General features: G+C 31.3%; 14 protein-coding genes and 2 long non-coding RNA genes across 19 annotated transcripts in view; 7 read left to right on the top strand and 9 right to left on the bottom strand.

Annotated features, from left to right (window-relative positions):
- The window catches only part of LOC8268714 (naringenin,2-oxoglutarate 3-dioxygenase), a 3,170-nt gene extending 86 nt beyond the window's left edge, over window positions 1-3,084 (bottom strand). Inside the window, exons 1-3 of the mRNA XM_048375061.1 lie at window positions 2,497-3,084; window positions 883-1,311; window positions 1-429 (exon numbers count right to left, since the gene is read on the bottom strand). The exon at window positions 1-429 is cut by the window's left edge and continues 86 nt beyond it. Of these exons, the coding sequence (XP_048231018.1) occupies window positions 127-429; window positions 883-1,311; window positions 2,497-2,859 (1,095 nt within the window). The 5' untranslated portion in view covers window positions 2,860-3,084 and the 3' untranslated portion in view covers window positions 1-126. The remainder of the gene's footprint in view (window positions 430-882; window positions 1,312-2,496) is intronic.
- A 12,906-nt stretch (window positions 3,085-15,990) lies between these two features.
- On the top strand, window positions 15,991-17,730 carry LOC8268716. Of its 2 annotated transcripts, none has more exons than XM_015720856.2 (3): window positions 15,991-16,186; window positions 16,358-16,827; window positions 16,978-17,730. In XM_015720856.2, the coding sequence occupies exons 1-3, from the start codon at window positions 16,105-16,107 to the stop codon at window positions 17,545-17,547; spliced, it is 1,122 nt and encodes a 373-aa protein (XP_015576342.1). In that variant the 5' UTR covers window positions 15,991-16,104; the 3' UTR covers window positions 17,548-17,730. The 2 variants fall into 2 exon arrangements, with proteins under 2 accessions (XP_015576342.1, XP_002521661.1); XM_002521615.3 differs by having other exon boundaries at window positions 16,981-17,730.
- Window positions 17,731-17,962: 232 nt separating this feature from the next.
- On the bottom strand, window positions 17,963-44,148 carry LOC8268717 (transformation/transcription domain-associated protein). Its single transcript, XM_048373864.1, has 35 exons — window positions 43,659-44,148; window positions 42,500-43,221; window positions 41,599-41,724; window positions 41,414-41,499; window positions 40,710-40,818; window positions 39,553-39,648; window positions 39,388-39,450; window positions 39,247-39,306; window positions 38,364-38,432; window positions 36,231-36,312; window positions 35,765-35,817; window positions 35,587-35,685; window positions 34,273-35,505; window positions 33,020-34,021; window positions 32,612-32,947; window positions 31,803-32,061; window positions 31,432-31,654; window positions 30,933-31,323; window positions 30,117-30,266; window positions 29,792-30,013; window positions 29,410-29,631; window positions 28,424-29,077; window positions 27,443-27,703; window positions 27,011-27,358; window positions 25,819-26,228; window positions 25,314-25,743; window positions 22,757-24,055; window positions 21,715-21,975; window positions 21,355-21,645; window positions 20,776-21,258; window positions 20,055-20,486; window positions 19,538-19,816; window positions 18,763-19,314; window positions 18,460-18,669; window positions 17,963-18,278 (listed from the first exon to the last, which is right to left on the bottom strand). Exons 1-35 carry the CDS (start codon window positions 43,714-43,716, stop codon window positions 18,159-18,161), a joined length of 11,691 nt encoding a protein of 3,896 aa, XP_048229821.1. The 5' UTR covers window positions 43,717-44,148; the 3' UTR covers window positions 17,963-18,158.
- Window positions 44,149-49,470: 5,322 nt separating this feature from the next.
- On the top strand, window positions 49,471-51,579 carry LOC8268718 (pentatricopeptide repeat-containing protein At4g31070, mitochondrial). Its single transcript, XM_002521617.4, has one exon. The coding sequence runs from the start codon at window positions 49,502-49,504 to the stop codon at window positions 51,341-51,343; it is 1,842 nt and encodes a 613-aa protein (XP_002521663.2). The 5' UTR covers window positions 49,471-49,501; the 3' UTR covers window positions 51,344-51,579.
- Window positions 51,580-51,705: 126 nt separating this feature from the next.
- On the top strand, window positions 51,706-55,221 carry LOC8268719 (pentatricopeptide repeat-containing protein At1g25360). Its single transcript, XM_015720838.3, has one exon. It carries the CDS (start codon window positions 52,166-52,168, stop codon window positions 54,569-54,571), a length of 2,406 nt encoding a protein of 801 aa, XP_015576324.1. The 5' UTR covers window positions 51,706-52,165; the 3' UTR covers window positions 54,572-55,221.
- A 1,091-nt stretch (window positions 55,222-56,312) lies between these two features.
- Window positions 56,313-58,239, bottom strand: LOC8268720 (30S ribosomal protein S17). Its single transcript, XM_002521619.4, has 3 exons — window positions 58,003-58,239; window positions 56,915-57,068; window positions 56,313-56,534 (listed from the first exon to the last, which is right to left on the bottom strand). The coding sequence occupies exons 1-2, from the start codon at window positions 58,162-58,164 to the stop codon at window positions 56,916-56,918; spliced, it is 315 nt and encodes a 104-aa protein (XP_002521665.2). The 5' UTR covers window positions 58,165-58,239; the 3' UTR covers window positions 56,313-56,534; window position 56,915.
- Window positions 58,240-60,867: 2,628 nt separating this feature from the next.
- On the top strand, window positions 60,868-62,296 carry LOC8268721 (WEB family protein At2g17940). The gene is made up of 2 exons (XM_002521620.4): window positions 60,868-61,136; window positions 61,647-62,296. Exons 1-2 carry the CDS (start codon window positions 60,993-60,995, stop codon window positions 62,160-62,162), a joined length of 660 nt encoding a protein of 219 aa, XP_002521666.2. The 5' UTR covers window positions 60,868-60,992; the 3' UTR covers window positions 62,163-62,296.
- A 7,373-nt stretch (window positions 62,297-69,669) lies between these two features.
- On the top strand, window positions 69,670-70,466 carry LOC8268722. The gene has a single exon (XM_002521621.4). It carries the CDS (start codon window positions 69,856-69,858, stop codon window positions 70,264-70,266), a length of 411 nt encoding a protein of 136 aa, XP_002521667.3. The 5' UTR covers window positions 69,670-69,855; the 3' UTR covers window positions 70,267-70,466.
- Window positions 70,467-72,212: 1,746 nt separating this feature from the next.
- On the top strand, window positions 72,213-74,684 carry LOC8268723 (UPF0548 protein At2g17695). 2 transcript variants are annotated; one of them, XM_002521622.3, is made up of 5 exons: window positions 72,213-72,341; window positions 72,509-72,594; window positions 72,688-72,864; window positions 72,964-73,162; window positions 74,308-74,684. In XM_002521622.3, exons 2-5 carry the CDS (start codon window positions 72,536-72,538, stop codon window positions 74,488-74,490), a joined length of 618 nt encoding a protein of 205 aa, XP_002521668.2. In that variant the 5' UTR covers window positions 72,213-72,341; window positions 72,509-72,535; the 3' UTR covers window positions 74,491-74,684. The 2 variants fall into 2 exon arrangements, with proteins under 2 accessions (XP_002521668.2, XP_048230778.1); XM_048374821.1 differs by lacking the exon at window positions 72,213-72,341 and having other exon boundaries at window positions 72,363-72,594.
- A 2,344-nt stretch (window positions 74,685-77,028) lies between these two features.
- LOC8268724 (putative F-box protein At1g65770) lies at window positions 77,029-78,910 on the bottom strand. 2 transcript variants are annotated; one of them, XM_025157802.2, is made up of 2 exons: window positions 77,603-78,910; window positions 77,029-77,218 (listed from the first exon to the last, which is right to left on the bottom strand). In XM_025157802.2, the coding sequence occupies exon 1, from the start codon at window positions 78,789-78,791 to the stop codon at window positions 77,628-77,630; it is 1,164 nt and encodes a 387-aa protein (XP_025013570.1). In that variant the 5' UTR covers window positions 78,792-78,910; the 3' UTR covers window positions 77,029-77,218; window positions 77,603-77,627. The 2 variants fall into 2 exon arrangements, with proteins under 2 accessions (XP_025013570.1, XP_002521669.1); XM_002521623.4 differs by lacking the exon at window positions 77,029-77,218 and adding an exon at window positions 77,245-77,508.
- A 2,605-nt stretch (window positions 78,911-81,515) lies between these two features.
- LOC8268725 lies at window positions 81,516-91,461 on the bottom strand. The gene is made up of 6 exons (XM_002521624.4): window positions 90,058-91,461; window positions 89,881-89,959; window positions 88,039-88,609; window positions 87,468-87,882; window positions 82,735-84,006; window positions 81,516-81,853 (listed from the first exon to the last, which is right to left on the bottom strand). Exons 1-5 carry the CDS (start codon window positions 91,285-91,287, stop codon window positions 82,759-82,761), a joined length of 3,543 nt encoding a protein of 1,180 aa, XP_002521670.2. The 5' UTR covers window positions 91,288-91,461; the 3' UTR covers window positions 81,516-81,853; window positions 82,735-82,758.
- Window positions 91,462-99,775: 8,314 nt separating this feature from the next.
- Window positions 99,776-102,280, top strand: LOC112535284. The gene is made up of 2 exons (XR_007216138.1): window positions 99,776-101,273; window positions 101,754-102,280. It is a non-coding gene; the product is annotated as an uncharacterized LOC112535284 (long non-coding RNA).
- A 326-nt stretch (window positions 102,281-102,606) lies between these two features.
- Window positions 102,607-104,404, bottom strand: LOC8268728 (pentatricopeptide repeat-containing protein At3g14580, mitochondrial). Its single transcript, XM_025157803.2, has one exon. It carries the CDS (start codon window positions 104,392-104,394, stop codon window positions 103,156-103,158), a length of 1,239 nt encoding a protein of 412 aa, XP_025013571.2. The 5' UTR covers window positions 104,395-104,404; the 3' UTR covers window positions 102,607-103,155.
- LOC125370201 lies at window positions 102,607-104,817 on the bottom strand. The gene is made up of 2 exons (XR_007216139.1): window positions 104,404-104,817; window positions 102,607-102,852 (listed from the first exon to the last, which is right to left on the bottom strand). It is a non-coding gene; the product is annotated as an uncharacterized LOC125370201 (long non-coding RNA).
- Window positions 104,818-106,536: 1,719 nt separating this feature from the next.
- Window positions 106,537-109,098, bottom strand: LOC8268729 (GDSL esterase/lipase At5g55050). The gene is made up of 5 exons (XM_048375025.1): window positions 108,818-109,098; window positions 108,195-108,343; window positions 107,565-107,789; window positions 107,144-107,405; window positions 106,537-106,927 (listed from the first exon to the last, which is right to left on the bottom strand). Exons 1-5 carry the CDS (start codon window positions 109,071-109,073, stop codon window positions 106,689-106,691), a joined length of 1,131 nt encoding a protein of 376 aa, XP_048230982.1. The 5' UTR covers window positions 109,074-109,098; the 3' UTR covers window positions 106,537-106,688.
- A 1,329-nt stretch (window positions 109,099-110,427) lies between these two features.
- LOC8268730 (GDSL esterase/lipase At4g16230) lies at window positions 110,428-114,163 on the bottom strand. The gene is made up of 5 exons (XM_048375086.1): window positions 113,875-114,163; window positions 112,434-112,579; window positions 111,861-112,085; window positions 111,486-111,747; window positions 110,428-110,747 (listed from the first exon to the last, which is right to left on the bottom strand). The coding sequence occupies exons 1-5, from the start codon at window positions 114,125-114,127 to the stop codon at window positions 110,521-110,523; spliced, it is 1,113 nt and encodes a 370-aa protein (XP_048231043.1). The 5' UTR covers window positions 114,128-114,163; the 3' UTR covers window positions 110,428-110,520.
- Window positions 114,164-123,414: the final 9,251 nt, after the last annotated feature.

Genomic DNA, 123,414 nt, shown 5'->3' on the forward strand with positions numbered 1-123,414 from the left:
TCCTATAAAAATACAATAATCATCAACTTCAGATAGACACTAAAAGTAACCCAATAATAATAATAATAATACTTGTAGACAATAATATCATAGTAATAGAAGCATTATTGTGTTTGGTATTTTTATTCAAGCAAGGATTTCCTCTAAAGGCTTGGCCTCCATTTTGGCTTTCTCCAAGTCCTTCAACTGCTGCTCTTTAGCCAATTTCTTATGCCTGGCTAGCTCAAGGTCTTTGCTCATTTTCCTCCTATACATCTCAGCAAATGTAATTGGCTCATCTAGAATTGCCTTCTTTCCTTCTTCAATCTTGAGAGGATAAACTGCTGCCTCTGGTGCTGGGTTCTGAAATGTTGCTATGGACAACCTGCTGTAATTTGAGTTCACCACTGCTTGATGGTCTGCATTCTTGAATCTTCCATTGCTCAGGTACTGCCAATATATGCAATCAATTAGTTACCCCACAAAAAAAAAAAAAAAAAATCTGCACAATCTTTTTGCTAGTGGTTTAGGCACCTTGACCCATGCCCAATTCAATCTGGCAATCCGGTCTTAAAACATTTTTGCTCACATGCACTATATTTGAACTAGGCCCTACATAAAAGTGTGAATCCAAGCCTAACCCACATTGAAAAAGGAGCCCCAGTTGAGTTGGGTGTCTTATATAAATTTTGTAAACAATTATAATGATATATCATAATAAATAGAAGAGGAACATATATTTAAATATTTTATATTTTAACATTAAATGATTAACTCATATTCTAATATTTAAAATTAATAAATATATTTTGTGAATAGATAGGGACATTAACCCGAATTAGGCAAGAATTTTCTTATCATACTCTAGCTTTATTGTGTGATCCAAGGAAGTAGAATACTCACATGACCATGGTCTCCAAGATTGACAACAAAAGCACCTTCAACAGGTTGAACAGTGATCCAAGTCTTGCCATTATCTCTAGTAGCCTGAAGGCCACCAACTTGGTCTTGGAGCAGAAGGGTGATAGTGCCTGGATCAGTATGTCTCTTGAGCCCAAGAGTGAGGTCAGGCTGTGGACATTTTGGGTAGAAATTGACCACTACTTTTTGGTCCATATCAACACACGCCTTGGTCAAAGCATCTTTCTCCAACCCCATTGCCTCCGATAGCACCTCAAGCAGCTTGCAGGCCAGTCCCATTAGCTTTTCACTGTACACCTCCATCACTGCTCTCCATCCCTCCGGCTTGTCCGGCCACCGTGAATAGTCTCTGCTGCGCAATGGGTATGAGAAGTATGTCACTATTTCGCGCCAATCTTTCACTGCCTCCCCCTGCATAAACACCATGCTTCATTACATCAAGGCTGCTACTCTAATAGCAAATTCGTATCGCTTTTCAATTGTATGCGTTTTCTTTTTCTTTCTCTCTTTAAAAGCATTTTAATTATGTTAATAATTTAGATTTTCTTTGATCTAAACACATAACAATCTAACATTTTCTACATTAATGTTTTTTTATAGTTAATAAATTTTATTAATATTCAACATTGGTGTAAGAGAAAATCTATAGTTTGTTCGTTATCTATTGTTATCGATCAATTTAAAATTTAAATACAAAATATAAAAAAATTCACAGTTATTCATACTCCAAATCTAAATTTGTAAAAATATATTAGAGATATTAAAACTACTAGCAGAATATTCATATTTTTCATATGTTTATAAAATAATTTATTTTATTAATTCTGAGTATGATATATATTAGATTTTAATCATATATCATCGTAATTAACTCTTTATTATCCATATTTTACATATTAAATTTATTATTTTCTAAAAGAATTATGATAGTGAAGAGTTTGAATTTCAATGTATTGCAAGAGGTAGGTGATTACCATTCCTTAGAAATTTATTTAAAAGAAATATATTACATATATATTTATACACATATAATTAATATTGCAATCAAGCAAGGACCATTTTTGGAAAATATGTCAAAGGCAAGAACATTAAAATAAAATATTTAATGCCAAATAAAAATCTATTCACAATACTAATTTAACAAAAAATATTTTTGTTAGAGATTCACTAGTGGGCTAATTCTCGGATAATATATAGTAATTTAATACATCACTTGAAATGACTTATTAAATTTTTTCCTTCTTCTTTTTCAATAGTTAATCACAAATTTAATTTATAAATAGATGTATATCTAATTTGAAATACATTTAAATTTTTTTTATTATTTGTAATAAAATTAAAACAATTTAATTTTTTTTTAATATTTAATACACAAGTTTCTGCCTTATAAATAAGATAAGGAGAGACTCGAACTAAGATTATCCGGGCAATAAGTTCTTTTACTGCCTGGCAAAGTGGATTTTCTAGGAAAGAAAAGAAAAGAAAAGGAAACATAGGTTTAAAGCCATGTAACCGAAAGCTGACAAGTCAACAAAAGATAATATGCAAAAATTAACAAGCATCAAAATAGGTTCTTAAATCATGAAACTTACGTACCTGTAAATGGCTAGAAACAATGAAACCACCTTTCTTTCCGCCGGACATATCAAACCGGAGCTTCTCCTCCGGCGCCAAGGCAAAAAATTCTTTAGCAAGACGGGTCATTTCAGAAATAAGGTTACCATCAATACCATGATCAACGACTTGAAAAATACCCCAGTCTTCACAAGCTTCAACAATCTTTTTGCATATTTCAGATCTCCTATTACTTTGGTTCCCATCAATCCCAGCTAAAGAGATAACCGGAATTTCGTCGCTGAATTCATTATACGCAACTTTCGGACGCTCATCTTCGTCTCGGACAAAGCTTTCTTGAAGGGTTTTCTCCTCAGCTAGGGAAGTAAGAGTAGCAGGAGCCATAAGGGTGTTTGCTTCTCTTGTTCCTGTAGGTTTTTGAATGTTAACCTCTGGCGTTTAATAGAAGAAAAACGGGGTTTTTTTTTTTCCTGGTAATGCTGAATCGTTTGGGTGTCAGGAGGAGCAGCAGAAAGTGTTTATATAATGACAGGGCGCAGACAGGGCATGTAATAGGGGGAGGGGAAGAGAGACGTGGGGGGGTTAGTGCGGCAGCTACCCAACTACCCTCGTATAACTCGTGACTACCCTCTTTATAACTTGTGATGGCGAGGGTTGTTTTAGCTACCAATCTTTTTGTGCTTCTTGTAACTTATACAGCCACAATTGCCAAACTATTCATTTCTTGTCATTTTCTTTTAAATTCTTTTCTTATTCGCCATAATCGCAGTTCGAATTTGAGATTTTACAGCTTTAAAAACGGGTTATTAATATTATTTTCTAATTACAACTAAGAAGAGAAGATTTCGGAATTATCAAACTAATTCTGCGAGTGGATTATCATTCTTTTTCAAAATTCTAAAATTCTATATATAATTTGGGTTGGCTAATTAAACACTTCCATTCTTACAATATTTCTTTCTTTATTTTTTTCTGTTAAAATATAATAGGTATAGAAAGATATTTCTCATAATGTTTGTCAAGGATTACTACAGGTTTGACCGGATCATTTGGTTAAGACATTAAATATGCTGATTTACAGCTAGTTCGATATCAACTTAATTCATGATACTTTATATTCTTTTCATTTTTTCTAATCTTTAACTCAGAATGTAATTTTCTACCTGCTACCGAGATATTGCTTTCAGAATAAAGAATAATCCTATAGAAACAATCTTCTTCTCTTTATAAATGAGATTTTTCATGGGAAATCTAGAAGAACTTTTTGACCTATGGAATGAAGAACTCCTTTAGTTTTGTAAATAATTGAAAAATTATGACAATCCATATGGAGAGTTAAACCTCAAATGTTTCATTCCTCTAGAGGACAGGAAGAAAAAGAAAATCATTTAGAGCCCAATTGTTAAATATAACTAGTCATCTATACAGGAGTTCTTAATTCAAAAACTGACATTGCATTGACCAATTATAAATTATGTATATATATTTGAAATTTAATAAACAACATAATTTATAAAATTATTGAATCTAATATCTAAAATTATTTTTTAATATAATTTTTAATCATTTACATTTCTATTTTTAAATTAATAAAAAAATATAATTAAAATACAATAACTTAACATTAGAGTTATTGTTTAATTAGAATTAGAATTATATTAAATATTAATAATACAATTATATAATACACATTATAAATTATACATTATTTACTATACCTATGTGTGAAATTTAAATTTGACAAAATTATGACATTAGAGAGGCTTTCCATGTAACAATCATTTCAACATTAGTAAAAGAAATCTACTTGATGGGTAAAAAGAATTGATAAAAGAAATACATTCATATGTTTAATTTGACGAGATATATATATATATTTCAATTTAAGTAAATTTTCTTTATAGATAGAAGAAAAAAGTTGACTCCAACTGTAGGTCAACTTCAACAGTTGGATCGCGGATTCACTATTGTTATTGTTCAATAGTGCAAATGCAATACTTTTATGTGTGGCCATTTGACATGAAACCAAAGTTTTCTCTTTCAACTGAATTACTGGCAATCTAAGATAACATGTCCAATTATATATTGGCTTTAGTTGATTTATCTTTTTTGATCGTTAGAATACCATGTTTACTTATCAAGTCTAAATCCCTCGATACCTCGCAGTTTTTAGATTAAAGAATAATCAATGACATTTAAGTTATAAAAATAGAGGGATTTATGTAATTTAATTCAATATATTCTTATAACTAATGAGTATAAATGAATAGATGTGATAGTATTAATGGTGTCGATGCTATATTTCATCTACTAGTTGTGAGTCACTCTCAATCTTGAGATATTCTATGTTAGAAGTTGTATTTATCCCACATCGCTTAATTACTGGGCTGTTTTAATGTATATATGTACTCAACAGCTGTTATAATGTATATAGGTGGGTTGGGCACCCTCTTCCTTTAAGCTAGCTTTTGGGATGAGTTCTACCCAAGCCAATTTATCAGGGTATCAGAGCTATCATTTTGTCTGCTATGGTGGGTTTGGTCCCTGCCCGTTTGCATGTCACGCTAAGCGTGAGGGAGGGTGTTAGAAGTTGTATTTATCCCACATTACTTGGTTACTGGACTGTTATAATGTATATAAGTAGATTGTGCATCCTCTTTCTTTGAGCTAGCTTTTGGAATGAGTTCTACCGAAGTCCATTTATCATGGTATCAGAGTCAACATTTTATCTGAGATGGTGGGTTTGGTCCCGGCCCGTTTGCATGTCATGCTAAGCGTGAGAGAGGGTGTTAGAAGTTGTATTTATTACACATCACTTGATTACTGAGCTGTTATAATATATATAAATGGATTGGATACCCTCTTCCTTTGAGTTAGCTTTTGGGATGAGTCTTACCCAAGCCCATTTATTATTCTGCTTGGATTATCTTTGCCATCCTTGACCCTACTAGTAAGGCCTCGTATATTCTACGATATTGTTAAATACTTTGAGGAACAATCTTGTTGAATATTTGAATAGGATGTTGTTCAGTCCTCTCAAGACCATTCCCATATCATTGCTCCATCAATATTTGAAACTCCATTCACATATAATTTTCAAGTGATTAATTCTTCTCTAGGTGCTTCTCGGTTTTGAGCTTTTGAAGCAATTTGGGGCTTATATCTGACGACAAATGCTTTAATCTGGATTGACCATTGTATTAGTCTTTCTGAAGTATCTGTTCTTTAGAAAGCCTTTCTTAGAGGTTGGTTAGTTCTGACTACTACTGTATCCACTTGAAAATATTGTCAATGTTGTGATAACAGTGAGCGCCAACTTTTCTATGCTAGGTATCTTCCTTTCAAAACTTTGCTCACATAGTAGATTGATTTCTGCTCCATTTCCTATTCTCTTATCAAAACAGATGGTATTGTATCATTAGTTGCTGACAAGTATAAATATAGAATTTCTTCGAGCAACGGTCTAGTCAACAAAAGTGGGGAGTTTAAGAATGCCTTTAAATCTTCGAAAGCTTTCTGACATTCTATGGTCATTGAAATTTTTTGACTTTTTTCAATGTTTATAAGAATGGAAAACATCTTCTCGCCGAGCAAGAGACGAAGCTCCCCAATGCGGTTATTCTCCCATTAACTTTATGTACTTCATTTACACTACTCAGTGTTTTCATGTCCATTATTGCTCGGATGTTTTTGAGATTTGTCATTATATTCCTTTAGAAATCATAAATCTAAAGAACTTTTCCACTCATACTCCAAAAATATATTTATCTGATTGAGCTTGAAATGATGACTGTTCAAAATTACAAATGCCTTTTTCAGATCTCTTATATAATTTTTTATCTTTTCTAACTTGATAATTATGTCATTAATATAAACTTCAATACTTTTATAAATTTGGTCTCAATATACTAACTTATATATATATATATTCATTTGAATCTCTTTATATAGACTTGATCTTCTTATAATTAATATATTTAATAAATTAAAAAATAATTAAAAATTAAAAAATTGTTAATTTTTTCTTTTTAACTGCAGGGGATTTTGAATCCGATGTTCATTCTTATGATCGTCTCATTTATCACCTCCATAGATTACTAATTAAATTGGAACTCCTCTTAAATTGATATCCAAACAACCTAATGTCGATTTAATACTTAAATAGGGAGTAGGGATACGGTAGCAATCGAAACAACAATTAATTGCACTATCTATTTACTCCTTCTGTCCCAATTTAATTGTCATTTTCGGTTTATACGTAGATTAAAAAAATATAAGCTTTCATTTTATCTTTCTCTAACCTACCCGTCTCTCTTTTCTTTTTTCTCTTATTTCTTTTCAACTACGTCTCTTTTCCTTTGACAAATCATCTTTTAGATAAATATTAATTTTTTTTGTTATTATTAAGATTTTTTTTTTATTCTTCTTTTATAGAGTTTTTTATTCTCTTTATTGTAGAAATCTTAATTCCCTTTATAGAGCTTTTTATTATACCTTTTATGGAATTTAAATCTTTCTTTATTAATGCATTTATAGAATTTTATGGATAATGGTAATAGTAAGAATATTTTTGTTAATGTTCTTGCAATCGGACTCATATAAATACCAAAAAAGTCAATTTATGGCTTAAAATAATTATTGAGTGGAACGCACAAATCGCCGAGTTATAAATTAAAAGAGCTCTGTCAATGCAATTGAAGGATATTAAACACAAATTTTTATTATTCAGATAAAATTTTCTATTTTTATTATTAATTACGTTATACTTTTTATTTTTATTTTCTAATGAATGAAAGATTCACGGTTTTTATCAAAAAAAATATAAGCTTTCTTAATTAAAACCATTGATTTTAATCGTTCTCTCTTAATTAAAATAGCCCTATTAAAATTTTCATAAAAGCTAACATTTTAAAGGAAAAACAAATTAAAATTAATTGCACGTATATATCAATTCAATAAAAGATATTGTAATAATTATTTATAAAATGTATATTCATTTTAAGTTATTTTAACTTCTCTTTTTATATATAATTAATTAATTTAGAGCATACCATACATGATATTTATGGATAGTAAAAACACTATTTTTAAAATTTTAATGCGACTACATATGTAAAGATTACATATGGTAAACCCGTATTTGAAATTTTAATTTCTATTTTCCATATGCTCTTCGTTATCTTTATTTATATATCCTAGTTCCTGGCCTTACTCCATACCAACTCACTAACCACTACATAACGCTATTTATTTCGGTCCCAACCACAAGGGAACATTCTGTGCCAGCAATTAATAAAATAGTGTCCAGAACTGCTAGTCTATAATGTAAGCAACCAGTCCTGACCTTCAACATTGATGCTAGTGCCATCAAAGAAAGCGAGGGAAAAGCCTGTAAGTAAACTAATTACCCCAAAGAATATCACCATCGAAATAGTTAAGGATGTGCTCCACAAGTCTTGAGAATTACAACAAAGCTATAAGGTTCAAAGGAGTAGGGAGATCTATTTTATCTTTAAATAAATATGATATAAAGACACAGTGGAAGAGCTCTGTCAAACACCGCTGGAGGTTGTATATTCGAACTTCCATTTCTCTCTTCCATGATAAAAAAGAAAACATGACATAAAGTGGTCTGTTAATAATCAACTACTGCTTATCTACGTATAGCAACCCAATGTCTTTTTGCAGAATATTGGCCTTAAGCATGTCCTCTTTTTAGATCCAAGTATACAAAGTTTGCCCTAATCAAATTGATAAAGAGAATGCAAAATCGATTTCATGGAAACCCTAGAGGTGGATTTAAAGTAGGAAAGGCATACAGGATGGAGGAGCCACATGAGATTAAAAGGCGAAGTGGACGTTACTAAGCCAATACCCGTTGGTTTTATAAGCAAGAAAGAGGACGATTCTGCTCTTTAGATAAAGTTGAGACACAAGAGGGTTACTAGACCTGTGTTTCAAATGTGGGATTACTGGCCACTCTATGCATTATTTCACCCCTAAAACACAAATCACTAAACAAGTTCGTGCCAAGTATGGTTTGTGGTTAAAGGCACTTACTAATGTTGATAAAAAATAGTTTTCTTCTTAGAGGAAAGGAAACCCTAAAACTAATTTATTTTTTTCTTCTCTTATTTACAGAAGTCACAGTTTTTTTTTTTCTATAAACAAAGTAAATTAATTTTAAAATTTACAATAATACTTATGTATCCAATTGCTTACTAAAGTTAATAGCTCTTAGTGGAGTAAGAGAATAAATTGAACATCTATTTTTTTTTTATATAAGAAGTCATTTATTTGCAAATGAAAATAATAAAAAAAATTCACTTCATTTAATCTAAGTTTATCTTTATATTTAAAATATCTCTCAAATAGAAAATAAATTTCTTTTTATATAATAGCAAATAAATATGTTTTGCAGATTTTATAAATTTCTTATTATTTTTTTTTTAAATTTTAAAAATTAAAAAATAAAAATGAAAAAATTTCTCTACAATTAATAAGTGATACTATGTAATCATTATATTAACTAATAAATTAGTTTTGTAATTAGATAATAATCCTAACTGTAAAAATAACATCCTAAATTATATTTTTAAATTATATAATAAATTGTTAATTCTAAAAAAATGGTACTATCAATTAATCTGATATATTAATTTATATAATATCAAAGTTAATTAATAAATAAATTTTATGTTATTGTATTAATAGAATTTTAGAATTTTAAAAAGATAAGGATATTTAAACAAAGTTAGTTTGTTATTATTTTTTAAAATTTTATAATTAATATTAAATACTAAAACTAAATAATATTTATTAATTTAATTTTATAATTAAAATAATAATAACGGTCGTGGAACGCATGGATAAACGATTAATTATTGGTTAATTTTCTTTTTTTCTAATAAAAAGATTATGAGATATTGTTTTGAGCAAGGATTTTATTTACTTTCCTTGTTTCAATGTTTCTTTTTTCTTTTCCTTAATATTTAGGACATTGAATTGAAAATTAAATTAAAAATCTTGGACATGGACGTGTTTGGTCTGCCCCATTAAATAAACTAACCGCAGTACTGTCATGGTTTATATGGCAAGTAAAAGCCAAACACGTGACTTGTTTCGACTAACTCGTCAGCACCTAAGCTTCCAATCTAACTGAAACTAGTCCTCCGCGAGCCTACCCACCGTTTAGAATAGGATACATGTGACATGTCGTTATCTCTAGCTCCGGTTCGGTTCCGGTTTAATTTCAACTCTAATTATATAAATAAATTAAATTTTTAATTTAAGAAGTTATAAATAAATAAACAATAAATATATGTAAAAGATTATTTCTAATCATCATTTTACTATGAGAATATATTATTTTGATATTTAAAATATTATTTTATTGAAGTCAAATTTTTATTATTTTAAAAGAAATATGAATATTTCATTAATAAGAATTAATAAGTAATTTTGATATAAAAAAATAAATGTTAAATATCAAGAAATACATATAAGAAAATTTACTCTCGACAATCATCAATTATATTGATGGAGCAGTAGATTGTAATTTTACAGAAAGAATGCTCCATTCGGTGGAACTAAGTCATATATTGACTTTATAGATATATTTTGACGAATTGGATTGTTTGAATGCTAATTGAAATGTTTTTCTTTTTATTACTCCTATAGAGGAAGAATTCAATACAGTATGTAATGAAAGACCATAAAATTTATACAGAAGGAAAATTTAAGACTCTGATAAATGGAGGACTATAAAACTCTTCCAAAAATACTAATACTTATTTATTAAAATTAATTAATAACACAAAGAAGAGAGAAAAAAATGCTGAAGCTATTTACCTGTAGTAGACTGAAAATTAAGAATTTTAATAAAAAGTAGAAAAATAAGAGAGAAAGAGATGTTTTTTATGATGTTAAATCAAGAGTGATTGATAAGTGTGGTTGGAGAAGGTTAGTCCACGCAGGAGAGGAACATAGAGTGCCAATTCATGAGTGAATTTCAATAGTATTCAGATACCCTAATTTAATGTCTGCAATTAATGTTATCAATTAAATGTCTCAAACTTTATTATTAATTCCCAACTGTTTTCCTGGACCATAACTCAAAATTGAAAAATTTTACATGAATATATTTATGTATATATTATTACTACATATATTCAAAATAACAATTTCAAAATGACTTCTTGGCTTATGTTGAAACACACTCTCTGTCAATCTACATGCTCCTTTTCCAATTGAATTGATGACTCATTTGTAATTGATTATTTTTATTTTTAGGTTAATCTCTGGTCTTATGCTTATCATATATGTAGGCAGGGTATTTGTCACTAACTTTATACATGATGATTGTGTTACATTAGTTTATCGAAAATATTAAACATTTAATCTATTTTTGTCTCAACTCTTTTCCATTTAATACGACATATAATATTTTTATTAAATTATTTTTTTAAAATTTTGAAATTAAGGGTAATTTTGTATTAGTATTATTGCCACATCAGATGAATAAGAATTAGAATAAAAGTAAGTGGATCTTATAGCATTATTCTTAATTTATAATATTATATAAGAATTTATTAAATAAGATTATATTATATTTTTATAGTAATAATTATATAAATATATATATATATATATATATATATATATTTATTTATTTATTTATTGTTTAAGGGAGTTGGTTTCATAAGGTTAATGAAAATTCTAGATTTCAAGCAAAAATAGTATTTGAATAATTTTAGTAAGTGTCACTATCAGGAGTAAAAGTGATATTCCATATGTTTTTGGTTTCTAAGTTATATACATGTGCAGATAAAATTGAAAGATTAAATTCAACTTGGAGCTGGAATTAATAAAATATATCAAAGACTAAGCTGTTAAATATGTTGTAATGAGACAAGTGGCAGCCTAGTTACCACTTGTATCCTTGCTTTGTTGCATTTAATTATTTTAGTAAGAAAAAAAATAAAAACAACAAGAGTTGGTATTACTATTTGAGAAAGGTACACAAAGAAAGGGAGAGAATATGATTCTGTTTTTCCACTTAAAATGGGCACATGAGAATGAGGAACTTAATTGGTACCATCTCATCAAAACAAAATTTTCATTCTTTGATGGTTTTCTTTAAAATAATAATTTGCTCAAGTCGTAATATCACCACCACACATTATGGACCGCTTTTATATGCACATAATTAAAGAGACTTTGACCAAAAAAACTCCTATCTAAGATATAAATTATTAGAATAGCCGAGAAACTCAGTGAATCGAGCAATTATATTTAAAATAATAGTAGAAATCGACTTAAATTTCAAATGGTTTGGAAACCGTAAGAAACATAAAGCTCTATCCATGTTATGAGCACATAGACTAGCCACATGTCACTATCTTGTAGGCAGTTATAACAAAATCGCTAAGCTAAATATATATATATATATATATATTTTTATCCATTTCTCAAACCATCACCCTCGATGATCAGGTATATAAATCTTTCTTCTCATATATAATTTATTATTCATTATCGTTATTCTCCTGAAATCACTTTAGAATTCTAATTTGATTGTCGGGGTTCTATCTTAAACGTAAAGTCCAGTAGCTCGCTGTCTATTTTTTGGTAATTGATAGAACATTGTTACCTAATCTCGTGGGGGCTCCAATTTTTTTCAAATTAGAATTATATTAACTTAAATTTTTTTAAACCGAATGCCCGATTCAATTTTTAAATTTCAGTTGGATTTTGCTCACTCTAGATAGTTTCTCCTGACTAGAGTGTACTGGAACCCTAACTAGGAAGATCAATATAGTCATACAGTGGCTTTAACATTATATATCAATTATATAAAATATGTGTGATGCACCCTTTCTGATAAAAGAAGAGAAGAAAAGGAGTTTCCAGTCTGCCCCTACACAAATTATTATGCCTATAATTAATTAGCATCCAGAGGTTTTTGCTATACCTTCAGCTTCTTCTTCTTCTTCTTCTTCTTTTATGAATTACCTGTCATACATACCTATGGCATCCTCAAGAATCATCACTGCTTCATTTCTGCTAGTCTCTCTTCTAGTCCTTCAGTTCTCAGAAGCCGAAGAAATGGTAATCACTGACAGCATCTTATACTTTCTCCTCATTAATTACTAACATTTAGCTATCTTCGTTGATCATTACTTCAATTATTTATTTTCTTATCCATAGTGAACCTTTAACCAATGTTCAGTTCTCTCTCAAAATGGAAATATAATTACTCTCTCTCTCTCTTTATATATATATATATATATAGTTAGCAAAAAAAAAAAAATAGTTGGTAATTAGTCATGAGTAATAAGTAATATGGGAGAAAGTCTTATATACTCGTTCAAAGGAATTAATGTATACTTAATTTAAATAAAATTTAGAATTGAATTTATTTCCTTTCATTCGTGATTTATAAAAAAATATCAGATTGCAGACTATTATTTAAAGATTTTGAAGTGGTATGCAATAGCCATTGTTTTTTCAACTGACATTTCAACACATACAGTAATAGTGTTATGTAATTTGACCGTTATTTACTAATAGCTATATTCATAGAATGCTAAAATATTAAAAATAAATTATAGATTCTAAAATAAAAATACGTTAAATTACAATGTAATGAAATTTTTTTATTTTCTTTTTCTCTTTCAGATCACTTTTTTTATCAAACTTTTTTTTTTTTTTTTCGTTTCAAAATAATTAATATTAAAATGATTAGATTGCGGAAGTGCCTGTGAAGGAAGATGCAAATTATAAAAAAGGCCAAATATCTGCAGAAGGGCCTGCGGAAGCTGCTGTGCCAAGTGCAATTGTGTGCCTCCAGGGACTTATGGAAACCTTCAGATGTGTCCTTGTTATGCTAACCTTACTACTCGTCAACACCTTCACAAATGTCCTTAAGACTATATTTATACCTCTGTATCTTCATTTTCTTTTTAAAATTACCAATAAGAAAAATGTAATTCGAATTTGCGATCATTGTTAATTAAAATTTATATTTTTTTGTCGGATTCAATAAAATAATATAAAAAGTAAATATTATATACACACATTTACATTAACCGTCAGATGTTTAAATAGTAATAAAATATACAAAATTTAATGTCTGATGTATTGAAAATCTGATTGTCCATATGACCAAAACTTGAAAAATGGATTATTACCCAAATACATCTACAAAAAAAAAAAAAAAGTAATTACATCAAATAAACTATTTATATGGCCCTCACTAACCACTAGGCCAAGATCTCAATCATTATAAGAACACATACACACTTGGTCATCGGGAACCAAGTGCTACTCAAACAAACACTTCTTTGCTAACATTCTAAATAATACTTTTTTTTAATTAATGAGAAACCAATAAATAATGGGTTATATAAAATAAAGGTAATTATTCCATGAAAAATTTAATTTGTTATAATATGCACTCATATTTTTTAATAATATACATTTTCATCTCTCGCCTTAAATATTGTTTATTATAGTATTAGCAGTGTATGAAATTATTTAAAAGGATAATTTAACCCATAAACTAAATGGAAAAAGTTGTATATCTCATTAATTTACCAACAATAACGGTTAAAAGGTTTATCAATCTCTCTTTCCTTCAACGCTTCAAAAGTGGTCAGGAGTTCTTCTCAGTCACAATCCGCTTCCTCTTCTGCCTCCCACTTCAATGTCGTGGCTCCACGCGGCTCTGCTGTAGCCACAACCAACCACCACTTCATGACAGTTGAACAAGCTTCCTCCACAGCTCGAAGGTGGAGGCAATAAAGGGCTACTTGACATAAGACATGCCATCTAGATTAGCTACTACTGCTGTCATATTGTTCTTTCTCCTTTTATCTCTTTTTTTTTTCTTTTTTTTTTTTGCTTTTCTTCGGCATTGATATCTTCTTAAATTTGATGTGTGTGCAAAACGAATATGTAATTAATCTCTCAATTTATCTCTCTTTTTACACCTAAAGAAGAAAAGTAATTTGAGGGTCAGTTGCAATTGATGATTACCTTAATTTTGGTATTACTGTCACACTGTTTTAGTTTTAAAATTATTCTTTAAGATTGTAGGTAAAGTGTTTGATAATGTCCAAATGGAGGTGGTGGCAATGGCTTTCTTGAATTGGAAAGGGAAAATGGATAGTGAAAAGAGGGATGAAAGTTTAATACAGACTCGTACGTCAAGTCAGTAAAATATAACAACTCGTTAAACTAATAAAACAGTAGCAAAGAACTCTGATGATGAACGTTAAAAAAAGAAATGTGAATGCATATTTATAAAAAATAAGGAACATAAGTGCATATTATATCAAACCTCCCGAGTATTAGTAATTATTTATTATCCCATTACATTTGCTATAAAGCGATAATTTACCTTATACAGACCGAATTTAAATTCTCTATTTTTCGAGATTATATGCTTTTACCATGTCATTTTTATAGCAATGGAAACTACAAATTAAATTAATTTTGCCTATTATCTCATAAATACCTAGATCTAAGTGTTCAACTTTGTTTTGATAGATGTCTTATTTTTTTCTATTGAAATATAGTAATCTTCCTAATAACAGAATTGTCATTTGTTCATATACATAAAATAATTTTATTTTATTCAAATAATTAATTATAGAATCAAAATATTAAAATTCAAAAAATTTTAAGTTATCATATCAAAAATCTCTCCTTAATATTAATAGTAACAATTTATGAAACGTCCAAATAAAATGACAATAACTAATTTTATAATTGAAATAAATATTTCATTTACTTATGTATAATATGTTTTTCCTTCCGGGGCTTTTAAAAACGAAGGGGCAAACATCATTTGCTAATTTGTCGAAGAATTTTTGTTAAATAGGAAAAATGGAATAGCAGATACGAAAATTACATCAAACAATTTTGAAACTTGGAAAAAATATAAAAAAACTACCCATGTTTCTTTTGGTTTTTTATTAAATTTATAATATTTTTTTTTATTTTTATTGTATTAAAATATCAAAAAATAATCTCTTTTAACTCTTTTTTCCAAATTTATGATTTTGGTTTTTCTTTATTATTTTTAGATAAAGCAATCGAAAAATAATGAAAAAATAATAAAAAATAATTACACTGTAAATTAAAAAATAAAAAATAGTATTTTTGGAAAAAAGAATTTATACATTAAAATAATTTTTGTTTTGGTTATTTTAGGATATTGTTAAAAATTCCCTTTTTTGTTTACAGCTAATTAATCTGAATTATTCCATGCAATAATTAGAAACAAAGTCTTCAAAATTTGCATATTTGGGTATTGTCCGTCTTCTACAGCCCACTTATGAATTAGAAGCCCTGAAAGGGTAGAAAACAGAGGCGCTGTTCAAAGTACTAAATCCCTAACGGCTAGTTTTTTTTAGTGCAAGTGAATCGTGCTTATGCGTGCGCTCTAACGGTAATGTGACCGTTTAAAAAGCTCTTTTTTCTGTGAATCAAAATCCTCCATTTATAAACGCTCTCAACTTTGTCACATAGAATCAAAAGAATTTATCTACTTTGTCTTTTCGCTTTCTTGCTCTCGCTTTTGGCTCTCTCTTTCTTTCTTGAAATTCAATTTTCTTTCCTTCAATGGAGACTCCATCATCGACAAAAAGAGTCACAAGATCTCAGACACTGCTTGCTCTCAGCAGCAGCAATATTCCAATCTCAAGTGGGCTTTCTTTTCTTTTTCTTTTTTTCTGTTTTTCTCTTTTTGATTTTGCTATTTTCTTGTTCTGGTGATCTGTTTTATGGAAGATCAAATCTTTTGGTATCATTCTTTAATGGGGTTTCTTGATTGGATTAATGAACAAGGTTGTTTTCCTTGATGGTGTGTTTGCAGGGAAGATTGAAGACTCTGAAAAGGGAGTTTCAAAATCAAGAAGAAGAAATGGAAATCAACAGCAACAACAAGATAGATCTGCACTTATTGATATAACAAATGATTCACCAATTGTTGGTCTTGCAGTGGGTAGTTTAGAGACTCCATCATCAGCCATAGCCAAGCAAAGAAGCAACAGATTTAAGAACAACATTAATACACCTGGCTCTGGAGAGGCATTACTTAGAGGTCAAGTCAAGACTCTCTTGCAGAAAGTTGAGGAAGAAGCTGATCTTTCCAAGATTTCATTACAGAACCGTCCCTTTCTTCATCTTCAAGGTCTTGTCAGTTCTCCAATGGGACTTCTTGCTCCCACTCCTGCTAATACACCACTAGTCCCTAATCTCAATGAGGATGGGAGTATTAACATTAATGATTGGGCTTCATTTACCCCTTTGCCTGTAATTGAAGAACAATTGAAGATTTGTCAGGTTTGTTTGATTTTTTTTTTCTTGGTTTCCTTGACTATGTAGCATCAACAACTTTTTTTTGGCATCCTGTTTCATGTTTAGTATTAGTATTTGGTTTCTTGTTCTTTTGTTCTTAGTTTCAAAATTACTAATATGTTTGTTTGATGGCAGCAGGTGGTGAGTGAAATCTTTGAAGGGAAAAAAAAGCAAGAGAGTCTTGAAACTCAAAAGAGTCTGACAAGATCATTACTACTTGATTTCTCTGAGAAATCTGAAGTCACTGATGCTTCATCAGAATGCTCCTCTGCGATAACAAGTAGTGACAGCAACGGAAAGTCATCATCATCATCACCATTAATAGATGATGATAGTGCCTCTAATTGGTCAATTCAGGTGAATGCAAGCATCCATGATCAAGATGAGGAAGAACAACTAATTGAAGGAGAAGAAGAAGAAGAAGAAGATTGCTACTATCATCCTGATGACTATGAAGAAGAGGCTGTTTATGATTATGATGATGAAGAATTGGTTGCCGAACTCTGTGAAGGGATTGGCAAGATAAGTGTAAATGAGAGTGATAGTAAGTGCAGAGGGAAGCATACAAGATTTGTGTACAACAGTGATGATGAGATTGTTGAAGAGGAAGAAGTACTACACTTGAAGGGCTTGCCTACACCTACAGGGAAGCACCTGCGCTTTCCAATGGAAGAAGAAGAAGAAAATCGAAATGATGGTTTCTAATTGGGTTGACTTGTTGCGTCTTTCTTTGACACCACATAAGCTTTTGGGAGATTTAATTGTTCATCAATTTGTTAAGCATTTTGGGAATTGTTTTTTGTTTTTTTCAAACACTGATTATTAAGATTGAAACAAATGTTAATTTCAGATTATTGACCACAAATGCAATTTGTGGAATTACAAATATATTTCATTTCTAAATTGTCTTTTAGGAATTTATCATTTTGAAGTCACATTTAGGAAAATCTAAAAGAAACGAAAACGAAAACAATAGAAATGTTGAAATTCAATAAAAAAATTCATTTTTTATTTGGAAATGAATTTCTAATAGAACTTAAATTTTAAAATTCAAACAGAAGGAAGGGAGAACCAATATTTTGATTGAATCTCAGAAGTTTTTAAAGTTCTACCAAAAAGATTTCAGAAAGCCAAATGGATTTTATAAATCAAGCATTGAAGGAGACCAATTTTACATTATCCATTTCCCAGGAGACCAAATTTCAACTAGCAGCAGACTCGGAACTGATACAATAATAATATTATTTATATGTACACAAAATAACATTTACAATGGGAAATCTGCTAGACAGACCCTAAGAGATTGCCACTAGTATCTAAAACCAGGGATGCCATGTAGGATCCATCATACACAGGTTCCTTGGAGTCAAGGCGGCTTCAACCAACTCAGTGACACCCCTCTGCACTGACTGTGGTGGGTCAACGGCAGTTTCCTCCTGCACCATGACAGGTTTGAGACAAATTTTTAACTGTAATTTAAATTAGCATTTACCAGCCACCCAAAAGGAAAAAAAAATATAAATCATGCTATTATAGTCCAAATAGTCGAGAAAGCAGGCAAATTTTGTTGTATTTATGAAGACAAGTTTATCTGATGCAATTATAGTCAGTAGTTACCTCTTCGGAGAGAAATTGTGGAGCAATTCCACTGATCCGGTTGATAACATGGTCAACATTGGTAATGACCTTATGCTTGAAGTCGACAGGATTTATATTACCTCCTCCAGCAACAGGAGCCAGGGACATCGCAAGTGGTCTTCTCCAAGACCAAGACAGCAGCTCATCACGGAAAAACATGGCTAAATGGTGCCATAAATGTTGGTTTTGCTGCAATAAAGAAAATCAGGAATATTACCATCAACAAAATATCCCTGTGAGTTTTAACTACTCGTTCAAATCAATATTCTTTTGAAAACTTACTTTAGGTGAAACCACAGCCTGGGCTGCAGCACACATTGCAGACACAATAAGCCCTTCAACTCCAAAATGGGAGAAAAACGCCTGCATGTTCCTTGTTAGACGAAAGGGTACTGGCTCATTAAACTCAATCACTCCATTAGCATCATATGCTGGGTGAAAATCTGTTTGGAAAATTTTCCCAGTGTTCTTAGCAAATAATATCTTATTTGGAGACCTTCCTCCAATTTGAAGCATGAAAGACATGAAACTTGAAAGGGCCAACTGGATAGCAAATTGCTTTTTGAAAGCCCACATATGGTTGCCACTCAGAAGGGTCTTGTACATGTACTGGGAAAAGATGCCGTCAGTCACAAGATTTTTTGTTATGTCATTATAAGCTTGGTGGCGGAGATCTACAACAGTCTCAGGTGATATTTGGCCAGATATAGCTTGGTTTAATTGCTCTTTGAAGTAAGTGATTGGGAGATCCGCCTCTCGGTCATTCCTTGCACAATGATTCTCATACACCTCAAGGAAAGTGCTATACATTAAATCATCTTCAACCATGCGAACCTGATCATGCAGCAAATTATTATCACAACAATAAATTTATGAAGGCTCCACTTTTCTTTGTACTATAGACAAGAAAATAAACAAAGAAAACACACAGAAAGTTTCATGGAACCAAAATAGTCAAAATCCTACTGCAAGATTCTATATTAGAGTTGGCTCGTGTTTGTAATATTTTAATACTTGCCATTCATACTATTTTAATCAACTGCAGGAAGAGAGTTACCTGGGACCAAACAGGAATAATAATTGGCGTGTGAATACATATGTGTCGACGCCTTGATTCTTTGTGCTTATCAAACATCTGGTTCATTACACGGAAAAGCTGCAGTATGCGCTCGTCACTTCTAGCATTAGGTGTCAAAGATGTCTGGACAATAAAATGCCGTTGAGAGCCATCAGATCCAATCAGCGCCAAGCGCCGGAAGCTGCTTCCATGTCTTCGAACAATAGGAATATCAGCTCCAACCCTGTCTAACTTAACTGTATGGTCTGGTGCAATTTCCTGGAATTGGTTAAATACGATAAGAACAAGAATATCATAATTGAAGTATGAATAGCAAATAATTAAGACCCAATTGGTTACGTGGGCTAGCCAGTAGAAAAAAGAGGTTCAAATGGCTAATGATACGATGGTATAACCCAGTAATATGTCATCAGTTCCTATTTCCATTCACCCATACAATATGTGTAAAGAAAGATCCTTGCTAGAAGTTTTTAGAGGAAAATATGTCTTGATTTACCTGATCACTGAAATACTGGCCTGGAACCTCTACATCAACCACATTGAAATCTCGCAACACCCTGCTTTCTTCTTCAAGCTTCAAGACAGCAGGAAATCTGTCCTCAACATTGCTCTGAAGAACATTTTTCCAATGTTTCAACCGCTCGGTAAGTTCTGAAAGGGTGGCAGGGAAGGTAACTGTACTGTCCGGATCGAGATCTCGCTCAAACTCCTGCTTGTATTCTCTCACAAAATCAACATGCTTATTCACGGCATCAGCAGAGAAGCAAGCCCTGCAAACACCAGATAGTTCCTTCTTGAGAGATTGAGGAACCTCTGCTGTAGTGGCAGTTGGGTACTTGTAACAACGGTGGAGCAGTGCATTAACGACAGCAAGAAGTCTTTCCTCTGGCAAAGTAACAAATCGTGAGCCAATTTCTGTGAGCAGGACCTGCAGAACCACGAAATAAAATCAGACATCAAAAGCCATTATCACCTATCTTACATAACCAAATAGTAAACGTAGCCCAGGTGCAGAAAATCAAGCTTGGCAATAAAGAATAGAAAAATGATTCTTTTGCAGGAGTACAGTACCTTATAGAAGTCTACTCTTTTGGATAAAGAAAGCAAGCAACAAACTAAGTTTAATTTTCCAGATAAACATATAAGTTAGGATTGGTTAATGCAAGTGTATAATTAATGCCCCGCTACAGTACACAAACTAGGATAACATTCATCACCTCAAGTTCACTAGCCAAATTAGTGTGTTTGCTTCTGAGAGCCTCCATTATGTCCTTTGCAGCATCAAAAGCACTGGCAGAAGAAGCAACCCATCCCAGAGCACCGCGCCTCAGTGCATTTTGACCGCTTTCATTGATTGTCGAAGAATTTTGTTGTAAAGGTTGATCACTCCCTGCATGCACGCTGCTCTCAACCGTTGTAGGTACAGACCTTTCAGATTCCTGTCCATGAGAATTCCCACCATCATGAGACCCCATCCCACCACCAGACTGAGGGGCTTGGTGAACCTGATTGTCTGTTGTTAAAGTGGCAGTATGACTCTGTACCCTTGCATTTCCATCAGATATTCCAAGGGAACCAGCCCCAGCACCAGATGCACTTTGCTGCATTCTTTGCTGAGCCATTGCCAGCCTGCCAAGCTCAGATTTATTTGCAACATCACGACGCTCAAGTAGATATGTACGAAGCCAGTAATACAGAGCCTAGGAATTAGAGAGAGCGAAGATCCAAATTTTTAAGAGAGCAGATATTTCATCAAACTTGTTCAACCTACTAACCAAAAATGAGATAACACCTACCTGTGGATATACAGTGGCAATTTTCAGCAAAACAAGTTTGCAATGCGGTGCTTCTGTCCTCTGCAAGGAAAGTAAAAGTTGTGGAATCCAAGAAAGCCAGACCCAGTGGGGTATTTGGTCCAAGTATTTATCAAATGCCCTTCCTACGGGCTCATTAGGAGTATCAAAGCTCAGAAGATACAGAACTCGAGCCAAATGGCTTCTAGAATTGGAAACACCAAATTTGATGCCTTGAAGAAAGCAGCTAACGGCATATTCCAACCAAATTTCCTCATGGGTGTCTTTATAAGCCTGAAAAGCCAGATAACCAATCAGTATATGCACCTAATGATAAAATGAAAAGTAAACAGAAATATATACCATGTCGCAATAGTTTCCCCAGCTTATCCATCCTTTTGGCAAATTTTTGAAAAGGCTGATGGCATTGGAATATGCAAGATTAGCACCTTCAGAGTCGCTTAGCTTTAACAAAAAGTCTCCCTTCAGACGAAATATCTCCGCCTTATGTTTCACAGGGAAATATTCCAAGTTAGTACTGTTTATCAAATTTAGTCCACTTGTAAGCTCTCCCTTCATCTCCAGATAGGCTTTTGCTTGCTCTCTTATCTTGACAAAAGCTTCCTGGAAACATGCAACAAAATGAAATGTTTGAGATAAATCAACTATTTTCCTTCACTATCCCAAAAAGGAAAAAAAAAATAAAAAGAATGATGAAGAAAATAAACAACAAAAAGAGCATCAACAGATGGTCCATGAAAGCTGAAGAAAAATGCTATGGAACTCATTTATGTAACCTATTTGTTTTAAACCCTTCCTAAAATATAGCAGTACTCCAAATTGAATGCTATCCCCCCATCATATATAATTAATCGCAAATCAACGTACAAAATCCAAGTGCCCCTTTTTAATCTGCCAACTTATTCACAAAATAGAGGACTTTGTGATTGGTTATTTGGTTATTTCAATAACGAGTTACCTCCTAACTAAAGTCCCCCCTTTTAGTCCCTCGACTCATTTATAGCAATACTCAAAACCAAGTGCGTCCCCTGTCATATATAATTAATTACTACCTATTCCATGTCCTAGTCCAATGCCCCTTCTTAATCTGCCAACTTATTCACAGAATTTTCTTTTTAATCTCTTTGTAAAAGATAGAAGTTCTTTAAGTGAAATAACGCATCCTTCCCACTAAAAAACCAATCCAAGTGCCAAATTAACCATCTGATTGAGAATTTGAATAGAAGGCAACAAACATGGTAAGTGTTGATCCAAGCATATAAATCAGAGCACAGCAGCAAATAATCTCAAGCCCTCATAAAGGCCCAAGTATTAACAAATGCACCATTGAGTGGTGAATCAGACCAACTATCAGAACACACTAGAGACATTTAAATGTATATACCTGCACTTCCATGGTCGAATGGCCATACATCTTCTCAAGAATTGTCACACAAACATCATAAAGGCCTTGTTTACGAGCAATATGAGCAAGTTTGTTCACATTCCATGCTTTGTCACGATAGCCAAGGTGATGAAGTTGTGAATTCGTATTGACAAAATCCTTGAATGCATCGATGACAGCATTATACATTTCATTCCTCCACTGCAGCAAATCATACCAGATAGACATGTTATCCCATTCATTTGGTGTTCTCAGTCTCCAAGTCTCAAGAATGTCCTTGAGATCTGCATAAAGATTTCCATGAACACCAACAACAGAATTGCCAGAAAGTTTGTTTCCATTGGCAATGTCCACCAAAATTCGAGCAGACTCTTGAACTTCAACTAGCTGCTGGAATTGCTGCAAAAAGGGAATCCTAGCATGAACGGACATCTCTGGCAACTGCCACCACTGTTCTAAGGCAAGATCAACACCTTTCCCCACTATTTTTTCAGCATCCCCAATACCATTTGTATTTCTATCATGAAGGGCAAAAAAGGCCTGAATCAGACGAAGTTTTGGAGTTTCTTCCACTTGAGCTTTTGGGATTACATGGTCTTTCATATATGTCCAATCCGGTAATTTCCAAAGGGTATCAAGAAGAATTTCATAATTCTCAATACTTTTACCAAAGTCAACCAAGGCATCCCATTGACTCAGTTGACTTGCACAACAAAGCCACTGTTCTTCCCAAAGACACATCTCAGCCTTAGGTACTGTGTTATTATAAGTGCCCTGAGTTGCCTTAACCATGGCTTGGTAAAAGAGGCTTTGAGCACGCTGCCAATAACCATGTTGAACTAGTGAAAGTCCCGCTCTTGTTTCTGCAGTAATTGACCTTTTCTTCCACAACCCACATCTCATATCTTCTTCATTGAGCAGACGATAAAGCTCAGCGAGTGACTCAGAGCACTTTGCCTCGTTCATAAACAGCATCACATGACTTTCCAGTAAAGCCAAGGCAATATGCCATGCATTGTAAGTCTTTCCGATGTATTTAATGAGTTCACTTGGCATCCGAAGTTGAGGGTGGCTCAGCTGAAGGCCTTCTAGAAGTGCTTGCACAACATTTGGTCTGCTGGCTTGCTGCTTTTTATGATAATCTTTAGAAAGAAGAGCAATCATGGGTTTAGCTAATGTTACCTGTTCTTCTTTATGCAATGTCACCCAGACAATGGGAAAAACCAGCACCCACAAATGGTAAGCAACATTAGCATCTGTATGAGCCAGCTCTCTCAATGGAATAACAAGATCAGCCACCTGGAGAAAGTGAAAAGAAGTCAAATTTATGATAAAGGCACCAACTGAATTGCTTGAGAGAAAAGGAAAGTAGGTAAAAGAGAGGTTCCAATATGCATGCACGTAAGACAAGTGGGCATCGCATCACTAATATGAATGTAGACACAGTAATTCATAAATTTTTATAAATTAATGAAGAGATATGGCATAAAGGCCAAAAGAAATTAAATCATTTGAGTCAACTGTTGCTTCTTAGATGACCAAATATACACCTATACAGGTAGCAAAAGAGCACAATTCTGTAAATAGACCAAGGACTAATAGTTCACAGATATATGAAGATGAAGAATTAGCTGCTAAGTCATGTATTACATCCAGTTAATGAATAATAACAGTGAGAAAGCAGAAGGGAAAGTGTGGAGAAAAGAGGAAAAAATAGAGATGAGGAAGAAAAGAATTACAAAGAGAAGTCTAAAATTTTATTATTCATTATTCACCACTATTTAGAACACATTACATCTCCTATATAGCTAAACTTGTAACCAAAAATAAATACAATCCCTAACAAACTACTTAATAGCATCATTGTCCTATTAACTAAGTATTAAATTTCAAAGGTAGGAGGTGACTGACCAAATGGTACAATGTACAGTCCATTAATGAGAAACTTCAGTTAATATCAATTTGGATCTTATTGGGCTTGGTTCAACAATTACCAAAATGACTAGAATTAGTCACTTGTGTGGTTGGCCCTTACCGCTTATAAGTGTTTATCATTTGTTTACTTTAGCAATATGGGATCTCCAGCATTTCCCCTTAAGAACTAGGACTAGATGTCCAGTTGTCACTTAAAATAAATGCGAAAAACTCCGCCCTGAAATGTGGCGGACAACCAAATCGGACTGCTGGACTGAACATCCAGACAGGAAACCAAGAATTAAAGCTAGGCCAAATCTGCTTTAATACCATATTAGATTTTGAAGGTGGGAGACACATGGGTAGAGAGCGGAACTCATTAATGAGAATTTCAATTAATATGCATTTGGATCTTATTAGGTCTGGATCCAACCATTACCAAAATAATTAGAACTAGTCACTTTAGTGGCTGAATCTTACCACTTGTAAGTCATTTGACATTTGTTTACTCTAGCAATATAGAAATCTCTAACAATAATCTATTTACCTCCAATTGCTAAGTCCACAGCCTATTAACCATGAATCATGACATCATGCAATACAATAAACAATAAGTTCAGAAAGCTAAACATAAATGTGAAACCTGAAGTTTGCTCATCTCATTCAAAAATTGACCGTGTTTAAGGACAAGGCTATCAAAAGTTAAAGGTGCCTCCTCAAGACCCTCTGATACATCAGTAACCTGTTGCTGCATCCCAGGACCATCTGGAAGTGAGCCTGAGACCAGAAGTGGCAGAACTCTGGCAGAGTTTGGAGCAAGAGTAATGGGCTTATCCTCAACTAGTATTGCTAGAAGAAGATCAAGACCTTGTTTAAGCCAGAAAACGTCACTTAAAGCCTCCCAGTCCTGGACTTGGATAATAAACTGCAGTCTAGTAAATAATGCTTTTCCTAGAGATTCATGATAAAGTGAGAAGAATTGCATCCTAATCTCAGGATCTTTCGCCCGTAAACCAAGCATGAATTGTCTTTCCACCTTCTGAAACACCTCTTGACGTAAGGCCAGTGGATATCTGGTAGTCAGTCAAATCATATTTTTAAGGTTCTGACAAAATGCAAATCCTCTATTAACTCAGAATATTACTTACTTGTTTGAATCAGCACAAATTCCATAAAGAAGCTGGAGATATTTCCTGTCCCACTCTTCCAATGCATCAGAGTGGAAGCTTTGCTTATCAACCTGTGAAAGCTTTTGGAGAAAAGAAACTATTTCCTTATGGTTCAGAAAAGCACTTGGTGTGCCTTCTCCCTGTTTGCAGAAATCATCTTCAATCCACACTTTTATCACATCTAGGATGCAAAGGAGCACGCTAGCATCAGTGCCCTTTTCTGAGAGCAACGAGTTCAAGATTTGAGTTACAGCTCGTTTGCAGTCTGGCACAACCATGACCTTTTCACTGATAAGCTTCAACACTGATTTCAGATTAGAGATGACAGCTCCAAGTTCAGAGCCTTGACGGGAAGAAGAGACTGCTGAATCTGGATCTGTTCTCTGACCCTGATGGAAAGAATATATCACTGTAAATAAATAGAAGTGTAGCAGAGCAAGGCATCTAAAATAAATTCTAATGCAGGAAATCTAATTGGAACATAACAATTATGTAGAAAGGACAAGTATGTGGGAAGGAACAAATTTACAGTTTACAAATACAAAATATAAATTGCATAAACATTATTATTTCTTTCAGTAAAGCAGCAACCTAAAGCCCTTTAACAAATATTTACTAGCCAGAAAAATATGGATATGCCATAGAAGGTCATGCAGGTCAAACAACCAAATGGTAGACCAATGCACTACTACCATGCAGCTTTAGGAATAACAAGTTATGGTGAGCAATTCTTTTAGAAGCTACCTAACACAATAAAATGGACTAAAGGAACACGGCATTGAAAAAATATGCTTTCAAACAAAGAGATGAAACTCAAAACTTTGGCACAATACTAAAGGAATATAGCTTGCCAAAGCACAAAATAACACCAAATCAAAGAATATGCTTTTTCAACATCCATCCTACTGATGCAACCCTCTAAAGTAGATGAATTCTTTAGAAGCATCTAATGACCAATTGTGATTAACATCAGTTTTTCAGACACATCCAAATACCAAATATTTCCTGACAGAAAATAAAGGTTCTCAGCATTAAAATAGCATAAGCGCTTTACATTGGCAAATTCAATTAAACCTTAGTTAGAGTGGGACTCGAACAACCAAAGACCAGTAGAGATTAGCCCACAAACAGAAGGGCGACTTTTATATAAATAGAGATAGCAGCTCCATACTTGTCTCAAATGAGAACCTGCTGATGATCCCATATCACGGGCCAGACGTTGAAGGATGCGAACCAAGCAATGTGGATCAATGTACTTCTCTACCTCAGTCAAGGTCTTAATGACAAGCAGCACAAAGCTAATTGAATTAGCAGAGTTGTCTTCACCCGTTGCCTGAGAGGTGGTTATAAGAATATTGATATGCTTCTGTATTAGCTCATCAACTTTCTGATACAATAGCTTCACATCTGTTGGTGTGCTAGCCGCGTCTGGTGGAAAAGCAACAAAGACCATCTTCAACAGGGAGCACAGTGACTTGCCAGCATCTAGCATCTTATTTTTGAAACAGGGTTCCAGAATCTGATATTAATGCAAAGAACAAAAATTAAAATATAATTATCGCGATCCTAATGCTTGTAAGCAAGAATAGAAAAATTCAAATACTTGAGAAATTTGGCTGATGTTATTTCTAATAAATAAATGAGGTTGCTTCTCCAACACTTTGTTCATGACATCCAAGCCTTGTGCAAGTGCCGTCGAAGGGTCCTTTGACTGTGATGGCTGGATGCTGCTGAGAAGTTTTTCCAGATAATTGAACTTGACATTGGCATTTGGCCACACCTCTAGAGCTTGTGAAAGTAGATCTAAAGCTTGTTTGTACATGATGCTTGCTTCTTTATCCTTAGGCTCTATAACCAAGGCAACCTGTTTCCACATGCATTGAACATCATGACTTCATTTTCAATAGAATACTTTAAAAAGAGGGCCACAGAAAAAAATGGTAAAACACACTGAAATCAAGAAGATAACTCTTCCTGCAGGATAGTCAAGCTACCAAATACTCAGTATCAAATAGGTGGTGACAAGAAACATTTGAACACGCACAACAATAATATGTTGGTAAGTAAAGTGAGAAACAAACTGTTAAATGTCATCCTAATTTGCAGAAAGCAAAAGCATGAGACATTTTGCGTCCGTATCAGACAGCTGACGTCTTGATAAATACAATGCAACATCAATACTCTACCAGAATGCTTGTATTACACCGCAAGAACATATATTTTATTAGCATGCTGTCAATGTGACCATGCATGCAATGCCAAAGTCTTGACCATCCATCACTGCAAGATGAGTACCAGATGGGAAAAGAAAATAAGTTCTGCCTAACCTGAGAAAGATAATTAACAGAATAAATGGCTTGAAAGGACAAGTTAGAGAAGATTTAGATTGTATGCATGTTCTTTATACTACTAAGAATCCAGAATCATGCAAAGCCATATCAGGTTAGAGAGATTGACTGCCTAAATCTAAAAGGGTAGTAGCCCATAAGCAGCAAATTGAAACTTTAACACAAAGGTAAGCTGTAAGCATAAATTCTACAGAGCTTGCTCATATAAAAGATACAGGATTGGAAGAAAGCCTCACTCGTATTAGAAAATTTATAATCATTTCTTCCATAGCAGCATTCGGTTTGAACTCTTCATCAGGTTGGCCACCAGAGCCAGGGGTTTCTATATTAGGGATTGATGGTGGACCACCAGGTGACATGACACAGAGGGACTGAAGACCAGGTTCAACTTTAACTCTTTTACTTGGGTCTTCAGGGAACGTAGATGAATCCACTGCACGCTTGGGATCGGAACCAGCAGGGCCAGGGTTAAACCCATCATTGGTCTGATTTGGAACATCACTATCAGTAGCTATTTTCATTTCATTTTGTCTTTGCCTTTCCCAACCAACCACCAATCCAGCAAGTTCAATGGCAAGACGCCTGTGTTCCGCTGTAGTATTATATGGCAAGCCAAGTCGACTGAGAGAATTGACCATCTGAGGTACAAACTGAGCTCTGCAGCTATAGAATAGATCTGAATGGCGCACAATGAGTTGGAAAATATGAACCAAATTTGGAATGGAGTGACCTTCTTCAACCAAAATCTTTTTTGTGTACCGAATCCAAATTGGCATTCGAGAATCCCCAACAGGTAGCCTTCTTGGTAATGCTGGCATTAGTATATCAAGAGCCTGCTTGACCAGCAATTTATTTTCAGGCTGGCAAGTTCTTAGAAGTGCAACAAAAACCTGCAATCGAAAATCTGTTTCAGAATCTCTTTCCACATGCTCAACAGTATACAAGAACACTATACTCAAAATTTTGTAAACAGAACCACAAGTTCATGCAATCCAACACTACTGTGGTGTCCTCGGGTGATCACAGACTCTAATACACCCTGTATATTGAGTTCTCATCAAGTAGATACCATTATTTATCCAATAGCTTCAGACAGGAAAAGCAACATGTGAAACTCTTCAATTCAATGGCATTAAAATAGTTCAAAGTTTAATAATCAATCCCTGCTCCAAAAAGACAAGTGATTGGGATATTTTTGTATCATTGAGATAGATGAATTTACCTGCAGGATGATCTTTTCTGGGGCTTGATAAGCCTCCAGAAAGTGGCAAACATTGACAAAGGCCCACTGCTTACTAGCACTATCTTCGCGTTTGAGGTGATTCCACCCAAATTTTATAAGTTCTTTCCTGTGATGAACAAGATCAGTTTGGAGATATTTAAGAAGTAGAGTGGCGAGCTGCAGAAGTTCAATCCTCAGAGGCTCATCATATTCAGCAGAAACCTATGAAGAGGTGTAGATACTTGAAAATCAGGAAAGCAACTATATTTTAAAAGCAATTTCAAAGGAAAAAACAAAAGATAAAGAAGCGAATAGTGGGGAAAGGGGGACAAAGCAATTTTCATGAAATAATAGAAACAAAGATAAACAATAAATGGATCACCTCTTCTGGTGGATCAAGAAGTTTGTCGACTATTGTCTTTATAATACCAGGGTCAACAACATCCCAACTTTGGTCATTTTGAAAAGCATGGGCAAGCATTGGAAGAATAAGCATTTGCATGACAACAACCAAATGTTCATGAGCAAGTTGTTTAGATTGGAAAAGGTCCAGAAAATGCAAGAGAAGTGATTTCTTCAAGTTGGGCGGGTAACCTTCAGCAACCTGGTAGAGAAGATGATTAATTGTTGCAACAATAACTAAAAATTAAAATACAATGAAAACCAGAAAAGTAGGAATACTGGAAAAAATATATCAACTGAAGTACCTCAATAATATAAAACTCCTTCAAGAAGGTGTAGTCAATGCGAGAATGAAACAGGAAGATGGACACAATATCAAAGAGAACATTAACTTCAGTTTTGTCATGTCGTAAGTAATTCAGGAAGCACTTGACAAGCCATTTACTTTCTTTAACCTGTATTTAAGAAAATATCCGAAGGCCAATTGTCAGTTTATTATAACACAGACCATGTTCACAAGGAAAATTCACAAAAATAACTGAAACACCAAATCTAAATGTGCACTTTAGTATGAGCAAGTCAATCTGCCTTTCTAGACTAATCTAATTGCTGTCTACAAAATGTAGCCAGCTACTATTAGGTCATGACTGTACACAGCAATTACCATTAGATTCAAGACTAATGTGTTCAATGTAGGAGAGACTGCCAGTAACTATGCATTTAACTATAAGAAACTTCTATCACAAGCCAAGCCAAGCCAACCAGACGCAAACACAAAACGACCAAATTTGGACTACAAGGGAGAGAGTGAGAGTGAGAGCCCCAGCAACCATCAGGATCGTAAAGAAAGTTTACAAGGCAGAAATTATACATAGGGCAGAATTCTAAGAGAGTACACTGAATGAAAATAGTGAAAAAAGAAACAGAATCAAAGCACCTTGCAGCTACTCATAAACAGTTTTCAGTATTTTTAGCTGTTCAACTGTGTATTTAGAATCACTACAGCTTTTACTATCACCATTTAATAAGATCATCAAGTAGTATCTAAAGTAATATCACATCATAGAAGAAAACTGGAAAGGTGAAAATTATAACTGTGCCCAAAGAGTAACTAAACTTACTTGCACTAAGCTTAGCTCCTGTTCGGTTTGCAAACGAGATGTTCTTGCAGGTGACTTCCACACAAGCACCAAGGTATCAAACACATTACGATTACTATGCAACCAACCAGGTATCAGTTTGACCAATGTTTTAATAAGAGCAAGCCCTTGAAAATAAGCATCAGAAGTTGTAGCAGGGGAAACAGATGATGAATTAGAACCATCAGCTGGAGGGGTGATGACGCCTTCATCACCCATTAAAGCCCCAGGTGCAGTTGAAGATCCAGGAGTCATTGTCGCATCAGGTTTTGGCAGAAACTCAGGAAAGGCACTAGCAAGTATTTTCTGTGGAGACTTTGCCAGTTCATCCCTTAAAGGTTGTCCAGCATCTGATCGTATAATGTACATGAACCTGAATTTTAGAATGGAGAAGAGAAAGGAAAGGATAAGCATATTCACTAACATGAAATTTCTTTTCAAGTCCACAGTTAACAATTGTGCTCCAGCATTTTAAACTTACCTTCGGAAGTATTTTGGATCACTTAATCGAGCAAGAAAATAATCAACAGCAAGTGTCGCATATCGATTTAAAAATTTAGTAAGGGGAAGCCGATATGGACTGTTTATTTCACTGTATACTTGTCCAGGGGGAAGAGCCCTTTCCAAATCAATGGTCAAGGTTACAAGTTCATCGAGAAATTTTGATGCAGCTTGAGGAAGCAAGTGAAAAAGCTCGATAATAGCTGCAGAGAACCAAAGAACCGCTAAGAATAAACCCACATACTCTTAAACAGGAAAATGTGACTAAATGCTTATGTGCAGGCACATATTCATCCACATTCCAAATTATGATGTAACTAACCATAAGCAGAGAGAACCTAGAATCCTTACCTGCTGCTATTTTAGGCTCTTCACCAGCCTTCCATGACTTCAGACTCTGGGCAAGCTTTTCAGGTTCCAACCATTTCTTGAGGTGCTCTAACAATTTGCCACCCAAAGTGACATTAAACCAATTGGATAAAAGTTCAAGCAGGCGGGCCAGACCCTGCAGAAGAGGCATGCTAAGATTTTTGGTGTGTGCCAAGTTGACTAGTATAGGCCTGAGGCTGCTCTGCAGAAGTTCTTTGGGCATTCTTTGCTGATTGATAACCTAAATAAGAAGTACAATGAATGACCAAAAAAATTCCTTTTAATTTTTCTTTTGAAACTAAAATTCTTTTTAATTTTAAGACAAATACAAATTGAGAAAAAGAAAGTATAAGTATCCAGCTAGCCAGCATGACAAAGAAAATATTAGAGCTTTATTGCATTAGTCACAAAGAAAAAGCCTTAAAAAAATTAAACGAAAACTGAGTGAAAAAGATATGCCGTAGGCACTCAACTCATATTCCTAGAACATCTGTCCTCTAGTAACCAGCTAGGCAAATGTTATCAGCAGACTACTAAAATTGTTTTGTTAAGTACACCCAAGAGCTAAAGGGGTGCTGCATCAATCAACAGTAGTATTACTTATAGGTCACCACTTACCAGTCACAACTCCTCTCACAAATATCACTGATCATAATCATACCTTAAGTCATATCATGATTAAGCAAAACAAGAAAAGAAGACAATGACAAGGAGTAGAAGAAGGGATAAGAGGGAGAACAAAAAAGAGCACAAAAATTAAATCCACCACTGCAAAAAAAACTTAATAGAACCTGTCGTAGTCCCTCCTTGGCAACTGCTACAATTTCTGGTGTCCGGCATGTCAAAGACTTGAAGAACATTGAAATGATCTTCGCACGCAATTCAGCATGATTTGGAGTTTTAAAATCTGCCCATGCCATAGTGGTACAGAGTAGCTCTATGCATGCTGTTCGAAGTTTATTCAACGAGGAAGCCATTTTTGGATTCATAAACTTCACAACCCATACAGTTTCATCTGTCTCAGCTATTTGCAACGCTTCTTGGAGAAAGTTTACCAGTTCTTGAGTCAACTTCAGAAGAGGGGGCCTCAAGGCCAGGCAAAAATTCAAAGCTGTAACAGTCCCAACCTACACGTAACCAAATCAAGTCAGTCAAAAAAACTTAAAAGTACATTAATTGTCAATAGCAACAGAGAGTACCTGTTGATCAACAGTCTTTGAACGTAGTGGCCTCATAATAAGAGGCTGAAGCAGAGGCTGATACAGAGGCTCAAGCAACTCTGACACCTCACTGCCAGTCCTACTAGCCAAAAGTGCTAAACACGATTGGACATTCTTTCTCACTATAATAGATGCATTGGGATTGAACAATTCTGAAGCAAGAAATTCAACTACTCCTTGAAAACTTTGCCTGCGTGAATCACTGTTTGCTTCATCGACATTATTCACCACACGAAGAACCTGAGTAAGAACTTGGCTAGTTTCTTCCTGTTCTTTGCTTGCGTAAAGAGGAAGTCTTTTCAGCACATAAACCAGACCACGCACTATTCTCACTTGGAAAATGCACAAAGTCTCAACAGTGACTTTTCCTACCAAAGCACCAAGTCCCATAACACCTCCCATTTGTGCCTGCCATGTACTGCCATAACAGCAATGCAAAAGGCGAGGTAGAAGTTGCTCAAAAACTGGGATGCGAACACTTGGTGGTGGTGAATATACTGGATTCATTGATGGACTAGAGACAATCATTGGAGTACCTGGACCTCCTCTTGACATCAGTACATCAGCATGTTTTGACCGAGCAAGGAACAGGAGTGTTTCAGCAAACAAATTTAAAGCACTAAGGGCAGCCTTGGCATGGACCCTATTCTCATCAGCTAGCACATCAACCAAAGCATCTAAGAATATTAAAGGGTCCAACTCTTTCAGATTAGAAGAAGTGCTGCTCTTTGACCTGGAACTGGCACTGGCATTTGATGAAAGCATAGAACCCCCATGAGAAGCTGCTGGAATTGAAGGGTTAGGTGAGGTATAATCAATGTGAAATATCATTGCAAAATGTCGGCAGATATTGACAACAAAATCATCTTTGGAGTCGTGGAGTTCCGGTTCTGCACTTGCAGCAATTATGGTCATTAACAGGATCTTAAAAACTGACTTCTCAGCCAATAGTTGAGTCTTCGTCTTCACACCCAAATCAGCCTGCAACACAGAATATGTGCAAGATTAAAATTTTAGTAAATGAATCCAATCTAAGTCAAGCAAGATACTTTCTGGTTTCTTTTTCGTGCATTCTTTTCCCCTTTGATAGGGATTTTTGAAGAAGGGCATTGAGGAAAAGTTGTACTACAGTTTTTCACAAAATCATCAAGTTTTTCTAGTGATATTGATGGATTATTGAGTATTAGCAAATGCAATAATCACCAGAATTTTAACAACATTATTTAACAAACCTTTATGTCTGATGTCTCAGACCTGCGCGAAAAAGAATCAACTGCAGAAACTAACAAGGTTGATAACTGCCTAGTAGTACATCCCTCATCAGTAATATTGCCAGGCAAATTAAGCTGGGAAGATAAACAAACACGAAGGAACTTGAGAGCCTGTTTTCGATAAAAAGCATCCATGCCACTATGTTTATGCATGACAGCTGCCACTGCAAGATTTATGCATCGGTCTAAAGGCACCAAAAATGGGGTTGAGGGCTCAAACGTTAGGATCAATCGAAGCCCGTGCTCTGGGTTCTCTTTGCACTCAAGGGCTAGGGGCTCTTTAAGAAAACGTCTGTTACGGCCACCTAACTTTCCAAGGAGTTGTAACGCTTTTCCCCCCCAAGGATAGGGTGCCGGCCTCAAGTGAGACCAGAGGGCTAAAATCACCTCTGACATGACATTAGCCATACTAGGTTCTAGGAAATCAGGATTTAAACTATCCACCCAAAACTCAAGTGTTCTTAAACCTAGACTCACTAGGTCATCACTTCCCTTCAAACACAAAACAAGAGGCTTCATGAGACGAGGAAGATACGGCAGCAATGCACTTAAGCGAGCAGGTAATGTCAAACATAGCTCCAGCAGAAGGTCCCTCATATCTTCCCCTGTTGGACCCTCAAGCATTGTCAATAACATATTTAAGCAGGGTTGTAACATAGGAATCAAGTCTCGGAGAAGAAGCTCAAATTTACATCCTGCAAGAGCTCTGAACATTGTCCGAAGAAGCTGCATGTAGCCAAGAGGTTTTTCAACTTCAGTAGCATTCTTCATGCAAACCTCCATTATAACAGGCACATGAGGCTGCAAAATACGTTCAAAATCTGCAGGTGCCTTAGCAACAGCACCAAATATAAATCGAAAGAGATGCAAAACCAGTTTAGCAGCAGGTGAATCTGGTTGCTTTAAAGCGTCAAGTTTACTGCTAACAAGAAAGTTCACCAAGACATCAGCGAATGGCCGGTATACTTTCTGAGATTGCAAAAGAGAAGAAAATATGTGAACCAGTTGAGTGTTGCTAATCATGCATTCAAAAAGCTCAGGCATACACAATGAGAACATGTCCATAAGATCCCTAGGTTCCATAATAGCCAGAATCTGGGAAAAAAGATTTAGCATGTCTCTCTCCTCATCCTTCTCCTTAAAGAGGGCTAAGCAGTATACACCACTCTTCAGGACACCAGAAGCTTTCCAGACCTGGCGAAATCCCAAATTTGATGTCAGCTAAGGGGAATATAACAACAAATACAAACAAGAACCTGGTGCATCTTGTAATACCTCATCTTCTCTCATCCCTTTGAACACTTGAGGCGATGGCAAATTAGATGATGGTGAGACAAGAGCTTGTGAGTGTGTTCCATGTGTGAAAGGAGAAACCTAAAACATTCCAAACATCAGATAGGAAAATAAAGGGCAGAACATAACGTCAGGAACTATAACTTAGAGACAAAGAAACCTGAGATCGTGGCAAGTGTGCATGAGTGATACTCCAGATGATAGTCTTCATTCCTGGAAATAGCAGAATAAGTGTTCAATTGTCCATGTAGTAAGTATAAATGCTCTTGAAACTCCACCAGTGATTTTTCTAAGAAATACACAGCAATTACAGAAAGGAAGGGAGGGAGTGGGAGGGGAATGGAATTAAGAAAACATAGCATGATAAATTAAGCGTTTGATTGTCCATGTAGTAAGTAAAAGCTCTTAATACTCCACCAATGATTTTTCTAAGAAATACACAGCAATTATAGAAAAAAGAACAAGGTCTCCTCCTCTACCCTAAAAAGTAGACATAATAAAAGGCAAAATTTTAAGATAGCAAAGAGATAAGGAAAAATTCAGCAGCAAATAACTCCTGAAACTAGATAAAAGACTATTAATCACATTGACAGAGATAAGAACAGTAGTAGAAGAGGATCAATTACCCATAACTAAGGTCTTGATCAGATTCTTACAATCACTAACTTCCTTGGAATGTTCCACAGGGACTTGCAAATTCAAAACTGCCTGCAATTAACTACATATCAAGATCTCAGAGAGAGAGAGAGAGAGAGAGAGAGAGAGGAAACAAGGGGGGAAAAGGCAAGATCATGCATGTGTTGATCTTAGATGATAAAACATCAATCAAATACACGAATACCAGCACCCCTGTATGACAGGCTGCAGTGCATACAGATTTTTTCTAAATAGTTCTGTTGGTGATGGAAAAAGAAATTTCACTAAAGAAAAAAGAAGATTACAACATGGAGGACAAGTAATCCAACCTACACATACACAGACATCAGAGAAAAAATAAAGAATCGGCTTCCAGTCAAACAAAATCAGGCTACTCCTTTGAAAGCCCACAAAAGGACAAGGAGACCATCTCATCTCACAGCAAATCAAAAGAAAAGTCCTGATTCTGAACAATACCATAATTCTTCTCTATTTCCAAAATCCACAATACTGCAATAAAAACATAACTATAAAGCGCTTTGACATGCTTTCTAGCACCAAATTATCTACAATAAAAAAAGAAAACAAGAACTTTGATCATGTAAAATTGATGGGAATCATAGAAGAGATGAGCCTCGTTGCTTCAAGGATCCAGTAAAAGCTAGCTTATATTATTCACTGGTCATGTCTTTTCAAGTGATATTTTGATAGTAATATATGGGCCTTGTCCTTTTTCAGCTGGACTGCAAACTCTTATCACATTTGGAACCATTATATTTCAGGTGACGAATAATGCATACATACTTTCCTTTTCACCTGGAACCTCAATAACTATCACTTTAAGGCACTTAAGAATTCCACGTCACAAATCGATGCTCAATAGGAATTTAAGCAGAATCCTTGATGCAGGACAAGGCAGATGATATTCATAAACCTCCGCCAGAGGTTTTGACAGTTGCTACACCATGTAACCTTCCAAACATTTTCACTGAACTGTCACACCAAAGCAGTTCATGGAAAACTGTAACACCCAAACGATAATAAGCAAATCCTAATAGTAAACAACTAACTAATAACAACTTGAACCTCAAAATCTAATGATAGATATCAGCGGATGTTGAGGCAAGTTTCTAAGGCAAAAATAGACAACCAAATAATACTATTTGAATAAAGAAATATTAATCATTAAGAATCCTGATTCTACTACTTTCTACATGTTCTTTTGTTCAGCGAATAAAAATGAAGAACTTTAGAAAGCTGTCATACTTATATATCAAAAAATATACTCAGAGAAAGCATATCTAATCCCTATCACTAGCACTTTTACTTTCTTACTTTTTGTAAGATCTGCAATTTTACCAAATATGTCAATATATGTCGCAGTAATTAATTTTATGTTAAATGCAACTCCCACTATCAAAGACATAATTATACTTTTAAACTTGAATGATGCGTTCGGGAGAGTGGGGCACTGGGGCTGGAAATTATACTGAAGTTATAACGTGATTGTTTAATTAATTCTTTGGCACTTAAGTTCAGTCATCCCTCAAAATCAAACAATTTGGTTCTTCAGTTTTATAAAATTGACATCCTAGCACTTCTATGCACCAAAAGGACATTCATTTTAGAACACTGCATCATTTATAAACCTGTTGCCAATGGATTACCAACACTTTGATTTTGCTGAAATTTAAGAATCATATAGTTAGACTGAAAAACCGATGATGAAAATGTGAATTAGGCCAAAACTTAAGGGGGTTCTCGTGGATTTCTCTTATTTTACAAAACCAGATACTCAAATGTTGAACATCAGTAGATATCATAAACAATGCGTAATAAAAACAATAAAATGTAAATGAAAAAATACATCCAACAAGTAATGAACTGACAATTTATGGTAATAATGAGAACAAATAAGTCTAACATTTTAATTTTTGCAGTATTAGCATGCATGTAAATTCTAAATTCAGGAGGTTTGTTACTTTAATATATATTCCGATGTGAGTAAACAAGAGGCACAGAGAGGAGAGAACAGACAATGTGATTGAGAACTATGCAACTAGATTTCAATTCAATATTTGAGACTTGAAAACATCCAATCATTGATAGCTGATAAAAATAACCTGCACAGGAAGTTCAAGCTTTGACCGCAGAGTAGCACGTTCCTTGCCCTCATCACCCTCCTCCAGCAACTATCACCAAAAATAAAGTCAAATCAATTTTATCATTTAAAAAATTTAAAACAAAACAAGTGATAAACAATAAGGAAAAACAAAAAAAGCAATGTAAGGAAGAATTAAAACATATCAACTGTACATGATCAGTAGTTGCTTTCTAAATAGTACACTAACAAGGATTAATGGATTCAATAGGTAAAGCTGCAAATTTAATCTAAAACTTGAATCACATAGGTCAGGCATCCGAGCAACAGAAGAGTGCAAGGAGCAAACAGAAAAAATTTCATGCTACTATATTTTGAGGCCACATTATTCAGTTTTTGATTCATAAAATACAGGTCATAAGAGAAAAAAGATCTTGAAAGCTCAGAAAGAGTTAAGAGACTATCCTATTTACTCTCAAATGTCCATTAGACCACAGTCAGATGGATAGTACACAAACTTATACTGATCAATCAGGAAAACATATTAAGAAATGACCTGATATTCTTTAAACAAACAAAACACATATAGGCGTAAAGACTATCTGCTATAAACAGTTCCAAAGTCCACATTTACACATGGCAATACACAATAATCTGTCTCATAAATTAAGAGAACACCAGCTGCTTCACCCAAGAACATAAAAATAAGTAAATATACATATTCACATGCACGCACATCAAACCTAATCTCCCTCGGAACATAGACTATGCAATTAAAGAGACAACCAAAATTCAACCTTTTCAAAGACAGGTTTGACATGACAAATCAACTACTGTTACAGCACTGTCTCCAAGGTTAGCCTGAACACACTACAAAGGGAAAACCAATCAACAAGGACATATACCTGAGGAATGGTGCGCTTGAAAGTGCTAAATTTACCAACAAATGCATCCAAAATCCGGCCCTATGAAAAAAACCAAAATTATTCCGGCAACAACAAGAAAATCCACAAAAGGATAATCAAGCAGTCAGCTGAAATACATACCAGTAGGACTCGAGCTTCATCCATAGATGGTTGGTCCAGACCTTTCTCGAAAATTGGTTCTACCTAAACACAAACAAGACGATAAGTTGACGTCAACTGGTTGTTGAAAAAAATATCTAAACAGAGGTGATTAAAGGATCTCGGGACTGGAGCAAGCATATGCACCAGATTCAACATCAACCGGGCGCAGGTGGTGTGGATACTGAGTGACAATGAGGCATCGTGCATGTTACTCGAAAATAGGTAAATAATCCGTGATAACTGCAACAAAGTTTTACAAATTTATAAGCAGTTAGATTTTTTAGCAAGACAACACAATGAGAAATCATGGATAACATCTTTTTAACATGACAAAATGACATTCTCATTTTTAGACAACATACACTTATTAATGTGGATGCCAACAATACTAATCAATGGACTGAAACATATTTCAGGAGAAGGGATGGATGAGAAAAATATGAGATCATTACCATATTCTTTCCAGTCGTTTACAAAATTTAATAAACTCTCTGCAGATTATCTGTCCTGTCCCCAATTAAATAACTGGTTTCATCTCAATTCTCAATTCCTATATTGACATATCAACAAGTGCACCAATGGACCATGGTATGTTCATCATACCATTAATTATGCACACCCTACTACACAATCTTTAAATTTAATTAACAAAAGGATTCACAGGCTAAAGACACCTACTGTACTATTTTGGACAATATTAGAGAATTTTTTTAAGAGTACTCAGGCATGAAACATCCAACTTGCGGAACAAGGACTGTAAAGCTGCATATTTCCAATCGATCAGGTTGGAAATTGTCCTAATCTATAATGATTTTCTAATTGCTTTTGCTCTCAAATTACCAATAAAATCCTTAAACTGCATACAAGCCGTCTCACTACTTCCATTCCTATCTTGTTGGATTGGGTATTACCTTTTGATGTAAAGTGCATGATAAATATACATCTGCAGTAGATATAAAAGAAATCCTATCACATAATATAGGCACAAATGACGTCTTAACAATAAAAAGCTTGGAGTTCTTATGCCAGCGAACAAGAATAATCATTAAAATCATCTATTGTGCAAATGCAAGTATTAAATTTCAATTATTAAGTAAAAGTGTAAACATATCCAAACAACTGACTGACTTTTAACCCACACTTCTTTATAATGGGTGGATATGGGTTGGTAAACAAGTCTAATTTAAGTCCCCCCCAAACCCCATTTTTATAACTGTAATTTGACATACGCCCCCTAAACCCACACCAAAAATAAATTTTCATTCCACCACTGGTTTAGGACATCTCATAGAAGGCAGAACCTGTGACAAGGAAAGGTCACTTCGAACATGATGAACAATCTCAGCCAGAAGACTATAAGCCAATGGCCTCAGAGTCTCATAGCATGCTCTCCCAGTTCCAACTAGAACCCTGGAATAAAGAACAGGTATTAAACAAGAAATGTTTAGTGCAACATCAGAGAAAAAAAATCTCGCAAACAAGATCCAAGCACCAAAATAAGGACCTATCTAACTAGAATGGTACGCCAACTAATGAGAAGAGATCCAAATGATTTGAATACCACAGGACTAAAAATAAACAATGATCTTCTATGCAAACTAATCAACACACATAACACACAAATGATGGCAATTGACTTGACTATACAAAATAATTGTGTGTTATGATCAAGAACAAGCCCCCACTACTCCATTTCTTGCAATCCCAGCAGCCACATCTGGCTATTTTTAATTACACATTATATACAGAGCTTAGATCAAAATGATCTGATAGGTGGAGACTGAAGTTACCAATAACAGTAATTCAATGTACATGGTTTCTTTTCCTCTTTAAATTTTTCACTTTAGCTATTTAATTCTCTTATTAAAATGATGCTAATTATTTGAAATTAATAGTGTGTTGTTACCTGTGTCTCCTTCATGCCCTACTAATTGGAAAATTCAATGTTTTCTAGTATCTCATGTGTGCTTGTCCACACTAAAAGACATAAGATCAAAGGACTTACCTCTCTTCTAAAAGTGTGTCAATCAAAGGAAATAAGCCCTTCTTGAAATCTGTCCCAAGGACATGTTTTAAAGCAACTAACAATTCCTGCACCAATAAGCTCAGATTCAATATTTAACACCAGAGGCATAGGAGAAAGAACATTACAAGAAGGGGAAAAAAATTAAAAGACAAGAAAACTTTTACCTTCCTAATGGATACAGAGTCAGAACATGTTACAAGCAAATTGACAATGCTGTTACATATGCTTTCTTCATGGGGCCTTATATAATCAGCAAAACTCTTCAACAGATAAGTTAAGAAGGAAACTGTCTGCAACAAATGAAAAGGGTGAATAATTTATCAAAATCACTCAAAAGAAACAAATACACTGAAATAAATATATGAAAGCTCTGCTAGTACAGGGAAAAGAATACTCAATCATGCTCAAGCTCTTATTTTCCTAATCGAGAAAGACTATCAAATATTTCCTGTACCTCTTTCCCACCCCAACTTCCCCACAGAAGAGGCAGAATCCTAGACTCTCCACTGGAAAGATTCGAAAAATATAAGGAATAGCTCTCAATAACAAACTTTGGTGAAGTTGGAAAGCAAGGCAAGCCACAATACATACTGAAAACATATATGAAAGCTCTCTTCTTCAAAAGAGTTAAAGTTATTAGAATTCATCTCTCTCTCTCTCTCTCTCTCTCTCTCTCTCTCTCTCTCTCTCTCCAGAAGTAAGACCAAGCTTTGGATCCTGACAACTAGATCTTACTCTCACACCTCATATACTTAAATACAGTAACTAAGAACATGAATGAACTTCAATCATCGAACTACATTCAATTGAATGTACATGATTTTCAATATGTAAGATCTCTATTCAACCATTCAATGAAAAAGGGAAAAAAGTTAAAAAGCAAAAGCTTGTCCTGTTTTTCTAAGACTACAAACACACACAGTAGGCTCATCAACTGGAGTACTTTCTCTCGCCCGGGATCAAGTACTGACAACTTAGCATATACAACAATAATAACGAGAAAACTTCATTATTTGCAGACAATAAATATAAAAGGACATCATGAGAAACAAATATAACACTCACCTTAACTTGTGCACCCTTCAGTTCAATGAAGTGGCTCTTCAAATTAGAAGGAACTTTGTCAGGGCCAGGGACAGATATTGCAGCAACCATCAAAGGCAATAAGTGAGGAATATTAGTTTGAACAAGTCGGCTATACAATTGGAATAAGAACATCACTACAAGAGGACTCTCTGTAACTATCTTGAAAGAACGAGTACTCGGATTAAGCTGGCCATTTCCACCAAATGAAGTACCAGTAATCACTTGATCTGAAGAAGAAGAACTCTCCATTGGTTTAACATCCTCCACAGCTTGATTCATATTATCAAAAAAATGATTAACAGTGGATTTAAAATTATGGTAAATCTTGCATACAAAGTCCAAGAATGGCTGAACTTCATTTTCAAGAGTTGGCCTGAAATTCCTAAGCAGGTCAAAGATAATGCGAATGCAAATCAATCCATTTTCTTCATTGTCTGTGGTAAGAACTTGCATGGCAACCTTCAAGAGGTCCTGAACAAAGGGACGGAGAACTTCACTATGAGGAAGACGATTGAGGATCTCCACAACAATATTTCGAAGTTTGTGTTCAGGATTATCTATGAACTGAGGCGTTGTAATTTGTATGAGAACAACTGAGAAAGCCCGAAAGTAACATTTAAGGAAATTCAAGTACTCCGACGTGTGCGCAATCTCAAGACTATCTCGTACCTCCATGGCCATCTGGAGCCTTGTCTGAATTGCTGTTTCAAAATTAAGAACAGGGAAAAGAATTAAAGATATATCATAATATTATTAAGTATTGGATTAGAACTTATTTACTTGCAAGACTCGTTTATTATCATCATCAGAGAACTACCCTTTATCCATATACATTCCTATTATCTAATACATTTATACCAACCAGTTTAGGTTGCATTTGGCATGACATTAATAAAAACGGATTGTTCTAAAATTAACAAGTGTGGAAGTAACTGTTGATAATAATAACAACTCTTTAAAAAAAAAAAGAATTAATCTTCTGAATTTCATAAAGCCAGTAAGTTCAATACAAGCTCTACTTAACAGACATTTGTTCAGTTAATACCAGAGTACTTAAACTTCAAATAAATTTTCCTCTATTTCCCTGCAGTTTCTTATCAAACAAACAGCAAAAAGATGAACATATAGAAACACGTACGGAGGTCAGGCTCCACTAGATGACGAGAATGCTGCTCGAAATTCTGAATAGGACTCATGGCGTCGTCGTTTTATTTTAAACTAAACAAAAATAAAATAAAAACCCTAACTCAACTCCTCCTCCTAGTCTATTTTCGGTATCTAGGGTTTCAAAAGTAACAGCTTTTCGCGCTTCAATTTCAACTTCAGCATCAACAAGAAGCTAAAAAGATTCCTGTAAAACAGAAAATAGTAGCAGCAGCAGCAGTATTAGTAGTGTGATTTGTCAAGGTTTTAATAGGGTTTTGGCGCGTAAATTTGGGAATGAATTTCATGAGATTTACATGATTAGTACAGAAGAAAAGAGAGAGAGAGAGAGAGAGAGAGAGAGAGAGAGAGTCGCAGTTACGGAATTAATTAATTAAGTACAAAAGTCTTTTCCCTCTCTTTTGGCCGTTGATTCCCCAGGGGAAGAGGGAGAGAGAGAGTCGAGGAAATTAACAGGAAAAGAGAAATTATAGAAGGTGATTTTATAAAATGGGTAAATGGAACCAATTCAGATATTGGATCTCGACCCAAGGGCAAAACCAATCAAAGGTCCAAGATCAACAACGTACTTTCTTTTATTATTATTTTAATCGTGTGCTAGTTTAAAATCGAGAATAAAAATAAAGATACAGATGAATGAGGATATAAATAATTATTTTTTATACTAGTAATATGTTATCGTTAATGTATAATTATTAATAAGTTTATAATATGTAAATTTTTTATTTAAAATATTTTATTATAATAAAAGATATATATTATAAAAAATAATTTTATTTAGTTATTATTTTATTTTAAAGCATTTAATATTTTAATAAAAAATAATTTTTTAATTATTATTTCATTTTAATAGTATTTAATATTATATAATTTAATAATTAGAAAAATAATTAAAAATGTATAATAAATATAAAGTAAATTAGTGTCATTATATAATCTCTAGTTTTTTTATTACGTTTAGCTACTATTTTATTTTAATAAGCATTTAGTAACATTATTTTATTTATTTGTGCTAATGCATAATTATTAATAATCTTATGATTTAACTTCTTAATTTAAAATATTTTATTTTAATTATATATATATTATATTATAAGAGAATAACTATATTTAGTATTTTACTTTAATAAATATTTAATATTACCATTTTACTTTAAAAATTAAAATTTAATAAAAATAATAGATATATATAGTAAATTAGTGGCATTATATAATCACTAATATTTTAATTATATTTAGCTATCACCTTATTTTAAAAAATATTTAATTATTTTATTTTATTTCATTAATATTTAATATTAAAATACATTTAATAATATCATTTTATTTTATTGATATTCAATGTTATAATAAATTATTATATAATAACATCAAAGCTATATATATATATATATATATATATATATTGAAATTCTACATGATGTGATTTATAAAATGTTATTAAGTAGAGCTTAATAAGAAAACTTAGCTACAATTTTATAATACAATATTGATGAACTAAAGAAGGAATATTATATATATATATATATATATATATATATATATATATAGATATATATATGGAAGTACACGCTATCAATTCTTTTCTAGATTAGAATCCTCAAATGAGGTCTTTATGGAATTATATGGGTGTTTGTTCATATTTTGATTCTTGTATTGGGAATTATGACAGGTATACTGGTAATTATATGGTTAGAATGAGAAATATATACAGGAATACAATAACGTATTGAATCTGAATATGCAGGTCATTTAAGAGTTCTTCAAGCTTTAGCGGATGGCATAAAACTACTTTTTAAAGAGAATATTTTTTCCTCTAGGAGGGATACTCATTTATTCAGTATCAGACTATCCATAGCAGTCATATCAATTCTATTAAGCTATTCAGTTATTCCTTTTGGCTATCACTTTGTTTTAACTTGTCTAAATATTAGTATTTTTTATGGATTATCATTTCAAGTATTGCTCTATATATATATATATTTATTTATTTAATTATTTATATTGAATTAAACCATCAAGGATTTAAAATAAAATAAATAGGTAAAAAAAATATTCAATTTTTAAGATAGACTATCAGATAGACTAAAGAATTGTCACTGAAATTAATTATGGATATTCTATGTTAAATATTAAAATTAAGCGAGGGATGACAATTTTTTTTTACGTTACAAAATCGGAAACAAAGGTGTTAATTATATTTATATTAATATGAGTTTATAGCTTTAAATAAAGTTGGAGAATAAGCAAAATGGCTTAGAGATTTCTTAGAAGATATTACATGGTGGTTAAAACTTGTATCTGTAAAGTATAAACTGCGACAATCAATCAGTTATTTGCAAAGCACAAAGTAAAATTTATAATGGCAAGTCTAGACACATGCGTCGTAAACATAATACTATTAAGTAATTACTTTAGAGTGAAATTATATCCATTGACTATGTAAATTCGAAAGACAACCTAGCGGATCCATTTACTAAAGATTTATCTAGAAATCAAGTAAATTGCTCGTCGAGAAAAATGAGATTAAAGCTTATGACTAAAGAGATTTCATAATGGTTACCCAACCTACCTGACTAGAGATTCCTATATGTGGGTTTAAAATGGACAATTAGGGGTTCAAAATAGACAATTAAACTATGTAAACTCGGTAAAAGCAATTTAGAGCTAGCTACTTCTTCTCATTTCTACGATGAAATTTACTTTATGAAATGTGTTATAGTATTAACTATGATTTTAATGATTCATAAAAGGGTATATAGGTCATCTATATGGATGTAAAATTAAAGTTGATTTTATGAGAGTTTTAAGGTTGAATTCTCTAAAGCATTTATGAAACGTGAAATTGTTCAGGGCTATGACGAGCATAATCATGAGAACTAACCAATATTCAAAGATATTATGTGTAAATATTATTGTCTTGATTTACACTAATTGTTGAACAGTTCAAGACATGATGTTCACTGGTTAACCAAATAAATCTGATAATATTTACTAAGCAAGGTTCAAAGGCAAAAGCTACCTTGCCCAATGCAACATATCTTATAATTATTTTTTCAAGTGTTTGTATATTATTTTGTACTTATTTTTTTCAATTTCCATTCATATGGGGATTGTTAGAAAATAATATTATTTTAATAGAATAATGTTAATTTATTTAAATTGAATGAGAAATTATATTAAGACATAACTTTGACTTATATCTCTTAAGAGAGTCATATCTTTTAGATAATATCTTTTAGAATTAGTCATGTCTTTTGGATAACGTCTCTTATGAGAGTTGTCTCTTCATAAATATTATATAAAATATTTTCTCTAACTATTTTTTCATAACTTGTTTATCTTTTTTTCTTAAATTTTTTTTTCATCTTATCTTGAGAGAATTAATATTGTTACTTCGTATTTCTTGTATATTGGGTTCCTACTTTTACAAGAAGAAATCATTGTATCATGGGATACAAATGTTATTAAACTCTTAGCACTAATAGGAAATAAATTTGTCTTAAATAAATAAAGTAAGACTATAACCTTTATTTGATTATAGATTTTTCTATACACTTTATTTTTTTAAATTTATTGTTTATATTTTATATAATAAAACACATATTAATTTTATCTTATTATGAATATTTTAATTTAAAATTTAATAACACCAAAATAACAGGTTTAATATAAAAAAGAAATTAAATTTATTTACTATTGTTACCAATAAGAATACTTAATTATAGTTAAAAATAATAATCATTATATCATTTATAATAATTATATGTAATAAATATGTATCAATAATGTCTATATTAATGATAACTTATTATTTTACTTGTTTGACTATTTATAATTAATTTAATTAGAATAAATCTTTCATTCCTCAAAAAGGAAAGGGGAATGAGTGATTCCCTTTGATAAGATAATTTCGTTGGGATCCTAGAATGACTTTTGACGAACTAAACACCAATAATGAAAATCACTTATTTTTATTCATATTTTCACCTTATTTTTTCATGAACCAAACCACTCCTTTATTATTCTTTTAAAGACTAAAATTGTTTATCTATCTTAACATACTTAGTCTATACTTAGTTGCACAGAATGCAATATAATTTAATTTAACTACATATTGGGATATAATTATCATTAATATACTTTTATATTTGTTTAGCTTTTATATATATGAATTAAATGTATGGAATGCAATTCCAGTTTATAGTTTATAAGTCTAAACAAATGTAATTTTAAAAGAAAAATAATTGTATAAAGATTATAAAATATTGAAAAATTATGAGAGTCAAAATGATAATATTAATAATAATTACTAAATATAAAATAATTAGAAAGGTCTAAAATGATATTTTATGAAACTTATAATAATCAAATATCAGCTTTTCTTATCTGTCAATGCATATATAATACATAGATTCATAAGTTTTTGCTTGGATTAAAGAGTTTTGAAATATAAAAATTTAACCAAAATTTATATATTTATAGTCTATAAATTTTAAAATTTTATTAAAAAATAAACATAAAAATAATTGATTAATAGTTCAATTTTTTTCTTTATTTGAAACTAAAAATAATTTTGAGATAATATAAAATTTGTTCTATATGATATTTAAATAAAAAATTAATATAACAATACATAATTCTTTTAAAGTAATAGATCTTTTAAAATTTCTTACCTTCTAAGTCGAATTAAAATCTTAAGAAATAACAATTTTAGAAAATAAATTTTTTTAAAATCCATCCATTTATATATTTTTAGTTAACAAATAATGAATTTAAACTAAATTCTTAAATTTTATAAAATTCTTCATTTAAAGTAAAATTCCACAATTCAAACTACTCTTAAAAAATTGAAAAGATAATAATTGGATTTAGAACAAATAGAAGCCCTAATAGTTTATTAAGCCAATTATTTTATTCTTAGTGCTGCGTACGTATCTCCCACAGCTAGACTCTAACTTCTTTTTTCTTTTATTTCCTATTTTTTTGTTTAACTCATTGGACTTTCTAATAACTTTATATCTTTACGAGTGATAAAACACAATTTTAAAAATTTTAACATAGCTACAGCTTCATCATCATAATTATTTACATCACCTATAATAATATTATATACACTACTTTAATTTAATTACATGCAAAAAGAAAATCAGGAAAATAATAAAAGAATATTAGTGAAAAAAAATTTAATGGTGGGAAGAAATTTGTAAGCCAATAGGAATTAATAGTCTCTATTAAATCACAAAATTACTTTTCTTTCTTTCATACTATTTAATATTAATGTCTAATATTATCTTGGTTATTTGATTTATATTTTTAGTATAATACATATTTAAATATTTAAATTTTTATTATTTAGTAACTTCAATATTTTATTTTTCAATTTAATTTAACAAACACCTAAATTCTATTTTTATAATCTCTTAAAAATAATTTTTTATTTAACTTAACAAACACCTGAATTTTATTTCATGATGATATTAAATACTTATGCATAATAAATGTAGAAATATTAGATAGAGTATATTAAAATTGTTTAGATAACACACATAATACAAGTTAAGGCATCTATTAAATTAAATCAAAAGTTAAAGTGTTAAAGTAACAAATTGTCGAAGTTTAAGTATCCAAATATTGGCTTATATTTCCAAACAAAAATCAATACGCTACTTAGAACATAATAAAACATTAAGGACGCAATAACAATAACTAGAAAAGTTCAGGGATGAAAATATGGTTTTGCCTTCAATAAACCATCAGGCCTCCTCTCTACCATAGGCCACAGCACTCGTGAAATTATCCCGCGCCAAAATCAAAATGTATGTTATATATACAAACTCAAAATATGGTTTAATCAAGCGGTTCAGATCGACTCTTGGCTCTATACGATCAATCTCAACCATCCATTCCAAAATCAAAGATATGGTCTCAAAAGGACTTAACCACCAGATACTTAAATTCTACAAAGAACTTCATTCTTCTGATATCTATGCTAACGCCTACATTATTCCTTCAGTAATCAAAGCGTGTTCTTTCTCTAATTGCCATCATTTTGGCATTCAACTTTACAGCATTGTTCTTAAATCAGGCTTGGACTCTGATTTTGTTATTTGTAATTCCTTCATTTCATTTTATGCGAAATCATCTTGCACTGAGTCTGCACTTAAAGTGTTTGATACAATGCCTCTAAAAGATCCTATCTCTTGGAATTGTATCATAAATGGTTATTTTCAAAATGGATATTTCACTCAAGGGTTTATAATGTTTAAGGAAATGTATGAATGTGGTATTGTGCCGAAACCTGAGTTGGTTGCTAGTGTTGTATCAGTTTGTGTACGCTTAGGAGATATGAAACTTGGAAGAGCAATTCATGCACTTGTTCTTATTGATGGGAGGATTGCGAAAGAAATTTTTGTATTGACTTCTTTAGTTGATTGGTATTTTAAATCTGGTGACTCGTTAATGGCTTTACGTGTATTTGATCAAATTGAGGTGAAAAATGTAGTTTCTTGGACTGCACTGGTTTCAGGGTGCTCTGCGAATTTAGACTACAATATGGCCCTTGATTGTTTTCGAGCAATGCAGATCAATGGGGTTAGACCTAACAGGGTCACGTTGATTGCAATATTACCGGCATTTGCTGAGTTGGGTTGTGCTAAGACTGGGAAAGAAATTCATGGATATGCATTTCGACATGGATTTGATTTGGATCATCATTTTTTATCTTCTCTTATTCACATATATTGCAGAAGTAGGGAAGGTTTGCAGCTTGCTAAACTTACTTTTGAGAGATCAAATGTTAAAGATGTTGTGATGTGGAGTTCGATTATTGGGAGCTATTGTCGAAGTGCGGATAGCATTGAAGCTCTGAAGCTCTTCAGGTGGATGAGAGCAGATGGAACAGAACCAAACTCTGTGACCTTATTGGCAGTAATCACTGCCTGTACAACTTTAACTTCACTTAAGAATGGATATGGAACGCATGGCTACATTGTGAAATGTGGCTTGAACTTTGATACTTATATTGGGAATGCACTTATTAATATGTATTCAAAGTGTGGCTGTGTTGTAGCATCGCATCAAATTTTCAAAGAAATGCATATTAAAGATTCCGTGTCGTGGAGCACGTTGATCACTGCTTATGGATTACATGGTCATGGGAAAGAAGCTTTGTGTCTTTTCCATGAGATGCAATTGCAAGGAGTTGAACCAGATGCCATGACATTCCTCGCTGTATTATCAGCTTGTAATCATTCTGGCCTTGTTAAAGAGGGACAGCAGATCTTTGATAATGTGAAGAAAGATGGAAAAGTCTCACTAACTGTTGAGCATTATGCTTGCCTCGTTGATCTTCTTGGGAAGTCAGGGAAAGTTGATGATGCCTTTGATATTTTGCGAGCAATGCCTATGAAACCTAGCACAACAATATGGAGCTCTTTGGTGTCAGCTTGTAAAATTCATGGACGATTAGAAATTGCTGAAAGGCTAGCACAAGAGCTTATAAAATCAGAACCTTCAAATGCTGCCAACCACACTTTGTTGAGTATGATTTATGCTGAATCAGGTAACTGGTTTGCTGTAGAAGACGTGAGGAGGCTCATGAGAGTACAGGGACTAAGTAAATGCTATGGGTTTAGCCAGGTTTCAGCAGGAAATTAGGATTTCTGGTGTGGCAAATGTCTTTTAACAACTCTATTTTTCATTCAGTTCAGTTGTACAGTAAGGGTGATGCCTCCTAGCTCCCCAAACATAACCCATTAGTTCTTAGGACACCAGAATTTGTAATATGTACAGAAAAGAGACAACAAAGAGATGATTTGCACTGATGTAACAGACAATCATGGTGCTCACTTGAGTCTTTTAATGAAGTAAATTATATATTCTTTTTTCTATTATTCAATTATTGCCCGTGCAAAAGTAATTAGGTCTTCTATCTTTTTTTTTACTCTTTTTTTTTTTTTCTCTTTTAACAAATATCTAAATGCAATAAGCTATTTCATTCATCTCCACAATTTTGCAAGAAGACCAAACAGAAAAGTAAACCAACAGAAGCAGGATACGCTTGAGATTTACAAATTGATATCTAGTCTTTTGAGTTTTGAATTTTTTAATTATTTTCTGAAAAGCTTTTCAGAATTTACTTTTATAATTTCGGTTTTTAGAAACTGATAGAATATTTAATTTTTTAAATAAAGTTATTTTTAAAATCATAAAACAATTTAAAAAAAAAAATCGTCATATCTGCTTTGAAAAGCTACAGAAACTCACCAGGCAAAAAAAGAAAAAGAAAAAAACAGAAAAAGAAATGCATATAACTTGCAAATTAAGGTTTATTATTATCCACTCTTTTGACATTTGTAAATTGCAGGATTGCAGTTTGAAACCTAACCATCTGAACTGTCCTATAAATCTAAAACAGACAAGAAACGAACAAAAATCAATAATGCATTCAAAACTAAAGAACTATGAATTTCCGTACTTATGAACGACATGAAAAGATTTATAGAACACGTCCGTACAGCGGCAAACCATTACGCGTCCCTTCTTCAGTTATGTTGCCCTCAAAGTCCCATCTCTTATCCCTTTGCTCGTACAATCCATGCCCACATGATAGCTTCTGGGTTCAAGCCACATGGCCATACTCTCAACCGCTTGATCTATATTTACTGCAAATCATCGAAACTCTCATATGCGCGCAGCCTGTTCGACGAAATCCCCCAACCAGATATAGTTGCAAGAACAACGTTGATTAATGCGTATTCTGCTACTGGGCATTTAAAACTTGCAAAAGAGATGTTTTATGAAACTCCGTTGATTATGAGAGACGCTGTTATTTACAATGCTATGATCACTGCTTACTCGCATAATAATGATGGTCATGCTGCTATTGAACTATTCTGTGACATGAAAAGGAATGATTTTAGGCCTGATAATTTTACTTTTACTAGTGTTCTTGGTGCACTGGCACTTGTAGCTGAAAATGAAAGGCATTGCCAGCAGCTACATTGCACGGTGGTGAAATCTGGAACATGGTTTGTTACTTCAGTGTTGAATGCATTAATATCTGTTTATGTTAAGTGTGCATCGTCGCCATCAGTAATATCGTCGTCCTTGATGGGTGCAGCTAGGAGATTGTTTGATGAAATGCCTGTAAGAGACGAATTGTCGTGGACGACTATTATTACTGGGTATGTCAAGAATGATGATCTTGATGCAGCAAGGGAAGTTTTTGATGGGATGAGAGAGAAATTGGTGGTGGTATGGAATGCAATGATTTCAGGTTATATGCATCGTGGGTTATATCAAGAAGCATTGGAGATGTTCAGGAAGATGTATTTAGCAGGATTAAAATTGGACGAGTTTACATACACTAGCATTATAAGCGCTTGTGCGAATGCTGGTTTTCTTCAGCATGGCAAGCAAGTGCATGCGTACATTTTAAAAACGGAGGCCATGCCTTCACCAGACTTTTCATTGCCTGTGAATAATGCGTTGGTTACATTATACTGGAAATGTGGTAAAGTTGATGAGGCGCAAGAGGTATTTAATAATATGCCAGTGCGAGATCTTGTATCCTGGAATACAATTTTATCTGGGTATCTTAATGCTGGGCGCATGGATGAAGCTAAAACCTTTTTTGAAGAGATGCCTGAGAAGAACATTTTGTCTTGGGTTGTAATGATATCAGGATTAGCTCAAAATGGGTTCGGGGAAGAGGGTCTAAAGCTGTTCAACCAGATGAAATTACGAGGTTTTGAACCGTGCGATTATGCATTTGCAGGAGCTATTACTTCTTGTTCTATGCTTGGATTATTGGAACATGGACGCCAACTGCATGCTCAACTTGTACGGTTTGGGTTCGATTCAAGTCTTTCAGCAGGAAATGCACTGATAACAATGTATGCAAGATGTGGTGTTGTTGAAGCTGCACGCACTTTATTCCTTAGTATGCCTTGCGTTGATTCAGTATCATGGAATGCCATGATTGCAGCACTGGGGCAGCATGGATATGGTGTTCAAGCAATTGAACTTTTTGAAGAGATGTTGATAGAAGGTATATTGCCTGATCGGATAACTTTTCTCACAGTTCTCTCTGCTTGTAGCCATGCTGGTTTAGTTAAAGAAGGGCACCGTTACTTTAACTCAATGAGTCGTGTCTACAGAATAACCCCAGGTGAAGATCATTATGCCCGTGTTATTGACTTGTTATGTAGAGCTGGGAGATTCTCAGAGGCAAAGAGCGTAATGGCATCAATGCCTTTTGAGCCTGGTGCTCCAGTTTGGGAGGCTCTTCTTGTAGGTTGTCGTCTACATGGGAACATGGATCTGGGTGTTACAGCTGCAGAGCGACTCTTTGAGCTGAAGCCCCAACATGATGGAACCTATGTACAGTTGTCAAACATTTACGCTGTAGCAGGGCGATGGGATGATGTGGCTAAAGTGCGGAAGTTAATGAAGGACCGAGGGGTGAAGAAAGAACCTGGTTGTAGTTGGATTGAAGTTGAAAGCATGGTTCATGTATTCTTGGTTGATGATGCTGTTCATCCTGAGGTACTAGCGGTTTATAATTATCTTAATCAGCTGGGCCTGGAAATGAGAAGATTAGGGTATGTCCCAGATACAAAGTTTGTGTTGCATGATATGGAGTTTGACCAAAAAGAAAATGCCTTGTCCACTCACAGTGAGAAGCTTGCAGTTGCTTTTGGACTTATGAAACTTCCCCGTGAAGCCACTGTTAGGGTTTTCAAGAACCTTAGGATCTGTGGTGATTGCCATAATGCAATCAAATATATATCAAAAGTTGTCGAGAGGGAAATTGTTGTGAGAGATGGAAAGCGGTTTCATCATTTTCGGGATGGTAAATGCTCTTGTGGTGATTACTGGTAGGAAATTTCTGACAAGTCAGAGAGTTAAGATGCAAATTTAGACATTTGCTTGGGATGTGGTGGCCCTTAAAGAAATGCAGTCTTGCCTTAAAAAATATATCAAAAGTCTGAAATATTTAAGGTTCAAGTCAAACATTTGTTGGTCTTTTGGCGGTTCTTCAAAATGAAGCATTGCTTTGAAAATATTTATTAGGGAAACTGTTGTCACAAATGGAAGAGGTATCATCATTTCAGGGGTGTTGAATTGCAGTGATTACTTATAGGCAGCTTCTGTTAAAATATCAAACAGTTAAGAGTTCACATCAGAAATTTGTTTGGCTTCCGGTGAAGTTCCTAAATGCAGCCTCGCCAGTTGCCTCAGTGAATGCCTGTATACGATTCTTTTCAAAAGTTAATACAGCATTGTCACACTAACCAAAGGCTTTAGTTTTCTTTTTCACTTGAAACATTCATTTATCAGAGTTTCCTTTAATAGAAATAGGAGCTCAAGAAGAAGTGACTTGTATTGCAATCTCCAAAGGGATGATTGATTTTTCAACGGGGGGTAGCACTGCGACATTTGTTATAGTAATTCTATCAAATGGGGAATTATCATTGCTTGTTTTGAAAAACTTTTCTCAAGTAATGCATTTCACATATTACTTCTAGCCATTGCAGTGATTGCATATGTTGTAGCCAATATGGTTCATGAGCAAGCCAGCCTTCTTGTCAATGCAGAAAGGATGCGGACAATCACAACTGGACTTTCATACTGGATAGAGAAATGCAGCATTTGCCTCTTACAGTTCGAGGTTTTGCCCCATGATCCTGTTGCTTCACAGCAGGTATCAAATGCTTGTGTTCTTCTTTGACATGTTTTTTGCAGGATTGTAGATCACATTAAACCTCAGAAATCAGTCAGAAAGAAATTTTCAAACCTCGAGTTATCAACTCGCTGCTGTAAAATTCTTCTGTGGATTCGCACTAGGATTAATCAATCAACGCGAGATGAAAGGGTTGTGGTTGAAGTTTTAAGATTCTAATGATTTCTAATCAAGCTCAAAATAGAAGTCTTTTAGGCTAGGACTACATGAGAGCAGTTTTGTGCCTTCAGCTTTAACCAAATTTGCTTGGAAATCTCAAAAATTGGCAATATAGTTTCTGCAACAAATGTTATATCATTTCCATCTTGACATGATCTTATGGACCTAGAGTTTGAAGAGAGTCACATAGGTAGCTCCTCAGATTTTTGGGTTTGATAACTGGTAACCTTAGAAGCATTTCCGGAGAATAATTATTCATCTTTCTGTGCAATATTTGCCATTTGCCTATTTATTAGAATGGCCTTCATGAACCAATTGTTTTTCTTCAAATATCATGCTTTGAGTAATGAAATCTGCTTGATACTACACTTCCAACCTTGTGCTAACAACCTCACATTTTGAATCTGAATACAAGAACACTGGAATTTTTTTTATTATCTTTTTTTTATAATTTTTTCACTCTCTTTTTGAGTACCTAGTACCTAAGAAAGCATTTGGTAGAAATGGATTTAGCACAAGATAGTTTCCTACTCTATTTTATTTATTAATTGAATTTTATTCTGAACTAAAACATGTTACTAGCTTATAGATACAGAAGAACCCACAAAAGATCAACACAGAGCAAGCTTTCACTTCAGATCTGAAGCTTGTTAAAAGTACTATCCATTGCATGTATTTGAAAGTCTTAAGATTGACCTTCAAAAGAGAGACCCATCAATATGATTTGAAGCAGAGTAGAATATATGGAAAAATCTTCTGAAATACACTGAAATCTATAATTTAAGGTTCATTTGTCCAGATGCAAACAAAAATCAATTGCAAATACTGTCAACCATCTTTTTGATTTTTTAACCTTCAGCCTCTGATTCTCAGTATTTCTTAGGGTTCTTTATCCTGATGCAAGAGTTCTTGATCCATCAGATGTCTCCAGAAAAATATCACCTGTCACAAGGAACAAAGTGAACATCAGCTCTCTCAATTCCGACGACAAACTAGCCTATAACTTCCCAAATCATATTGTAGCAGGTAATTACTAATCAAAATGTATTTAAGAAACAGGACAAATAGCCATTTGACTTCATGCAAGATTAAAATAGCCAAATCTTCATACACTGGCATAAGTATTATGCAAGCAAACCTAGAACGTATCAGTACATAGTGTTATTTCCTATCTAGCTTTATCAGGATTCTGAAGTTTTAAATTGTTAATCAAACCAGAGCACAACCAAGTTAGTGAACAAGAAAGACCTTAACATTTGCACAAAAGATAAAATAAAAAGAAAAACAAGAAGAACTTAGAACGAACTGTAAATTTAACAAACCTCAAGATGCTGAAGTGTTTGTTACTTCAGCTGTGTTATTTGAACTAGTAGTGTTATCAGCAGATGGAGGAACATAAATTCGAGCCTTTTTAAGAATTTCAGCAACAACCCAGTGCTTTCGCTTGCTCAGTGGCCTAGAAGGATCCAATCGAACCTGAAACATAACAAATATATTTCATTAAACAGGAAGAAATTTTATCATAGAGAATCATATTATATGTTCATTCACTCATACTGGAGAAGAAAAAAGTGGGAAGAAAGAGGTGGGGGCAAAGACAAACATGTTCCTCATTGCTGCTTTTCCGACTTACTTTAAAACCAAATGAAGCATTATCACCGAATCCCTCAAGTTCAAAGGGCAGAAAGGAGGATGCACCATGTAAGGACATCCATTTCCGAACGAATAGAACTCCCGCAAGGCAGACGAGACCCTCAAGGTATCAAGTGTAATTCTCTCACTATTTATAAGTTGAAGAGGACCAGAAAAAATGAAACCAAATGCAATTTATCTTGGCAAAAGAATGATAAGCAGTTCATCTAAGCTCCTCAATTCTCGTATTAGGCTGTTATATATCTAGTTGTCAGTGTTCTTTAAAAATTCTCTCTACCAGAAGCAAAACATGATGGACTATGGCATGAGCATCTACTCCGTTCATCCTCCTCCCTGAGAAGGACTCACTACCTCTTCAAGAACTCCAGTAAGACAATGCACTACCAAATTGATATTTGCACACTAGCTGTTGAATGGTAGCCAGGATCAACACTTTCAGTAGATTTCCAATTTTATTTCCCTTTTTTTCTTTCTTTGAAAAGAATCAACAGCTTGGCAAATTGGGTATCATTCAAATTTACTCATTTGTCAAAAAGAAAAAAGCAAACACAATTTTCACAGAAAATGCAAAAGAGAACTCTTTTACTGTAAGGGTATTGACATAAAGATGCTAATTTTCAGATTTCAAGTATCAATAATAGCATCAACGAACGAACACTGCAACCCGACCAATAAATAGAAAAAATATTTGTTAATAGATAGAGAAGTAGCAGATTCAAGAATGACTATGTCGATATAAAGAAAGACAAAGGCTTACGCGATCACCGATATTGCAAAGGTCATTCTCGTCGTGAGCCATGAATTTGGAAGTGCGCTTGACGTAACGATTGTAGAGCTTGTTGTGGAAAAGCCTATCAACAGCTACTACTACTGATTTCTGCATTTTGTTTGATACTACCATTCCTACTACTGATTTCATCTTTTCCTAAACCCCAAACAAACCCTTAGCACCCACTTCTCTCCAGTCTTCACTCTTCTTCATTCAAACCCAAAAACCCCTATTAAATTTCGTGCCTTTCGATCCCTTACTAAAACGCCATCGTTTCAACTCGCCTTCTTTATTGTTGTTATTTCTTTTAAGAGAAAGATTAAAAAAAAAAAAAGTTACTGTGATTTACCTTGGTTTATGCTTTTACATTTGAATGATAGAGAAATGTTTTATTTATTTAGCATTTTGTTGGTATGTAACTTTTTCAATATTTTTATATTATTTTATATATATTTAACATGGATCATGATCAAAATATAATATAATAAATATTGTGGCATTTAATATTATATGGTTCATAAAATATATTATTTAACAGTATATTTTAAATTTAACTGAAAATTGAAAAAATATGTTATGATAATTTATTATAATCACAAAGTGTTAATTAGATATTATATTACTTGAAGAATACTTATTTTTCATAATTTTATTTTATATCAATATTTAGATTATATATATACATATAAAATATCAGTGATGTGAACTTAAAAATATTAAAAAAAAAGCACAAGTGATATTTTTTAGTATAATATATTTTTTTATCTTTTAAGTGTGAAAATATAATAAGTTTGTAAATTTTTTTTTCAGTTGTTAAGAAAAAAATGAAAATATAGTGGAATTTATTTTTTAATCTCAAATAAATATTTGGGTTTTCATTTTAAAATCATTTGACATATTCAAATTCCAAACAATAAATTTAAAATTTTCTTTAATAAAACCCTAATATTTCTTACTCACGAAAAAAGTTATTCTTCTATTCAAAATTCTCTCCATTTTGCTTTCTTTTTTCCCAAAACTTACAATTTGCATAAAGTTATTAAATTTAGAATTCAATTTATAATGATTTTTTCCATTGATTCTTAATTTTATTTTTTTCATTAATTTTTATTAATAAATGTATTTTGGTAAAACTCATTCCTAAAAGCTAGCTCAAAGGAAAAGGATGTCAAATCTACTTATATACATTATAACAGCTCAGTAACCTAGCGATGTGAGATAAAGACAACTTCTAACACCCTCTATCGCGATAAATGAGTTTGGAAAGAACTCATCCTAAAAGCTAGCCCAAAGGAAAAGGATGTCCAATCCACTTATATACATTATAACAGTTCAGTAACCAAGCGATATGGAATAAATACAACTTCTAACACTTATATTAAATTACCTTGAAATATGGTAAAGCGATTATTTGTTGTTTGGAGATAATTAGTAGGATCACATTATGTAATAAGATAATTAGTACAATTATAATTATATTATTTTAAAGATATTATATTAACTTGATTATGGGATTATATTCTTCAATAGATATTATGTTCCATTTTATTGCATATATTATTTATATACATTAATTTAAGAGTTTTTAATTAACTTTTATTAATTTATATTCAAAGTTCTTATGTTTAATTTTTTTATTTATAAGTTCCTTAATCCAAATTCGAATTCGTGAGATTTATTTGTACCACAATCTCATTCCACTACATGGGTTTCATGTCAGAAAAAAGAAAGAAAAAAAAGAAAAGAAAAGTATCCTCCAAATTGTAGGTTAACACAAAGAAACTATCAGGTGAACGTTGAATTCTCTTCGTCCAGTGACCCTCCAACAATCAAAGAGTATAATAAATGAATTATTTTGTATGTTTTCTGAATTACGTTTCTTTCTTGTGCAGAGGACTTTCTTCATATATATATATATTCTTTTATGATATATATACATATATATTTAGTCTAAGAATATATTGGATAAAATTTATGGATGACAAAATACTATTTTAAGAGTTTTAATATAGTTATATTCAAAATTTAAACTTAAAATATTTATTAAATTAGAAAAAATAATCATAATCTCATCTATATGCTCTTGATTTGATATACAACAATTGTATAAAGTTTGACTTGTTGGACTTGAATAACCTCTTTGGTTTCTACTTTTGAAATTCACCTATTCTAGCTTAGCTGTTCTTCTAATATAACTTAAATGATTAGGTGGCTATCCATGACTTAATTACTCATAAATCTTAGTGTTGGAATAGAAATAAAATTAATTAAATTCCAGAGTCATTCATATACTCATAATATTAATAATAAATTTATATTATTTTAATTTTAATGATTTATTAACATAATTGAATACTAAAGTTATATAGAATTTTTAATTTATACAAATAATTAAAAATTATATATAAACTAATTGATAATTTAAATTAACAAAATAACCTATAAAATTAATAAGTTATTTAAAATAATATCGATTAATTTTTTTATAATGACTTCATTATGATAAATTACGCTCTAGTGAAACCCTAAATTTCAAACTTTTGAATGAAAATTACATAATTTGGAAACTGTATGAATCCACTTTTGAGGGAGGGCCAAGGGCTCCACTAGGTAAGGAGACAAGTCCTAATCAAAGTGAGTTTCACAGTATATATAACGAATCAGTAATAAAAATGAAGATGGATGGTCTAACCACCACCAATATATTTTTGTCCCTTGTCAACTTCAAATAACAAGATTCCAGTGAAGTGGACGCCAAGAAACTCAAAAAAAGACCATGATTTTATATTACATATTAAAACTTACCTTAAGCACTATAATACATTACTAACGAACTCAATCACTGTCAGCTGTACCAATCCCTGGAATTATCTGTCTCTGCTATTCTTTGTATTTATAAGAAGGAGCTTCCTTTGTCTGTCAATCGATCACTTGCACCATCAGTTCATTTCCAAGTTCCAAGGTGCAAAAGCAAAGCTATGGAGACAGAGGAGAGAAGATTGGTGGTGATGGGTCGGGCAGAGATTGACACTCGAGCCCCATTTGGGTCAGTTAAAGAAGCAGTCAGTTTGTTTGGGGAGAGAGTGTTAGCTGGGGAAATCTATGCTAACAAGCTCAAACAGGTTCTCTCTTTCTCTATAGATAGAAGAATGCATGTCTACGTATATGTATTTCTTGTCACTGCATGATGCGACTCCGATTAGGATTCTGGCCCTCAAAAGCCTCACAAATATATATATATATATATATATATTTTTTTTTTTCTTTTTTCACATACATAGACCAAGATATAAGAAAATTTCATTTTAATTGCTCATCATTAACTTATTAAAACATATTTATAAATCTTCTATTTTATGATTTTATTAATCTGCACATCAAGCGTCAACCTAATTGAGATATTTAGATGCGATTTAATTTAGTTATAGTAAGTTTTGATATTATATTTTGTTATATTAGATATGCTGTCAGACATGAATATTAGATTACATAATAGTAAAGAAGTAAGAAATTTTTAGATAATTGAAATAGTAAAATGAAATACACTAATTCTAGTCCTACCTTGATGAATTATTGTGTGTCCACTAAGTTTAATTTCCAATTTAAATGTAATTACAAATGTTCTTGGTTAGATGCGAGGTGGAGCAAGTGAAAGTGGGCAGTCTCAATCCAGAATGGGAGCTTTGACAGCAGAGCTTGAAGAAACAAAGTTAAGTCTCAAAAAATCAAGAGCAGAAGCCGAATTGATGACAAACTGTGTAAAATCTCTTAAAGAAGAACTAGAACAGACAAAGAAGGAGCTACAATGGCTAAAGACAAAAGAAATGTTTAAGAAGCAACCAGTTATTATTGATGATCCTGGAATTGAAGACCTCAAGTTCATTGAAAATGCAACAAAAGTAGATACGAACAGCCACATGGATGACATTGATAATGATGGTGATGATGATGAAGAAGAAGCTGCTGAGTTTGGAAAGAAAAGATATGTGAAATTTGCTAGCCCTCCTTCATTGGCAAAGGTTATTGTTACCAAAGAGGAATTGCTTGGGAGACCTCCTTCAGATAAAAAGGCCATTAAAAAAAAGGCACTTGCACCTATTTTAGGGTGGTTGTTTTCAAAGAAGAAGATGGTGAATCTCCAAGAATAAGTTGAGACACTTGCTATACTTTTATTATTAATAGGTATAATGGTAAAAAGATTCAAATCTAGCTACTTTTGAAAATTTTGATTGATTTTTTTAATTTTGGTAAAAATGGTCCGGATTGTAAAATATTTTATAATTTTGACGAAATTTTTAATTTTAGTCAAAATTTAATAAATTCAATAGTTTACATAGTTTATCTATGTCATTCTACCTTGTATACCATGTTACTTTTTTTTGACGAAAATTAAAAATTAACTAAAATTATTAATGATTTTGTAATTGAAGCTATTTTAATCAAAATTAAAAAGAATTGGCCAAACTTACCAAAAGCCATACAAATTTGAACCTTTTTTTTTAACCACTGCCTTGTTAATAGCACATGCAAATTTTGTATTCCCCTTGGATTGCAAAACCAAAGAACAAAATTTGAAGCATGAGTTGGTAAGTGGGCTTTTTGCCAAGAATCATTTGGGAAAGCATAGCTATGAATCAGTAGAAGTCTGTTTGCAAGTTTGGGAGGAGAAATAATATTTTCTTTGGGCTCACTTGTTTCATTTGAGATTGGGCCTAAAAAGGCATGTTTTTGTACCTTATATTGGGCATAAGAGAACCCAAGTTAATTTGATATTCCATGTTTCCCCATGTTTTAAGCTGAATTCTTTTAACATTTCTCTTTTTTATGTTGCAAAACTTGCACCTCTCCAGGAATCATCAGAGTGAAAAAATGTTAAAAACCATTAAGATCAAATTTCTTTCTAAGGGTGTATTTGAGATTGTTATTGGGTATTATGATCAAAGTTTTGCATTATCTTATTAAGAAATTTAAAAAGTGTATTTAGAATTGATGTTGGGTGTTTAAAAGGTAAGTTTGGAACTTTTTTTATTTAATAATATTAATTTCTTAAAATCTTTTATTGCTTCTATTAAATCTACTTGTGAGAAAAGTATCAATTCATCTGTTTTTTGTAAAATAATTTTCAAAATTTAAAAAATAATATAAAATAATGACTGAGATAAAAAAAATATTTTTTCAATTTTAATACCGAATACGGCTTACCTCTTAATGAGTTAAGATTTAAAATGTGACATGGATATTGAAGGTAATTATTAATAACTATGCATAAAATACACCTAATCTAGCTAGGATGAGATGATATGAATAATACAGAATAATAACAAGTTAACATCCGAATCATAAGTGGCCAGAAATTCCTGATTAGAAAAGTAGTTTCGAACAATATGCTCATTCCTAAATTTTGAGATCAAATCCAAATAGGGTAAATAATATAATCTATATAGAACACTAGCTCCCTACAATAAGAGAAACCATATTCTCATATGAAAATGGACCAATCTAGCACCATATAAACAGTTTGGATTTACGGTTTTGAGGTATCTTATATTACGATTTTATACTTTTATATTTATTTTTCAAATATTCAACTTAAGCATCAGAGTGGATTCAGAAAAATCCATCTATGGTATTCTGTTGATTTACTTATTACTTGTTCACTGAAATACTTTTTTAAGGATCGTCGCTAGATGTTCGTCTATCTTGCTAGGTGATCCATCAACTATGAACCATATGATTAGCCTTTGAAATATTTAATATAATAATAATTATCTTTCAAATTATTTAAGTATAAATATATAACAGATTGGAGAATCAATCAAGACTTCCCTCTTGCAATGCTTAAAAAAGAGAAAAATACTTACAAGGATACATAAATAATTATATTTAGTATAACAAAAAAGAAAAGATACTATTCACCCTTTAAATTGCTTTAATAGACCTATCATCTATCTATAATTAATAGACATGTCATAAAAAAGAAAGCTATATAAAGTTAAGTGTATTGGATCCCAATGCCTTAAAGACTTGAGGCAGTGAGCAAATTAGAAGAAGCTTTTCCTCCCATCACATAATGCCCACAAAAACATAACAAACAAACCGACATCAAATATTCAATCCCAGAAGCATGGCCAAAGGATTCTTTACTAATCCACTCAACTTCCTCCATTTCCTGCTGCTTCCCCTACCCACATTTCAACATTTTCTCTTTCTCTTTCTTTTTCTATTTGTATTTTATTGGTCTAATGGACTGTGAAATGCACAATCCGGCTATCTATTTCTGACTATAAAAATGGTATAATATTGCAAATGTTAATAGATGATAATAGAGAAATTTAAACTTAATCTATTAATCTTGAGCTGACCAATATGCTTAAGATTTATAAAATTTATTAATTTTAGAGTTATAGTATTCAAGTGAGATAATAGTATAAATAGTTACTGAATTTTAAAATTAGTTTTATTTTAATTATAAAAATTTTAATTTTAGTTATAGTATTCAAGAAATCAAAGAAGTCTTATCTTTCTTTTCTATTTTCTGTTATTCTTTTTTCCCCTTTCTTAATATGTTATAATAATTGGCCGGTAAGTCGGCTGAATTGAATAAAGAGGAGGTGAAGAATAATTGATTGTGTTAATTAAAAAGATGTAAGAAGGCACATGTAACCATGTGAGCCCTATCACTCCAGACAAAAATGGTTTTTCTTTTTGTCTTCCATCTTCGTCTTCTTCAGCCGTATACCTCAAATGGCTTTTCTTCTTCTTCTTCTTTTCTTTAATAAACTTTGGTGCTGCTTCGCTATCTAAACTGTATTTGTGGGAGTGCACATGTCTCATAATTTGGATGCTGAGAATGAGTGTAGTTTGTAAATTGGCTTCATCCCATGTGTTTATGTCTTGAATGGTTGTGACGGTCTCCTCTGAATCAATTGGGTCTCACATTAATAATATGATGAAATTAATTTCACACTCTTTTTTCCTATTTCATCTCTTTTTGTTTTTTCTGATTATAAAAAATAAAAAATAAAAGCTCGAAATTGACCATTCCACTCGATTATTAAATTTTTTTTATTGAATAAAACAAACAATAATTATATAATAATTTATATAACGCAAATTTTTTAATAATAGTAGTAATAATAATAAGTATTACACGTATGAAGCATGTTATTTTTTATAATATAATGATTTAAATAAAAAAATTTCATCTCATAATATTATTGTATGAAAATTTATGATATATATATATATAATTTTATAATTTTAAATATGTAATTACTTTTTTAATAAATAAATAAAACTATTAGTAAAAACTAAATACATTATCATAATACTATTAAATTTTATTGACGAAACACATTTACTTGCCTACGAGACACTAATATGACACACTTTCTGCTTAAGTGGCGTGTCTTTCTCTTCTATCATAATTATAAATCAATAGTGTTATTGTAACAATTTCCAATTTGCTAATGGAGTAATATAAAATACACTAATTTACTAAGAAAATAAAAACATATATTAAGAATTACAAATTAACCTTACCATAAGATTGCTAAAGAGTTATATAAATTGCTTGGTTTGTTGAATCACTCGTTCCTGGCCTGTTGTAATTTCCCATCATGCAACTATTGTAAATCCCTATTCTCTGAAACTACTCTATAAGTAATTTAATGAGAGTGCTTGGCATAACTGTTGGACAGCAGCTTGATACCATTTTAATTTCTAACAGTTTCTGTTAATTTTTTTGAATAGCTACTGATAGCTATTAAGGCATTCAACAACTCCGCTTTACAATAATTCTCATTTGAAATTTTTCAACAAGTTTTAAAATAAATTTACTAAATCAACATTTTTTTTTTGAATTTTCTTAACCTTGTTTACTATTTTTCAATTTAAATTTATAATAACTTAATTTTTACAAAAAATAACAAATTAAGATATTTCTTATATCTCTTAAATGTACTAATCTAAAATTCTTTAAACATTGAAGTAAAATAATTTTAATCCTTTCTTTTTTTTTTTTAAGTTAAAATAATACATTTATTATATAAATAAAAACCGTAGTGCATATTATATGTGATCAATATGTCTTGTTAAATTATAATATTAAATAAAAAATTTAATTTAATATCTATATCAGTAATTGAATATTTTATCAATAACGAATAATAATATTTTACCACTCAGCTTAACTAAATGATCATCTAAATTATATATAGATATTTAATGGTGTTTTAAAGCTTTAATGATATATTTCTATATATAATATGGTATAAAGATGTGTTTTACCTCATTTTAGTTTTTTTGTCTAAATTCAGGAAATAATCGCCAAAAGGGAGAATTTGAGCTAAAAACGCAGTAAAATGGGCGTTAATTGGAATACGACTATTAAAGGCTCGAGAATCAGACACGTGGGCTATTAATAGTTTTGGCATAGCTTAATTCATTAAGGCACAAGAATGGGGGTTTAAGTAATTATTATATAATTAGGACAGTAAGAGATAAACTATAGGAGTTGTGTGTTGAGAAAAGAACTCTAAAAAGGGAATCTCTACAAGGAGTTCTTTGGCTATGGAGAATCTCTCTAGAGAAGGGGTTTTATTATTCTATGCAGAAATTTCTGGAGTTCATCATCTTCTACATCTAGCTAGCTTGTGTTGCATCATTCTTTGAAGAATTAGAGAAGCTTTTCGAAGACGTGGAGAAAGATGATCAATCTTCTTCATTTCTTGAAGAGCTTTTGAACTTTGAGGGAGTTTTAGTTTTCTGTTTTATAAATCTTAAGTCTTTCTATTTAATTATAATGATCATTGGATTAAGTATGTTAGGCTAAGTCCTATAAGTGTTTAGTTTGGTTTTTTACTTATGTATGAACCTTATATATTTTGAGTTTTAATAAATGGTTTCTTTGCCTTCATATGTTCATTAGTTTCATCTATTATTATTGGTTGACCATCATATCAATTTAGTAGTAATATGTGTTATGAAAATCTTTGGTTAAAAGTATTAGAAACATCTTCTTTACTTTAATCTATGTTGGTATAAAAAACCTAAGTTGCATCATTAGCTTGAGTGATTTGGGAAAAAAAGCACATCACCATCTCATTTGTAAATTAGAGCTTAAGGGAATTAAAGGGATTACTAAGTAAAAGCTAGACTAAAATGCTATTTTATCATATAGTTCATATTAATCATTCTAGTTGTTATGATTATTTAATTTCTTTTATTAAACTAAAGATCATTCTTAAAACATTGGCTTAGAGTGTTTATATTTATTTTCAGTATTTTGTGTGATAGTTGGTCTTTATATTATATGCTCTACAATTTTTTATGAGATCGACCTCGTGGTGAGCTTGTCCGAACTACTATTCAGTTTTTTCACTTGCGAGTACTAATTTAGATACTTCACTAAACATATCATATTTTTTCAAATTCTATAACTAGCTTAAAGAAAAAAAAATAAAAACAAAAAAGCTTATAAACTCGAGCAAAATTAATTTTAAACTTGTAAACAAAGGGTAAAATACCAGTTTAGTTTCATAACACTTTTAAGTTTATGATCTTTTATTTGAGAGTTGGAAGGAGAAAATCAATTATCAAGAATCAGTTAATGGAAAAATAAAAAAGAAGATTAATTTAATGCCTTAAAAATATATTTTGTTGGCTTAATTGGAAAAGTGCCGTTTTATTTTACTTATTTTCTTATCTATTGAAAATTACGTTTCATTTTTATTTATTATAAAAGAAGTGAATCATTGATAATCATTATTTTTAAATTCGTCCAATATTTGCCACGCCAGCAAATCTATCTTCGAGCCCCTGAACTTTACAGGTTTAGTTTGGTTCGTCCCTATATTCCAGTTGAATTTTAAAGAATAGTTAAACTTCTACTTTTTTGAGTTTTAAGTCCTATTTTTAAAGGTAATTTCAAAATCATTAATGGCAGTTAAAAATATAATAAATAATTACAAAAAAAAAAAATTAAGAAAAAGAATATAAATACAGAATTATAAACTCATCTTCTATAACAGCATTCAACTCTTCTAATGTTGTTGTCGTTGCCATCACATTGTCACCTACTCCTCCACCTTAAATCCACACTACCCACCATTGTCATAGATTTCAAAGGTTAATGTATTTGTTAATCTTAGTCATTTAAATGTTTGATTGTGTTTAAAGATTTGTACGTTAGAACATTAATCCACAGTTAAGAGAGGAAATTTTATTTTTTGTTTTTATCTTTTTTTTTTTTTTTATAATTTGAATTCACTAGTCTTATTTTATTAGTTTGGCATGAATTTTCATTTTAGAATTTTGCCAATTGTTGGATTATGTGGCTCCTCTCATTTGGTCTATTTTAATTATTTTGTAAATGATTTGAAACTAATTTGATTTTATTGAACAAGCTTTACGGTCGTATATAATGATTTATTTGAAATATTTAGCTTTAAATTTTATTTATTTTATTATTCAATAATTTTACATTCACAGTAAAAGAGTATATTTTATTATTCAACAAATAGGAAATAGCTTAAAGAGAAAAAGAAAATCTAATAAATCACTTTGTTATAATTGTATTTAAAATATTGATTAATATAATTTTTATTAATAAAAAATATACTCTTTTACTCTAGAGATGCTCATAGGATAGGTTGTTGTGGTTTCTAATTAGATTAATGAGTTGGGCTGTCATTAAACACTAATCATAACTTTGACTTAATTAAATAATACTTACTTCCAGCATTTCCAGCAAATTCTCCGATCCTCAAATTTCTGCCTTAATCTGATTTGTAATTCCTTTTGCACCCTTTATTAGTAATTTCTTTTAGATATTTGATTGAATTTCATTAAATAAAATAATCTTTATATTTTTTAATTGAGATAAATTTTCTTATATAATTCTATATAATTAATTATGACTAATTTAAATTTTATAACAATATTTTCAACAATTATAAAATATTCCATAGAATTGAATAGCTGTTTTGAGTTTATTATTTCATTTAACTTTCTTTTTATATAATTATTTTAATAAAATTTTATACTTATTATTTTACACATCAAATTAGAAATTCATAAAAATTTATTTACAGAGGAAATAAATTTTAATTAAATACAATTTTAGTTAATTATGCTCTCTTTGAAGTCATATATTATTCTTTTATTTTAAAGATTATCATTTTATAAAATAAAAGCACTTCAAAGAATATTTATATATATATATATATATTTCTTTAAAAGAATATTTATATATATATAAAAAGATTTTACCTACATTTCTTCATGAGCATTAGTGATATTAGTTTTAATTTTTCTTTTTAATTTCAGGAATAAAGAAGTAGAATTATAAATATCATTAAAGTCATAAGAATTTATACTGTTTTTGTTAAAATTAAAATAAAAATAGAGTTTAAACTCTCTCAACATAAAGTTAATTTTTATATTTTAAGATAAAAAGTTTATTGAAGTCTTATTTATAAATATTTTTTATAATTAAAAAAGTAATATATATACATAATGCATCAGGAATATTTTTAATATATTATTTTAAGATTATAATTATTATTTAATTAAAAATAAATTAATTTTAAATAAAACTTTTATTTAACTAGAAAAAAAATAAATGACTAGTTAATGGGTACCAAATAAACTAGTTAGCTGCTAGCCACATGACATGATGAAGCCAGCCACCCAACCTTCTAACACTTTCTACTTCACACTCCAAACAAAAATTAAATATAAATCTTGTCTTATCTGAACAGATTCTCATATAAAAAAGAATTTCCTTCCATCCATTTGTTGTCAACTGCCAAAAGAAAAGAAAAACTGATCAAATCATATATGGAGAACCAAAGTCCTAAAAGAATGAAGAGCCATCTCTGTATCCCCAGGCTCAGAGGCAGCCATAACACTACCTGCACTATCAAGAACAACCACCGCTTGTCTCCGATGACCCTCCTCGAGCGCTTCCGTGAGGCGGTGTTTCGGTTGATGATGCTGTCAGCTCTATCCAAAGCTACGCACAGTACTAGTAGAAGTAGAAGTAGAAGTAGTAACAGTGGTGGACCACCTCTTAAGAGATCATATTACTACTCATCATCAGCTGATCCTCATCACAGTGAAGCCGTGGCGGATTGTATCGAGTTTATCAAGAAAACATCCGTGGCGGTGGAGGAGGAGGAGGAGGAGGAGGAAAATAGCAGGAACTCCGCTGCTGCCACTGAGATGGTCATCCCAGTCCCAGTCATGTGAGAATGTTTATGTTCTGTTTTCTGTAAGGTTTCCATTTGGTGGGTGGTGATCATGTGTTTTAACATTTAGTTTAGAGGTGTGAGATAGCCAGTAATATATATATTATAGTATGTAAAGTTAATATATGCAGGATTTACAGGGAATTGTAGATTATTTTAGGTTTCTTTTTCCTTAATTATATGGTTGATTTATTATTGTTATTCCAATTTCTTTTCCCTTTTCTATTCGTTTCCATTTGCTTATGCTTGTTTTAGCTGATTTCCTTTTACTTATTTCATGTATCATGTACTTGTGTTCATTAGGTAACAAAAGTTGTTAACTTTAAGATAAATCTCTCGATTGAGCTGAGTTTATCAATTTCAGTAATTTCATCTTTAACTATAGCAGAAAAAACTAGGGAAAATTCAACATGTTTAAGAAGATGGCCAGGCCAGACTTAATGGGGCTTACATTTTTCAAGTCTTGCTTCGAATCTTGGTTCTTGGATTTTTGCATACAAAATTTTCAAATGGGTCTCAAAAAAATAATATTTCCAAATTCGTTATGAATTCAATTCTTAATACTAATTAATAGCATCTTAAGCAAAGAAAATTTAAATCTTGACTGAGTTGAATCCTAATAAAGACCAATCAAAATATCCTATCTCTTAAGTTATCCCAATTCCAAAAAGATTATCTCACAAAACACAACAACCTTACTAAATTATATTCATTATCATCATGATCCTAATTAGTATCAAAATTCCAAATGGTACCCAAAATATTTGTTGCTAATAAAAAGGGGCAAGACATGATGTTTTACTAAATCTGATGGCACCACTAGACCTCTGAGATTAGCAAGATTTGCAAACACATAGTCTTCTTAGTTTTCCATGGATAAAAAAAGATTCAGTTTAGTAAAAGCACAATACCTGTTCTCTTCTTCCTCTTCCTTTGAGGTGTAAACTCTGAAACTAACAATCTTGGATGCCCTTTTTCTTGCAGCAAAGGCAGATGAGTTATAATGATAAACAGAATACTTGTTGTTATTGTTGATATGTCACTCCAATATTAATTCATGAAATAGGGTTAAAATCTACCATGGTAGCAGTGACTCAAGAAATATATCTAATTAAAGTGGAATTCATTTTCACTGATTCTTGGCTTCTTCTTTTATCTAGTTTGATATTTACAAATAACATTTCACTTCTTCTTCTTACTCATGATTTTTTTTTTTCTTTCATAGCCTGACAGTTGATGCATATTTTAAGTTTCGATCTTCATTCTCTCGTATGTAATTGAAAAAAAAATAGTCTTCTCTTCCATCTTCCTACCCGCCATTATATATCTATCTATCTTTTTCATCTCATGTTGAATAATAGCAAAATCAAATAGAATGGTATCTTATAATTAGCAATTAAAAACAAAAACTTTTATGCATAAATACATCAAACAATTGGTTTCTTTTGAACTCTTAGTTATTTTTCTTTGTAATTCTGACATGGATCATTGTAGGACTAAAAAAAGTTTGGTAGCATTGTTGGACTAAAAAAAAGTTCGGTAAAAATCACAAAATAATTGGACGAAGTCTACTATTAAGTGAAGGCTGTATATATTGAAACTTAATTCGGCATTAATACGATATAAAATATATCATGTCAGTGGATATAAAGACGAGTTAAATATTAATTTTTCGATTAAATATTTTTTATAGAGATGTATTAGATGGTAGATGCCAATTTCTTAGGTGGCGATGAAAAAAATAGAAATATAAGAGGAAACTCAAATTGTTTATCATAACAATTCATGTTTTAATACTTTCAATTAAAAAAAAAAACAATTCATGTTTTAATGCAAAAAAAATAAAAAATTGCTAAAATTCAAGTATAAGGATATTTATGATACAAATTAAAATTTAAGGACTAAGCTGAAAACACGCCTGAAGTTTGGGACTGCATGTGAAATATATCCGAAGAATAAAAGGAAAAAAAACAACAGTTAGCTCGCTGTTCGTTATTGCAGAAAAGAAATATACAAGTTCACTTCTCAATATCCAAACTAGAGCTCTGATTATCATTAGCAAATAAGAGCTGCAAGGTATTTAATATTAAGTCTTTGCTTTTGCAATTTCATTTCTCAATTTCTTTATTTCCCGTACAAATTTTATGTGGGTATTCAAAGAAATAACCTTGATTCTTGATAGGATTAATGTGCAGCTTTCTACAATTTCATTCTTGATAATTATACCCATTTATTCTTTTAAGGTTACTGATAATATTTTCAAGAGAGATATGGTTTTCTTGAGCTGGACTCGGCCATCTCCTCGACAACAGAAAGATTTTTTAACCAAGTAAAGAAGTAGATATTTTTCTCTTTTTTTTTTTTTTTTCTTTATTTAGTGGTTTTATTTAAGTTGCTTATGTAGATTGTGCTTATAACTTAGGTCAAGTGCCTTCAATTATGACCCCAAATACAAGGGAGCTACTGCAAAACCAGTAACTTCCCTTAAAGAAGACAGTGAACTTACTAGAGATGGTTTCTTTGTGAACCATGCTCGTGTTTTACTTGGTTCTGGTCTTGATACTTTTGATAAGGGCAAGTCAGCTCTTCAAAATTGGAGGTTAGTGAATTGTTTTTTTTCTTTTTGTTTTTTTTATTGGTATTCATAGTGAGAGAATTAGATGTAGTGGAAGTCGTAATTACAGAATTTTGATTGTAGGCATTTCGGATTGAATTGGGCATTTGTTGATCCGAAGACTGCGATTCAGAGTGGGGTGAAATTTTGTGTTTGTTATAAGGAGTTTTTGCCCTGGGTCATGATGCCTCTTCAGATGATTTATGTTAAAGAGAGTAGAAATGCTAAAAAGAGTATGGCTTCGTTTTGTTTCGGTGGTGGTACTCTCCAAGGTCACTTACTGGTTAGTGCTTCTTTGTTTAGTTATTACATTTGGATGCTGTGTATGCTTTGCTATTATCATTATGTTGAAATTCAAGTTGACTTGCTGAGGTTACAATGAGTTGGTCACAACATACTTATTTTTCGTATCAATGTAGAAAGGAAGTTTAGGATTCTTATTTTCCATGCTTGATTCATTGAAAATCTTAATCATTGCAGCTCATAGATAGCAAATATGATAGTTTTAAGCAAGCATTCAAATTAGATCTGTAACTCCTTTGTTTTTTTGGTCCATAAACACCCACAATGGCATTGATGCAACTCTACCTTCAAAATTGATTGGTGGGTTACCTAAAACATAGAAATAGTTTGACAACATATTTATAAATCCACGTGGTGATATTGTTTGATATTATACGAAGCAAAGTGAAGCTTTTATGACCTTTATATGAACATGCTGCCTTTTATACCTTTGATCTTTATTTGAAATCCATGTTCCCTATTTTAATAAATTGTCGTCTCAACAGTGAGAAGTTTTCCCTTCATATTTTGTGCTTAGATTCAGATGCATCATGGATTCTTTAGACATTTTCCAATCAAATAATTGACTGCCTAACGAACTTACCTGGATACCATGCTGGAGCTTATGACAAGTGTAAATTAGAATTTTGTGAATGTTTACTAGTAATCATGTTTTTAACATCCAAAAGTGATAACATTTGCGATTAAGGCAATGAACTGTTCAGCATTAATGCGTTCACCTCCTCTTTGTCATTCTTGTTTGAGTACTGTTCCTTGTAATATGACTTACTAGTGAAACTACTAATAGAACGATGAATTGAAATTAATGATTTTGGAACAGGGAGAATAAAGTCGACGAATTCATCTAATCTGAAGTATGAGCATTATCTAGGTCCTAATAGCAACAATTTAAAATGGTTATTCTGCGTTTAACTGTATCATTAGAAATATTTTGTTGCATTCTTTCTGTTAGTTGATGCATCATGCATGTGACCATGTCCTGGCTTGCTTCATTAGATGACATGTGCATTAGCTTGCGGCAGGTTTCTAGCTACCACCACATTGATATAATGGCATGAAAACTCTACTTAGACCATCTAAGCTCTCACCATAACTTATTTTGCTTGCTGTGTTGCTCCAAAGCAGGCTGGGGAAGAGCGTTTTTCAATTGAAATGGATGAGAACAATCAAGTGTGGTACGAGATACTTTCCTTCTCAAAACCTGACCACTTTCTGTCCTTTATTGGATACCCATATGTGAAATTGAGGCAAAAAGATTTTGCCAATCAGTCTGCCAATGCAGTTTTAGAACATGTCAATGCTTCATAAACCCATGTAGCATGAAATGTAAATATAATGATGGATCATTGTCAAATCCAAATGTAAACCCGGCACTGAATATTGTCTTTCAACTACTTGATGCTGTTTGTACAAGGCACATACTTGATGAACATTGTCGGCAAACAGTGCTCAATATAGAGGATAAGTGCATGGACCCTCGGTCAATATTTTGAGATTATTTATTCGGAATTGCATTTCTATTGATTGGTTTCTTTATTTCTATTAAACCAGCCATGACTAGAAACCAACCAGTAAAAATGCAACTAATAAATAATGTCACATGTTACTATGTAATTAGTTTATCTAAAAAGAATATTCTTTTTTTAGTTTGCCATATCTAATTCTTTTTGGGATACCTTTTATTCGGAAGTAAGATCGAAATTAAGTATTTTTTTTTTAAAAAATCGAAATATTGTACGAGTTAGATATTTAAGTCAAAATTTAGGTATCGCTAAGACTATTTACCCCTAATAGCGGTTGGGTTGGGTGAAGGTAATTTAACATATTGTGCTTTGCGGCACTCTTCTAATAATGGCTTTTGCATATAAGTATCAATATGATATTTAGCTATTTGAACAAATTAAAGAAATAAATTACGAGTTCATCTGAGCAAAACCTGCTCCTAAGTGAAAATGCATTTCATGCAGCTCAACCAGTAGCTAAAAGATCTGTTAATATGGAATTACTAATGCAGTTAGCAATACTCAAAAAATAAATGTGAGTTTAATCTATTCTTTTGAAATCATCAAAATATAAATTTAGTTTTAAAAAATATCATTATAAGTTTATTTTTTAATTATACGTCATTTTACTAATCTCGATCGTCAATGGGTCTATATAAAATTTAAATTATTTATACAAATTAAAATTATACAGGTCAAATATTAGTAATTAGATTTCAAGAGTAGATAGAAATTTTTAATAAATAAAGACAATAAATTTGATTAATCAATTGTGAAATACTATATATAATTAACTAATCTAGTAGTTAGTTATATTAATAAATTATTAAAATAAAAATAAATATTAATCTTTATAAATTTATAAGGTATCTCACACCTATAGTAAACTTTCAAAAATGAGGTATAGATGCAATTTCTGCCTATTCAAGACTAATTTGGGTTATTTTATTAATATGAAGTCACAAGTCCGGTCACAGCAAAGAGCTAAGATGAGCAATTAATAATGCAATTGTTAGCAGAATGCTTTAGTGATTATAACAGAAATTGGGTTGCAAGGATTGAGAAATAATCATATATTACTAGCACATGTATGTTAATAACAACTATACACACACACAAAGATTATTGCTGAAAAGAAATAACAACTGCACATTAAAGAAATAAGGGATACATTATATAATTTACCTAATAGATGAATATAAGAAAAAAAAAAAACAAAAAACAAAATTAAATGTTAAAGTGTAGAATTATAGTAAGTACATTTTGAAAGGGGACATCTCTGTCAATATCTGCTCTAAATCATCACCACTAGCAGTCAAAAGGATTATATGAATTCTTGAGAATTTCATCTCAAAGTACAGTTAAATTTGATATATAAAAGATGTTCCCTTATCCAAAGATAAGAGATGACTCTTGATTTCGATTATCATAAACTGTAGCCCTGTTTTAAGATCAAAGCTACTCACCATAGGCAATTTTTCGATCAATATATACTCCTACTTCTTAGAAGAACTAGAAACTAAGCCATTTATTGTACATTAGAAATCCCAAAAGCAGTAAATACTATAGGTGTGTTGAACTTTTAGAAGGCCAGATGGTATACTTTTTTATTGCTTGAACCTCACATTTTAATCAAGATTTCATTCTTTTTGACAGAAAGAACAATAATGAATTTATTATAAACGGACCGCTTAACCTAAATATAGCGTTGTTGAGATATTTTTACAAGAAAAACAGAGTAGGATAAAATTTAGAAAGGAAATGAGTGCAATCAAATAGAAAATGAGTCAATAAGCACAATCAACAAACTACGAGCGATTAATATAAGAATGAAAAAAGCTTGTGTGTCCTATACTAACCTCCGTGTGTTTGTGTTATTAAAAAGAAATGGAGCTTCCTCGTTCTTGACTGCAGAAAAGCACTTTAGCAGCACAAAAGTTTTAATGTAAAACCAATGCTTATTGTTAAAAGGAAATATGCTCTCTAAATATCACTATTAACAATGCCCTAATTACTATCTTTGCACAAGAGTTTTTGAGAATTTCATCTCAAAATTATTACTTATTTGAGATCTTAATGAAACTCTTTTGGGATCATTGTAGTTGCAGCCCCTTTAAAGGTAGAATCTTATCCATGCATCTCATTATACATTCCCCATAACTATCTATTTTGATGACAGCTCAACCTCTATGTTTGTCCAGCCAAATATAACATTTAGTTATTAGTTTTATCCACAGAGATGCAACTAAAACAACTTGACTATGACTTCAATTACTATGGAGTCTTCCACCCCTACTTTAAGATCAGGAGCACATAAGCAAGTGTCAAACTCCCATAATGGAAGAATCACAAACTGAGCCATTTTTAATTTAACAGACCCAAAAGCAGTAAAAAATTTGGTCCCAAGTCATTGCCTCGTTTGCCATACAAATTGCATATAGATCTTAACAGGGAAAACAAAAGCTTCAGTCTTATGCCAAACATAGTTCAAATTGTTGACACTGGTCAGATGCTTTCCATAGAACTGTGGTAGCCTGATAGTAGAAATAAGGAGCTAAATCAACTCTTAGAACTTGCTTTTTCTTAGATGAGTATAAAAAGGTACTTGTAGAAGTATGAAGATAGTCTCATTATATCAGGTTGCCTTTCTTAACAATTGTTTTTCATTTTCTAAATGTAGTTGTGTTGTTATGCGGTTTTGCCTGTTTCCTAGGCTTCATTTGTTGATACTGTGGAAATAAAGTTTCGTGCTTTTAGAGGGAAGTCAATTATCAACAGGAACAACTTCAAAGCAATTATATCAACGAAGTCTGATGGAATTCACCTGAGAGATTAATTAAAAATACACAGCTAATAAAAGAAGGCAATTATTGATTTAGCTGAAATCAAATAGAAGCTTCATAACTTTTCAAACTTACATGAACATCCAAGCAAACATTTGCTTTATGTTGAGCCAACATTGGGTGGCCAGAATATCTCAGAACACTGAGGAGACATGTCTAGTTCTTTAATGCTACAATCCTCCAATTGGAACATACGAATCCTAACATTGTTACTGCTTATTCCTGCTTCATCATCATCTGTAAAGTAAACACAGTTCCCTTTTCCTCCATCTAATTCGCTGGATGAAATGGAGAAAGAACAATCACTACCCAAAACAAATACTTGATCACCTAAGGACTTGACATCAACCCATCTACCCCATTCTTCATCCAGCTTATACACTCTAATGTCAATTGTCTTGGGATATCTCTCACATGTACGCCGATCGGGATTAATATTTCTATATCTTGTAGCCATGGTCTCATATTCATGGTTTCTTTCTCCATCAAGAAAACGATCAACTACATAAAGATCTCCACATGACTCCACCAAAGTCTTCCGGCCACCACGACTATTAAGCAGAGGCGAGTATCGGATCAATTCCCACGATGAATCGATCCAAAAAACAGTACCCAATCTATCAACAACATATAATTGACCTTTATACTCAATAATATCATCAAATCGAAAATCCCCATCATCTAAAAACTCCCAGTACTCATCCCCAACTAGCCAGTAACCAAGTTTTCCTCCCTGAATAATGGCTATAATACCATCTACTTCTTCACTAGAACTTTCAGGAAGTGAAAATGGAATGACTTTATATACACCAAAAACAGAAAACCCTTCTGGGTTTGCCAATTCAAGCTTAAATGATTGAATTAATTCAACAAAACGAAGATCAAGTAAATCCAAAGGAATTGAACAATACCCAACTTGGAAATCTGAAATGGGTTGTAAAAGCTTCAACTTTTCCCTTCTGGATTCTCCAACTTTAATCAGCCATCCCTTTGATACTGAAGAAGAACAATTTATGTTGTGATTGATTACCTCCAAACGATATATCAACCTTCGAGAGAGAACAACATCTACACAGAAAGGGAAAGGAAGACTGAGGATTTGAAGAGGAATTTCTTGATCAAATGAAGGCAATGATACAGATGATCGCCATGAAGTGCACACTGCGCGTAGCTGAAGAATGTCTATGAGAGAATCAAGATGTTCACTGATCATCTCTACCAATTCCTTTGGAAGATCAGCCCATTGGCGCCTAATATCACCCATCTCTATGTCTCCTTCTTTTTCTCAAAATTCAGTTGTAGAATTCATTGTTTTGAGCTGTGTTTTCAAGTCGCAAGTGGTCTCTCCACTGCCGTTTTTTCTTATTTGGAAAAGTACAAGATTTAACCGTAAAGTTTAATTTTTTCACACAAATTATTATGTGGTTCTTTTCATGACATTTTAGTACTTATTAACAATTTGTATTTAAATTCACTAACACTCGTAATCCAATAGTTGTAGCTCATTCATTTAGTGTCAAGTGCTTATGATTCTATCATCATTCCACTCTTTATCAACTTAGCTTTCATCCAAGATAAGCAATATCATATTTATAAAGTTTTAGAAAAAAATTTAAAAGAGAAAAAATAGTTTTATAATTCGATTTTTTTTCAAATTTTAGTCAATTTTAACAAGTTTTGGATGATCTGACAAGATTTTTGCGGTAATCAGACTTTAATTGCCAAAACTATTAAAATTATTAATAAATTTGGACATATATTGTTAACAGTCCGTTTGATACATGAGATTGCTTAATTAAGTTATAGTATTAGTAAATAACACTATGTTTAGTACATATAATAAAGGTTGGGTTTAACAATCCCAATAACTTAGCTAGCTTATGAGATAAGTCTTATCTAAAATCAAGCTTCCCCTGTCTTTAAAAAGTCATATCTAATAGGCTTACTAATCTATAATTAATAAAATTTTGATTTTTTAAAATAACCTTTAGTTTTTATTTTATTTCTCTAAAATGACTTTAATTTTTAAATTTATTTCACAATTGCCTATACTTATATCAGTATACCCTAGAGCGGAAAACAATAGTTTAAATCCAAAATTGATGTAGACTAGATGAATAGACTTAGAAGACGTTCTGAGATAAAAAAAGAAAAAAGAAAAAATTGGAAGATACAAATTTTATATATAGAGCAAAGAGTATTTCAATAATTTAATTATTATAATAATTTATTTATCTAGTTAAATAATCCTATCGAACATAAGTTAAAAAAATAGAATTAATTTTTTTTAAAAACAAAAATACAATGAGTTAATCCTATGGATTAATATATTTGCATCAATCAATGTTTAATATAGGCAATTTTATGGCTTAATTAAGCCTGAAATTAAGTCTAATTTAAGGATTATAAATCCATGAACCAAATGGACCGAACAGTATAATTCTCAAAATATTAAAGTGCCGTATCTACAATAGATTAAGTACAAATTCAAACTTTCTACTTTCCATTTCTTACATCGAAGGCCTTTTGGTTTATTTTTAAAAAATAAGACATCTATAGTTTTTAATTCAACTTTTAACACTTCAATAATTTTTCCTTGACTATTTTAAAAGTAATAATAGTTTAACTAAATTCTCATATTAATAATGTTAAACAATTTATCACTAAAGTATTAAAATATAGAAATATAAAATATAATAATTTCTTAAAAGAAACTATAGAACATAACATTTTTCTTAATATTATAGATGAGTCAATTCATGAATTTGGAATAGTTAAAGTTAAAGAGTTAATTAAGTTATTCCAAAAAAATTAAACATCATAAACACATAGATTTGAAAAATCTTGAATAATTGAAGAAAAACAATATTTTACTAAAGACATATTTAGTAGAAATGCAAATAAGTTATTTTAACATATAGATATCAGATGGTATGATAAATTCCTTAGCTTTTTATTCTTTTGATTAACCAAAAAACAATAGTTAAAAGCCAACTAATTTTTAACTGAATATTCAGTTTGGTGTTTGGTTAAGAAAAAATAAAAAACCGAAACTGAACGGTTGAATTTTTTTTGTGAGCACATGCCGGTTAACCGAACCGTACTCACCCCCTCATTTCCAAACCCTTCAAACAATAATCAGATTTTTCGGATTTAGACCTAAAGAGAAAATATATTCTCAGGCCTAGAGTTTTTTGAGGGGGCTGTACAGATGCTCAAAGCCTATTTAAACTAATTTACTCTCAAAAATAATGTTCTTCCTTATCAGTTTTTAATTCTTATGGGAGAATTGGCCTACAATTGCAAAAGAATATGATGATTTTTAAATCTTTTATACTAAATTCTAGTATATGTATGTACTTAATTCGGAGCGAATTAAGAAATAGAAAAAGAATATAAAATAAAATACAAAAACTAAGAAATAATGAGAATTCTTGATCCCTCATTGTAACAGGTGTCTACTTAATCCGAAGAAAAGTATGCATAAGTTTTACAGAATTATTATGAAGTTATGTAGCTAAAATAGATAGCGAGTACCTAATCAAATTGATCGGGTCATGTAGGAACAAGATTCAAATCTACTGGTCTGCTAGGATGCGCAAATACCACTATTTCTTATTTTGGATCTTCAAAATCATTCCTGCAGGAGATTTGAACCCTCTTTTTTTTAATCCTTCGATACTTTTTTATGGGTACAGAAGAAGAGTGTTGGAATCTCAACTCCCCTTTTTCATTTTATTTTTCATTTTAAGGAATTGGTTAGTCATCTATTAAATTAACAAATACATTAGACTAAAGACTAAATTTTATATTTAATTACATTTACAAATTACAAAAAAAAAGTTTGATTTGACCCTCTCTTTTCACTTCATTTTACTTTGTTTCGAGAAATATGGCGATCAATTCCGATTTTTTCTTTTTCTATTGATTCTTTTCCGATCGAGATGTATGGCTCCATGAGTCTATGTGTCTATATAGATCCTGTTCATGGGTTAAAATATTGCTGTCTTCATAAAGTATTACCTTCTGATGTATTCACAGGGAAGGTTGAACTATAACTGCAATGTTATCTTCCAGGAATAAGAATTCCTCTGAAGGACACCGGATAGGAAAGTTCCATATAGCAAGTTCAATAAACCACACCTGGAGAAGGGGCCATCAACGTAGAACGCCACCTTCTTCTATGTAAGCTTAAAGTACACAACCAGTTGAATGAAATTTACAAGAGACATAACGGAATCGTGAGGGCTTGACGCTCAAATTTATCAGACTTACAAGTTGAAGCTTCCACCTTCTCAACTGCAGAAAAGTTCTTCAATAGCTCACCTATAAAATTCGTTGTGAAAGATTATTACACAAAGATAAAAAGAAGAAGAAAAAGGAAAAGTATAACAATTGGGAAAAAGAGATGAAGCATTATCAGACTCGGATTAAACATAAACATGCTTAATGTTGTCTCAATGTATCTGTTTTATCAATTTTCACTGTCAAATAATATTCACTCTAAGACAAAATCGCTAGTGGTCGAAAGGATCGCAATGCTCTTACTGCTCTCTTTTGCACAGGACATTTTAAGAAATTCATCCCATATTTTAAACATTATTCACTCCACTGAAGCTCTTAGTTATCTTGAGATCATTATCGCCGCAGTTCCTTGAACAGTGGAATCCTATACATGTATCTCGCGAAGTACGTTACCCAAAACTTTATGTTTTGATGGCAACTCAACTTGTTTCTTTGTTCAGTTAAATGTGACATGTAGTTATTCTCTCTTAAGATCAAAGCTCCTCGCCTTTCTCAAGCACATAGCCTAATACCAGAGCACCATGATACTGCTACTTGTTAGAAGAACTAGAAGCTGAGCCAATTTTGTAGACTATATATAGACCCAAAAGCAGTAAAATTTTGGTCCCTACTTACTGCCTTAATAAAAAATGCCACATGTCACTATGCACATGATGTGGTAGACCGAGTCTACTTGATAATTTCTCCTTAAGTAGGTGTACAAGGAGCTTTAATAAGAAAATTCTTCAGGTTTGTGCAAAATGCAAGAAACTATCACTGAACCCCATAAGTTCAAGAACAAACCATGTCTTACTGAATCTATTTAAGATTTCAAAACTAAAACCAGTGAGAATGATACAATAACAATTTATTCATTTTAACTTTAAAAAAGATAGAAAACTCACACTGTTATGGCTACTTACACTGAACATCTGGGCAAGCATTGGTCATATTGAGCTGATATTGGGTGGCCAAAAGATCTCAGAAAATCCAGGCAATGCTGAAACTTTCTCAATGAAATGATCCTCTAATCGAAAAATACGAATGCTATCATTACTTAATCCTTTTCCAACATAATCATCATCATCTGTGAAGTAAATACAATTCCCTTTACCTCCAACAAATTCACCAGATGAAATAGAGAATGAACAATCAATACCGAGAACAAAAACTCGATCACCCAAGGAATTCACATCAATCCATGTACCCCATTCTTCATCCAACTTATGTACTCTAAAATCAGTAGCCCTAGGACTACATTTCCTATATCTCCTACGACGAGCAGCAGCACTTTCACGATCATAATCATCCCATGTCCTTCTTTCTCCATCAAGATATCTATCAACAATATATAGATCACCACAGGACTCTACTAAATTCTTCCGCCCACCACAACCAAACAAAGGAGGTGAATATTGAATCACTCTCAGTGACTTATCAATCCAAGAAACGGTGCCCCATCTATCAACAACATAAAACTGACCCTTGTATTCAATAATATCATCATATTCAAAATGGTTATTATCCAAAAGTGTCCATTGCTCATCACCATCTTTCCAATAAGTTAATTTTCCTTCATGACAAATAGCAATAATAGCAGACTCATCTTTACTAAATAAAACAACTTTATTCACACCATAAATAGGATACCCAGATTGAGTTTTAAGCATAAAAGCTTTACTTAAATTGACAAAATTAGTATCCAATAAGTTCAACACAAAAGGAGAGTACCTAATTTTGTAATCAGATAATGGATGCAGAAGCTCCAATTTGCCATATTTTGATTCGCCAACTTTAACTAACCAACCTTTGGACTCTGAATTTGAAGAAGAAGAAGAAGAAGAATCAGAACTGGGTTCTGGTTTCTGATGGGTAATAAATTCCATTTTGCAAATAGTGGATTGGTAAAGATTTGCATTAAAGTTAATGGGTTGTGGTAGTTTGATAGGAAGATTAGGAATTTCTTGATCAAAAGAGCAAGAAGCAGAGGATCTCCAAGAAGAACAAACTGAGCGAAAACGAACAATATCTACACGAGAATCGAAGCATTTTCCTATTGTCTCTAATAGTTCTTTGGGAAGATCAGCCCATTGCTGTTCTTCTTGTTGCTGTTGTCCACTATCATTCATTGCTCTCTCTCTGACCTTTGTTTTGCAAGAATCTTGGTAATGATAATGTTGTGCCAGAAACTGTCTCTATGTTTTGTTTTAATTTTTTATTTTTCCAATTGACTTGAGCTGCAGTGGTTCTGATTTGAGTCAACTCGAACTATGCGACGGAGACGATCATTATTGAAGGGTAGTAGACAGGTCGTATTTGGCCTGCTCGCTACTAATTCAAAATGGAATTGCTAAATACCATTTATTAATTTTATAATATTAACAAAAAAATACTTTTTTATTAACTATTTCTTAACATTATAATTTCTTAAGAAAATATAATTAAAATTTAATATTGTGTAATTAAGATGGTAAAAAAAATTTCTAACTTGATTAAGATTTTAAATTTGAATTTTAGACATATAATTACATTAGATTTAGTGATTTTAGACAAACTCTTGAATGATATTCGATACACTTTAAATTAAATTTAAATATAATATATATATATAAAATAATAAAATAATTATTTTTATAGTGTATTTATACTTTAGTCAATGACCAAAGTCAATTAATTTTAATCTAAGTCCATTAAATTTGACCCACGATCTATATTCCTTCATGGGTTAGAAAAGATATTCTGGCGAATTGGGCATGTGTTAAATATGTTGCATCTTCAAGGTTTGCAACGCAGAAACATATCAAGATTTGCAGCACCTACTGTATCTTCAAGCTTTAATTACTCAAATCCTTAGCTTTATTTATTTATTTATTTCTTTCTTTCTTTAAGAATATCCTTAGCTTAACATTTCAAGTTCAACATTTGATTAGAAAAAGCAATAAAAATGGTGTTTCTGACACACTTTATCGATCTAGAATTCTCTCCCACTTTAATGAATTTTAAAATAACAGTGGTTCTAATCTCTGTCAGCATTCCATTTACATTTTAAAGGATAATTTCTAAACACAATGGCAATTCTCTCTTTCCAAATGTGGTAGATGTACAGTAGCAACAAACAACAGTCTTCCAGCTTGTTGCAGAAAGCTCTTGTCTGAAATTTCCTGCCAAACCACCTTACTTCTCTTGTCCAACTTAATCCATTCTTATCTTTCCTTGCCCTAATAACCAACTTTCAACCGTGTTATTGCCATAACTTTTGGGTCTAAATTTTTTATGAACTTGAAGATTTGATTTAGTTTTTGAAAGGAAACTTTGATTCTACTATCAGTTTAAGCAACTCAACTCACACAGCGTAAAACATATATATGGGTGAGGTTAATTTTGTTGTCATTGCTCACTACTTCGTTGGAATATATAGTCTTGAATATCCCTCTCAGGCTAAGCCTCTATGGGGAAGAATCATTTGAAGTAATTATTTAATTCCCTTATATTTTAATTTAATGATAAAAAACAAATCTAAATCTATGCGGCTTTTAATAAATTTGGTGAATTTTTTAGTTTTGATAGAAATGACCGAATTTAAAAAATATTTACAATTTTAGCTAATTACTAATTTTAATTAAAATTGAATAAATTTACAGTGACATGATTTATTTATGTAATGTCATCTCATATGACACGTCAGGTTATCTAATTTTTGTTAAAATTTGAGATCGACTAAAATTATCAATAATTTTACAACTTGACCATTTTTTCTAATAGTAAAGAGATTGGCCAAACTGGTTAAAAAGTCATAAAATTTTAGATTTTTTTATCATTAAACCTATATTTTGTATTATATTGTCACATGTTCTATGGTAGGCTACCAACTGATGATCAACTTCCGATTAGAGGTCAAGTTATTAGTTTAGGTTGTAGATTATGTTTGAATGCTTATAGAGATGCACATAATCTCTTTTGAAGTTGTCCTTTTGCCCTTAGCTATATGGAAAACACTTGGTGATTCTTTTAAGGTAACTTTTTGTTACATTGATGTGTCTTCTCCATTGGATAATTTTACTGAAGCTTGTCAATTTAAATTCAGCTCTCATATTTGAGCTCTTTGGATCATTTGGCATTTTCCTTATAGTAACTTTTGATATACGAATTGTATCAGTCTTTTTGCAGCTTTAAGGTTCATTTTCAGGTCTAATAAAGAAACTGAATTTTATAAAGTGGGATACATGTCTAACTGTCAAGTATAGATCTTCAAGTTGTCTGCCATTTATATGTAAAGGGGAAAGCTTGGGCAAGCTCCTAAGAATACTTCAGTTTTATGGTTCCCTCCTTGAAATTGGGTGAAAGATGTTGTATATAGTGTGTTTCTATCTTGGTAGTTTAGAGCACTTTTATCCTACATTGCTGATAAATTAGTTTCACCTTGAGTTTTATAGTCCACTTAAATTAACATTATGGCCTTATCGTAGTGTACTTAAATTAGAATTATGAACTTATATTAGACTGTAAAAGGTATGTGCGCATTCCGCACGAGTTATTTATGTTATCAAATTTATATTACTAGCCTTCAGACTATGGTTGAAGATCAATTTAAACCGTAATTCTTGCATGGATATAAACATATCTACAAAGAAAGCATCAAACACATTAATAAATATCCACGTAAAATCACTAATCATTTTTCTTTATTTCAGTCTAATCTCTCGACATCTTCTAAACACCATTTTTCCACACACAGAAAAGAACTCATATTCTCTTGACCGTTGGTAACTAATTGAACCAAGTTACAAACTCCAAATGGATGACAATCAATTTTTAAGGATACGTAAATACTTTGTGACTGAATTTAATTCTTACAAATCACCTTCAAATTTTTCATGTCCCTTGTTCTCTAATATAAGATCTAAAATTGCATTGTGTACCCATTAATTGCAAGAAAAGTTAACACCAGGAGTTCCTTCTTTGAGCTTGCCAGGTAATATTGGTGGTGGAGGCGTTTACAGAAATTACTAAGGATTTGCTAAGGCTTGCTTTTCTTCAGCATTAGGTTGGGAACATGCTAAGCTAAAAAAAGCCATTTTTGTGATTCGCAAAGCATAGGAATGTGAATGGCATAAGGTATGGTCGGAAAGTAACTAAATTTTGCTGATTACTATTCCTCAGTAATGGTTCTCTTAATTTGTAGTGCTAAGAGAGTACCAACTTAGATAAAATGTCGGAGTACACTTCTGAAACATTTTATATCAAATATATCATTAGAATTTAAATTTAATAACATTGAAAAAAAATATTTCAACAGTATAAGATACTAATTAATTATCTAAGAAAATCTATAATATATATATAAAAAATATTTTTATTTATAAATATTTAATTAATATGCTAAATAAGTATAAGACGGGTTAAGATTCAGGAAAGTTCTTGGCCACTTTATTTTATATTATATGTATGTTGATTCTTTGAGGTGATTATTGAGAAATAATGGATGCTTTGAGAATTGTAAAAGCACAATAAAAACTTGTCAGCAATAAAATTTGTGAAGTCAAACTTTAACTAGAAACTGAGCAATAGACACATTACTAAGGATTTACATCGGGCATCTTGCTGAAGATATCTTGGCCTGAATATCTGGAAATTCTAGAAGAGAAGTTAACCTCACAATTTTACCATTCTCTACATTGTAGACACCTATATGACAATCACAACCTTCAACATCATCTTCTTGAATGGATTTTTCAGACTTGAAAAATATGCAATTTCCTTTAGCTCCAGAGAAATCCTGACCTGAAATAGAGAATGAATGGTTAAAACCACAGCCAATGAAGAACAATCGATCGCCAATGCTTTTCACCATGTTCCAATCATATTCCTTGTCATTATACTTGTAAATTCTGAAATCAACCTCTTTACTTTGAACTAGATAAAGATCACCACACGACTCCACTAGATAAGTCTCCCCATGCTCACATATTGAAGCTGCAACTTTTTTAACTTTCATTAATGAAAAATCAATCAGAAATAGCGTCCCCCATTCATCTACAACATATATTTGCTCATGGAAAACTATCATATCTCTGTAGTAATGATATTTGTCGTTTATACTAGTCCAAATCCAATCTTAATCCTCAAAACTCCAGTAACCCAAAATACCAAGCTCCGTGATTGCAAAGATGGTGCAATCTTCTCTTCTAGTCCAAGCAAAATCAGGGTAAAAAATCACTTATTTTAACCTGTACAAGAATTCTTCATGTCTATTTGTGGTGTATGCTTTGCATATTTCAGAGGCAAGATAATTCCTCAAATACAATACCTGACCATGCAAATTAGTATTCTCTGCTTGTGAGAACAAATTAGAAAGGCTTACTTTATGCTGATGCTTCCCTCCGATTTGCACCACTTGATGTTCAGCCTTAACCAACAAGAATCTGCTACAAGAAGGTGATATTGGTTCTAGTAGATATATAATGGATCGTGAGAATGTAAAATTGATGGCGTCGGTTTCATCATTAGACAACATTGGCCAGCGAAACAATATGCCATGAACAAAATCAGGGAGAGGAAGATCAATAATAGGGTAAAGAGAATTCTCCAAGAAACAACAAGGAGCTGAATTCCGCCACGAACTGCAAACGCTGCGAAAACTAATAAGATCAGTTTGATGAGCTTGTAGAAACTTGGCAATTGAAGCTAAAGCCAGCATGGGAATATCAGACCAAGATATCAATTCCCTGTCGACCTTGAACATTTTCAGTTGTGAAACATCCATGGCAAGGTCACACCAAGAAACCCTGTTCTCTATACCTGTTGATACCCGTTATGTGTGTATACAGTCATAAATATCATGCACGTTATTAGATATTGCCTTATATTAGTGGAATTCTAGTTCAACTAAAGTTCCTAATAGAAGAATCCTAGTCTAACTAGTTAAGGGAGTAAGCTAATCTCATGATATATCTTTGGTCTGATTTTAGGGAAACAAAAAAAATCTCTGAATATTTAATAATTGGATTGGATAAGACCGTTTATGACCAGTAGCATAATGATGTTATACGTCATTGCTTAAATCATACATGCTCTTTAAGAACTCAGCCAAATAAGAAATGGGCAAGAGCCAAGAGACAAATCTGATTGCCATCAACAGCTACAGTGGAAAATCAATTTTTTCTTTAGACATTTCTGAAAAGTACTTCCAGTTTTGCATTGCTCTCTTGCACTAGATAATTTTCTTGAAAGTGTTTTAAGTTTTATTTACATTATTATCTGCTGTAGCTTTTGATAAATCTATTGATTTTTTATATCACAGTTATTTTCTGTCTTTTATCTTTACTTTGTTTTCCTTAAGGCCCAATAATCAGTCATTTCCTTATATATATACACACACACACATAAGACTTAACAATGGATAGTAGACATTAGATGAAAAGCCTCCAACCCGAGAGAGTCCCCAGTTCTTACAAATTGAGATGTATACTTCATTATGGAAAACAGGGCTTGTACTTATCACAGAAGAGAACATTCATATTGAAGCTAACCCTTTGTTTAGGATGAGAGGAAATTGTAGGAGAAGGAAAGAAGGGTGGGGTGGGGAAAAACTAAAAAAAGGTGGGGAATTGGCATTTTTCCTTTTTTGGGAAAGTAAGGGTACATGAGGAAATAGGAAATGAAAATAGGACAAATTTCTCCTGGATCCACCATTTTTATTCCCTAACTCTCTTTTTCTCCCTTACCTTGCCTTTCTTTTTTCCCAAACAAAGCCTAAAAGAATATTCTTCTGAGAACTAATCCGCAAATTTGAATATTAATTCATTTTGGTGAAAGTATATCATCATTGATGGGTTAAAATTTGGAATTGGAACAATAATTGTACTAAACTTCAGTACTATGGAACTGTCAAAGATACCATGAAAGTTTCAAACATAAAGAAAGATTAGTAAGTAGAACAAATTGAATTGAATTATTACTAGTCTTTCCAAACACACTCCTTAGTCTAAACAAATACATAAACTGCAGCAACAAAGGTTTCCACTCGAGAGAAACCAGTATTCTGGCAAAAATTTACATGAGGTTGATACATAAACAAACTGCAACTGCATAGCTTCTTGCATATGCAATTACAATAGCCGGCGATTTCAACACAAGATTCCCAAACCACTACAATTTTTTAAATCCATCATCAATACTTCCTAACAATTACACACAGCTATTGAACAAGAGAAACATGAAGTGAATCACTTGCATTCATGTTATCAGATATAAAGTGGCCCAATTTTGGAGAGTGGATGCACCAGTTGAGAATGACCAAGAAAACAAGATCCTTTGACACTGCTATGATCTTTTAATCTGAACACACGAGCATCATAACCACTTAATTCTCCACCAAAATCTTCATCATTTGGATCAGTATAATATATGCAATTCCCTTCCCATCCATTGAATTCTTTAGCAGAAACAGAGAAACTGACCTCATTACTCACAACAAAAATTCTATCATCCAATGATTTGACATCCACCCATCTCCCCCATTCTTCATCAAGTTTATAAACTTTGAAATCAACAGTTTTAGCTCCACATCTTGGATAGTTTCTAAGAAGGTTAAAGAACAACTCATCAGTATTAAACCTTTCTTGATTAATAATGTGTTCACCTTCATGACCTTGCCATATCCTCCTTTCTCCATCTAGATACCTATCAACAACATAAAGATCTCCACAAGACTCCACTAGATTTTTCTTATCACCACAGCCGCACAGCGGAGGTGAGTATTGGATCAAATTCAGTGAAGAATCAATCCAAGAAACAGTTCCATTTCTATCAACAACATAATTTTTTTCCTTGTAGAATATGATATCATCATAATGAAAATTTCTATCATCTAACAGAGTCCAATTCCTGTCACCATTTTTCCAATAACCCAATTTACCTTCATGAAAGATAGCAAGAACACCAAAGTCACTAGCATTAATATCATTCATTCTAGCACGATTTGGAAATGGAACAGCTTTATCAATACCCAGAACAGGACGACCAGTAGCAAGTTTAAAAGTACAAGATTTAGTTAATTCTACTAACCGGAAATTCAACAAGTTCAACATCTTTGTCATCATACCAGGAGAAGGCTTAATCTGACGATTTGAAAGTGGGATCAAAAGCTGCATTTCCCCACGAGTTGATTCCTCTACTTTAGTCAGCCAGGAATTAGGCCTTGACAACCTCTTCCCATCACTGTCATCATCATCATCAACCAGCTGAAGACGGCAAATTGTGACAAGAGAAAAGAAAGCATCAGCTAGTATAGGAGGAGGAAGCTTGAGGAGAATACTGGGGAATTTCCTATAAGAAGAAGAAACAGAGGATCTCCATGAAGTGCATACAGCACGAAATCGGTAAACATCTATGCGAGAATCAAGATGTTTACTGATGATTTCTAGCAGTTCTTGTGGAAGATCTGCCCATTCGCGGCCGGCGGAATGTCCGTCCATATCTTCTTCTTCTTTCTCAGATTGTTTGGTGAAGACAGCACAAAAGAAAGAGTTGCAGTAACAAAATGGTATTGGGTTTGCTTTTGCTTGATGGTTAATTTTGTGACGAAGGACTGTTATTATAGCTCCAATGTCTTTGTCCTGTTTCGTGCTTTCACATGTAAATCTAGATGTTCGGCTCCAGATTTATCAGGATTCTGATATTTTTGGGCTACCGATGGATGTGATCCACGTCACTCATTTTATTATAAATGATTCCCGGCAACGAATGGATGAATGATACTGAATCTCGAATCTTTTATATTTTTCCTTTTGCAAGTAACAATCCATTTCTTTTATTTCTTAAAGTTAAACAATGCTGTAAAATATTTTTTTTACGGCACATTTAAAATTAAATAAAATTAATTATTTATTTCGTATAATATACTATTGTTATTATTATTTTAATTATAATATCAAATTAATAGATATAATTTAATAAAATTATTGATATTTAATATTATTTATAATACTTAAAAAAATAAAAAATAGCAATTCTTAATTTATTTAAAATTTTGAAATTCTATAAATATAAATAATATAAATATTATTTAAAAGATATTTATTAATTAATTTTAGTATTATATAAATTAATACTATTAAAATAATTAATATTATTATTTCAAATTAAAATTAATTTATTGTTGAATATAATATTAAAATATAATTTATGATGTTATTATTTAGAATTAGAATTACTGTTTAATTAAAAAATTAATTTAGTAGTTAATATAATATTAATATATAATTATCTTATTATTTTTTAGGATAGATTTAAAATTATTATCTAATTAGAGAATTATTTATTAGTTAGTATAATATTAAAATATAATTAATATGTTATTTTTTAGGATTAGAGTCAGGATTTAGTTAGGAATATAACTTATTATTTAATAATTTAATAAAAAAATTATAAAATTATATATAAGTTTGAATCACATGTGTCAAAAATAAATATACATATCAATACAAAGATTTTATGTGTCAAAAGTTAAACACTCATGTTAAAAAAATTTAAATTTCAGAAATTTATATATATATATATATATATATATATATTTATTTATTTATTTATTTATATATATTATTACGAAGAAATTATAACTTAATGAAAGTTTAAGTACTAAAGTTTTTCTTTGGACTTAATACTGAATCTTATTAATGAGATGATAGAAATCAAAGCTACGGTACATAAGTATCTTGTCATATTATATAAATAAGATTAATGAGATAAAATAGTACTACAGTAAAATAAATCATAGTATAACATATAATATTTTAAAATTATATATACAAATATTACTATATAGACAATTAAAATGAGACTTAAAAAACTATAACTTATGATAACAGAGAGTTTATCTTTATTTTAACGGATCAAAATTGGAATCATGATTTTTTATTTTTGCGTAGAGATTATTTCTATATAAATATTATTATAGAGAGACCTTAACTCAAATATACTTATAATAATTTGTGTTTAATTGTTAATTTAATATATAAATAAAGTATATTAAATTAGAGAAATATTTATGTTTGAAATCTAAAATGTAAATTAGTTTATGTCCATTTCACAAATTTAAAATATTTTATATTTATTTATTTGAGATAAGAAAAATGAAGGGATTTATATTATAAAAGATAATACGATTTTACATATAAAAAGAAATCTACCTAAATATATCATTGCAAAGTTCAAATCCTTCCCTTTTTCATTTTTCAAACAAACATGGCTTTAAGGAGCCGTGTATGAATGCTAGACTTAATTGGAAATTCTAAAAACAATTTCTTATGTATCTTTCTTTATTGGTTAAGATATAAGACCAAAGAAGATGGTGCAGTTTTTAGCTGGCAGAATGTTATTGTTGTGGTTCGTGTACGTGAGTGGTCGTTCCATGCAATAAGATACAAGATCCCTTTTCTAGGTGGGGCATTCTTTATTTAATGCATATATAATATATATATTACTAAAAAAGATTTAATTGTAATTCTATTGACCAATTAAACTAATGTATGAGTAATGTGAATTTTATCTTAGAGAAAAATAAAAATTAATCTAAATAATTCAATTTATCACAACATTTACACATATTTTTATCTAATTTTATTTCAAAATTAACTAATTCGAAATAATATTAATATAACTAATTTTTATTTAGTTTGTTTATAAATAAATGATAAATTTTTTATCTAAATTTTTTAACTGATAAGGTTCATTTCTATACTCGATGTCTAGCTCAAATAGTAAAAACATTTGTTTATGAGAGTGAAAAATTTCAAGTTCGAGTCATTTCCTCTACATTAGCCGAGTTTTCATCTTTATAACGTCTAGTACATGGCTGTTGGCTACTAATAAAAAAAAAAAAAGAATTTCATTTATGATGTATTTTTCTTGATTTTGTTGATTCTTCTTTCCATTATAAGGATCATTACCAACTATCTTTTCTTTCTCTTTCTCAACCCTATCCCTTGTTTCTTTATCCTCTTTCCATCCAATTTATTTGTACTTTGTTTGGTTTAGTGGATACTGCATGGATAAGGAGGAAAGACATAGAGGAAAATGATGGATATTGATTATATGGTTGAGTGAGAATGAAAGGAGAAGTCCCATTCTTCTATAGAACCCATAAGAAAACCTCAATCCTAGCAGATGGAATCATAAATAAGATTTAATTTTTACTTTGTTATTTCTATAAATTCCAATTCCTTTTTCCCTTTTTCATTATTATCTAAGAAATTATATTTACACCAAATTTAGCTATGTTCCAAATCTAATTTGTAAAGCCAAGATTTATAGTTCTTTTTCTTTTTGTCTTAAATAATACTTTTTAACTTTTTCAAAAAATGCTCCATTAAATCTAAATTGTTAACACTGTTATTTATGTTGCTGATACAGAATCCAATAAAAATAATGCCTAATAATATAGTTATATGCAGACAAATATTTTCTAATTATATATTTAGACACTAATATTATAAATAATACATAAATCAGTAATAATAAACCATTTATATGTACACAAACACACTGCCTCTGCCGACATCATAGCCTACACAAACACATGCCTTTGTCGACACCATAAATAGATACCGAATCACAGATTCATGGAGTCTTTTTCAGAAAATAGTATATTGATCATATATTCAGCAAATGGGTTTTTGCTAATTTTACTTTTTAAGGTTTTGTATTACTTCCAAGAATCATTAAGCCATGATTAAATTTAAAATCATTTTACTATCTCCAAAAATTTTGATTAAAAATTGTCTATATAAAGAACTTTGCACTTTTTATTAAATCTAGTACGTAATTTTTAAATTTTCAATTTCAGTACCGTATTTTAATATTAATTTCAATTTTTACCTGCAATAAAATTATTCTTCAAATTTGTTGATTTTGAGCGAACTCCGGCAATATCAAGAAAAGATTGGCTTAATACTAGAGTTATTATTATCGTTTAAATACATAAAGTTAATTTTTTTAATTTTAAAATTTTATTAATTTTATGTGCTTAAATGATAACATTTTAATAATGAGAGTGCTAATTTAGTCTTTCATTTTCTTATTGTTGCCAGAGTTCACGTTATATAAACAAATTTGGTCAATAATTTCACTAGAGACTAAAATTGAAATCAATATTAAAATATAATACTAAAATAAAAAATTATAAACTATGTGCTATTAGCAATTAGCCTATATATAATTCATCTTTTTTCTTCTTTATTTATTCCCTTAGAAGATGTTATATCCAAATTTGACTTCGGTGGCCAATCGAATTCATTTGCAGAGTTTAGTCCAAACCTCTCGTAATTTTTAGCTAAAAATTCATAAAGTCCAATCATAATTAAGGAATTATTGTGAAGATGCCGTGAGAAGTGAAGCACATAGTTACATAACAAAATGGGAAAAAGGTTTTGAGTATTCTTTGAAAAAAATTTTAGATAGATTTAATTTGCCACATCATTGGTAGATAACAATAATTAAATATTTGGTATATATAGTATTATATATTAAATATTGTATTTGTACTAGTGGGTCTATTTATTTTTATGAAAATTAAAAACTATTCATTATAAATGCAACAATTAATAAATAATATCAATCAGTTAGTATTATCTACGGATGATATAAGAATTTTAAAAAGAAAAATAATGCTACACAACCTATTCATTTAAAATTGAAATAATTAATTAAAAAGATCAAAATATTTTGTATAAATAAAATAAAATAAAATAATTTATAAATCTTAACAAGAAAGGGACAAATTAATCATTTTACAAAAATATTATAAGCTAATCAAATTCTAGAGCTACTCATGTATTTTGTTTTTGAAACATTTTGTGATCAAATTATTTTGAGAAGTTATACAAATTTAATCTAAAATGTCAAGACAAAAATTGTGTCAAATTCTAAAAGATATCTAATAATCCTTTCTCACTTGAAATGTTCATCCATACTAATCCTTCCTCTTATTATTATATGCTTCCAATGAGTTACAGTTGTAGTGCAATGCTTCTTGATAAGCTCTACTACCCAACGGCTTTTAATTTGTAACGTGGAACATCCTAGTCCCTTCATTTCTGGGTTTATATGGAACCTTTGTAAAGGACAAAAGAATTTCCTTTTTATTTTTCTTTATATGTATTAAAACAGTTTTTCCTCTCAACTAATAAAACAACTGTCTTTCGTTTTGATAGTTGACTAAATCAAAATTGCATTGTATCTTCAAACAGGTCTCAAAATAAGATAAATATATATTTTTATAATTTAATTTTATAATTTTGTTAATGTAAAATAGTTACAAAATATTTCTATTAATGATAAATTCATGTATCAATAAATCTATGTTTAACTTATAAAAATGAATATTGTTATATCTTTGAAGAAAAATCAAGATTTATTTAATTTAATGAAAAAATCACGTACTATTGATTTTATTTTATTTTAGAAAATAAAATAAATTATGTTTGAATTATTCTTTTTTTATCTTTTTACGTTAAATAATTATAAAGTTAACTTTTAAATTCTAATATTCTATTTAAATTTAAAAATTTAAAATATATTTAAGTCATTATCACTGTTTAGATTAAATCTAATTAATGAAAGTTTGACCGTTTATTTTTCAATCATTTTGAAGTGCATAAAAAATTATTTGAATTATTCTTGAATCTTATAAGAATTTTATGTTTAAATCAACGTCAATTTCTTTAAAATTATTATAATAGTTAAGTTGTATGCTTTATATAACTTAAATTTTTCTATCAACTGATTTTTTTTTTAAATTATTCTTATTAAATTTATTAATAATAATTTATTTTAAATCAATCTCATATAATTAATTTTATATTTTATAATAAATGAAAAGTTACACTTAATAATTAAATAATAATTTTAATTACAATTATAGCTGAAATTAGAGATTATTTAATAGTAAAATTTAAATTCTAATTCGTACTTTAAAATAATTTTTTAAATTATTTTTATAATAAATACAATCTAGCTAAATAAAATTTACTACAAATATTTTATTAATTTATATAAGTAAAAGTTAATATTTATATATTTAAAAAAAATTATAATTATTTAATATATTAACAATCAACTACCAATTATTACATTGATCGACGGAACAACCATATCAAATAAATTTGATACGAGGAAGATCTATTATTGAAATTTGATTCTTTATTTTTCCTTATTTGGAACATTTTTGTGTGTTTTTAAACAACTTTTGTGCCTGAGAGGAGATTCACTTTAAAACCTCTTGAAGTCTTTTTGGTCATTTTACAAGAAGACTCTCTAGAAACCTTTGCTTTACAAAGGAAAACAATAAGTAGTGGCAACAATCTATTGATTGATTTCTTTCTGAGCAAAATCTATTGGTTTCTTTTCATTTTGGTGAGGAATCTAGTCACATATGCTAACGTGGCATATATGTGCCAAAAAAATATGTTATGAAAATTTAAGGAAAAGACTTTAAATTCTTAATCATAAATGACGTAAGTTTCAATTTTCATAAATTTAAAATATTTATTCAAAAGTGTAAACTATAATATAAGAGTTTTTCTAATTTAATTAGAATTTCGATATTAAATTTTATATAAATCATTTTAAGTGATTAAATAAAAAAATTTAAAATATTTAAAACGGATTCAAACTAATACTAAAGTATCATATTTTTAGATTATAGTATCGTAATAAAAAATAAATAAATAAAACGTATTATTTCTTATTTACTTATAAAACATAGTTATATATTGGTATGAGACATGGTAATATTTTAATAATATTAATAAGTACCGGTTTTAGCACTAAAATATTAAAAGAAGAAAAAGAAATTCAGAGCAAAAGTGGAAAGAGAAAACCATGGGACAAGAAACCACTGTTTTTCTGGAAGGAGCTTGTGGACAAGGGTTTGAATCTCATAATTCCTGCTTAAACGGCTGATCCAAAACCACCTGATTACATATTTATAGCTCAATAACATAATTAAATATATAAATAAATAAAAGTGTTGGCCGCTGTTCTTTTTGTTTTTTTTGGGGGGATATTTTATTATTTCAATATCAGTTCAACATATGCTGTTTCTAGAGAAATCCTTACTATGAATAATTAATCCTAATAAAGGATAATGATGTCTTTTAGGATAAATTGATAAAATATAATATATTTGTACTGTTTTACGATTTTAAATATATATATTTTTTAATAAAGAGATATATTTTACTTTTAAAAAATTTTAATTTATAATAATTTAGCCATATTTACTCTGATTAGCCATTAATACCATATTATCCGTATTTGAAGACTTACTTTTAGAGCTTACCAACTCTAAATTTCATTATTTGACTTTTTAAATTGTAATTTATCGATTAAATGATGAAATTATAAATTTTTAAATTTAAAACATATGTTATAATAATTACTATAATAATAATAGTTGATGGAAGTAAAATGGACTAAATATTTATAAATCGAAACTTTTAATAATAAAATATTTATTTTTATTATGATTTATTACTATCTCTATTTATCTAGAAAATACACACTTAATATTATAGAACGATGAAACAACATAGTACTTTATGTATTTAATTTTTTTTAATTTTATTAGTTGCCGTAAAATTATATTATATAAATTTATTTTGAATCTCAATTGAAATTAATAAAATTAAATTTAAATGCTGGTAAAAAGAAAAAGGAAAATCAATCTCCTTAGAGAATGATTCATATTTTCTGTGTCCAACATGCACACCTGTCCCACATTACATACAAATTGCATTTTAAACATTGTTTTCTTCCCATGAACATTATTTTTAATAAAATCTGTGGGAATTTAACAAAAACATTTTTATTGAGGTCGGCCTTTCCAATTGGACGACACACTATTTTTCTGGATCACATTCGACTGATTTGACCATTATTATTACAAAAAATAAACTTATAGTTATACGTTTTCTTTTTATTTTTTTAATTTCATTTCTTTTCTGCTTTAATATTTTCATAACTGAATATTTTTAGTTTTCTATATTAGAAAATTAGTAAACATTGATTTTGTAGGATTAAGTCTCTATTTTTATTTTATAAGATTAAACCCCTGTATTATTATTTTAATGACATAAACCTTGCAAATTATTATTTAAATTTAGCTTGTAAGAATGATAGAAGCTCATTATAATTTAGATTCAAATAATATTTTCTAAGTTATTACTTTAATTGGTGATACCATTCGATATTAATCTATTTAAATTAAAATTCTAATTTATTAGATTAAATTAGTTATATTAATTAAAAATTAATAAAAGTCATTAGAGAGAGATTACACAAATAGCGGTAATCAATAACAGGAAAAGAAGAGAAGCGGAACAATTTCAAACCATCTGTAAAGCAAAAAATGACATTGAAATGTCAAAAGAAACCAGGCTATTAGTGGGGCGTGAGAGTGGCTCTTCCAACATGTGGTCAAGTGGCTCTACCAGGCATGTTCATATGGGACACAAACAAAGAAAAAGGTGATGAGCTGCAAAATTCATCTGATTTTCTCATATTCCAAAAGACTTCCTTCCCACATCCATTGAACAAAACAGTAATAGGGTTAGCTTTTCTTAAATCTGAATGCCCCCACAACGCATTTGACTATCTTTTGCTTCTGCAACTTGCCAACTTGTTCATGAACATTGCAACGCCAGCCTTCCTTCTTCACAAAAAACTTCACTTTATCTCAACTCTAACTTTCCATGATAAGGACCTTGTTGTATTATAATAATAATTACACCAAGTGCGACCAAAGATAGCAAGTACACGGAAAGTGGGCACTAGAATGGAGAAAAAAAAAAAAGAATCACTGTTGTCGGCTTCAGCTTGACAGGCTCGAATGATCCTCTTTCCAACTCCGCATATCCGCCGCCTTAAAAAGGCTTGATTCTCATCACCAAGACTTCTTATAAGTCTAAGTCAATTTTGATAAAAATTCCTGTCTCAGTGGTTAGCGGAATACATTGCATACTAGTGCTTTATGGCGCAGGGATACATGTTTTCTTGGTCTTATTGGGCAGCTGAAGAAAGTATGAAGAAATACTGTTGCTTCTGAAACCACAGATCTAGTTTCTTCTGTGCCACCAGCCATTTCACTTTACTATGCGTCTACCTCATATGTCGACATGCTCCTCAAAATTACCTATTAAAACTTGTCCACACAGCAGAAATAATAAAAATAGAGAAAAAGGGCAGAGCAAAAAATGACTAACATTTTATCTCTCAATCTGACATGAATCAGTTCTAGACCCATATCATATGGGTTCAGATACATTCTATTCTACAACTCCTTCTTCTTCTTCTTCTTCCTTTTTTCTTTTTTGTTTAACAGAGAATGAGATCTTCATTTTTATTACTACTTAAATGCATTTACAATTACTTCAAAAGTACATACAAGTGCCTATATTTTTCTTTTGTTTTCTCTAAGTCCATCGTTAAATGGACAACTTTCATTTAAGTTCATCCAATGGCTCATATTTCATTTCATATTTATTCTTAGAAATTCAAAATTATATTTTGATTTACAAATTAAAAGATTTTAGCCTCAACAGTTTTTGATAAAGCTATAGAGAGAAAACATCAGTAATCCAACTTGGTAGGTAAGCATACCAAAGATGAACCTTGAAAAAACTGAAGCAGTTGCAACATTAAGAAAAAAAGTTTCAAATAAAGTCAATTTTGCCAACACACATTATCTTCTATAACTTTCATTTTGTCCCCATGGAAACACATTATGCCATGACCACTTAGTAAATCAATTTCCTTAGATTTTGAAGGAAAACAAAGGAAATTAAAGCTGAATATAGCTCATCCGAACAGGGTACACTACTCTCCTTGTTCCTCATGTTTGGAATCAACATTTCGGTAAGTAACATAAGACCCTCCAATTCAATGACCCCAGAAATGCAAAAATTTCATCAAAAAACTATGCATAAGTGGATCAATCATTAGTATTTTCGCTTGAACTACGGTCATGCCAGTCCTTAGAGTTGGGATCGCAAATTGGTTTCACGAAACACGGAATCTAAACTATTTAGCCCCCGGCATATATAATATAAATACAAAGAAAACTGAACATATTGATTCTCCTCGTCAACAAAAATAGGACTTCATTTATTGGTGTCAAATATACTGAAGCAAATTCATATTTTTGCAGTAAGTTGGGGGCAATCCCCTATAATTTTATAAAATTAGTGTTTTATATATATATACACACACTGTAACCCTATTTAGTTTTTAGATATAGCTTGAGAACGTAATCACATTGCCTAACCTCATTAAATTTTGTATCCTCCGTTTCTTTAATTTTTTCTCAACAAGATATCAAATGCTGGATAATCCACCCAATAATCTTGGAGCGGAAATTCTCTTTGCTGCTGCTAGGTTATGGTAGTAAACTCAAATCAAGTGTGCAGTAAGTATTTGAAATAGGATCAACTCTGATGACCATCAGAATCTTTATTTAGAGACATGTTTTTTTCTTTGAATCTCTTCTTTTTCTCCTTTGTCATCAAAATTATATGTTCTTTGAAGCTAATTTCTTCGGATACATCGAGGGCCACTAACTAGGAATTACATGTGTTGTGTACTATTGACGAGCCAATTAATTAACATATTTTAAAGGGTATTCATTTTGTAAACTTTTAGAGACCACTTTATTTATTCCGTTATGAATCTGAAAATGTCGGCAATCCTCTCTTTCGAATACTTTTCACTCTAAAGCTTGCTGTTCTCTAGGTTTTATTTTAGGTGACCTTGCAGCCTCCCCTGTGGTCATCTTGGACTTCCCTTTCTTTTGTCTATTATTACTTTTCATTCTCTTTTAATTATTTTTTGTGTCTTAGTGTCTCTAGATGGCCATTTTGCTATTTCTTTTTTCAATTTTTGTTGCAAGATTATATGCTGCTATGGCTATTGCTAGTGTTGGTTGTGTGATTTGTTTGCATCTCAAGCCTGCCGAAGTCCTTTGGAAGTTCGTTACTTGGCGAATGTGGATAAGAGAGAAAAGAAGCTGGTGGAGGTGCAATGGAGAGATAGAGGAAGTCTTTTCTTTCCATATGGATGGTCATATCCGCTTTGTTCCTCTTTTTAGAAGAATGGTGGTGGTTGGCTAGCGACGGTGCGTCGAGCTTCCTCTGCCGGTCCAATTTGCTTATGGTCAATGTGCGTTACTGTCTCAAACCTTACTTTTTTAGTGATTGGATTCAAGTTCTAGGAGTCCTTTGGAGATTGGATGCAACATATAAAATTCGATCTCCCATGTCGATGAGGCTTCCAGGGTAGGAAGGGAACGATTTTGGCAACATATTTGTCTAGGGACTAGATTGTATTTTTCCTGTAATTGTAGGCCATAAAGAAGGGTTTATTTTAGGTTTAATGAGTTTTGTACCTGTATCTTTAAACGTTTAGTTTTATTTATTATGTTTGGACCTTTGGCCCTTGTGGGGCTGGCAGGAGTGTGGCCTTTTAATGTACTGTAGTCTTCTCTGCAACTTTTCCGGCTTCTGGACCTATTATCTAATCCACAAGTAATTTAATTGTTCAAAAAGCAGAATGGCATGTCAACAGTGATCATATTCGATATGCTTAATTTTTGAACTAAACTAACGGTTTTGAAACCTAAACCATTTCTATTAATTGAATGATTAAACAAATAACATAAAATCCTTACACTAACCATCAACTTTCATATTAAAGAACTGATGGTTCGGTTTGTATGGAAAATCAGAAAAAAAACTAAATCAACATCATGAAAGGAACACTCATTAATTCACTTATTTCTTTCAATTGAAATATCAATCTGCTTACAAGAGTTGAAACTCAGATTTGCTTATTTTCAAAATTAAATCATAAGAATGTAAGGAATACAAAAGTGAGAGCTCTGGCAGATGATTCAGTTGAATAAACATATAAGAGAATTTATTTTCCAGCTTCTGCTGAATTAATCTCTGAAGCAGTTTCCCACTGATCAGAAGCAGCTATGATAGTCCTTGCTGAAACAAAGTATACGAATTTTATGCATCAGGTTCACACTACAGAATCCACATTGATGTTATAGGAAACAAGCAAGGGAAATCAATTGAGATATTAGACAAGCAAACCAATCAATGGAAATCAGAGAACAGCTCAGGGAAATCAAATTGAAGACAGTGCTTCCCGGCTCACAAGTTGCAGCCCTTCACTTAGAAGATTGGCTCAACCAATCTTCATGGCAATCATTTCCCATCCACTTCTAAAGCTAATTTAGCAATACAAAGGTTCATTGTTCAGAAAGAAAGAAAAAAGGTTCCATAATGCTAGCCACCAATAACTTGACTAAAGCAGATACTGGTACAGTCACCACTTTCTGACAACATACTGCCTACAATATGCTTCCACATCCCCATCTTTGGGACAAAGCCCTGCTTCAACATTTGTTTCAAAACACAATCAACTTCTCCAATCAACTTCTCCTTGCAAAGCCCATCAATCAACTTCTTATAGGACACAAAACTAGGACCATTGCCTTCACAGACCATCCTATCCATGAAGTCTTTCGCTTCTGAAAACTTTCCTGCATCAAGCAAACCATACAAAACCTCTTGATAAGATCCTGCATTCGGTTCACACCCCTTAAGCTTCATTTTCACCAGCAATTCCATCCCTTCCTCAATCCTTCCTCGCTTCCTCAATCCCGAAATCAAGATATTGAAAGTAATTGTATCCACTTCAATACCCTCATTTTCCATTCTATCAAGCAACCCAAATGCCTGATTAACTTCCCCTTTTGCACATAAGTAATGCATCAAAGTCGAGAATGTTCTCACATTAGGCTTACACCTCTGTTTAGGAAATTCATCGAGCACATAAAATGCAGCCTCCAAATCCCCATTTTCACATAACCCTTTTATAAGAATATTAAGACAACAAGCATCAATTTCAACGCCCAATATAGGAGCTTTCTCATAAATCTCATGAACCACGTCAAAAATCCTTGCAGAAACAAGCAAATTCAACACAAGATTGAAAGTTTTCACATCAGGCCAACAATTATAACCCCTTGGCATATCAAAAAGGGTATCCATAGCTACCTTGATTCGACCCGCTAAATGTCCATAAATCTTGATCACATTGTAAAAGAAACCATTTGATAAACGACAGGATTTTTCAAGTTTGATTCTTTGCATTATATCTTCAATAGCATCAAAGTTTTTAGCTTGAGCAAGCTTGTTTATGACAAGAGTGTAAAGAGCTTCATTGGGTTTATAGTCTTTTCTATTTGTGTATTGATCCCATACTGAAAAAACTGAATTCGGGTCCTTAATACTTTCAAAAATTCTCATAACTTCAGTTGTAGATAACCAGTCTTTGTGGTTTAGCTTATAGTGGGTATCTGGAGGTGACAGTGAAGAAGAAGGCAAAGCAGAGAAAGAATTAAAATATAGGAATATGAGAATTGGGTCTTGAATGATGAATTTTGGATGTGGTAGAACAGAGCACTGTAACATTAACCGGTGAGGTTTTGTACTGTGAACAAGAAATGAACGTGATAACATTCTGCTTACCTGAGGAACAAGAAATGCCTGCCAGTTTTGTCTGTCTGTGGGATGCTTGTTTTGTCTAGTCCCTTGATGTTTGCACACAATTTTAGCAATGGGAATGGCTTGCCTATGGGCTATTATTAGGAATTTTGCACTTGGATACCTGGTCAAGTCTTGGACATTTTGCCTTCAGCAGCTGAATTTAGATAGAGGTAAAGCTGAACAAAATTACAACTAAAGAAAAAGTGTGAATGATTATCCCAATAGTAGCAGCCATTCTCTAGCTCTCTATAGTCTACACATATCAGCTTCTTATCTAATGTACTGGCGTCTCCATTATTTCTTTGTCTAAGGTATCCAATAGAAAACTGGCTAAATATATTTATTCTTTTTCTTTTTCCATTTCCCCTAAAAAAAACAAGTAAACTTTTATTTATCAATATAAACCATATGTTGATCTCTAAAGTTTTGTTTGAAAAAACATTAAATTTTTCAAGGTAATAAATCCTCAATTTGTAATTAAATGGTTACTAAACTTCATTTTTAATAATATTGATGAGTTTTTCAGCATGTGTGAAGAAAAATTATATGGGCCGTCACTAAATTTTACATTTTAATTTTAATTTTAAAAGATACATAAACAAATTAAAGATTTTGGTACTTTTTTATTACAAAATGCAAAGTTTGATGATTATATATATAATTTATTTTTTAATTGTATAGGAAAAATCGATCGGTGTTATTAAAATTAAAATTCAGCAACCATTTAATTACAAAATACCTTTTGATTACAAAGTGTAAAACTCAGTGATCGCGAATGTAATTTAACCAAAGAAAAAAAAAGGTGGAAAAGATAAGCGAAGAAAAAAAATTGTAAACTCCTTTCCCACTTTGGTTTGGAAATATATGAAAGTGAAAAAGAAGAAAGGATTGAGAAGTTTTTTTTCCTTATTTATAAAGTGAAAAGAAAACTTTTTAAATTTAAATTACTGATTTCTCCTTTATATTAAGCTATGATTAATATAAAAAAGAGTAATATATAACTAATTTACACATATAAGAATAAAAAATAAAAATAATTCTAGAGTTATAAAGGAAAACAAATCCAACATAGAATAAGATAATTGACCATTTGATCATATAAAAATTATTAATTTTATATGAATGGCTAAAAAAGAAAAAAGAACAACATTACATATTTAAGAAAAATAACTCAAATTGATAAATAATATTGGCCTTAAAAGATTGGAAAAAAAAGGAAGAAAGTTGAAAAGAAAAATACATTTGTTAAAAGAAGATCATTTTATGGATAATTTGGTTATTTGCATAACAAAAAATATACTTTCCTTCCCATCTCCTCTCAAAAGCCATATGATTAGAAAAAGATAGGCCCAGGGGAAAAATTTCCTTGGTCACTTTCTTTTCCCCTTCTTTCTTTGCTATCACTCTCCCAAACGATGAAAAGCTTATTTGCCCATTCCTTATTCCCTACCCTCCATTTGTTTCCCTAGCTTTCTCAAACAAAGGCTAAGAGAGTGCTGGTCTAGAAAACTAATTAATGGTTCTTGTTGGCTAGAACAGGGGTAGATATCATATTCTGTTTATAAGGCTAGTGTTGGTTTGGAAGCATATGGCCACATGGAAACTGGAGTAGAGCAATGAGCTAAGTGGGTTAAGCCTATTTGGCTAACATGTTTATTTTTCCTTTCAATGCGACTATTTTGCGGGGTAGGGACATGAGATATAATAGAGAATTTTTCATTGTGTAAAAAGAGACTAAATAGGATATACTTACCTCTCCAATTATTTGAAATTTTTTTTAATTCTATAATAGCATTGAATTTCGTAAAAAAAAAAGAGTTTCATTTTTCTTTTATAAGTAAATACGGTAATGTAAATCTAAATAATCATTGATGAATAAAAAAAACATCAATCACCAGTTGTAACTCTAGATATAGACTTCACGAATAACATGAATTATAAAGATCTATTTGATCTAATTTGATCCTTGAACATCATAAAATTTGAACACTTGCAACACAAATTGGGAGGGTCAATGATGCAACCTTGTATGCCAGAGATTAAGAACATTATTTTGAGCAAATAAAACTGTACAAGATGGACATGAAATTGGTGGTAATATATGTAAGATGAATGGAAAAAAACAGTAATATATGTAATATAGGATGCAACATTGTTTCCATCAAAGAGTAAGATCATATATTACATGAAACACATTATTACAAGTGTAAGAATTTAGAGAAGTAAAACTAGAGAATGCATATATATAGTAGAAAGCCGGAGGATAGCTAGATGTGAACTTCAACCTCAGCCAACTGACTAAAATTCATTGGAGTCATATAGTTAGTGTCTCCTTTATAGAGGCTGTCAGCTAGCAATTGCGAAGCAGCTTGCGATGGATGATACATGTCCCAAAACAAGTACTCACTCCGGTTCTTGCAAAGATTGGGATTTATAGGTTTATAGCATGGGTATTCCCCATTATAGTTTCCAGATCCACAGCAGGCTGTCTTGATGTCCTTGAAGCCTATTATATTTAAGGATATGATCAATAAGTTGTACCATATGTATAAGCATGGTTGAAACTTGAGTTCATGTTAGGCCTTGCAGTGCAGTGTTTACTTAAACAATTATATTAAAATTTTGGTCCCTTTCTTAATTTTTTCTTATATTCGTCTCTGGGGTCTGACTAATATTTTCACTTGTGTATACGTAAATGCAATATTAGGGTTGATTTGCTTACCAAAGTTAGGAAACTTGTCAAACAAATCCGTAGTCATGGCATATGCGTTTCCAAATGAATACTTTAGGTTGGGTAATTCAGAACTCAACCCTTGTAGTAGAGTGAGAGTTGAATTATAGAAAGCTTGAGCAAGGTCATTCAGCAATGGCATGCAAACATCACCACCACCTTCTTTTATGTTAATGGCTCTTGCATATGGACAGCAACCGATCGGTGGAACTCCTATCACCCCAAATCTCCGAGCACCCATATTATATATATTCTGTTATCATAAAAGCATAAAGGAGAAAGGGAAAAAAAGAAAAGAAGAATTGCTCTTGAAATAAAAGGCAAAACCCATAAAGATAATTTGAAAAGTTCGTAGGTTCTTTTATTTTTGTTGCAGGTAAAACTATGAAAAGGACATAGAGAAGAAGGGCACCTTTAAGTGGAGATAGTATGCAGACTGGATGGTAGCCAGCAACTGTTCCTTGGGTGTGTTACTTTTGGCGCGCATATAATCGAAAAATTCGTTAGATCCAAGGCAGAATATGTAAAATGCTTTTGATAGAATCTTAGCTGTTGCCTCTGGACCCTTTACCACTGTGATGTTTCCTATGACTGTTCTAAATTGTTGAATCTGCTCTGATAGTTTTACTACTTGATTCTGCAGTTTTTCAAGAATTTAGACTAAATTTTTTACTTATTCAAGTGAGGAAAAAAAAAAAAAAAAAAACTAGCGAATTTGCTGGTCTTTCTATTCTAGCGTAATGTGATCAGGAAAGACAAAATCATAACTAATCAGCAAATTTCATATTATGAATTGTTACTAATTTGAAATTATGATAGAATTGTAATAATGTATAAAATTCAAAAAAGATAGAGTTATTATATCCTTTTGAATTTAGATAATCTAAAATATACAATTGTTTATACTGGAATTGAATAACTGGACTAGATACATTCTTAATTCAGGTGAACATGTGATGATAAATGTTAGTTTTTTTTTTTCTATATATATTTAAAAAAAAATATCAAGTGTTTATAAACAAGATTAAAGGTGAAGACTGACCCATGCTTTGAATCCAGTTTCGTCAAGAATGCCAGCACCAGCAGATGCAAAGTTCACACCTCGTTGAACCTTCTTCTTAAAATCGATAGTCGTGTGGTTCAAGAGATCAAGAAAAGCTGGTGGACTCTTCTTGAACCCAAACTTCATTGCTAACAACAAAACAATAAATTATTTAAATTCACCCCACTAGTGAGCTAGGTTTTAGATGGTTAATAGATTTACAGCAATCAGTTTAGTTCATAAATTATGATAATTAAAATGCCAGGATATATTCAATTTTATAGACTTTGTTCCAGATTGACGTCAAGTAGGTCTAAATTTTTTTTCATTTAAATTATTTTTTAAATATTATTTTTATTAAAAGTATGTGAAAGAAACCAATGTATTTTATTTCCATCATAAGTATTTTTCAAAATTCAAAACAAATAAATATTTAAAAAAAAAATCAATTTAGAGAAATTAATCCTCAATATGTTTATAGTTGATTATAGTCTAATCTTGTTTTAAAATGAGACTGTGTATTAGGTGATAAATACTTGATCTCTGAGCTATTAACTTAAGTAATGATAATTATAGTACATGATAATCTAGTCTTTTTTTTTTTTTTTAGAATGCAAACGTACCTAGTTGATCACCAATATTGTAGCCATTGCTGAACCTTCCTGTTGATTTAGAGTGGGGAAAATCAATTCCATTATAAGGGAAATTAGCCCTTGCGTATGAGTTTAAATAGTTATTAGTCCCAATATCGATGGCAGAGTCACCAAAAATGAATATAGCAGGCAAGGTCCGAGTAGACACTAAATCAGCATAACCAGTGGCAAATATACATTGGACAAAGAGCAGAAAATAAGAAGAAAAGATATGTGTGTTTGCCATGAGAATGAGAGAGAGAGAGAGAGAGGAGAAATAACTAGATAACCTTGCTTCACCTAATTCTAAGATCTATAAATATATAATCAATTAATATTTTGTCTTGTTTATGCCAAGAACATCAACTAGCCAGAGACATTGTTCAACAATTTCTTGATAATATAAATTATGGCTCAATGCACACAATCAAGGCAACCAACTTCATTAGTTGGACGGATTGCACAACTAGGAATCCACCCTTGCTATATCTGTCAAGAAGTATGCAAGAATTTTCATAACAATTGAAAAGGTAATAACAAAAACAATTTGGGATTATCTTTTTCTTTTTCTTAAGAAAAATAAAGATCGCTCTTGCTATTTGTTAAGAAGTATGGAAACATTTTCATAAGAATTAAAAAGATAACAACAAAAGATTGAAATTTTATTTTTGTTTTTTCTAAAATAAGAAAGATCGATGAAATTGGAACTGTAATGTGCTTAGTAAGACCAACACCAGCTATAATTTACTTGATATAACGTAAAGATTTTATGGACGCTCATTGTTAATATAAAAGATCTTATGGACTTTGAGAGTATTGGCAAAACTATATTTATTGGCAAAACCCACACCGGATTCTTGTGGGCTGAAGTCTTTTATGTTTAGGTTCCGACAGTCAGTGTTTGTTAAAATTATATAAAGAAATATAACAAATGTGTGATATAAGTATCAACCTTTGGGAATCGAAGTCATTGTCTATGCTTCGCATAAAACCATTTAGTTTATGTTAAGATCCTATTTTCACCACTTATATATCACTTTATATTTTCATATTCTTCTTATATGAAATTATATTATCTATCAGTAACATAAAAAAACTCATCAGCAAGAATGACGATTTACATTTACGTTTTCAGAGACTTGATTACTTCATGTGTTTAGTTTTATTCTTATTGTAAGTATATAAATATGTTAGCACTACGAATCTCTAATATTTATATAATTGCATTATTAGATATTTTAATTGGAGATCACTATATTCCTCATTGAGTTGCTTAAAGGACAAAATGTAGTGAAATCCCTTGCAAGTTGAATATGAGTCATTGTAAGCATGCCTTGTTTTGAAGTGTTTATGGGTGAAAAAAAAAGTAAGCAACATGGGTATATATGGTAGGTCTAGTTGTTATAGTCTATAAGGTTCTTTCTATTTTTATTTGCTTTTGTGCAGCCTATTAATGCTGGAAATAAAGATGAAGAATTGGTTACTGTCTCATAATAATTAAGAATATTAACAAAGTGAGATTTGTGTTGTAAAACTATGATAACGTAGTCAAATTATGAACAACTATATTATTATTGAATCCATTGATGTGGATTAGAGCATTACACATTATTATAAAATGAGATGTGGAAAAACATGGGATTGATTAAAACATATACAATCTAGAGTGCTCTACTCAATCATCCATGTTATACTTAAACGTTTGCTAGCATATGAAAGTTGATTGGTTTCATGTACTTGTTATCTCCATAATAAAGGGTTAAGGCCGATAAATTGGTAGCAGCCTCAGATGGATGATATAAGTCCCAGAACAGGTGGTCTTTACGATTCTTACAAAGGTTTGGCTTTTGTGCTTCATTGCAATACCCTACTCCATTGTAATCTCCTGATCCACAACAAGCTTTCCTGATTTCCTTGAAGCCTATGTAATATAGTAAAGGAATGTAGTTGAGTTAGTATCGGGTTTAACTACTCTAAATGACAAACTATTTCTATATGCATCGTGAGCAATTATAAAGTGTTCGATTCGACTTGCAATTATGTAGTACATATGGACACATTAATATTCAGATTCTCATTGCCAAAAATTTAAATTAATAATTACTTAAATTCTTAAGGATTAGTGCGCTCGCCATAAATATAAGTAGGATAAATGCTTTGTGGCAGTAATACTATTGAAATTTAAAAAATTTAAAAAATTTAAAAAGCATATCGCGTAATTATCTAAATAAAAAATAAGGCAAACTATTTATCATAATCGAACAATAAGTAAAACACAAAGTTAGGAGAAGTGTTAAAAAAACTGATGTGTTTCAAATATTATATATAAAAGATTAATCGAAAGGACAAGAAGTCAAGTAACCTAAACCCTTATTAAACTTTTTTTGACCTACTTTCACCTACTCATTCTTCTCTCAAAAGAACCGATTATACTATTGAAGTTGTGTCATTGGACTACCCTAATACCATTTTTGACTCCTCTCTGTCCTACAGGAACCGCTTACACTCAAGTATCATCATGTTGGATCTATTTTGAGCATCGTACTATAACCAATTCAACATAGTCTAACATAACCAATGTAGTTATATGCACCATCTTATTTATATAAATGAAGTTAGAAATAACAAGATTTTGAAGGAACAAGTAAGATGAAAATACCATAAGAACGATAATTCTTGAAGATAAACTTTGTCATTTTGTATACATTTCCTAGTGAATACTTCATTTCTGGAAGTTCTGAGCTCATGCTTTCTAAGAGACTGTCAACAATTATGTAGAAAGCTCTAGCAAATTCATTTGGTTCCGTCATGCATGCACCATCACCACCTTCGGATTTGTCCAAAGCGCGCGAGTAAGGACAACAACCAATTGGTGCAGCAGGTAGAATTCCAAATCTCCGAGCACCCAAATCATATAAATTCTGCCAATCATTTTTAATGCACACACAAGACTGATCAATAATTGTGCAATGCAGAAGGTCAAGGGTTCAATTTCTAGCGGCTATCTCTTACAACAAACTTCATATAAATGTACCTTTAAATGCTGATGAAAGACTGGGTGAAGAGTAGCCATCAAATGATCCTTGGTTAAGTTGGTTCCTAAACGGAAGGGATCAAGGATGTCATTTGATCCCACACTTAAAATGAAGATTGACTTGGAAAGATCCTTAGCAGTTTCCTTCTCACCCTTTATCTCACTGATGTTTCTTCTGACTAATGCAAATTGTTGAATCTGCTTTCTCATTGGTACAACTCTTTTCTGTGTTTTACATATGGTTGGAAAAAACACAAGAATTCAGAATAATCAAAGACTGGTTTCTATACCGTAATCAAAATGTATATGAACTCTTTTTATTTTTCTTTTTTATATTGACTGATATAAGAACTTGTAATATGAATAATTAAAAATTCTTAAATAGACTCAGTTAGAACTTGTATTTAACATTATAAGAATTAAAAAAAATTTGAATTTGATCTTCCTTTAGTTTAGTTTCAATCAGAACTTGTGTGTATCAAGTAGTTTTGCTTCTCAATTATTATTATTATTAAGATCATCTATTATTTACAAGAACAAAATAGATTTAAAAGAAAGAACAAAGAAACTCACCCATAATTTTTTTCCGGTATCGTCAAGAATTCCGGAGCCGGCAGATGCAAAGTTGACCCCCTTCAATATTTTATTTCTATAAACAGACATGTGGTTGACAAGGTACAAATATGGCTCTGGACTCCTCTCAAATCCTAACAGCATGGCTAAAACACAAAATCACAAGCAAAAATCATTTAAATATAGTTATAGCATTACTATGTCTAGTAATTAACTTAGTTTAAAATCACTTAGTAGTTACTTATTTTTAACTTACTCTCTTTATATACTCTATTTTATAAATTAATGAGGTTCCACTATTCAATTTCACTAACAAAGTAGAATTTAGTTTGTGAAATTTGTGAAAAACTAAGTTATTATAAATACTCCGCATATATTTATGTTATAGTAAGAAAATTAGTCCTTTATTAGTTACTATTTTATTGAAATCCCATTCTATTATTGTTTGATATTCACACTCTTACTAGGATCAATGCTATTAAATTTAAGTTTTTACTTTTAAATACTTTATAACTAGCTCAAGCAGTAAAAATATCTATTTATAAGAGGTTGAGATTTTGAGTTTAAACTCTTACTTTTATGCTAAATGAATTATTGCTTTTATGATGGGCATAAGATTTCTGTTAAAAAGAGAAGTTGCATTTCTAGCAAGCTCAGTCACCTACAATTTTCCACTTCTCTTATTAATTTGTTTCCTTCCTGTTGGCAACATGCTTGGGATCATTAAAGAAAATTAAAAAAATAAGACAATCTTTAAGGATATTGTTTATCATCTTTTGGTGAGTTGAGCACCAAGATCACATAATGGCATCTTCAGCACATTTCATATATATGTTACCTTATCTTTGTAAGTTGATCCTTCTCCAGGTTTTTTCACTTAACTTGTATCCGTTTAAATTGGTTATTTAGAGCAGATCTATTGATATGAAATTAGTTATACACTTACAAGTTAGATTTCTTCTGGATTAATAATAATTAATAAAAGAATCTCTATTTATCAAAATTCTTTTATCAAATTGGTAAGATGCTAATAAAAAAAAAAAAAAAAGTCATTGTTATCAAGCTATTTTTGCTTGGAGTAATGCTACAAAATTTATCTATTCTTTTTCCAGCTTTTGCCTCCTGATATGACATATAATATGTTTGCAAATCTATCTTAATCTTAAAACATTAAGAAATAATTTAGTAAAAATAGTATATGCCACATCAAGTGAGCGAGAATTGAAATAAAAATAAAAATATATGGGGTATTTAATATTTTCGTTTTGATTATTTGGAATATGAAAAGTCTACCTGTACTCCTATAGAAAATCTAAATTCGATATCATTTGACTCTGAAGTATCATTGGACCCAAGAAAAAAAAGAAAAAGAAAGAAAGAGTAATTCCAGGACTGTGAGATTACAATGTTTAAATTGTAGTTGGAGCTTAAGTAGACATACCTAATGCATCAGCTATGTTGTAGCCATTGCTGAATCTCCCAGTAGATATTGACTCAGGAAAATCAATTCCATTATAGGGAAAGTTGGCAAGTGCAGCAGTGCCATTCAAATAATTGTTAGTCCCAACATCAACTGTTGAATCACCAAATATGAAAATTGCTGGCACTGCTGCCCTACCCATGTTTATAGCCCCCATGCAAACAGCTATAACAAGAGAAAAGGTAGTAGCATATGTTATATTTGGCCTTGCCATGAATAGGGGAGAAAAAGAGAAAAACTATTGCCCAGGTTGGCCAGCAAGATCCCAGGATCTCCTCTTCTTTTTGTGTCTTTGTTATGAACATGGCTTTGCCTTTCTTATTTATAGCAGAAAATGGTGAAAAAAGAATAAACAGGTAACGATAGTGGTGTCAATATCAGAAGATAGTATCTATGGGAGTTCAATTTTTCGTGGGCGAATAAAACTATTGCTGATCCGCATATTAACATTGGAATAATATAATTCTTTGTCCTAATCTATTCAACTTTATTTTGAAGTTTCCATATTTAGTTTTTTTGAATCTGTAATTAATTTAGACAATGATTTCTCTATATATGTATATCTCTACTTCAATAATTTCACTTATATGTTATAGATTATTGTAAAAACTCAATTTAAAAAATTTCATTAATCTATTTTAATTGCTATCTTTTATTAAAATAAGAAAAAGATTCTAAAAATACTAAAAATCCTATTAGTAAATAAAATTCTTTCAATACTATATTTCAAAAAATTGTTACTATTTTCTACATGAATTTTATTTATAAATGTGAACTCATAAAAAATAAAGTGAGAAATTAGATTGTACTAATATTTAAATTGAGAAAAAAATATTTAAAATAAAAATAAATAACAGTCTGCATAATGCGCAGATAAATATAATTTATATAATTTATTTAAATACACATTCAAATTCTAAATATTTTAATCATTGTCATTTAAAAGAATCATTCAATATAAAAAAAAAATTATATAATTATGTGAGAAGTCATTAATAATTTAAAATTTTAACTAAGAATCTAAAAGAATTCAATTATATTGCTCCCTAATTCAAAGCATAACAAACGAATGTAAATATTCCTGATGACTTCTTTACTTGAATATCAAATGAATTGGAGAAACAGCAGTTCTAAATTAATTGGATTCTCTTTAATTTTCATAGATTTTATCCAGCATTTGTCTTATTAATTTGCTTATTAATGAAAATCTAACACTGTGCTGAGCTGGACTACAAGATATCCAACTAATATAAATTCTACATTGTAGAAAATACAAAAGAAATTTAATTCTTTTTAATGAGCATTAGAAAGTGAAACTTTAGTATTTTGTGCCATTTAAATCCATCCCCATAGTATCTGCGGAGATTCAGGGAATTCAAATTTGATACCTTCCTCTCAAAGTAAAAGGATAGTTCAAAAAATGGCATAAATATTATTTTATTATTTAATAATTTTCAATATATGGTTTTTTAGATAAAAATAAATATGTAGTTAAATATCGTAATAATAAATAATATTTTATCGTTAAAAAATATCGATGAGCAATGATTTAATCATTTTTATTATTTTGATAAACCATCATTATCATATTTTTGATAATATAAATTTAGAGTTTAACAGCTCAAAACGTCATTATTTAATCGTTAAATCATTCTCATTAGATCAATGATTTCTTAAATTACGATTTTAACGATCAGATAATTGAATTAAGAGTTGTTAAGCTCTAAAATCATATTATGAACAATATGATAATAATTGCTGATCGGAATGAAAATGACTGAATTCTTACAAATTGATACTTTTTAATAGTAAAATGTCTTTTTTTTATCATGATTTGTAACCATAGATCTCTTTTTATTTTTTTTAGAAAAAAGAGTCAGTTTATGACTAGTCCTAAATTTAGATTCAATTTGACAACTATTTGAAATAGCTATAGCTATTAATAAAAGTGCTATTTTAAAAAGTTCAAAATGTAAAAGTTAGTAATTATTTAGTAAATATATAAAAAGTGCTTTTATATGCAATTTTTGTCCATAAGATTACTTTTAATTAGTGATTGTGTTAACAAAATTATTTTGACGAATATATTTGTCCATAAAATCATAAAAACAAATTCTACTTGGAAAAGCTTGAAAACTGACTTTTCTCAAAATATAAAATTTAGATTGGTTCATTTGCAGCTTTTTTTGTACTATTTTTTCCACTGCATTTTTCAAACTTGTAGTGAGGTATACACAAATACTACCTTTGTAAATGTGTTTCACACTGATTTCTTTCATTCCAGATAATGCACCCAGCAAAATAAAGTTAAAAGAACAATAATTTCGCTACTCCTGGTATATTAATTTCACTAAATAATTGAATGAATTAAGTTTTGACAATTAAAAAAGAGATATATATTTTTAAATTTTATACTATTTGTCAACCATCCAATCGTTTTATAATATATTTAAAATAATTTAAATTAAAACTGTTTGGTAAAATTTATTTTAAGATTTTGGACTCCTACAACCCACTCTTTAGCAAAATATTTTTTCTATACTTAACTGAAAAGAAGGTAAAGAAACAAAATGGTACAATTAATGAATAATTGGATAAATTGTATGTGAATTTTGTGTTTAGTTTCAATTTATTTACAAACTAGCTAAATATCGTCAGTTGCATGTTTTACTCATTATAAGTTATTAGACCTTAAATTTAAGGCATCTAACTAAGAGAAATAAAGGAATCCGGCAATGCCATGGAGCTCTTTCATTTCTCTTTTATTTATATATATGTTGGTGTAACTGCATAACAAAAATAGCCGTCTTTTTATATTTTTTATAAAGACAATAATTTATGTAGTGCATAAAGTTAAAATATCCATATTTTAAAAATAAATACTCGTATCATTTGAATTAAGTTTCAACTGATCTCAACTGCTACTAGTAATTTAGTCAAAAATGAAATTACAACACAAGGACAATCATCAAATAAATTTAAATTTAGTGACCTCTAATGAAATTTAAGTTAAGCTTCAGTGAATAGGGTGTAATTTAGTCTTATTATATTTCACACTATGACCTGCTTTTTGTGAGGGAAAATACTAACCGAGTCTTGGCGTACTCCTCCATCAAGCCTATGCTTGAGCCATATCACTCAATTCCTCGACGCAGTCACCAGTTTTGGTAATGAAACGTTGAAATGGATAGTATTCAACTGGTGGAATACTTGCAATGCTGAATTTCGAGCACCCAAATCATACAGATTCCATCTTGTTAATTAACATTGAAAAAGTGTTAGGTGGCACTTAGGTTGTCGCAATAGCAAAGATGAAAATTTTGTTAACTATGTGACTTGTTGTCTTTAGGTGCATTGTCTCATATGGTCAATGAGGTTTTACTTGTTTAGTAATAATTATTTTATTCTTAAACTAGTTGTTGCATGAGCCAAAGTAGTGTTACTTTTATCCTAGTTGGATAATTTGTATTAGTTTCTTTAGTTTAATCGCCATAAGGAAATCTATATAAAAGCATTCGTTTTGTTAATGAGTACAACAAGAAAGAGTTCCCAAGTAATAAGCATCCGGAATATTGTAAGGAAGGACAATATATCATTTCTAACCTGAAGATGATTTTGATATGTATCCTGAAGAGTTAGTTCCCAGGAATTGTTTGTTCAGTCATATTAGTAGTTTTATTGACAATATTACGTTGGTAATCAAAGATATCATTGCTTCCAACACTAATGAGAAACAATGATTGAGATAGCATAATGGCAGTGTCCTCTTCACCTGTAATGAGCCGTGGAGAATTATTGGACTTGCTCTCTCAATGTTATGACTTCTTTCTAAATGTATAATTAAAGGAAAAAGTATAAAAATCGATCTGTAATTTGAAAATGTAGATTTGATATGCTTATAAGAGTCTAATAATAAATTACTACTAACATTTAGGAGTTGATTCTCTATCTCTTGTTCTTGGGTGAGTGATTCATGCAACCTTGGACTTTACAAGGCAAGCTTTGCAGTCCTCTTAATTGAAGTTTTTATAAGCCAATGATGGCATTGGAGATGGTATTAATAGGCTGTTGTTTTATTGGATGTGCTGATTTAGTCCTAACAGGTGCTTCACTACTTTTTTCCAGCAATAAAATTGGTGAACATATCATCATCACTCCCTTTTAAGTCATCATGGAACAAACTTGCTTCACTATACTCTCAAGCATACTCATTCAGTGGTTCAGGATTCTTCACAAAATATATCTCAAGATGCGAGAATCCTTTGTTGCAATCTAGCATATCAGCATCATTTTTTTTTCATTCTCAATCTCCTCATTTCCTTCTACACAAATTAAACTCCAAATTTTGAACTACATTCTATCAACCTCTATTATATCCAAACCCTATACATTACAACATCAGTATCTATATCCATATCATCTACTCGAGTAACAGTCCCACCCAAAGATAACATGTCTTTCATTTGATCTTCCTCAACCCATTCACTATATCCGCCATTATCTATCCGTACAAATTACAACAACTTTAAACAAACATTATTCAAAGAATTCAAAAGGGAAAAATTTTAACCCGTTTACCCATACCCCTTTTACCCACCCTGTAAACAAACAGAAAGGAATATATGAATTTCGATCATTTACCCCTTAGTGGTTATGTTTGTTGGGGACCCCTGAAAGTGCAACTATTACCTTTTAAGGCAATTCCAATCTTGATATATTTTATATAATTAGAAAAACTCCAGGTTAGGAAACAAACAGCAACAAATATGGAGTCTTGGTGTTAGGTTTATATAATAAGGATGAGGACATCTTCAGGGATCATGGAAGGAATGTATAAGAATTTAACTTTTGTATTTTAGAGTCTAGTTTTTTACGGGCTGCAGGTTTTCTCAATGCTGGTTTCTTTTACTATTTTTTTACCCACAAAAATCCACTTCACTTTTATTATACAAGCTGGAAATATTAAAACTTGCCACCTCAATAAACATAACTGTCGTTTTCTCTAATGTTTAATATATAGAATATTAATTGTCACAAAAAGGAATATTACAGACCTTTTATGTCATAATCACAATTTGTGTACTTCCTCTAAATTGAAGGCAGAATGGTAATGTACTTTGGAAGAGTAATTTAGTGAACGGTGTGCAGATTCTGATGCAGAAAAATATTCACAAAAGAAAGAAAAAGAAAAAACAGGGAAGGGAATGAGACAATGGAATAATTTCTCATTGCATTATTTTATTAGATTCCATTGCCATCAAGAAAGCATACTCCAAAATTCATTGTTAGTGTGAATAATTAATAGTTGTATTAATCTAATTAGAAAATTAATTATCAATTAATTTAATACTAAAAATATAATTAAATAACTATTTTTTAGAATTAGAATAATTTTTTAGTTAGAATGTAACTTACTAACTATTAAATTAATAGAAAAAAATAATAAATTACACATATATTTAAATCATATGTATCAAAAAACAAATATATATATATCAAAATAAAAATTTTATGCACCAAATCTTTTTATATTTTCAAATTTAATATATATATATATATATATATATATATATATATATATATATATATATATATATATATATATATATATATATATATATATATATATATATATATATATATATAGATTCCAAATAGGCAAAATCTTTAAGATTCATTTGGTATAAGATCAGAAATGAAAATAGGAATAGAAATGAGAATGGAAAGGAACAAAAATGAAAATGATTGTAATTTATATATTATTTAGTTGAATATGAAATGGAAATCAAATTCGTTTGTTATTGATAAATAACAATATTTAGTTATACTTAAGAAAATAATAATGTTTAATTTATAATTATTATATAAAAGTAATATATAAATCTTTGTTATATAAATAATAAGTATTATTTTATTTGTTTAACTGTTTATAATTGATCGGACTTGATTCATATGGGAATGAATTTTTCATTCTTTAAGAAAAAGAGAGAAATGAATAATTCCTATGGATTGGGGTAATTGCATTTCAATTTCCATATAATTTTTAATGAACCAAGTATCAACAATGGAAACCATTTATTCTTATTCCAATTTGAACCCTATTCTTTCACCAACCATGCTGCTCCTCAGTTATAATCAATTAAGTTAATGAAATTAAGCATTTGAATTATTCCAATCTCTTTACTGTACGCATATCATCTTTTATTCTTCTAGTTGGACTTCACTTAGCCAGCAAAGAATTCTTTATTGCAATCAAACACTATATATACACATTAAAATCCGAAGCAAAAACTGGTATTATAATAACAATAACAATAATAATAAATAATATGAAAAAATAAATAACATAATCTTTCTACCTTTGAAATAGATATAAAAAAGTTAGCAAGTATTGTATCTAAAATTATTTATTATAATTAGTCAACATTAATTAATATAATTAAATAATAATAAATAATAGCACGTAATATAATATAGTTGTAATAAAGATTAAATTCATCTTGGAATTCGCAGATATAAAGTATATGCCAATTCCAAAACTTAATTAGCCTAATTGTCAAATGTTTTAATTTGCTCTTCACCTTATATTGATGGGTATACTTTTGCTTTGAAAAATAGAGCAAAATATTTCCTTTTTCCTTTATTCCAATTTCCTATAAATGCAGTTTTACAGCGGTCAATGAGCAATCGATCCAGTGAAAAATTTATAGTTTAGTATCATAAAAAAGGAAAAACTAGATTTTTTGTCTTATAAATTAGTAATCCTGTGAAGATTTATATTATAATATCATAATAAAGAAAAAAGTATGGTTTTAAGGGTTTTTTTTTTTTTTCTATTATGTATTAAGTGAGTTATCACCTATTATAGTAAGTGTAAAAAATTGATTATCTCCTTACTGTATATAGCTGCTGGCACACTAATTCCTTAACGAATAAAATGAATACATAAATAATAGTAATAAATTTTTTCTCTTTTAAGATTCAGCTTCTTATAAGGTACATCCGCCACTAAATTCTGCCATGTTTTTTGATTATACAGAAATTATAAATTAGCTAACAACAGTTAAAACTGAAGAATGATAAAATAGAGAATATATACCGTTAAATGGATTTGGTAACTCTGCATGACAGTGGAAATGAAGTAATCAATGTCATGGTTTCATTATAGAGCAGATAGTCGAAGATGTCATTGCTTCCTATGCTGATGATAATAGGTGAATTGGAGATTATTTTGTCTGCAGGTTCACCCATTAATTGTGTGATATTGCTACAGACAGTGGCAAATTGTTCAACCTGTTCTCTCATGGTTATCACGTCCCCCTATCATGGTTGCAATTTCGTCAAGAAAACAAAAAAACAAAAAAAAACAAAAACCTTGCTTATCCATATTTTGTTATATGAAAGTTCAGTTACATGTGTAAAACTTGTTCATCTTGAACATAAAATCTGATGCTTAGGAAGAAAATGAAACATAAAGAGGGATAGGGTATGCAGAGAGGATTACAAATTGTCACCCTGTGAAGTCGAAATCCAGCTCATCCAGAGGCAAAACTGACACCCCAATGTACGTTGCGCTTGAGATATGGCAGCACTTTCTTTTGCAGTAGAGCTATGAAGGGTGGTGGGCTTCTTTCGTGACCGAATAGCCTTGCTAATAATAATTCACATAATTTAACAAACAATACAATACAAATATGATTTCAAAATTATTCGGTACAGCGCCAAATAGAAAATGGAGAGTCTTGCTCATGTATATTTTGGAGCTACCTACTAAAGTTTATTGGACAGCTTGGGTATTGTTGGCCACAAAATGAGATTAAAAAAAACAGTTGACGGAGTTTCATTTAGGTTAAACTTTAAGGTTTCTAGTTATTTCTTATAGTTTAACTAAAAAAAAAAAATTATCTGGGATTAATATATATCACTACTTATGTACAAAACCAATAGCCTTAAATAATAAAACACGTGTTAAAAAAACACGTTCCCTTTTCTTATTCGCCACTGTGTATACACCAAATTGAATTTAACATAAGTCAAAATGGGATTTACCCTTAGCTAGCTAGCGTTACTTGTTGTGCAGCTATCTTAAATTAAACCTTTTCAATACAAATACAACTCCAAAAACTTCGGTGGGTCTTCAACTTCCACCGTCTCTCTTAGGAATCGCATCGATATCTCATTCTATCCAATTCTAATATGATAAATTTGAAAAGTATATAATGGGATTTATTTGTATTCGCAAGTAGGATTCCAATTGAATTCGCAAGTAGTGATTACTCGTTTAATATTAATGTTTTACTGCTGCTTTTAATTTTTATTTAATTATTTAGATTTTATGATTTTTTATTTTAATTAATTTTTTAATTTCATTTTAATATGTTGTTTCAGTTTTTATCTTTCAATTTCATTAATATATATACATTAAATGGGTTTATTAAATGAATACCCATTTCATTACTCAAATTTATTCATATAAATGAATTTTTAGTGAATAAGTTATCTATTAACCAGTTAAATATATATAATCGAGTTTGCACAAGATTAGAAACTTGAATGATTGATTAAAGCGGAAATTAAATGAATAAGCAAGTGTAGAGCCCGACTAATATAATTGAACTTGAATCCAATGAATACCAAAATGACTAGAACTAACCACGTGGTTAGTTGTATATATGTGAAATCTCTAACACAGGTACAAATAGTATGCCATAGTACTAATTGGACTTTGGACTACTAGGGATAATAAAATCAAATTTTTACATGAATTTGGGTACTTATATTTCATTCCTAATCCCCTTCTTCTATTTGCCCTTAGTCGTTCATAGACGGAGTTATACACTTATCCATTCCTCTTAGACGGGGTGCAACTGCACACTTTGGTGTTCAGAGCATTGACTAAGTAAGTGGCGCCTAGAGAGTAAAGCTCCATTAAAGAGGTTCGGCATTTGGACAAGGCAACCCCAGAAGTTTTCTTAAGCTAAGGTTGAGCTCCTAAGCTCCCTCTCGAAATACTTTTCCAGAAAACCAGTCACTTACTCTTACCAAACCAGAGCTAAATATGTACAAGTTAATCAGAGTAAGAGAAGAAAAGGAAGAAAACAAAACATACCAATAGTATCAGCAATGTTATAGGCGTTGCTAAACCTTCCAGTTGGTTTGGAGTAGCGATAATCAATCCCATTAAAGGGAAAATCAGCTCTTGCCCTTTCAACGGCCAAGTAATTGTTAGACCCAACATCAGTAGTTGAATCACCAAACACAAACACTGGTGGAACTGAACTTGCCTTCGCCAATTTTCATGCTGACCAAACCTAGAAAATTAGAAACAACAATAAGTGAAACAAAACATGATAAACTCCACCTCTTTCCCATTTCCATTCTGATCATTGGACTCTGAAAAATTGCTGCTTAGTTTGATTTCTCTGCGAAGATTTAGTACATGCATGACTATGAATTTATAAGCAGAAAGGTGGCAAATAATAACAGGAAGAAGTAATTGTT

Source organism: Ricinus communis, chromosome 5, assembly GCF_019578655.1.
Source record: "Ricinus communis isolate WT05 ecotype wild-type chromosome 5, ASM1957865v1, whole genome shotgun sequence".
NCBI lineage: Eukaryota > Viridiplantae > Streptophyta > Magnoliopsida > Malpighiales > Euphorbiaceae > Ricinus > Ricinus communis.

Excerpts from the sequence above, each read along its gene's own strand:
- LOC8268721 (XM_002521620.4), top strand. The coding sequence starts at position 60,993 with ATGGAGACAGAGGAGAGAAGATTGGTGGTGATGGGTCGGGCAGAGATT. Across the intron at positions 61,137-61,646 it reads ATGCTAACAAGCTCAAACAG|ATGCGAGGTGGAGCAAGTGA; the intron begins GTTCTCTCTTTC and ends GTTCTTGGTTAG.
- LOC8268730 (XM_048375086.1), bottom strand. The coding sequence starts at position 114,127 with ATGGCAAGGCCAAATATAACATATGCTACTACCTTTTCTCTTGTTATA. Across the intron at positions 112,580-113,874 it reads CAACATAGCTGATGCATTAG|CCATGCTGTTAGGATTTGAG; the intron begins GTATGTCTACTT and ends TTTGTGTTTTAG. Across the intron at positions 110,748-111,485 it reads CAAGAATTATCGTTCTTATG|GCTTCAAGGAAATCAGGAAA; the intron begins GTATTTTCATCT and ends TATATTACATAG.
- LOC8268718 (XM_002521617.4), top strand. The coding sequence starts at position 49,502 with ATGTATGTTATATATACAAACTCAAAATATGGTTTAATCAAGCGGTTC.
- LOC8268724 (XM_025157802.2), bottom strand. The coding sequence starts at position 78,791 with ATGGGTGATATTAGGCGCCAATGGGCTGATCTTCCAAAGGAATTGGTA.
- LOC8268725 (XM_002521624.4), bottom strand. The coding sequence starts at position 91,287 with ATGGACGGACATTCCGCCGGCCGCGAATGGGCAGATCTTCCACAAGAA. Across the intron at positions 89,960-90,057 it reads AAATTGGGCCACTTTATATC|TGGTTTGGGAATCTTGTGTT; the intron begins TGATAACATGAA and ends AAAAAATTGTAG. Across the intron at positions 88,610-89,880 it reads TGCAGTTGCAGTTTGTTTAT|GTATAGAGAACAGGGTTTCT; the intron begins GTATCAACCTCA and ends GGGTATCAACAG.
- LOC8268722 (XM_002521621.4), top strand. The coding sequence starts at position 69,856 with ATGGAGAACCAAAGTCCTAAAAGAATGAAGAGCCATCTCTGTATCCCC.
- LOC8268729 (XM_048375025.1), bottom strand. The coding sequence starts at position 109,073 with ATGGCAAACACACATATCTTTTCTTCTTATTTTCTGCTCTTTGTCCAA. Across the intron at positions 107,790-108,194 it reads AAACTGGATTCAAAGCATGG|AATCAAGTAGTAAAACTATC; the intron begins GTCAGTCTTCAC and ends GAAAAACTGCAG. Across the intron at positions 107,406-107,564 it reads CATACTATCTCCACTTAAAG|AATATATATAATATGGGTGC; the intron begins GTGCCCTTCTTC and ends TTATGATAACAG.
- LOC8268716 (XM_015720856.2), top strand. The coding sequence starts at position 16,105 with ATGGAGACTCCATCATCGACAAAAAGAGTCACAAGATCTCAGACACTG. Across the intron at positions 16,187-16,357 it reads CAGCAATATTCCAATCTCAA|GGAAGATTGAAGACTCTGAA; the intron begins GTGGGCTTTCTT and ends GTGTGTTTGCAG. Across the intron at positions 16,828-16,977 it reads AACAATTGAAGATTTGTCAG|CAGGTGGTGAGTGAAATCTT; the intron begins GTTTGTTTGATT and ends GTTTGATGGCAG.
- LOC8268720 (XM_002521619.4), bottom strand. The coding sequence starts at position 58,164 with ATGAAATCAGTAGTAGGAATGGTAGTATCAAACAAAATGCAGAAATCA. Across the intron at positions 57,069-58,002 it reads TTTGCAATATCGGTGATCGC|GTTCGATTGGATCCTTCTAG; the intron begins GTAAGCCTTTGT and ends GTTATGTTTCAG.
- LOC8268719 (XM_015720838.3), top strand. The coding sequence starts at position 52,166 with ATGAACGACATGAAAAGATTTATAGAACACGTCCGTACAGCGGCAAAC.
- LOC8268728 (XM_025157803.2), bottom strand. The coding sequence starts at position 104,394 with ATGTTATCACGTTCATTTCTTGTTCACAGTACAAAACCTCACCGGTTA.
- LOC8268717 (XM_048373864.1), bottom strand. The coding sequence starts at position 43,716 with ATGAGTCCTATTCAGAATTTCGAGCAGCATTCTCGTCATCTAGTGGAG. Across the intron at positions 27,704-28,423 it reads TTATAAATTTTCTAATACGA|GTTGCCTTGGTTATAGAGCC; the intron begins GTGAGGCTTTCT and ends ATGTGGAAACAG. Across the intron at positions 18,670-18,762 it reads AGGCTGTGGTTTCACCTAAA|CAAAACCAACATTTATGGCA; the intron begins GTAAGTTTTCAA and ends TCTTTATTGCAG.
- LOC8268723 (XM_048374821.1), top strand. The coding sequence starts at position 72,410 with ATGTGGGTATTCAAAGAAATAACCTTGATTCTTGATAGGATTAATGTG. Across the intron at positions 72,595-72,687 it reads CAGAAAGATTTTTTAACCAA|GTCAAGTGCCTTCAATTATG; the intron begins GTAAAGAAGTAG and ends CTTATAACTTAG. Across the intron at positions 73,163-74,307 it reads CTCTCCAAGGTCACTTACTG|GCTGGGGAAGAGCGTTTTTC; the intron begins GTTAGTGCTTCT and ends GCTCCAAAGCAG.